General features: G+C 37.7%; 4 protein-coding genes and 2 long non-coding RNA genes across 21 annotated transcripts; 5 read left to right on the forward strand and 1 right to left on the reverse strand.

Moving 5' to 3' along the window:
* The first annotated feature begins 21,793 nt into the window (after nt 1-21,793).
* Nucleotides 21,794-36,253, forward strand: LOC118166374. Of its 2 annotated transcripts, XR_004750473.1 has the most exons (4): nt 21,794-21,842; nt 31,787-31,908; nt 35,740-35,944; nt 36,077-36,253. It is a non-coding gene; the product is annotated as an uncharacterized LOC118166374 (long non-coding RNA). The 2 variants fall into 2 exon arrangements; XR_004750472.1 differs by lacking the exon at nt 21,794-21,842 and having other exon boundaries at nt 31,772-31,908.
* Nucleotides 36,254-37,488: 1,235 nt separating this feature from the next.
* On the forward strand, nt 37,489-46,407 carry TLR3 (toll like receptor 3). Its single transcript, XM_035325248.1, has 5 exons — nt 37,489-37,727; nt 39,322-39,770; nt 40,620-40,811; nt 42,376-44,201; nt 44,781-46,407. Exons 2-5 carry the CDS (start codon nt 39,330-39,332, stop codon nt 45,007-45,009), a joined length of 2,688 nt encoding a protein of 895 aa, XP_035181139.1. The 5' UTR covers nt 37,489-37,727; nt 39,322-39,329; the 3' UTR covers nt 45,010-46,407.
* A 565-nt stretch (nt 46,408-46,972) lies between these two features.
* On the forward strand, nt 46,973-70,231 carry FAM149A (family with sequence similarity 149 member A). Of its 3 annotated transcripts, none has more exons than XR_004750471.1 (14): nt 46,973-47,985; nt 58,126-58,236; nt 59,429-59,561; nt 59,939-60,081; nt 61,373-61,498; nt 61,655-61,831; nt 63,135-63,322; nt 64,862-65,016; nt 66,077-66,180; nt 66,385-66,609; nt 66,927-67,047; nt 67,776-67,904; nt 68,011-68,251; nt 68,864-69,000. XR_004750471.1 is itself a non-coding variant. In XM_035325249.1 (14 exons), the coding sequence occupies exons 1-14, from the start codon at nt 47,789-47,791 to the stop codon at nt 68,935-68,937; spliced, it is 1,944 nt and encodes a 647-aa protein (XP_035181140.1). In that variant the 5' UTR covers nt 46,976-47,788; the 3' UTR covers nt 68,938-70,231. The 3 variants fall into 3 exon arrangements, 1 of the variants encoding a protein (XP_035181140.1); XR_004750470.1 differs by having other exon boundaries at nt 68,011-68,357; nt 68,864-68,951; XM_035325249.1 differs by lacking the exon at nt 68,011-68,251 and adding an exon at nt 68,297-68,357 and having other exon boundaries at nt 46,976-47,985; nt 68,864-70,231.
* A 3,453-nt stretch (nt 70,232-73,684) lies between these two features.
* Nucleotides 73,685-90,104, forward strand: LOC118166623 (cytochrome P450 4V2). The gene is made up of 11 exons (XM_035325666.1): nt 73,685-74,044; nt 75,641-75,753; nt 76,991-77,076; nt 78,776-78,966; nt 79,378-79,447; nt 80,999-81,125; nt 83,005-83,196; nt 84,796-84,898; nt 85,242-85,376; nt 85,582-85,761; nt 87,364-90,104. The coding sequence occupies exons 1-11, from the start codon at nt 73,834-73,836 to the stop codon at nt 87,537-87,539; spliced, it is 1,584 nt and encodes a 527-aa protein (XP_035181557.1). The 5' UTR covers nt 73,685-73,833; the 3' UTR covers nt 87,540-90,104.
* Nucleotides 90,105-94,755: 4,651 nt separating this feature from the next.
* LOC118166357 (coagulation factor XI-like) lies at nt 94,756-110,391 on the forward strand. 13 transcript variants are annotated; one of them, XM_035325211.1, is made up of 15 exons: nt 94,756-94,795; nt 94,931-94,978; nt 97,528-97,690; nt 98,392-98,498; nt 99,481-99,640; nt 100,214-100,323; nt 102,701-102,860; nt 103,434-103,543; nt 103,632-103,791; nt 103,919-104,034; nt 104,404-104,578; nt 106,503-106,678; nt 106,976-107,071; nt 108,391-108,530; nt 110,058-110,391. In XM_035325211.1, exons 1-15 carry the CDS (start codon nt 94,771-94,773, stop codon nt 110,211-110,213), a joined length of 1,902 nt encoding a protein of 633 aa, XP_035181102.1. In that variant the 5' UTR covers nt 94,756-94,770; the 3' UTR covers nt 110,214-110,391. The 13 variants fall into 13 exon arrangements, 10 of the variants coding, with proteins under 10 accessions (XP_035181102.1, XP_035181110.1, XP_035181108.1 ...); XM_035325210.1 differs by lacking the exons at nt 94,756-94,795; nt 94,931-94,978 and adding exons at nt 95,001-95,574; nt 109,097-109,228 and having other exon boundaries at nt 110,058-110,191; XM_035325209.1 differs by lacking the exons at nt 94,756-94,795; nt 94,931-94,978 and adding an exon at nt 95,005-95,574.
* Nucleotides 110,392-110,855: 464 nt separating this feature from the next.
* Nucleotides 110,856-120,160, reverse strand: LOC118166359. The gene is made up of 2 exons (XR_004750466.1): nt 119,357-120,160; nt 110,856-112,305 (listed from the first exon to the last, which is right to left on the reverse strand). It is a non-coding gene; the product is annotated as an uncharacterized LOC118166359 (long non-coding RNA).
* Between the last annotated feature and the right edge of the window lie 24,019 nt (nt 120,161-144,179).

Consider the following 144,179-nt stretch of genomic DNA (forward strand, 5'->3'; position numbering starts at 1 on the left):
GATTATAAGTCTAATACGCACAAAATATTACAATTAATCTTACAACAATTTCGCTTCATCTTAACTGAGATAATGTATTTGATAGCCTTAAGAGGCATACGATACAATTGGCCAAAAAATAGGGATACATTTGCCTAGTTCCATTGAAAAGCTGTTCTAAAAGTAAAAGGTTATTTGCAAGTAAATTAGTAGCCTTCATATAAATTAGAAGGATGTAAAGACTGAATCAAAACTGCAAGAACTGGATATTCTTATTTGTAGGTACTTAAGCAATTTATTTATTTATTTTTAAAACTGTAAAATGCAATTTCTTTTAATGTGAAAACCCAAAAGAAAGTAATATTGGGTTGAAATAAACTCCAGGATCAGGACTTCAGATAAGTCTAAAACTCAAGTCCGAGCATTAATTTGAGCACATTTAATAAAGACCTATATTATTTACAGGTTTGGTGATGGAAGCTAAACTCCTGAATCAGTCTTATTTTTCAAAGTGCTGAGTTGGATGACCACCTGAAGTATCAACTGATTGCTCAAGGACATCTGCACCCAAAACAAAGATACTCTAAGCCAACAGCTTTTTCAATATCCAGGTTTAAGCATACCAAGCAAGCGAGCATTTGAAATCTGTTACAGCTTAACCCATACTTCTGTGGATAGAAGAAATCAGATGATTAGAACGTAACACCTCAACACAGAATTTGCACACCCAGCCTCTGGGTGTTCAGCTTCAGTAGTGAAGTCTGGGAACTCATCTAAGGCATCTATAATCCTATAAAGCACACAAGCCTTTCAAAAAGCAATCCAAAACAACTAGCATGCTGAGAAGGAAGCTGCCCAGAAACAGCCAACTGTCAGAGGAGTTGTATCTTATGCCTAGAAAAGGATTAATTTTACCCATCTTCGAACAGAAGCAGAATTTTAGAAAATTGACTTCTCCACCTCTCAATTGAATGTGTCTCAGAATAAAGGATTTCTGCAGCAGAATCTTTTATGGCATAGATGCATAGTCAGCTTTTATATATACCAAAATGAGAATACCAATGCATTGCTTTTGGAGGAAAGCAGATATTTTAAATCCAGAGAAAGCTTTGCTACACCGCACATCTTAAAACAAACAAAAATCACCCACACTCAATATAGTAAAATTAAGATCTGATCAGCTGCTTGTGTCTGCATTGGAAATTGGCATTTCAGAAGACAGCTATTTTAAAATGCTATAGTCACTTACAACATCTGCCATGGGAAACAAATGAAGGCTAAATATAAGAAGCTATCCCAACGAAGTCATCCTTGTGAACTGACGCAGGAACACAAAACTAAAAATACATGCCATTAGTTCCTTACAGGTCTGAAAACAAGTGCCTGAAGGAGCATAGGCAAGAAAGATAGCTTAATAAAGCTCACTTAAGAATGGAAAACAGATTTTAGGCTGATGAAGAGGCTGCATTCTCACTCTGAGGTGCAGTTTTAAAGAAATTTCATCAAGACTCAGGAAAATAACTTGCGAAACCATACAGGAACAGCATAATCTGAAGAAGCTGGATCTAGAAACACACATTCCTAGGAGGGCTATGAAGCAGTCACTAATTTTATGGTATCTCCTGCATTGGTAGGGGAAGAGGTGCTTCAAGATCCTTACCTAAACTCACCTGCAGTCCATCAGTCTTCCGAAGTTTCCTGAAAGTGAACAACAGTATTTGACATGCTAATACCAGCTTGACCATTATAACTTTTAGCAACAATACCAGGACAATCCTCATGCCCATATTCAGTGTTACTACTAGGTGTATTTGAAGTGGTTCATTTCCACAGAACTTTCATCTGCTGTAATCCACTGCAGAATGACACGCTGAATGACTCTGCGGTTCCTCTTTCACCATTGCTTAAATATACTCACATGGATGAACAGTAAGATATGCCATTTAGCACCAGAAATTTCTTATTTAAACATATAAGCAGAAATAAGTGCTACGTCTCAGCAATACACAAAACCAAGTTATAGAAGCTACAGAAACAGGATATCCCTGTGATTAGCCAGAAATTTCAGACTTTTTTCAAGCCTCTCAAGAGGTAAGGTAATAAACGGTGAACAGTTGCCAGTATTTGCAAATTGGCCCTTTAAAAAATGGTATTTTGCACTACAGAAGCATTTATTTGAAATATGTTGTTTAACCTAATCCATCAGTACTATGGCAATCCCTGTAATTCTACTTTGAGTGAAGTGTTCATTTGTAGTGAAAATAATCAGTCCCTTGAAATGAGAACACCCCAGCACATAGATGTTGCAGAGTGCTGGTCAGATACTGATAGGGTTATAATGCAGCATGTGCTTGTGCCCCACCAGTGCTGCCTCTTCCAAACTAACATGCAAGGAAGCCTCATCAGGCATTTACAATGTGCTTATTGCATTCATGCACAATAGAGCATAGTCAGACCTGTTACTCGTTGGTAAGCATCAGATCTCTAGCTCCTTGCAAGTCTGACTTGGCAGCTGCTGAGCTCACTGCTCCCACCCTACCCTTCACTGGGGCTCACTTACTTCCCAGGGGACATGTTCAGAACATGGACACTTATAAAGAACAGCGACAGGTTAGCAAGAGCTGGTTTGGGGGATGGGAAAAGAAAGAAAAGCTTCTCAAAAAGGGCTAACAGCTTTCCAAGCTTACATGTAGACTCAGCAAGGACAAGCCCAATAAAACAAACTAGCTTCACAATAGCAAGCTTTGTGTTTATATTCTGAACACACTATAAGCTGCATCCGTTTAAAACAATATTGAATGGTCAGGTGGTTTCCAGTTTTAAGGCATGTTAGCATAATCAGCCTTAAATCAAAGCAGATGGGAATGACAGATATGTTAAGGTTATTAAAGACCTCTAGAGGATAGAGTTAAATAAGGTTACCTAATCCATCTTAGAAGGGTATTATGAATTGCATCACTTAAACAAGAATAGTATTCTTGCATCTATTTTAGATTTTACAGGACTGGAATAAATAAAATTAGCAACACAATGTAATTAAAGGTATGCATGTTATGTGTCTCTACCAGCCTGCTTTTGACAGAGAAACCACCAGTTTTCTTCCTGATATTAATATTCATATGGATCTTTTAACAATAAGGATGATTATTCTCCTTCTGATTTTGCAGTACATTCCCCATGGTTTATGAACAACATGCTGGTTGTTGTTTATAAACCAGCATATTGCATCTATTTAGAATGAGGAACTTGCCTCTAAAACCTTACACATTCAGGTATTGAGTTCTCGGAAGTTCCTCTAAACCAAATCCAAAAAACCCTAAGAGCTTCAAAGTTTTCAACACATCATTATTTGTCACCTGTGTATAGTATAATCCAAAACTAAGTTAATAATTTTGTTTTCATACACACAACAGTTACTAACACACCTTTAAAACATCATTGTTGCCACAGTGCCTATGTGTTTTGCTGATAAACATTAATTGAGATATGCAACAATCAGAGTAGGAAGTTGTGTACTAATCCTCGCTCCTCTTGTGTGAGCCTCCTCTTGTGTACTAATGCTCTACTTCCTGCCTGTGAAACATTTTCCAGCTCAGCCAAGGGTTCCCAGGAAGCAGCCAAAACAGCTTATAGCCTGCTAGAGTACGAAATCCCAAAGGAAGTGGGAAACACAATTAAGATTCTCCTCAGATTAGAGTAATACATGAAATCACACTCACTAGATAAATTCTTAGCCCATAGCAATCTTGCAGAGACATCTTTATGCAACTTTCCACACCTTTCCATCCAAAGACAACAAAATGTTTGTTGAAGTGAAAACTCAAACATTTAGTGGTAGCATCGGGTAGTGTTAAACATGCTTTCAAAGCAGAGGTGGCAGAACCATGTTCCAGTCAGAGAAACAATAATTTATAATTCCTTGTGCCGAGCCTTTCCAAAGCTACAATCCTTTCTCAGTATGTGCAAAAACAGAGTGACAACCTTTTTTAACCCTTCCTCCCGCTATAATCCCCAGACTAACAAGTCCAGTTCCCAAGGTTAACTGAAGATCAAGTGACAGCTGAGCTCTGGCTCCCAGAATCACTTTTCTGAATTTAGATGCCTATACTCAAATAAATCCTGTTTTGCAACCAGCTTGGAAATGACTTTCAAGGATTTCCAACATCAAGGTGAAAGATACATAGACAAATTAAGTCAGTGGAAGCACCTTATGTCTAAAGACCCTAGCTAATACACATCAATTTTGAAAGTGAGACTGAGGGTCTCTGAAATTTCCAAACATGTCCTTTTATGAAAGTAAGTGACCCAACACCTACTTTTAATGTACAATTTACAAATAATTTTGACATCTTTACTAAATTTGCTGTACTGGAAACCAGTCATGAGGGATGAATTTTTTTATTCACTTGCCTTTTTAAGATTAAGCAAAGTACTTTTGCTCAACTACTACTTATATTCAACTATTTAAAGAAATCTACATAATTGAATTTTTCCTTGTGAATTTATGTCAACCATCACTAATCTAAAACTTTGACTACATTGTCCCAACTGCAGGGCACTGACAACAGCTAGGCATATTCTAGCCATCCAGCAGGATTAAAAGTAACTGAACTGAAATTTAACAGCAGTACAACTCACTAATCAGACTAAATTAAATCAGCACTCAGAGGGAAGGGAGATTAGAATTAGCATGCTAAATCTGTCTTGGTAGATTATATGTACTTTCTTTTCTATTCAACAGAGAAAGTTGTAGTGCAGAACATGAAGTGGAATCTTTCCCCAGTGATAAAACACAAAGACAAATCAAGGTCTTCAAGTGAAATTAAAATGCATACCTCACATAACACCAGCATCTATAGAATGGGAAGGGAACACCAGACTCAGTTTCATTAGATAGATCAAAAGGTATTTCAAACATCAAAACAAAAGTAGACCTTTATCTACAAAAGCCCTGTCATAAGCTTTAACACGGAAGGAGATAGTATGTCCATCTCAGTACACTGCTACTTTCCATTAGTGTAGCTGAAGATGGTTTTAAAGCAGTTTCACACCTTAGAAATTTCAGCATAGGTATTTTCTAGGCATGACAGATATACAAATGTACAAATATTTATATTTATTTATGAGTTCTGACATACACCACCAGTCTTCCTCACAAAGTTCACTTAAACAAGAACAGTATCTTAAACCTGACTCATACAAAAGGAATCTAATGAGTCCCACAAAAGGCCATTTAATCTTTGCAATTGCCCAATGCCACCACTGTTTCTGTATTATTTTGCATGCATGTGTTAGAGCTTGAAGAACAGCATGATATGGAGAACCTATAAACATAACACATTCTGGAAGCACATAGGAAACATGTCTTGAGTCACAAGAAATGCCCAGCAGAAATAAGGAAGACTAAGCTCCACTATTAAGTTCACTTGTGTTATTAAATCAAAATCTCAACATTAAGGGAAGAGATCAGCTACTTTGCTTTGTCAAACAGGTCAACCTCACAGCTGGGAGGCAATAAAACTGAAAATTTGTGCACCATCTACACAGTGCTCTTTGGTTCATGTTTCTAGTTGTATGGCTATACTGAAAGCTTCTTGATAAGACAGAAACCAAGACTGTCAAAAACCATGAGTTTCTAGCAGTTTTGGCTCTTAAAGACAAACTGCTTCCAATTAAAGAAAGATTCATTAAGAGTTAACAAGTTGTTGGGTTGAAACAAGCAGTGATCAAGTAAATATTACAACTATTTAACAGTAAAAGTGAGGTCATTTCCCCATCCCACTACTTTTTTCCTCTACTCTTTTCCTTTAAAAAGATTATATGCTACTTGAGAAATTCCAGTTAGTGTGTTAACAAGTAAAAAGTTAGTGGCAGTAACTGGCTGCCTCCATTCAGAGCCTCAGTCCTTTGTCAGGCTCAGTTCTGAATAGGAACTAAACCTGTTTCAGACCTGGAGCACTACCAGAACTAGGTGGGAAAGAGACAGCTGGGCTTCAAGAAAGCATTGACTGATTTATCTGCACCACTTTTGTAGGAGAGAACTAGCTGTCTCCTTTCTCTGCTGTATTCTTCTCTTGCAAACTCGGTGAAGTTTGTTCTTCGATACCCTTAGGCAACTAAACACTGAGTTATGAAGTTCTTAAATGGCATGCTCTTATAAAATAATTCACACTTATTTTCATAGCACCTACCATTAAAAAATTAAATGGCTATTGGAATAGCACCCTACTACTAAAATCAGCATTTCTGTTAATCATCTATAGCACACAGCCTCAAAGTAAACCAACCACATAGCAGCCAGATTTCAACAGGGCTGGAATGCAAAGCTCTGAGCTGAGGTCTGTTTAAGTATCCTGCATGCCAAAGTGAAAAACCTCAGAAAAAACAGTAGCTAATTCAATGAAAGAAGAAAAAGCACAAGTCTGAGATTGTAGAAACTGACAGTCCCCTGAGGATGTGAACATCTCAGGGGCTTTACTTTGATCTGAGAGATTTACATTAACACACTTGAGTACAACATGGGGACCTATACAAGGGTCCACTGTGGAAAGCAAAGTTGATAATGATTTTAATCTCCATTAGAAAAGGCTTACAATCACAACACCCATTTATTTAATCTAATATGCCAGGTTTCTTATAAAAAGCACAATAAAGAGGGCTTTCAGAGTCTACCAGCCAATTTGGAAGGTTGCTAGGGAATTATGATAGCATTAAATACATTTGAGTTTATATTGGCAATAACACATTAGTTTGAATAACCCTATTGTGCAAACTTCAAGTTGTTCATGATATCCCACCACTTAGTATTAGTCACAGCTGTGGACTGTAAGGCACAAAGCAAGTAATTGTCTAGGGCAGAAAATGCCCCAATGTCTTCACTGCATACTTCCAATACAACAGAGCCTCGAAAGGACTTGCAGACTGCTATCAACTCTGAAGGGAAAAGACAGAAGCCTAGGAGAGTTCATATGCACTCAGATCAATCTGCACCCTGCCCCAGAAGCATCTTCACCTCTCAATCCACCTGGCAGAAACACCAGACCCAACACCCTCTTACCAGCTTTGCTTCTGCTACGCCAGTTTTACCTTCTCTAAGAAGATCTGGAGTCCCTCAGTATAGACAATTCTATGATATATTCCTGGTTAACCCCTGCAAATTAACTGCATAATCAGTAACTACAGAAACAGCATACATGTTACTTGCAGCACTTTGGTAACAAGTCAGCTGGACCTCACAGTCAGTTGTGTTGAAACGATATTATACTACAAAAGATACCTGACATTTCTTTTCCTACAGAACTGCATTTCCTACCTTTGGAGTAAGAACACTGTTTTATCTCCTCTCTCCCCCACAACATTGTAAGTGGGAAGTTCCTAAGACACAGGTGAAGTTCAGGAGAAAACATTAATGAAGTAAACAGAAAGAAATCCTTATGATATAGAGTTATACTATCAAAGTGAATCATCAGAAGGTATCCGGACTGCAAAATCTGCTGTTGTCTCTATCATTACCTCTCAGCACTTAATACAGCAGATCAAAATACTTAACAGTAACTTCTTATCCTATGACAATTAACTAACTTGGAATTCTATATCATATATTTAATCCTCTACCTCCAAACCTAACTCTGGATTGTAACAAAGCAATTTTAACTCAAAGTTTGTACCTCCAAGAAGTGCAAATAAGGCAATTAATTTTGTCACTGCAGTATGACTGAATCAGTACTCCTCACGAGGAGTCACAGAATCTTCAGTTAAGCCACGTGTACCCAGAAATAGCTAAAAATGCATACTTTAAGTGCTACTACAAAGGCTTTTCACTTATAAATTGTTTTTTGAAAGGTCACTCTTCTATTTCATGCAGCAGATGTAGTTGTAATTATAGTTTAGCTTGGCATCTAGTTGGTATTTTTTAAAAAAAAAAATTGTTTGGGTTTTTGGTACGTATACCACACCTCAAAATCTGCACTGAAACAGTTCACTTGTTTCATCAAAGAAGGAAAACATTGAAGATGCAAGACTTACTCCAGAAATTCAAGAACAGCTCTGTACCTCTGCCAAAGTTAATACAGTCTCCATGAAAAGGAAACTCCCCTCCAGCCTTGTGCCAGTAAGACTGCAAATAACTTCATCTCATTCTCTACTCCACAAGGATTTAGCCACTTCACAGTACATGGGCTGTGCTCTAACTCATGTGCCCTGCCTAGCAGCACTAGGCAGAGGAATTATGCTGACATATATCAGGATGGCCAACTTTAACTTATGAGCCAAGCATAGCTCACGTGTTCACTAACTTGCCAGAATGAAGGAGTTGGCGCTTTGCACATTTCCCCTCACTTTTGTTGTAAGCATGAGCATATAAAGCATTCACTCAACAGTCACATGCATTAAGAACACATTACTAGCAACAATCAACAATTTTTAAAAAACATTTGCTACAGAATGTAGAGCTAGTTCATAAAATGCCAAAACTAAATGCAGTCTGCAGATACTTTACCTAGCATCAAGCCAACCATAGTTCTTACTACAAATTTTACTATTTTTTCCTTGCTAAGTACAGTGGTTTTCTCAGTACTAAGTTCTTAATAGTGTGAAGCTTAATAATTTTGCTCTGTGCAATGTTTTCTCTTTGATATTTGTATTACTGCATTTTGGCAAGGATCCAAATAGTGGTGTTTTTGTTGACTCTGCTGTCTTTAACTTAGTATTATGAAAGCTAGAAAACATTTGGAAAAAGACTAAAAAAGACACCGAAGCACTTCTTGTCTTCAGTAGTATGCACACAAGCCATGCTTGTTTTAAAAAAAAAAGAAATCTCAACTTTATTCTGAAACCAAATCAAAGCTTCTATCACTAATTCAATTAGACCTTGAAATGAAAATTCAGGCAGAAATAATTTCTCAGTGATTAATCTCAATAAAACATTTGATAATTAAGTAGATGACAGATTACCAGTGTAGGTAAAAGGATAACTTAATATCGTGTACTTTCAACTTCTCCTTCTAAGGAAAAACAAAACTATTCAAGCTCATCATCAGCCTAACTAGGAAAGCGCATAATATACAAATATAGTCCTAAAAAAAAGTCATAAGTGTGATATCAGGAATATATACATCACAAACAGCATAGAAATAGGTTTGCCTCATGCACTCCATGGAATTCACTTTTAGCAACAGAAAGTTATGTTTTTAATCATATCTACCATTCCATCACAAGGTCCTGAGTTATTATTGTTTCAGAAGAAGCTCTCATAGTTATTAGTACCCCAGATGTTGTGCACTGGTTGGCAGATGTTACAGTGAATGGTTGAACTAGTTTCCACAAGGAAGATGCATTGCCAAACTATACGCTCTGCCTTATGGTAGAGTAGAACAGGTACTCTATTTTCTCTATGAGAAACTTCTCTAGGGGCTGAGATGTTTCACCTTTCCTTAGGGAAACCAGAAATTCACATCCCTCAATTTAGAGAAATTGGTTTGGCCCTTCAAGTCAAATGATAGCTGTACTTATAACATTATCTTTCCCCATATTTAAGTTTCTGATAGTTTTAGCCCCTTCCATCACTACTGATCTCTTAGATCAGAGGTGAGAAATCCAATGCTTTCTAACAGAAGCCTTTAGCCTTGAAATATGACTGCTAAATAAACAATCAAAAAGTTGACAAGAGAAAATCCGCAATAAAATAAAGTGGTATTTGAGCCTTTCTATAAAATAAGATACAACACCCTCCAAAGCAAGCATTTAGTGTCTGCCCTGTTTGCTTCACTACAGTTATTATGCTGTGTAATATAACAACAGCTTAGCAACAGTCATCAAGGAACTACTCATTCTACTTCGAAGTTCTCAGGCCTGAATTACATTTTAAGGGGGAAGGTGTGACATTAAAAATTAGTCATTAGGACCTTGAAAAGAACCGAGAATAGAAAATAGTTTCATCGCATCTTGTGCAGCTTGCTGCTAGAGTTATTTTGCAATTGAAAAACAAGAAAAAAATACATATATACATATACACATACTTCACATTCAAGCAGCTCCTCAGCATCTGCAGCAATTTGGCCTTTAAGGCCAGAGACAAAACATTTGAAAAGCATGAAAAATAGCTGTTCACTTGAATCATTTTCTTTGTTTTTTATTGCCATTATTGTAATTTGAATAAGAACCACAAACATGATTAGTTAAGACTAAGGAAGCTATAAGAAGCATCTCTCCAATAACCATAAATATTTATTACAAGAAACAGTGGCCTCCCTTTTGATATGTACAAAAAGCAGATGAGGAGAAAAAAAAAAAAAAAAAAAAAGGCAAGCTATTCTTGAGTAAAAACACCACAGCCTCCTATATCTTTTACTGCCACACTTATATTAAATAGGAAATAATCCCCACAATTAAGACCTTGCTATTTACATGTGCAATCTCCCAGAGACTTAGGCAGCCATGAGAAGCATTACCCTTTGCCCTGATGGCAATAGGACCAACAAAACCAGCAGCAGGATGAGGCAACAACAGCCAGCATGTACCCCCTGACAGCCATTTATGTCTTATCTTACCTCACAAGAAGAGAGCCATGGGGACCATGGCAGGGGGATGTCTGACGGCAGGCTGCAGGATACTGCCCCCTTTCCTATGATGGTGACGGCTGGGTGAGCAGGTGTGATGGGTCTGCACGCTATGACTGCTGTTCCTGGGCTGGGGACCCTGCCTTTTCCCTCAAAACAAAACAGGGAAAGAGCCAAGTATTGCACTAAGGTGCATATTTGGGAAAGTCGTTCAAAGTAAAATGGTGAGTATGCTATCTATATGGTGCATATCATGCCCTTACAAAGGGCTTTGCTGGGGCCTGGAGCCTGGTGTGAGTGTGGGTTTACCTGCTTAGGGAGGCTTACTAAGGGGCACAACATGGAGGTAGAAACATCTGATGGTGTTTGTAACTGAATACTTCATGTGTAGCAGCTGTCTGGGTGGCTCAGGGCTTCCTGGAAAGGGCCTTGAGGAGTGAGGAGACTTTCACAGGTGTGATAGATGACTTTAAGGGTGTTGCTGGCAGAAGGAACATGCAGCAGGGGTGGTCTGCATGAGCAGAGGTCCTTGTGCTGGGAGGTGTTGGTATAGGCATGTGGTTCTGTGAGAATCGATCAGTGGCCATGCTGAGTGAGCACCTGTGCCTGCTTCTGCCTGCTGGGGGAGTGGAAGCTCTTGCCTGGCTACAAGAGACACCTTCTGAAAGACATTTGTAATAAGACAAAAAGGAGCCAGTTGTGGCACCATGCCCAGGCCTGGTGGTGCCTTGGAACATTCTTTACCTGTGGTAGTCTGAGTTTGCTTTGGGACTATCATGAGGGTGTGATAGTATTCACAAGTGAAGGAAACTGTGGGGCTATAGTAATGTGAGAAGGGAATGCAGGAACAGAGCCTTGTCCAGGTGTGGTAGACTTGTGAGTGATACGAGAGGCAGGAGGGTGCAGTGGTAGCAGCAGCCTCCTGGGGTTGTAGAAGGAAGGTGTGGGGTGGGGGAAGTCCCCACAGGTTAAGGCAGCCTCCCTGCGCTGTGGAGGCTGCAGGATTGTGCAATTACATCATAAAACAAGTGCTTCAAGTCTGCTGGGTCATGTAGTTTCATGAGAAAGAACTTATGGGGGACCAGGGTCTTTCAGAGGAAAAGCAAGTGTCTGATACACATTTTGTTTGCTGTGGAGGTGGCAGGAGTCTCTACTTTTTGTCCAAAAGGGGCTCATAGTATTTTGGAAGAAAAGGAGGTGGGTTAGTGCCTGTCTGCAGCTTCTGTACTCTGTGAAGACAACATGAGCAGGAGTGTGTGGTGGCAATGACTTGAACTTAACTGCCTTCTCTTTGAGGGGGACTAGGGAAAAGTAATGCGTGATGTGGGAGAAACCTTCTCAAGGATTGGCAGATACTTGTGTGGGCATCTGAGGCAGAAAGTATGTGGTGGTATTTGTAAGAGAAGGCACTATTTTGGGGCAGGTTTTTGTGGGAGTGGACTACTAGCAGGGGAGTGTTGCCCAAGAGTGGAATATGCCTGTGAGCAGTTTCCAGCTGCTGTGGGGCCAGCAGGAAGGTGGCTGCAACAGTGCCCAGAGCATGAGTGATGTGCGAGCAGACTTGCGGGTTTGTGGGAATGGCACCTCCTGGAGGGTGGCAAGGAAGCTTTGCACAGGAGGAGCAGCCTGCATGCTACTTGTGTTTGTGGAGGTAGCAGGATGTGTGTGGCTGTACTGATGCTCACAAACTATGTGAACAGTGTTCATATGGGGTTGTCTTGTGAAAATGGCCCCTGTAGAAAGGTTTAGCCTCTCCAAGGAGAGACAGATACTTGTGTGAGTTTACATGATCTATGAGGGCAGCAGAGCAGGCAGGAATGTGCATTGGTAATGACATTTAGTAGCAAAGTGCCTTGTGTACGAGAGTAATTTGGGTGGTCTTTCAGTCTCCGGAAAAGGGATCTGTAGCAAGGGGTTGGAGGAGATCTTCCCAGAAAGAGGACATGTCTTTTAGGGTGAAGTGTGCTGCAGCAGCATGTGTTCATGAACAGAGGTATTCAGGCAGGCTTGCTTTCTGTCTTGTGAGGAACACATGGGGAGAGCAGCCTTCCCTGGGACTGACACATGCATGTGTGCAGTTTCCATATGTTGTGAGGGTGGTGGGGGTGGCAGGAGAGTGCAGTGATATTCATGAGCAGGGTGCCTCATGCTTCAGTGGGTTTGTCTTGCAAGAGGACCTGTTGTGGGGGTGGTGAGGAGTCTTGCCCTTGAGCAGCAGATGTCAGTGCTTCCGTTTTCTCTGGGGATGTCAGCGGTTTGGCAGTGACACAGGGTGAGGCCAATGAGGCTTGGTGAAAAGATATCCTTTGGAGTGTGGTGGGGAAGCTTGGCATGGAAAAGGCAAACACCAGGGCATGCCTTCTGTTCCAAGTTTGGGGCAACAGAGGGTATAATGGGGTTTTCAAGCTAAGCTCCTCATGCTTGGGAGGTAGTTGGATAAGCTTGAGGCCTGGCAGGAAGGAAATCACTCAAAAGGGTGGAGGGAGCCCTGTCGAGGGGTGGCAGGTATCTCAGAGAGAGGAGGAAATATGGATCATACAGTAGAAATGGTGCTAAGTGTTTCATGCCCAAATGTGTTTGAAACTTGTTTGTGAGAAGGGGGGAACCTTGTCCAGGTATGAGTGCCAATGCTCAGTTTCCATTTGGAAGGGTTAGGCATATCTCAGGAGCAGCTTTGCCTAGGAGTGGCAGAAGCTTTTAAGGGGAGATATGGGAGGCAAGAGTTTCCTGTGGTGACAACATCATGATCATGGTAAAGCCTGTCTGGGCAGACTTGTAGTCATGCAAAAAAGCATGTCCTTTGGGGTAAGGAAAGCCTTATCCTGGAGTGACTACTGCCTTTGGTCAGCTCCTGTTTACTGCTTTCTGTGTTCATAGGCACTGATACGTGTGGGGGCAGAGGAGTTTATGAACTCAGTGACTTACATGTGGGGAGTTCATCAAGAAAAAGACAATTCCAGCAATGGAGAATGGATGGTGGTGGATGGACACTTGCCCTAGAGTGGCAGATGCCTGTGATGATGGCATAAGCTGCAGGAGAGGTGCCTTGAATTTCTGTGCTTGAGCTTCTTGCTGAGGGGTGGTTAACTCCCTACCTGTATTTCCCACATTTTGAGTATATTTACAGGAGTAAGAAAAATGAGTAACAGCCTTAGAAACAGTTAATCTCTTATGTTACCTTCTATGGGCTTTTGCAGCGTCACTTTCCTTAGCTTTAAGCATCTTTTCCTAACTGTCTCTTAGCCTGGTGAAGCTTTCTCTGGAGCCTTCTACCCACCTGAGCCCCTCTTCAAAACAGATTTGCAGCAACTTCCCTTTAGACTTTAGCTTGTACTCTCCTAAACTCCTCTGACACCCTGCTTCACAAGCCCTGTTTTTAGAATTATCACACTTTGCCCTTTCTCTTCTTTCCTATTCTCTACTTTATGCCTGGCAGAAGTGCAAGCTCCACATGGCCCAGCTGCATCACATGACCTCTTAGTACCCACAGGTTTCTAATTTCTTTAACTCATCAGGGTTTTCTGTTTGCTGGTGCCTGTATGCCACTTTGAGATGGAACCAGGAAGATGAGAAGTTAGGCTTTTGCAAGCTGATTTTCTGAAGTTGCAAGTCCTTGTACTGCCTAGAAGATGGTACTGGCTGTAATTCCAAGTTTAGAAATCCCAAACTTGATGCTATCTAATGCTGTCTTTTTAGAATTTGGACTGAGGTTAGTCTGGGTTATAGTTTAACTTGATTGGTATGATACTACTTTAATTCCAAATATTGCCCACTGTGCCAAGCATGCTGTTATACCAGGGGTATCCACAGGCAGAGCAAAGGTCACTGATTAACGTTTGTTTGCTGTAGAGGAAAGAAGTGCCGGGCAAAAGCTGAAATAGAAGGAAAAAAATCTGACATAAGCATTCTTATTAGCTGAGTTATGGGTTTCGTCTTTTAGAAAGCCTACTAATATAATAGGGCAGGAAAAACTGCTTGTTAAAAAGAATTTTTATACTAAAGCTGTAATACTTAAATTGTCAGGGTTTATTGGTTTTGAAAACATCCTGCATATGCTGTTATGTTACCTTAAAATGTAATATTTTAGTTTATTTAGTGCTCGTCTCTTAAGGAATCTCTTGGAAGTAATGAAAACTTTTGTTACATAGGTATGCTGCAGAAACAGGTACAGTTGTGACACGTCTGCTGTTACAATCACTGATCATAAGAAATGCTTCAGTGTTCTTGTAGTCTTGCAGTATTATTTTGAAGACTTCTCTCAGCCTGACAGACCACTCTTCAGCTATATTGGCCTTGTAGATCTAGATACCAAATTGCAGATATTGTCTCAGGTTATTGATGTGCAGAACTCTGTCCTGTGAGGTGCTAAACTTGATTCTGCCTGGTGTTGTGCACTCTGGACTGCTGCAATGTTGGCATGCACTGCTAATTTTCTGTCCCACCAAAATCAGATCTCTCCTCAGATGCCTTAAGGTTCATTATTAACGACCTAAGATACAAGGCAAATACTTGAATTTTATATTTCTGTGAGCTGTAATTGCTGCAGTAGTTTTGCTCATATAGTAAGCCTAAGAGTACACCTACACTCCAATCTTCTCTGGCAAGTTCAGTTGCTGCAGAAATAGTTAATAATACCGCAACCAGTAGGAAGATATGCAGAGGTTTTAACTGAAAAAATTTGGATGAGGAAAGCAATCTGCTCCCATAAGAATGTTTTACATCTGATAAGAAGTGGAGTGAACAAAGTAATCTGTCCCCTTTGTTGTACTCTTCATAAGGGTTTCAACGAGTCAGGTACAAAGCTGTGAGCCTTTAAGACTGGCTGTTGAGGGTCTGCCCTTGCCTGCTAGGGAAGTAGTAGTCTATGTGAATGACCCAGTTGGAACCACAGTAAAGAGGAGCTTAGAAAAGGAGATATTGCTGCCATCAGCAGTCCTTTCTCAGTGAAAAACTCAGACCTGAGGTAAATGGGTAGTGCTGGAGATGCTCAAATGCCTTACCTGTTTCTAATTAGAGATCAATGACTTGGAACAAATACCCCTTTCCCCTGCCCCAGCCACAGGAATGTAGGATCTTTTACTTTTTTTTACTGAGGCTGTGATGAAGTACAAGGTGAAGAAGACACCTTTATAAACTTTTTTGAGACTGATAACACAATGCAGTTTAGGTATCCATGCCAATTTTAAAGATGTATTTCCATCTCAAAGAGGCAGTTTCTAATTTTTCTTGTGCTGATGCTTCCTTTGTATGAAAGTATTCTCCATTTTGTCTTTCTCTGAGGTTGTTTTGGTTTTGTTGATACTAAATAAGATTAAAATAATCCTTTCTGACTAGGGTAATGTAGACTTTGAGATTCTTCATATATACAATAATAGAGCATCTGTGAAAAAATGCATTTGGATGTCTTCTATTTTAACTGAAAAGTCTTCTGTGTTTGGTTCCCTTTAATCTTATAGCAACATTTGGATGAAAATGTTGATTGCCCTCAAATGTGTCATGACAACTTGATCTCCTCATGTTGCAGTTAGTGACCCATCTAGAGAGCAACTAGACTGTGTTGCACTGAGACAAAACTTCTCCTGGCTTGACCTTTTGAAGGGTACAATGCCTCGTATGCAGAGGATTTTAGAGGAGCCAATACAATCAACACTGAATCAAGACTGAATTTGTTGTTCATACTGAAGTGTTTGTGCTTGATTAAAGATCTTTGCATTGCAATAATTATTATTATTTTTGTATGAGTTTCGTAACAGGAAAGGAAGAATGCAGATAATGTGTTATAATGGGAGATCCAATTTATGGACTGTGTTCAGTTGCAGGTTTTGAAAGAAATGGACTCCCAGCCTAGAATACCAGAATACTTTTCCTGCCTTTGCTCGTAACTGCCACCTGTTGTGAGTAGTAATAGGTGAGATGCCAAAGGTACACTAGAGGGAAAGAAGAGAGTAAAAGCATACTGATATAGCCTTTGTTACCAGTGCTCCCTTAGTTTGTCCATTTCCTTTGAAGGACAGGATGAATAATAAAACAGGCGTAACACGTGCTCAACAGTTGGGTTGTTGTGTTTTGCTGAGGTGTATCTAAAAATGTGGTATTCAGCAACAAGGTTTAAGGGTGTTTAGATTACTGATGTCAGTGGCTGCTGCTGATGTACTTGAAGACAATTTATCTTCTTACCATGAAAGATAAAGGTGATTTTGCTATGATCAGTACCTCTGTCTCAATAAAACCTTTCTGCTGATGGTGGATTAATATTGAATAGTGGCTCGCAAATGTCCTATTAAGGAATAACAGGACAATTTTAGTTCTGCTGTGATGAGATACTGTGTAATTTTACTTCTTGTCCATCTTGACTCAATTTAGCAGCTTTGTTTGCTTTCTTCAGAAAGCCTAGTGGGGCTTCTACACTTCTGACTTCTTCAGTCCTGTAAAGCATGCCTCAATATCATTTGAGGACAATATCTGAAATTAATATTTTGTTTCTAACACACAGCTGGAAATATTATTCTCAAAGTGTTTTCTAGAACAATTTTTGGTGCAGAACAAACCAGATTGTTTACAGTGTGTTGCTTAAAACCTGTATTCATCGACTTTTCCAACAGTTTATCTTATTTGTAAAGATATATTCTCTCCCTAGAGAGAACTGAGATTCATCTCACAAAATGAAACAGTTTTTAGACTTGCTTCTGGATGTATTTAAACACCTGCTTGACACATAAAGTATGTATGTAAAGATGTGGTAGCATAAGATACCCTGTGTGCATATCTCCGTGCATGAGCAATCTGTTTTCATGAAACTCTACTTGAGCAAGATTTGATCTGACATCAAGCACTCTGAAATGTAATCATCTTCAAAGATAGAAATAGCAGGGGAGATGGGACAATTCAATCTGGTAATTTTGTGTCCATGTTTTAGATAGGGAAGTTATTTTTATTTGGGCATCTTGAGAGGCTGGAAGCCAGACAGCAGGGAGCACTAAGCCTCAGGGATGGAAGAGAAATTTAGTCTTGGTGACATCATTCATGGATAATGTGCATTTTAAAACAAATTTTATCTAGTACTTTGTAATAACTTTGTCGTGGTAAGGAAGACGGCATTTAAAATGTGGAGCATGTGGGATTTTCTGGTGAGAATTTTCAGCAGAAAATACTATTTATTTATTTATTTTAAGATTTGAAAAGCTTTTTTCTACAAATTCTGTTCCTTTGGAAGTGTTTCATAGAAAAGTCTGACAGCCAAGATAGAGTTGCAGTCAGACTTAAAAGAAAAAAAAAAGGGGGGGGGGGGGGGGAGGGCTGATGAGGTTACTCATCTAATTTCAAAGTGTATTCATGGATCTGTGATGTTCAGGGTCAAGGCCTTCCTTGCCAGGAAAGTCGAGAAGAAGACATGGAGAGAAAACCAAGCTAAAATAGCCAAGTGTGGTGCATGCGACTGTCCTCTTCTGTGGAATGCACTGGCTGCTGTCCTAGGTGATGCAAAAATTGAAGGAAGATTTTTCTCTTCACTTTTCTGGTTTAAACCACCTTTTCCCAAAGAAAGACTGGGAGTTTGATTTCTTCTTAATAAGAAGTTTTAGAATATAAAATAAATAAACACGAACACGAGAGTTGATGTTTATGACAGTATCCCAAATTACTCTGAGGATGAGCCTGAAAACTTACTCCCATTGAGAACCTCTGCAGTATCATTTGTTACGTTAAAGTTTGTCTGTTTTCCAAATGTACTTTTCATATCCACCTGGCTTGGAATAGGGTACTTGAGAGCACATCCTGAAATGTTTGTCAGACTTATTGGGGTCTTCATAGTGAATTTAGTTTTAAACCTTGTCCAACCGATTTTTTTTGTAAACCTTCCTGCATTCAGAAAATAAATGACGCAATACATGCACCATAATGCTATAATACTGTAGTTAGATTACTGATTTTTTTTCTTTGTGCTTAGAAGTGTGTGCATTTCTTCAACATGTTGTAACTCATCACTATTCTATATTGGTGCAAATTCCTGAAAGTCAAGCAAGCATGTTTTTTAAACAGAATCCTTGGCAACAAGAAGAAAAGAAAAAAATCTAAAGGGCTTATTTTTTCTAAAGATCAACAGAGGCTACAAGTTGAGAGGTGAATCAAGTAAATTGGATAATTTCCAGAAAGTGAGATTAAGAAGAAAGGAAAGAATCTTACCCAGGAAGCAAATGATTCAGTAGTTTTCTAGGGCTCAGTAGCATGACACTAGTGAGCCTTTTAGTCCTCAGTCTGCAACTGTTTGTTATTTCCTTTCTGAGTTAAGTTCAGTTTGCTTTACTTTTCATGCTGTCCCCTAGCAAAAGAATGAGTCACCTCCTGCAAGCAGATCTATGTTCCAGAACAATACAAGTTTTTATACATGAACTGAACAGTTTTCAGAGTCAGAAGAATGCAAAACAAACAGGTTCCTTGGAAAATACTTGAACAATTGTTGAGCATTAAATAGTTGCAGGCAGCTCCTTCACTGATGCAAATAGGCCTAGCCTCCATTGACTTCAATAGAGCTGTGTTGGGCCTTTACAATAAGGGAAGAGATTGGATAGGGAGCTGTTGGCACCTTAATTTCAGATTTTATTGTAAGGGATACTGCAATATTTTTCTTGAGTGACTCTCATCGTCCCTTGCCACAGTTCTTAGATGCTAACTAAATGATTTTAGTTCTCCTTTGCTCAGTAAGTATTATTAACCTCATCAATACTAGTAGTCATTTGAAACCAGGTTCAGCATTTGCTGGAGCGGCCATGAAGTTCTAGAGCACCTGAGCAGTGAGAAAAGCTCTATTTCCTTTTCCTTCCTGGATCCAGCATACAGTCAGTAGTTAACTTCAGCTTGGAAAAGATAGAGCAGGAAATGTCCCAGCTCTAGTACTGAAGAGAAAAAAATGTCAGATTTCTCATGCTGATGTTGGCTGCTTAGTCTTGTGCGGCAGACTCATCAAGAGTTTAAAAATTTTTGGAGGTGATTATGGTTGCCTGTTAATTAGCTACTTCATTATTTTCTTCAAAAGCAATGAAAACATTTGGAAGTGAAGAGAAGTTTATGGGAAAGACAGTTACTTCTATTAAAATCAGCTATATGAAGTCCCTTTTTTTTTGGGGGGGGGGTGGGGGGTGGCGGCTTTGCCAATATACAAAACTTCATTCAGTTGCATAGTCATATCCTACTTGTTCCTTATTTGCGTCATTCAGGATATATACGGAGAATGTCAAAATCAAAGGTGTCACTTGTAATTTACTTTTTAATGCTTTTGCCATTTAATTTTATTTTCAGATAAGTAAGAAAACTCCCAAGGTCTTCTAATTCTGTAACGTTGCCTTACATATATGATTTTTATGGTTATACTGTATGCATCAAATTCCTTGTGTTTTGGTGAATGCTAAAATGATGAGAAAAATGACAGTGCAGGAAATCCTCTTGCCCCCACACATTTCCTAGTATGAAAGCAGTTAAAGCAATAAAATGACAGCAGTTATTTTCCTTTAGTGTTGTTAACTTGTATTAAGTATTTAAATGCTTTGAATTTATTTATCAGTGAATTTGAAGACCTCTATATGGCGGAGAGTGTAAGGCAAAGAATGTTAATACATATGAGTAATGTGTTAAAAAAAAAAAAAAAAAAAAAAGGCATTTTTCACTGAACCGAAGCTGATTTTAGAGGTCTTTTCCAGCCTAAATGACTCTATGATTGTATGTTCTAGGTAAAGTAATCTTGCCTCTGTTCTTGCCACAGAGGGAATGGACAGCAGAAACTGTTGTTTCAGCACCTCGACATCTTTGGCTAATGGATCTCCAGCACCATCCAGATTATTCTCTCTTTTGATGCATTTGCAGATATGAGAAACAGAGAGTGCCATATTGTAGGTCATATTTCTGATTCTTCCCTACTTGCAGGCTCTGGGAAGAATTTTTCAATTCTGTGCCGCCAGAACAGTGCAATGTAAATGCAGCAAATTACAGCAAAATGCCAGGCTCCTTTGGAGCAGATATTCAGCCTTAATTTCAAAGGAACAATTATATTATCCTTGTTTTTTGCTGGAATATGACCAATTGAATTTAAAGTCTGAGCTTGAATATGCAGAGAAGACATGTCTCTCCAGGCACCATTTCTATTTGGTCTGCTGCAGTCTTGCATAGCCCACACTAAATCTGCTTAGAAGCGTACTTATTGACATAGGGTGTTTCAGCTTCCCGCTAGCACTGTGTAAAGCTCTCAATTTCAGGTTCATGGCTATAACAAAATATTATCACTGTAAATGTTTTCCAGTATCACGTGCAAGGCTGTATAATGTAAAGGGAAGCCTGATGCTGGTTTTCATTGTGATACTTTTAGTGCTTTTCTTTAGTCAGGTTGAGATGTGACCAAGTGAAAACCCATTGAGAGGAAATAGGCTGACCTGAACTTGCTGAAATAGATTACATGAAGTCTCATTTCTTTGTTGCAAAACCATATAATAGCTGACGCTGGAAGAAGGAACCTTTGGAGAGTTAGTCCAACCCCACTGCGCAAAGCAAGGTTACCTAGAGCTGGCTGCTCAGGGCCATCTGTGTCCAGTTTTGAATGTCTCCAAGGATGGATCTTGTGCATCTCAGCAGCCTGTTCTGGTGTTTCATTACCCTTGGAGTAGAGGTATTTTTGTTTGAACTATTTCAGTTTCGTATTGCATCATGCTAAGTCTGGTGCAGTCTCTTCACATCCTCTGATGAGATACTTATCCACCCTGAGATCTGCCCTGCTTGTTCTCTTCTCAAGCTAAATGATTGTATTGCTCTCAGCCTCATATGAAAAACACTCAAATCCCAGTTGCTTCCAGTGGACTTGCTCTTGTATGTCTGTCTTGTACCCAGGGAGCACAAACTGTACACCACGCTCCAGAGGTGATCTCAGAAGGGCTGAGAAGAGGGGAATGGTCATCCTCAGCCTGCTGGAAATCCTCTGTCTAATGCAGCCAAAGATGTTTCTGGCTTCTGTTCAACTTGTCCTCCACCAAGACCTCCAAGTCCTTTCCCGCCATGCTGCTTTCCATCCAAATGGATCCCTGTGTGTATATACATGGGGTTATTCTGCAGGTGCAGGACTTAATAATTCCCTTGGGACTTTGCGAATCACATTGGTATATCGGGATTGACCTTAAGTACTTCTAGTGAGGTACTTCTGCTTTTCTGTGAATTTGCATTAGGTTTCATAAGGCAACATGGCTTGGGCATTTGGGAAAGATGATGAGAATCAGAAAAATGGATCATAGACTTGCCAACTCTAAAAACTGCAGCCTTAAATGGAAGATCGTAAGTAGAGATGTAAGATGAGTTTGTGTACTTATAAGCAGTCACTTGGTCTTCCTTCTGCCTTGCATTCACCTGTCACTTCCCACAAGATATGTTAATGTGAAGGCTGATACATTTTGAAACAAATGTCTCTTACAGATTTTATTTTCTGAAGCCTTACTTGTGCAGCGCTGTAAGTGGATGGCATTGTTGGTATGTACTTCTGGATTCTTGCCTTGACCCTGATGAAATCCATTCAAGCAATGGGATTAAGGAAATGATCTTTGACTATGTCTTTCCAATCCATGTGGTGGACTTTTGGCTTCTGCAAAGGTTATGTTAATCTAAACACCAGCGTTAAAATGCCCCAAGAAAACAAGTCCTTTTTAGGATATCTAAAATCAGTTTCTGTTGCAGGGTGTCTGCTTCCAAAAAGGTTTGGAAGAACTAGAAATGCAGATGTTGAATAAGCACTAAGAACACTTCTGTTACGATTGACTACAGAGGCTAGTTCTGTGCGTTATGAAGTTACATAATTTATATGCCTTGTGTAAAAGGTTTCCTCAAACTTTTGTATAATCATGTTTTCTTTCTAAGCTGCTGGTGGCATGTTGTACTCAAACTTCTTTCCTTAGCTGCCTGTTCTTCATGCAGCTGTTGGTAATGAGGTTAGGCTCTTGCCTCTACTCAGAATTATTTGGAGTGTCACTCTTCTCCCATCTTCACTTTCCATATTTATTCTTGTTCCTGATGAAAATTGTTCTTCTGTATGTGCATCTGCATAGTTTAGTTTCATCTCTTCTTTGTACAAGGCTATGTTTCATTTGACCATTGTCAAAAAATCAGAGGTTGCTTCATAGTTGTAAGTGAAAGCATTATTTGCTTTATGTCACTGCAATAGTATCGTATCCAAATGAGTTGAGTCTAAAAACTAGCTAGGTAAGAAGGTCAAATTTGATGAAACATATTTGTAATGATATTACAAAGCAGTTTCGAGTAGATAAAGAAGACTTAATATGTTTGCATTACTATTAAGATATGAGATGGCTGTTCTTATCTCAGAGCCAAAATTCTTTTCAGTGGTAACCTGTTCAAAAAAAAAAAAAGGCATGAAAAACTTGATGAAGTAATAATTTATGTGAAAAATGTGCTGACCAATAAAAAATAAAAATAACAAAATAAAAAAGTGCAGCCCCATGTGCTGCAATCCAAAACACCAAGGCACTGTACGGGCTGCATCAAAGTGGATTGTGTTATATGGCTCTCATCAGCAGGCAAACGTGGTCATAACCTTGGTAAAAACATCTTTTCTAGAAAATTCTAAAGTCAAAAATACTGATTAGAAAGAAAACTGAAGCATTCAAGATGTGTTTTAGATGCAGAGGAAGAAGTGTTTCACACTTTTAACAAGCTAATGTGTTAATTTACTTTAGTTATAAGCTCATTTACAGCATAAGGCTTACTATGATAATTTTTCAAGGAGGACTAATTTGAGGATGCTATGCTTTGAAGTTAAGGATGTGTAGTTTCATCCTTCTTGGCAATCTGGATCTGTAGCAGTTTGTTAAAACACAAAGCGTTGTTAGTGGCTAGAGGTGATGGCTGGGGTCTCTCTTCAGCAGGTATGAGGAGCTTGCTGAAGATGACTGCGTGCATTCTCCACTGTGCTACTGGGTACTAGAGGAGATGTATGCTCCTCATCCTTGGCAGGCCAGTGCAGTGAGGCAGCAAAGGATGCCTGCTGGGCCTCTTTAATACAGCTGTACAGCCTGCAGTGTCCTGAACTTTTTCCCTGAAGCATGCTCAGTTGCCCCTCAGAGAAGCAGCATATCTTCCATTCTCCTTCAAAGGATTCCGCTTTGGTCTGTGTAAGGGATGAAAACATAATTGCTCATGAAATTATGAAACAAGAAATAAACTCTGACAAAACAAAAACAAACAACAAGCCATAAAATGTCAAACTCTGAAGTAAGTTATATCTGGATGTGTGCATTGCAGTAAAAATTGGTGGCATATCTAACATGGTCTTCTCTAGTGCTTGTTTGCTCATCTTTTTTACTTAATCTAAATAAATAGCCACCCTTTTGCATTATCTTTCTCATTCAATACCGTTGGACTTGATCCAGATGAACACTTCTGCCATAATTTATGTACATTCCTTAAACTAGCATTTAAAAGTAATTCCATATGAATGAGGAATGTGAGTTGATAACTTAATGACTTCCCATGCTTAAAATAATGAATTTAGCATGCAAAGGAGGACCATAACATGGATAGTGTCACAGATTTTCTTTGTTTGGTTTTTGCTCAGTTTGAGTGAGAAGAACAGGGTATGTACTTGAGCACCAAATAAATGTGTGCAGGGGAAATGCCCAGGGCTGCCCTCCATTCTGTGCACTGTCATCACTAGTGTTTCTTATTTCAAAGATACAAAGCTTGCCTTTTATCTTGGCAAATAAACATTTCTGTGGCTAGATTTCATTATTTATGTTTATCAGGGCCCTTATGCTTTTGCATAAATCATTAGGATTAATTTTTAATGTAACCTAGATAAAACAGAATCTCATTGTATATTGTAATAAATTTCATATTAACTACCAGTTGTACGAATACCTGTATTCATATGCTACATGAATATAATGCTGCTTGTCACACTCTTGTCTTTCATGTTTTCAAAGACAAGTTTGGAAAGGTATGCATGAGAAACCTATTGCTGAGACCTGGGGTAGCAAGTTTCCCATAGCATTCCTAGAATACCAAAGGAAGAAATATGCAAATCACTTCAAACCCAGACACTTTGGGCACAGCTTACAAATTAGTCTTTTCGGCATAAATCCTAGTTCAATAGCTTAATTATTCAACTGTAGTTTTGCACTCCTGCTACAAAAGCAAGGAATTTCAAGCACATTGTTTGTGAGCTGCTTACAAGCCCTCCCCTATGAACCTTGGACCTTTTTCTTAACTGCTGCAAAGTGGGCTGAGAACATACCACAGAGCAGTACGCTGGAAGAGTTTTTAAATGTTAATGAATAATATGATCACTCTATTAGGGAACTTTTCCGTGATGTGTTTCCAGGCACTCTAGAAGAATGTATTTGTGCACACAATGTTTTATTTGCTTAAGAGAACAAATAACTTTTTTGATATCCTTTGACCTTCTTTTTTCCCCTTTTCAAATTTCAAAGCTGTTGATGTAAAACTTCTGTGAAAAGGACAGGATAACTCAGAGAACGGTGTTGTAATGTCTACTGTAAGTGTTTTTAAAGAGCCATGATACGTTCTGTAACCAAATGATTAAGGGGATCTTTTCTGTGCAGCAGCACTAATCATTCCTTCAATTATTTCCCTGAATGGCTTTGAGAGCTCTCATACCTCATATTTCTTCATCTCATGTTTCATGACAGGAATGAAAATTGTCTGTAATTACATAAAGTGGGCACTACTTCCTATGTGAGTTCATGAGATGTGTGAAAGCATAATCCGATTTGTATCTGGTATCAAAGCTGGGTAATATTCTCACATATGGGGAAGATACAATGGAGCTGTGATTGGAATTTTTCAGGTGATTTCTCCCCAGAACAAGGTGGCAACTTGGAAAACTATGCTGTAAATTAAAACTGCCCATCCAAGCAGCTGTAAATTGCGTGACCAGCACTTACTCAGCAAATAACTTCCTGTGGACCTCACTGACCTTGTCAGTACTGCGAGGAGCATGGCTTCAGATGGAGGGAAATTGCTTTTGAATAGTTGCTCTGAGAATGTACAAGCAGGCACCTCTGTAACAGGGGGCATGAGGAAAGTTTAAAAACATGAGAAATTATAAAACATAGGAAAAACCTTCATTTTTGTGTGTTTGTGGTATTGCTGATTCATAGCTTTCTTGCTGGTTCCTACTTTGTGTTTAAGGTTCCTGCTCCGAGAATCTTTTTTCTTTTTCCTAGAACAATCTCAGCTCGCTTGAAGGGCGAGTCCTTGGCTGCCATATTTATGTCAGAGCCATCTGGTCAACACGTTCATTGGATTAACGTGCAAAAGTAATAACATGTTCTTATCCCAAAATTTCACTTCTGAGATAAAGTCAATTTAAAGCCAAGTTCAGGTTTTCTAGATATCCAAAACATGTTTATGTAGTGGTCACAGTTGGCAATACTATTGAAATGTGCTGTTCTAGGGATGCAGCAGTCTTTCTTCTACTTGTTTAACTTACAAGTAAAAATTACCTGTTGAAAAGGCCTTATTTTGAGGCATTTTAGTGTTAAATCCCAGATTCCATAAAAAGTCATCACTTTTTTTTTTTTTCCTGTTAATTATTCATACTTGCAAAAATCATCCAGGTCACAAGAGACAGAAAAGATTTGAACAACCCCCCCAATTTTTAAAAGCCCATATAAATAGTTTGCTTCCCTCATTTTTGATTTTTGTAATTCACTTTTACTTGATCTACAAGGTGGACAAGTTACAGAACTGTACTGTGGATCATCTTGCATCCTGATAGAAGTAATTTTATTTGCAACTTTTAGGAAAGATACAGAATAAATCCTTTTGGGAAGAAAAAAAAATATTTTTGTCCCCTGTAGTGGCCTTAGAAGCAGAAATTATTAGGAGGTTAAACAGTGTAGCTCAAAGAAGCACTATTTGCTTCTGACTTTTATGTGTGCTTAGGTATGTCCGACCATTCTGAAGTGAACCGGGGCATTACTCTTGTGTACTTTGAAGTATTCTTGGACTGAGGAAGAGTGGAGCTTGCCTTCTGGTTCTTTTGCAGATTTTTTAAAAATGTCAAATTTTAATCTTTCAGCTGACACTAACACTGTGGTAATGTCCAGGGTTTAAGGTTGTCAGGTGCTATGAAAATTCACAGATACTAAAATTAATTCACACAATACCCACCTGCCTGTAACAGCTATCTGAAAGGAGCAAAAGAGTGGAGTAAGTAGCAACACAGTAGTGTGTTTAGGGAAGCTGATAAAGCTGCAGTTCATTTTCAACACAGGTGACAAAAATCTCATAGGAGAAACTGAAAAATTAGATTCTGGAGCTGTTGATTCCTGATAGCTGTATTTGTGCATCCAAATAATAATGTGGTATTGCAGATGACTGCAGATGCCCTAGTCCTCTATGAAATGGAAAACAAGTTTCACCAACACCTATAGAATATAAAAAATGAGAAAAGGATCGTAAAATGAAATGGTCTGTACAGGTTTACACTGTATGGGAACCTCAAATGACAAAATACCTTCTGACTTGCATATTGGGTATTTGCCACATGTATGTTGCTCTTATCTTCAGTGGCAATCAAACATGAATTTCCTTGTATTTTATTTATTTATTTATTTTGGGACAGAAATATTAACCACATTATTCACCACTGCTCCCTCCGTTCTTGTCCTTAAATACAGAAATCTGTCTTGAGATCTAAGTCCAAAAATGTTCTGCTAACTATACTTCAAATTCAAAACAAATGATCATTACCATGTGTGAATCAATTTCATAACTTGAATGTCCTGAATGTGCTTTGGGAAGCAGTGTAAATGTCCAGATTCAAATAGTCTGCCAACACTCGGGACTTTCTTACTTGCTGTCCATATTTGCCTGCTTATACAAATGAGCACAACAATTCAGAAAGGACAAACAGGTCATGGGCATTTTAGGAAGGCATTTGTCCTCATGGCAGAAAGCAAAGTATGTGCATACAGACTTAATCAGGAGAGGAAATCTCAGATACTTTGTCAGTTTTAAAAAATAAAATAATAATAATAAAAGCCTTAAGTGCTTGCAGCTCTGTTTTTGCATATTTTTCTGATTTGTTCCCCAGAAATCTGTTATGATAAATAGTTTGTGGTCAGTCTTATGGGAAGTTATGGCTTGTATCTTAGGAGTAGTAAATGATTGTCAGGCATCTTGCCACTGTCATAATGAAGCAAATTTACAACAGCGGTTCCTGTAAAATTCAAAACTGTTAAATAGAGTCAGGTCCATATGTTGCTCCTTATGTTATTTAGATAAAATCCGGTAAACTCAGCAGCAGCAGGCCTGTGAGACTGTTCATGGCAGTACACATCCCAGAGTCTTTAAGTCTGTGGACTTGGCTTTTTTTTTTTTTTTTTTTTTTTTTTTTTTTTCCTAGCTGCAGCTGAATAAGATGATTCATTTTGTGTACATGACATGTTCAGTTATTAGGAGTATGAATGTGGAATTTCTTTAATTCTAGCAAATTTAGTTCAACAAATCAAGCTGTGATATACTTGCCAGGGCAAATAACACTGATGCCCAGCCAGTTGCAAGATCAGTCTTTACATTAGAAACATTTCCTTTAAGCAGCTTTGGACTTCAGGAGCTACTTTATGAGTTTACATCTACCAGAAAATAGAAATCAAATGGCTCGAATATTTTTTTTGGAGAAAGTTAATGCTGACATCTAGTGTTGGTTTTTTGCATGTACAAAAACCAGAGAGATTTGGTGGATTGATCAATAAATGTGACAGCTAACCTGATTCTTTGACGCTGTCTTTTCAAAATAATCTACTAAAATGTGAGATTGTTATAAAAAGCCTTACTGTGGAAAAACCATCAGTACTAACGTTAATGCTATGCTTTTCAAAGGGTGTTACTGTCTTGCATAGAAAGAATAAAATAAATTAGTGTTTTCCCTATCTTTCTTGGAGTTAAAGTACCCAAAATATATTTCCCATATTATCTGTTATTAGCTTTTTTGTTATAATGCAAGTGAAGAATTTTAAAATATTCTGCATAAATTATTGTTGCATTAAACTACATTTGATCTATTACTCATAATAAAGCAGTGATTAATAGTCACAGGTCTCAAAAGCTAAAGGGATTTCAGTGAATGTGTTCAGTATTTTACTTCTCTACTTGATCATGTAGTACCATATATCATGAAATCTGCTGTATTTGTTGCGTCTGGTTGCTCCAAGTAAAATTTTTTTTAATGCTTTCAGCTGATATTTTTGTGTGTTAACACAGGGAACACAAATCAGAAGAGATGCATATAGTACCTACTGTTTACAGTGTTAGTAAGGAAGATCATTTGCAAAGCAGGTACTTTAGTTGTATAGTTTAGGGGTACAAATATCTAGTGTGAGACACTATTTCTGATTCTGTATACATATATCTTCATTTTAAAATCTACAGATATTAGACAGATTAAAGGTGCTGAATTTGAAAAGGAACGCATTTGACTGAATTGTCTTGTTTATGAGCATGGCCATGACTCTCATGTTGCAGAGGGTTTAACAATGTGGTCAGGAAAATCATGGCACTAAACATTCAACTTGTGGGTTATAATTAAAAGGGAAATTAAATGTAGGCAATTTCTTAGGCAGCCCAACACGTGTGCTTTTCTTCCCCTAGTATGCATTACACTGTAGACTTGACATAAGCCATCCATGCTGAACTTAAGTAGTTTATTCAGATATAGTGACGTTTCATTTCTCACCCAAATTCCTGAATGTCCAAATACTGGCTTCTAGTAAAGATAGAGTAGAGAAATGGTGACTTTGTCCTGTGGCATACAGCCTAAACTCTCAGTCCTAATTTTTTTAAAGGTTTCTAATAAAGACATAAAATGTAATTGTATATGTTAGCTTTTATATGAAGTTGGAGAATTTGAAATATTTTTAAAAATTATTCATAAAATAGGTTAACCTCTGATCCAGACTACACTCATTTTAGCTCTGCTTCAGGTTTGTGTGATATTAAGAATCAGTAATACAAGTATCCACTCAGAGTAAAATTAAATCCCTAATGAGTTGATGGAAATTGTCCTTTGAGGTCAGGATTTTTGCTCACTGAATTTTTATTCAAACTCAGAACCACTTCTGGATTTCTTTCTGTTATATAGCAAAGTAGCAGTACTCTATAGAAGGCTGACATGAAAAGGACAATGTTCAAATCACTTTGCTGCCTTGCTGTATACAGATATTATACTATCAGCACAAAGTTAACAGCTACTCTGAATACATGCACAGACATATTTGGCTAGGTATGTTAATATCTTAAAATCTGTCATTCTCATGTTTAAAATGGTTTTAGTTTTAGCTCAGAATTTATTTTAAAACAGCACCTTTATCTCTGTTCTGCTAAGCAACTCAGCAATTCTGATTTCATCCAGTTTTGAGATCTGATGGGTGTAAGCATGCAATATCACATCCAGACACTAGGAAGGCTACGTTACTCAGAAGTTCCATGTTGAAGTATGTATGTGTTATTATGCACTGAGGAATACTGTTCTCTTGATGCATGGTGGCTTTCTTTCTGACGTTTTTCATGTAGTTTGTGTTAATTTTCAAGATATGTCTATGGAATCAATATTGCAGCTGAGTAGAAACTTTTTACTAATTGAAAGTTTTTCAAACAGAACTTTAAAAACTTTTCAAACAGAACTTTAAGCAAATGGGCTGGTTTTGCAATGAATCACGGTGATTGGATTTGTAGCGCATTGCATGTTTGCACACCACCAAAATTATTTAGTATGCAAGACTTAAGCTGCTACAAGCAAGGATCACACAACATGCTGCAACAGAGACTACTTTCCAGCACTTGCGTTCACTGACTTGAAACTTATATTTAAAAACAAAATCCCCAAGGCCCCAAACTTCTTTGCTTACTTATGTTTCTACCAGTAAGCTTTAATATTCACTCCAAGTCAATGCAAAAGAACATTGCTCAGGAATCACTAAGAGCTAAGGAATGTGAAGCTTCAGTTTTTGGGAGTCTTAACATCTGTATATTTTACAGACTTCAGGCTGTAGGATCTTAGTTCCCTTAGAGGAGTTTTTCAGTCATAACTGAATGCTAGGGCCTCTTTCCATGAATGCTGCACATGAGTGATTCCAGGTGTTGGCACAGGATGCACTGCTTGGGTTATGATCAGCTCTCAGGTTGGGATGTACCATTCATGTGCACAGCAAAGCTAAGCCACGGGCACCAATGCCCATTTGAATTTGCAAACAAGTCTTTTTTATAGATTTTTCTATGCTCAAAGCAGTAAGCATTAGGCAAAATAAAATAAAAATTAGCTTCGGGGAATGTGTCTTTTGCAATATAGAAAAAAAAAGTCTAATTTTAAGTCATTGAATCAGGTCCAGTACTTTATATTTGTTTATAAAATGTTTTCCTGACTTCTAACCTTTTGTAGACATAATTACTGTCTATAATAGTCATATTTCTAATACTTATATAAAACCAGCCTTGCAAATTAAATTAATTTGGAAATGTGTATTAATCATTAAACCTATTTTTTTTTTTTTTTTAGCTAGTTCTAATAAGACACTTCTCTATTTTTGTGACTTCATTCTGGCTAGAAGGAATTGAAAGATATTGTTCCACACTTTTATTTATAGCTGAAAGATTTCACAATCTTAATCCTTGAATAGCAACAGATTTTAAACTCTGCAGATGAATTTATTAAAAAAAACTAATACACTGATATTGAAATCCAGTCCACAGATTTTAACCTAACAAAACTCTAATTAAAGGCTGATAGTTCTGATAGTAGTTATGATTGACCTTTCTAGGTTTTCTTCCCTGTAAATATTTTGCTAACAGTCTTAGCCACTTGTAAAGAGTATGGGCTACATAATGGCACTGTTAGAGAAGAGTTTGGAAGGGCTCGGTATTGGGCTCAAGTGGCCATTGTGTTCATTCCAGTTCTGAATGAAAAAAAAAATATATATTTAAAACACTGGTAGAGCAGAAGTTTCATTTCAGCAAAGTTGAATTGTATTACTTCATCCTACACTTGTATTGACCTTCAACTCTTTTGTTACATTTGTTTTATTTAAATTATATGGATCGTGTTTACCATTACTAAAATGAAGTACTACCATGTCAAAATGGGAAAGTTGATACAATTTCTTATTTTTTACTCAAAAGCTTTGTCCAAGTAATTGTTCCCCTAAAACACATGGTTTTCTAAGAAATAGTTTATTGGCTATTCTGCTGAGCTACCCCAAAACTGTGTCTGCTGAAAGCAATATAAAGAATCTTCACTGCATTAAGAAGCATGCTCAGGATGTGTCTGGCACCTTGTAAATGAAGTTAGATGCAGCATCTTGGGTGGATAAAGGTAAGAAAGCCTGAAGAATGACTTGTTTTATTTCTGAAGAGGGAATGAGAGAAACAACAGTGAATAGGTGTGGTCAACAGATGTAGGTAGCTGGGGCCATTTTAAAGAAGTCCTTTTGCATCTGAAGTCAGTTGTCAACACAGCAAAATATTTCTTGGGGTTGGGGAGGAAAAGGTTGAACCAAGTGGCTGTGTTTGTGTGTTCATTCACTCGTATTCCTGGCTTGTGCATCTTACTGCTTTGAGCTTTCAATGAATCTGGGCTTCTAGGGCTTTCAGGACACAGTAATATTGGGTAGACCTGTGTGGTGCCAGGAGCTGGACTCGATGATCCTCACCGGGCCATTCCAGCTCAGGCTATGCTATGATTCTTTACCTGCCTTAAATTTCAGCGAGAATTCAGGCCCTAACAACTGGTTGCTTCTGGATGGTGTTTCTTCTGAACAGGAAAATTTCATTCCCCTTTGAACACTTACAAGGATGTAGTAAAAAAGCAAAGGCATAAAACGGCACCTGAGGCATAAGCTACTTTTCAGCCTGCAGCAGATTATCGGTATGATATTATCATCTCAGACAAATATGATCTACGTAATGTGAAGTGCTTGGGCACGCTTACAATCTGCCAAAGGCCAGAGAACGGGACCTTTATTTTAAGACTGTATGGAAAACAAACAAACAAACAAAAAAACCAACCAACAACAGAGAAGGAAATTCTCCTTCCCTAAATTTTATTATTATATTTCAACAAGTAATTCTGCCACAGTCCTCCCGTAGTCCCCCCGCCCCCAGAAAACAAAAGACATGGTTGACATAGAGGAATAATTACAGTTGACACCAGAAGACAAATTTCTGCCCAGGGGGCCCCCGGTCAGAAATTTCTGCCCAATAAAATGCTGCAGAAGAAACAGAATTTTTTCTATGGACAGCAGATTCTCACCTTTTCCACTTTGTGAAAATATCAGTAATGCCACCAGGATCTCATAAAACCTGTTTCCACTTACCTCCAGACATAATCTGAGTCCCCATTAAGGTATCTTTTTCTCCGAGTTTGTTGTTCCATCTTAAGAAATACTGAAGAACATTCCTCCAAGTCAGGCTTACATGTAAGCTCTTGGGCTTTTAAGTTTCTGTTTTTGTTATTATTTATTATTTTAAAGTGCTGGAAATGAAGCTTAGAAGCCACGTATGTAATTTCCCTGAAAACAGACAGACAAGGTGAACAAAGTGCTCCAAATCCTCAACATTAAACAACCGTAGGACCCAGGAACCATTACGTGCCAGATTCTGAGTTTGAGTCACTTCCAAATTACTTCACAGTGAAGTCATACCACCAGGGTTTTACTGGACCGAGAAGTCTCCACCAACATAGCTAGCTCATAGTGTCGCTGAAGCTATTTCACAGAGACAGTAGAGAACACAAAGAAAAAGCAGCCTACTGGGGAAACACTGAGTCCCTTTCACCACAGTAGAAAAGCACCCCAGATAACCTGAGCCTCAGACTCCCCTGAGAAGGCTATTCCCTACTACTCCTCAGGCTTCCTATATAGCAAAGGTCAAATGATCCACACCAGACAGATTTCACTTAATAAGGGTGGAACCAAGAGATCTTGTGGAATGGGCTCCTCTACCTGGCTTCAGTCTTTTAAGGTCAATTGCCCCTTATCACTAATAGAAATAACCTGATAAAGGGCTTAGTGGTTAGAGTTGACCTAATGAATTAACCACAAAAGGTGTGCAAGGGTCATATTTCTATTAGTCATTCTGTGAGGAAAATTAGCATAGAGCCTGATAAATAAATAAATAAATAAATAAAATAAAAAAGAAAAAGACCTTAAAGGCAAAATTGCTATCATAGACATTCACCTGCCTAGTCACAACAATAAAGAACATAGCAATCAGAATTACTTTTCTTGACATGATTGTTATTTAAATTTGCTTTTCTGAGATCTCTTCTTTACATAGGACTTTTCAAAATCTAGCCCCTTGACCTCTGACTACCCCATTTACTTTGGCTGCGTATAAACTATCACGTATAAATGCCACGATCTGGATCTTCACCCACTATTCAGGTCAAGGACTGGGCTGAAGGTCTGGGCTTTAATTTCGTTCCATGCCTACATTGCTGTTTCCTGGCAGGCCATGGCAAGAAGATTGCAGTGCAATGCAAAAAGGTTCTGGATATAACTGAATACAGATTTTATTAAATGGAAAGGTCAAATGCAGCTGTGATTCTTTTAAGTACAGTTTAACTTTAGAAGCTGGAGGCCTTTAAAGGCATAACCTTTAGTGGGGAAATATTTCTGAGTGGTTACACTCTTAAGTTAAACTGTGGGTACAAACATGAAAATCTGCCAGAAAAAAGGGGGAACATTGAAAAAGGAAGGGATTCTGAAACCAAACTATTAAATGCTGTGAGAGAATCCTGAGAAATAGGAATTATTGCAAATTAGAAATATTTGATGTGCATGCTTAATTGTTAGAGCTGGATAAAAACAAGATTTTAGGAAAGTTGTCATCTTCAGTGGAGAGTTCGTAGAGGCAGTAATTTCCTTTTTTTTTTTTTTTTTTCTATAACATGGGAATGCTTGCAAATACCAAATCCAAATCTCTTTAATACTTTAGTATATAAAAAGCTAAAACATTTAATTGTAATATATACTTTAAAAAAAATCCAGTGGTGCAAACATAAAACATTGATACCTTTTTTTTTTTTTTTTTAAGGTAAAAATAAAAAAAAAGTACTGAAGTGAAACTTTTTCATATTTGCTGATCTAGACTAAAATGTTAACCTGGAAGCAACTCCAGGTTTACTCTAGAATTAGGGTTTCCTGGCTGGAAAGTAAAGTGCAGCTTGTCCTGCAGTAAATGTGATTTACTCTGGAGTTGCAGTTGATCTTCAGACATTGCAGCACATCAGTAAATTGTTTTGACCTCTCTCAGAGCTGATGAGCAACTTCTGCAGAGTTTATCTGTGTCCAGTGGTATTTTTCATGTAACTTCCAAGTGATGAATAGTTCAGCCTGATTATTGTTGGCTACTGGGTAGCTTAAAACCCAAGCTATGGCCTGAGTCCTCAACCACCTGCCTAGGCAATGTCTTCAGCTAGGAAAAAAAAAAAAAAAAAAAAAAAAAAAAAAAAAAAAAAAGTGGAAACATTCTCCTGTCTTTGGTAGTACCCAGAAGTTTGGGAGAACGCTAATAAGCATATGGTCTGCTTTACCAGTGATCTGCATGTCAGCCCTCAAATATGCTTTTCCACTCCTGCACCCACAAAAAGCTAATGGAAAAAATCAATTTTTACCACCTATCACTGCTAAATTAACAGCGATGAGTGAGCAGCCTTAAAGGAACCATTGCACCCAAAAGGCACCTGACCTATTAGATTTCTCAGCAGCACAATTGAATTTGTCTAAGAACAGTGACAGAAAAACATCTATTCTTCTGTCCTCAGAGGTAGATAGAAACTTGCTTTATCTGCCCCACTGTCCTCTCATCAGTTTTCCTCAAAGCTGCAGGAGGTCCCTTGTCACGCCGTGCCTCAGATCTTAACTGTTCAGCTTTCTGCTCTTTCCTGCTTGCTTTCTCCTGGTAGATTGGGTTGCTTCCAGACCTCTTTCAGTTCTTTCTATACCCAACCACAATATATGGAGCTTTTAACATGAGTTGCGGGTAGTGTCTGTGTGTTATTTTGGGTCTTCCCCTGATGCTTGCAGTCTGACTTCAGTTTATGAAAACACTGAAGTCCCACTAGCTGCATGCTACTGTGTTAACACCTGTATGTATTTAAAGACCAGATTAAGATAAGTAAATTTCCTTTTTGCTTTTTTTCTAGGCTAAGTTTCGGTGGCATGTTTGTTCTGGGAGTGTTCCATCAGATACCGCACCTATGTCCCCACCCTTCTGTGCTTGGAGCCCAAATAAACTTAAAGTAGGTCTGTGCAGCAGCTGGCTGTTCTCTGCTGTTAGATACAAGTGAAATGGCTACACCTCCAGATTTGTGCCCCGCTGCCTATTGTCACCATTCAGAACCAACTGACGTGAGTTGCTTTCATCACCCACCATATGGGGTCATTGCTTAATTTTTGCTCTGCTTTCTCCCTAAATTATTCTTTGGACAGGTGGAGTGCTTGACTTTTTCCTCCACTATGAGTTTATCATGTCCTTTACAGCTCTTGAAAACACAAGTGCCATTTAATTTACTGTAAAGTTATGGAAACTTGAGAACCTGATGTGATTTCACACCACTGAAATAGGCATAGATGTGTCAACTTTTGTCCTTTGCCTCAGAAATCCTGTACTTGGTGAACCTGCACTCTTTGTGTATGCCCTAGAGCCTGCCTTGCAGAGTAGTAGTTGCTGGTTCTTGCAAATCATGCTGCAAAATGACTAGGGGTATTGAGCAGGAATCAGTTGAGAGGTGAAATCAAAGAGCAGATTTCATCTTGCAAAGAGTATGGTGCAGAGGGAAATGGGATGCAAAATACCTGACAGTATTGCTGGGCTAAAATAATGCTCTGCAAAGGTTTTTAATTATACTCTTTCTTTGCCATCAATGCAATCCCTTCTGTGTCAGAGCAGCAGAGTTGTAAAACGCAGAGGGAAAACCCTCCTCAGAGTAATATAGCGTGACTGCACTTACGACCAAATTATCTCTGCAGAAGCACGCGGGGCAGCACGGAACAAATTTGTTCTTCCCACAGCAAGCTAAAATGGAAGACAAAAATTTAACTATGAAATGGGAATGAAACAGGCCTTAGAGCCTCTCAGCTGCAAAGGAGCATGGTTCTGGTGTCCATTTTGGTGTCCTAACTCCAAGAATAAGTACTAGTTTATACTAGGCAGTTGCTCTGCCTCCCTGTGCTCCCCAACACTGCCAATCTGCCAGTGGTCCCAGTTGTAACAGGACACAGGGTGGCAGCCAGCACAGTCTCCCTCCCCTCCCAGAGCTCCTGGCAGGTGGGGGGTTAACATTTTCCTTCAGGCTGTGATTTCAAACTTTTCAAAGGAAGGATTACAGCCCACTTTTACTCTTTTCTAGGCAAGTGCTGCAGCTACTATCTCCACTCGAGGGACAGTGCTACTACCTGACAATATGAACTGAGCATATGGCTGGATGAGCCCTGCAGAGGCTTCTTGAATGAGAGGTTTGTGAGTCCCCTGATTTGTGACACACAGGTGCACCCGTGCCAATGTAGCCCAAGCAGCAGGACCTTTTGTCACAGTCAGAAGCATGTATTGGACAAGTCCTCTCTCCAGAAAAGTGATGGTCAGGTCCCTCGAAAATGCAAATTCACGAATGACGTTAAAAGGAAAAACATCTAAAAGCTGTACCTGAAACTTTTATTTGGACTTTAGGAATCATTTCCTTATTTTATTACAATAGAAAATATTTGATTACTGTATCTTAAAATTAATATATTATGCTGTCACTTAAGTTCCCTTTTTAAAGAGGCATACTTTATTTGGCTCTGTAGGACCCTTGTGGTGCATTGTTTCCACATAAGGGTAATATCCCTATGCCAGTAATCTCAGTAACATATCTGCTTTGGGGATATGTCCTCAGTTTTATTTTTATTTTTTTTTCAGAGACACAGGAATTAGCCAGGATTGTTACTGGATTGTGTGATGCTGCTCATCTGTGAAACCCCTGTGCGATTCCAGCAGCAGCTGCCCTGCTGGCACGGAGGCTTGGCCGTCTTCACTTTTGCTTTCACTTCTCCTTCCGGCTCTGGGCAGCTTTTTTCCTGATGGCTTTTGTGCACTGAGGAACTTGTGCGGTGCCTGGATGCCCCCAGACTGAAGGAGGTAAAGCCCACGGTGGTAAGTTGATGCTGTTCTTCAGGTATTTGTAATAAATACGGGTATCAGAGGGGCAAAGCTAAAGCACAGCTCAGGAGTTTGGCAGTTTCCCTGGTCGTAGATTTGTCTGAACTTGCATGAAGTCAATGCCCTTGCTGTTTGCATAATGAGAGTGTGCTTTGGTGCTTGCGTCTAGCTGTGAGGACCCCAGCTGGCAGGAGGTATTTATGTTAAATAGCAAACATCACCCATGGAGCAGGAATATCACTCACTAGGAGATGCTGGAGGCTCCCTTGCTGCAATTCTCCAGTTTTAAGAATCTTCCTAATAATGTTGACAATTCTGTTACTGTCTGATGTCCCTTAAATATTATTTTGTATGCTTGTCTTTTAAATCTGATAATGGGCCGTCTTTACTTCACTGGATTCCCAACCAAAGCATGAAACAGTTAAAGCTGTCTCCAGACTTCCTGCAATGAAAATGGCCAAGCACAAGGAGGCAGCCCTGTTATCCTTCCTGGAAGTCATCCAAAGAACCAGGGTTTATGTTTGTATAGTGCGTTTCTTGCTCCTTTCAAACTGTAAAGATGAACTGGCAATAATTACCCAAGGAGCCTGGCAGCTACCTTATCTCTATAAAACAAACCCTCAAAAGCATGCAGGCTAGAGGCATCAGACAAGCTCCCCCTTTGTTTTCCTCCACTATTCCAGCTCCTGGGCTGCAGAGGAATGAGGAAGGAGAACTAGTCCTTCATATTCCTCAGCTGGAGGGATAGGGGGCTGTGTTCAGCAGCAGCTGTAGCAGGCCAAGTTGCCTGTAGGACTGCCAGGTTCAATTATTTGCTGTCCCCTAACCTCCCGTTTGCTTGCCAGCAGCAGGTGAGCAGAGAGCCAGGCTGAGTGAGCCTCAGGACAGGACAGGTCCATGTGCAGTGCCCAGCAAGGAACTGAATTTTTATTAAGACATAAATTATCTTAAAAATGCCTTCAATCTGTGGACAGCATTTTCTCTACAGTTCTCACTTTTGTTGTTTTGCTTAGGTAGGTATAGATTGAGTTTGTCTGTTCTTTCTCATACACCTTTCTATAGCCTGGTATTCCTTCTTGTATTATAGCTGTAACTGAAGTTAGACAAGCAACAAAACAAAAATAGATGGTTAGATTTTTGTGAGTGACTTGTAAAACAAAAACTGGCAAGAACTGTAAAATAAAGAGGCATTTATATTATTCTTACTGCATATAACTATAAATAATTTAAGTGTAGTAAAGCTCAGAGCATAGATAATTAACACTGAAGGGCCTGTGCATAATTTGTCGTATTTATTGTACTTTATGCATGTTAAATCAATCCAAATTAATCAGAAAATGGAAAAGAATTGAAAATTTGCACTGATTATAGATAAACTGTTGGTAGATTTTTAAGCGTAATTATTTTAAGTGAAGAGCGATTACTAAACGTACCTTTTCCATAGGTAAAAAAATAATCAGTGTTTGCTCAGTATAAAACTACATCATGATTTCTTGTGCCTCTTACTTAGCCTTCAGGTTAAGTTATAACGTATGAATTGCGTCAAAATGACTGTAATTTGTAATTCAAATTCATTTTGCCTTTGCAGATAAAACCATGGGAAGTGATATTCTTAGTTGGAACAACTTATCTTTGAGACTGGTGTCTGTCTGCTTGCTGTGTGCATCGGTTGGAAAGCAATGTCAAATCAGAAATACAATGGCAGACTGCAGTCACCTAAAACTGACTCAAATTCCTTCTGATCTCCCAAACAATATAACTGTTTTGGACATTTCTCATAATCAGCTAAAAAAACTATGTCCTGCAAATTTGACCAAGTACAGCAAGCTGGTTTACTTAAATGCAGGATACAACATCATCTCTAAACTGCAACCAGAACTGTGCAAAAATTTGCCCCTATTGCAAATTTTGGTGCTAGAACATAATCAATTGCATGAGCTCCCTGGTGGAGCATTTGCTTCCTGCACCAACCTTACTGAGCTCAATCTAGGATACAACATAATAGATGTAAAAAATGATCCTTTCAAAACCCTGGAGGTAAGCTAAAAATGCACCTTTTTCTGTAGATAAAGTATATATGAGGATTTTATAGTATGTGTGTACGAAACAGCTGCCTATTTCCATTTGAAAATACCCAGCATATGACCTTTCTCCATCCCTATTCTAAAGAAAAGGCCTAGTGGCTTCTTGTGTTAGAACACACTGGAGTCCCAGCCATCCTTGTGAGGCAATGCTTTCCTTCCCCTTTCCTCTTCTGCATCCAATCAAGGCATCTCTCCATACAGGATCTGTGCTGAAAGAATAGCAGCAGCAGATGAAGCATAGGGTGGAACGGCTGGTCAGGAATCTGAGTTGCATGAGGTCTAAAAATGATAGCTAGCCTAAATTCTGAAGGTCAAGGTATAAACTCTCAGACTTATAAGGCCGATACCTAGGCTAAATGTAGTGTCTCCCAGGGCTTTGGGGACTGAGAGAATAAGAAGGCTTTAGCTGCCTTTGTTTTCCTGCTAGTTCTGATGTGGTTAAATATTCTTTGTGGCATTTATGATGTGGAGGGTCAAGGAAGGGCCTAAGGACAAAAGAATATAGAGACAATGTGTGGGAACTAATTGTCCTACAGTGTTCTAATGAGCACAGCTGTGGTTTTGGGCAAGGCTGAACATTTCTGCCATGCTCAGTATTCTAGTTCAGTTATGTAAAATGCACTTGCTCGCATCACAGGGCTGCTGACTCTCAACTAAGTGTGAAGGACTACAGCCAGCTTTAGTAGTACTATTTGTAGTATTGCAACCAATTTCTCATGAATTAGACAACTGCAATATTTTGATTTTTTTATTACATAAAAAGTTTTATATATATATAATTCTGTTTGCATCTTCTCTGCAGAACTTGAATATTTTGGATCTAACTCATAATCACTTGAAGTCAGCAAATTTAGGATTGCAGCAGCAGCTGAAGAACCTCCGTGAGCTTGTGTTGTATGGCAATCAAATCACTGAGTTAAAAAAGGAGGACCTCAATTTTCTTAGCAACACTTCATTGAATAGTCTTGATTTGTCATCAAATCCCCTGAAAGAGGTAGGAAGTATTTCAACAGAAATTCAACTGGTGTAAGTAAAAAATGGAACTATCCTGACTTATCCCGTATGATTGTATGGCTTATGTTTTATGCATGTAATTTAATCCACCAAGATCAAAGTTAAAACCATTCTATTGTATACAGCATTGCTCCTGACCCTCAACAGTAATACACAATTATTTTCCTGACACTGTTATCAGCAAGAGTAGCTAGCAGGGGTTGGAACTTTTGGGGGGTTGGAACCAGATAGTTTTAAGGTCCTTTCCAACCTGAGCCATTCTATGATTCTACCTCTGTGAACCCTCATCACGTACATTCTATGCAGGTTTTTTTTTTTTTTTTTTTGAAGGTGAACAGCTGAAAAAATCTTCCTAAGTCAGGGAGAAAGTATGATATTATGCAAAGCTAATTAAACAATCTAGATCTCCCTTTCTAGTTATCAGAGAGAAATTTAATTTGTACATGTGGGCTACTCCAGAGAAATAATCATTACAGAAAAGTATATTCACTCTTTACTAAAAAAAAAAAAAAAAAAAAAAAAAAAAGAAAAAAGAGGCATTGTTTGCTCTGCCACCTACATCACTGCTTTCTACCTTGTTCTCTCTGACCCCCTGAGTGTTAAAACACAATTCATTGAAGAGTAATATTAAGTGTTATGGTTCTAAATTGGTTCACCTCTAGGCTTCATGCCTCCCTGTTGCTGGTGCAAACTATAATGAGGCCATGGACTGGCTCAGGTGGGGAAACTCTACAGATTTTTTGGCTTTGTTATCTTGTAGCCAGGCTAATTCCCTGTCTGGTTCACCATATGACCGCATAAATACCCATACTGGCACAAGTGTACAGCGGGTGGATAAGTGGATGGGACTTTCTTTGGCAGAACTACTTTATGCTAGTTTAGCTTGCTCTGAATTTACAGTACTGCTATCTGAAAAGCAGCCTTATGCATTTGGATTGCACTGATAAATGGAGTATTTAATTATTCAGCTGACACCTGAAATCAAGAGGAGGCGCCAGCACTATAATAGAGGCTTGCAATTTATATCATGGAAGGAAGTGTGTAGTATCAGGGTTCATGAATATAGATTTTGTTCAGATGAAGAGATTGGTTTTCTTCTTGGTTAACTGAAGGCCTAAATAACTTTTTTACAACTGTTTTTGCTCTGGTGTATTGGTATCCTTAGCAGAAACCAATAAAAGGAACTTTAAAAGAGATTATCTCTATTTCTATGGTACTTGCAGCAAAAAGGTTTTCACTAGTTGGATATGCAATTGTAATCAACTTTCATCTGGCTAAGAAACCTTTTATTTATTCTAAAATAGTACCACTCAAAATTATGATAATCATATTAGAATTTTAGAACCACTAGCATGTGAAACAGTACTTCAAGGAGTTTGTCTAAACTCAGGTGTGGAAAAAGTTGGGAGTTTTATTCTGTTTGATGATCTCACTTGAATACGCTTCACAAATTTAGGCTTCACAGGTCAAATCTCTTCTGTAATCCTGTTGCTTAGGCCATTTTCTTTTTTTTTTTTTTTTTTTTTTTTTTCCTTTTCTTTTAGTTTCACACAGGATGTTTACGTGCAATTGGAAATCTGTTTGGCCTTATACTGAACAATGTTGAACTTGGTGAAAATCGCACAAAGAAACTTTGTACAGAATTATCAAACACAGCAATTCAGAACCTCTCACTGAGCCATGTGAAGCTTTCACATATTAACAAGACAACTTTCCAGGGACTGCAAGGAACAAATCTCACAGTTTTAAACCTTTCCAAAAATTCTCTCTCTGTGATAGAAGACGGCTCATTTCAGTGGCTTTCACATTTAGAGTACTTAAACCTGAAGGATAACATTATTCAAGTATCTTCACGTTCATTTTATGGATTGTCCAGCATCAAACATCTGAATCTGATAAATTCACTCACTGGGAAAATCGAAGATTTTTCCTTCCGTTGGTTATACCACCTGGAGTACCTTTTAATGGATAATAACAATTTTCCACGAATCACTACTAATATGTTCACAGGTCTGAACAACCTGAAATACCTGAGTCTTTCTAACTGCAACATAAATTTACAAAGAATAACAAATACAACATTTTTATCGCTTGCTAATTCCAGCTTGCAGGTTCTCAACCTCACAAAAACAAGAATCTCTACAATAGAAAGTGGGGCATTTTCCTGCTTGGGACACCTGAAAATTCTTGATCTTGGTCTTAATGAAATTAGTCAAGAGCTTACAGGTCATGAGTTTAAAGGTCTCAGTAACATACAATACATTTATCTTTCCTATAACAAAAACTTGACTTTGCAAAGTGAATCATTCTCTTTTGTTCCAAGCCTTAGAATGCTGATGCTAAGGAAGGTAGGTTGCAGTAATCTGGCAATTTCTCCTTCACCTTTTCATCCTCTACAAAATTTGACTGTCCTGGACATCAGCAATAATAACATAGCAAACATAAAGGAAGACTTGTTTGATGGACTTCACAAGCTTGATATTCTGAATTTGCAGCACAATAACTTAGCTCGACTTTGGAAACACGTAAATCCAGGAGGCCCTGTTCTTTTTTTAAAAGACCTCCCCAACTTGCATATTCTAAATTTGAAATCAAATGGGTTTGATGAGATTCCAGCTCAGGTTTTCAAAGGTCTGTTTCAGTTAAAATATTTGGATTTAGGATCAAATAATCTGAATCTGCTTCCAGCAACTTTATTTGATGACCAAAGCTCTCTGAATTCATTGAACCTTCAGAAAAATCTAATAACCTCAGTTGAAGAAGAAGTGTTTGGCCCAGCTTTCAAGAACTTGAGAAAGCTAGAGATGGATTCCAATCCATTTGATTGCACCTGTGAAAGTATTGCTTGGTTTTCTAGTTGGCTTAATGCGACCCAAGCATATGTACCTGGATTGCAGTCTCAGTATATTTGCAACACTCCGCCTAAGTATCATGGTACTCTGGTGTTGCATTTTGATAGCTCAGCCTGCAAAGACAGCGCTCCATTTAAACTTCTGTTTGTGATCACTACTACGGTTGTGATGCTACTCATTTTTATTGTTCTTCTCATCCATTTTGAAGGGTGGAGAATAGCTTTCTACTGGAACATTTCAGTAAATCGAATACTTGGTTTTAAAGAACTTGACAGACTACAGGAAGAGTATGATTATGATGCTTACATTATTCATGCAAGACACGACAAGAATTGGGTGTTGAAGAATTTCATCTCTCTGGAAAAAAATAAGCAATTTGAAGTTAGGTTTTGTTTAGAAGAACGGGACTTTGAAGCAGGCATATCAGAATTTGAAGCCATAATTAACAGTATAAGAAGGAGCAGGAAGATTATTTTTGTTGTGACTGAGCATCTCTTAAAGGATCCCTGGTGCAAGAAGTGAGTAGAATATAAAACACTGTAAGTAAGGGAAAAAATTCTTAACAGATTTTTAACAAGGTAATCTTTATTTTTGCTATGTAGATCAATTAAAAATGCAATGCAAATTCTACTTTAATGTATCATAATTTTTGAACAGTTACAAAATTAATAAACTTAAGTGCTCTACATGTACACAAGTGGATACTTGAACCTCTGTCAATATCACCTCTGTTGATTGCTTTCCTTAAAATTACGTTTGAAACACAACAACAAGTTTTGTTGGTGAGATCACTAGCATACAAAGATGATTTTCATTTATCTTTAAACAACTCTTTTCATTACTTCTCTGTAGTAGTAGGAAGGAAAAGGCTGTATGATTTAGGTTATATTTTTAAATCGTAATTTTGTCTGTAGTTAAAAAGTAACTAATTTAACATAAGTCATGACACTTTCTTATCACAGAATATATATTAAAACCCGTTTGGCTTTATAAAATCAGGGTCTAATGTGCTAATATGTGAGCTGTCAAAAGAACTGTTTGTCCTTTCTTTCCCCAACATGAAATAAAATGCATTTTTTGTCTTATTTTTGCTTCAGGTTTAAGGTGTATCATGCTGTTCAGCAAGCTATTGAACAAAGTCGGGACTCCATCATATTGGTCTTCCTTCATGACATCCAAGATTACAAGTTGAATCATGCACTTTCCTTGAGAAGAGGAATGTTCAGATCTCGCTGCATCTTGAAGTGGCCAGCCCAGAAAGAAAGAGTCAATGCATTTCATCAGCAATTAGTGATGGCACTTAAATCTAACAGTAAAGCACGGTGACTGATGATAGTCAAACTATCAGCTTTCTATCATTAGAAAACTAGCAAGCTGTCAGTAAAAAATGAAAAAAAAATGTGTCATACTGGAAAAATACAAGAGTCACTAATTTAAATTCAGTTGTCCACAGTGCAATTCACCTGCACCAAGGTGGCATTATTTAAAGTGGACTACAACTGATAGTCATTTCAATCTATGTATCAAAAAGCAGTTGTGAAATGACTGAATTCTGAAAATTCTGAATGACTGATGTCCTAGGGAAAATGTCCATCTGATATAATGTGGAAAAGCCATGGGCTCTCTCCTTTAAAGGGATATGTAAAAGAGAATGCAATAGAAAGTAGAATGGACACTACTATTTGTTTTAAAAACAGAAGGGGTGACTCAGAGAGATTAAACTTGAAAAACTTTCCATATGAAACATAGTAAGTAACATGGAAATTATTTCTATAGTCGAAGCCACTGAAAAGGAATAAACATGACAGAATTATGTATTGCAATTTCTTATACATTAATTTGGCTGTTTCTTAATTCCTTCTTCTGTACTTTTCAGAAGCATGGGGTAGTAGGCAATTGCATAGTATGAAGATACAGATTTACAGGCTAGTACCTTGATCTGGAGAGAACTGAGAATGAGGGAAATGTGCTCTGAAATGATGTTTATCATGTTTGAGACTGCAATTTTATGGAGTGTTTGAGCACAACTTATTGACTCTACACAGTTATTTATCTATTTCTATTAATGTTTAATTGCTCCTTCAGAGGACCTTTCAAACCTTGTCTTCATCAATTTTTAGTACTTGTTTGGTCCTTCATTAGCTGAGGAATATTTTACTTTTTTTTTTTTTTTTTTTCCCTAGCATTTCTCTCCTCAACTTCAATATCATCATTATTCCAAGAATGTTGTTTTACTGCTTTAGATAATATATTTCAGATGGTTCGATAGTTAACATTTTAAGCAGCTTTTCTTGTGATTTGTTACATTCACAGATGAAAAACATTGGGTTTTAATAGGTTTTTGTGTCCCACAATGACAGAAGATAAATGAGAAATATTTAATGAAACAGGTTTTGCATGTGCAGGAAGAGTGAAAGGAGTGTTGACTGCCTTCACCTGCTCAGGATGTCCTGGAGTGAAAACAAAAGGCTTTGTTTACAGGTGAAGTGATAGATGATGATTCCCTAATTGCAGTAATAGGATTATCCCATTGTGATGCTTTCATCTCATCTTTCTGTCCTTTTCAGGCTAAGTGACAAATTCTCTCTTCATGCATAGGCTGTGAAAGTTGAGGAGGCAAGGCGGTGAGGATGGGGTGCCAGGTATGCACCATGTCAACTGTTCTTTCTTTTATTTAATGATTAACGTGAAAGGGTGCCTAGGTTTCCTACATCTGTAATGACAAAAAAAAAAAAAAAAGGGGGGGGGGGGTAGAATTTCTCATTTCACCTCAGTATAAATTGTTTATATTCATATGTATATTAAAAATATTGTAACATTGCAGAGAATGCACAAAGAAATGCTGAGATGAAATGCGATACAAGAGGTCAGATTAAATGATCAAATGGTCTTATTGTGTTAAATGTGTTAATGTGTTAAAAGACCATTAATGTGTTAAAAGACATCATGTCTAATTTCTCAAAAGACACCCTTGTTACTCCAAATGCCCTCCAAATTGGTCTTGGAAAACTGACTAAAAGTGTTATGGATACTTTTGTAATATAGCTAAGAATGCAAACTAAATGTAACTGTTGATGAATGAAAATCATTTTAAATGATAAAAGTATGACAGTGGGTTCTAAAAAGTTATTTTAGTATTTACATTCCGTTTAAAATAATTTACAACAGAAGACATAAAAGGTCGCAGTGAAAATTAAGTTAATGTTAAAAAAAAAAGTACAAAAGGATTTAAGCACAGAACCAATGGTAAAACATCAATATACTTGGCTTATATATGTGTATATATATATAATTTTGTACAAAACTTCCTTGTTTGTCTGGAAGTTTTTTACTTCTGCTCTGCTCCTATACGTATGTTTCTCAGTATTACTGCGAGTAAATAAATGGGTTTACTTAGGGTGAAGAGGTGTAAGTCCTTTCAGGGTTAACAGTATGCATCTGAGATATCTGGCTTCTCGACAATGGGTAGCATCAGACCATACTATGCTAATTTGCTGAGGGGATGAAAATCAAATAAATGAAAAATAGTATCAGACTTGTAGCATCAAAGATATTACCTTGGATTACAGAGGAATCATCTGTATTGAAAGCAGAATATCTAAAGGACTGATGTGAAGTAGAATGCTCAGGTCTGCAGATTTGGGGTGTTTCTGTGCCTGTTTCTGTGGTTCTTGCATGTCGGGGAGAAATGAACAAGTTAGTGACGTTTGGAATAAATAGGTTCTGGGCCAAGATTTAATGCAGGACATGATGTTAAGGCTGCAAGCTCCCAAATGAAGGACACGCAGCTAGGACAAACACATTACCCACCGAAGTGCCTGGGGAGGTTGATTTCACTGTGGCATGGGGAAAGACATTTTGGCAGGGTGGGGAATTAACGGAGACCCTGCTGCCTTTGGGGACCTGTTCCCTGCCGTTTACACCATCACCGCCCTACACCCCCACGCGGCCATGGGGCGGGTAGGCTCGATGGCGGCCTCCAGGCCTCGCTGCTGGGCGGTGCGAGCCCTGCCGGGCTTTGTTTGGCCTAGCAACGACCCAGGGCCGGGCCAGGACCGGGCCAAAGCCGGCCGGGGCCCCTACCGCCCCTGCCGGGCTCACCGCCATGAACCTGGCCCTCGCCAAGCCCCGCCGCCCCCCGTTCGGGCGCGGCCCCGCCGCCCCCCGCGCCCCGGGGGACATGGAGCCCGGGGGCCGTGCGGGCGGCCGGGCGCTGCTCATCACCCTGCCCGACATCGGCGAGGAGGCGGCGGCGGAGGAGAGCGACGCCGAGGAGGGATCCCGCAGCCCGCGGAGCCCCCCGTGAGTGCGAGCCCCGGAGGAACCCGGGGAGGGGGCGGCAGGGGGAGCGCCCCCGGGCCCGGGGGGTGCCCCGGTCCTTCGGTGTGTGCTGGGCGGTGTGGGAGGAGGACGCCCCGTGCCCGGCTTGGGGAGCTCCTGAGTGATAGAGGGTGCGTGTGCCGGGTGGCTCGCTTCGTGGCTGTTTGCTGAACCAAAGTAGAAAGGTTTCCTGGAAAATGTAAAGCAGAATAGCTGCCTAGAGTCTATAATAGTTATACTATTGCATTGGAAGTGCATTTGGTACTTCCCACCTAGAAAAAATACTAATAATGGATGGCTTCCATGTAGCAGAATTTGTATTACACTCCTCAGGCTTTCTCCTGGCAGAGAAACCGTGCTCATCCCCGTGTTCACGGTTGATACAGTAGGTGTGCTAGAAGGTAGGCACCTGTTCGGTGCTTTTGGAAGCAGTTTATGGGCCTGATGTCTGTGAATGCATCTGATTGTGAACCTGCTGATAAGTTTTAGGAACAATGATCTCTTGAAAGGCACTGTCTGTTCTGTTTTGAGGAGGGGAAAAAAGTGTTCATTTTTATTTTTTCTCCTCATGTCTGTTTAAACTGATCTCTCACTGATTTCAAGGAGTGCCTCTAGTGCAACACAAGCAGGGTATAATAATGATTTGATCATCTTCTGATTTATCTGCCTCTTCTGTGGTTTTGTAAGCTTTGAGCACATCATCTCTTAACCTTCTCCCATGACTGAATAGTCCCAGCCTATCCAGCCTTCCTTCTGAAGGCACCCCTCTATTCCCTTAATCACGTTTGTAGCCTTTTTCTTAGTGCTGCCTGTCCTTGAGGTGCAGGGACCAGAACTGCACACAGTATTCTCTTTGGGGATGCAGGAAGGTTTTACGTAGCAGCAAAGTGATTTCAGTACCCTTCCTGGTGTGGACCAACATTTTGTTGGTGGCTTTGGCTGTCACTGTATAGTAAGTCTGTGGTGACTCCAAGATTGCTTTCTGAACTGTACCTGCTAGTCCCAATGTCAGCATCACGTGAAGGGGATGTAGTCTCTTTCTCTCCAAATAACCATTGCCAATGGCTATTTGTAAATAAACACTTTTATACAGGCATTTATACATTTCTTTTAGCAATTAATGAATTGAGATACTGTAATTGTCTGATAGCTAAACTATGTAACTTGTGGGATTAATACAAGAAGGGTAACATCCTCCCTGCTCTGCTGCTTTTATTTCCTCCTACCTCCATCTAAAGTTGTGGGTTTTATTTCAGAATGAATTGTAAGCTCCTTCAGGTTTAACATTTTTCCACATTTGTGTAGAAGAGTAGCCTTTCTGGAGTAGTGGGATTAATGTGGTTTGAGGTGTATTGACAGAGTTCTGTTTAAAATGTATTTGATGCTGTCTATAAACAATATTAGAACCAAGTCAGTGTTTGTCCGTAATTTTCCACTATTTTTATTTTTTTTTAATACCAAAAATAAAGCTGGGTATAATGCTGTCTGAGCTGGTATTCCTGTTAAAGGGCTCTTATTTATATGATTAAAAAAAATAAATGATGACACTCTTAAACTATTTACTTGTATTGGGATGAAGAATAAACCTTTTTACATTAAAACTGGTTGTGTGCAGCAAAATGCTTATTCCAGGTTACTGCTGAAACACTTCTAACTGATATTCCCTCATTATTCTGTAATTATTGTATTTTTGTATGCATGGCGGCACTTCAGATATTTTATTCATAGCAGTCAAGCTTATTCTGATAAGGTATTGTCTGTCTTGAAAAACAACAACACAAACAAACAACAAAAAAACCACAACAACCAACCAAAACCACACACACACACACAAAATGCAAACCAAACCGGAAGGATGTAGAAGGAATAAGATACATCACTTTGACAAGGAAAGTCTATACCTCCACATTAGCATTTTTTAATTAGATGGTTCCACTTAAGCTTGTAGAAGAAGCTTCTCAATTAAATATTGAAAACTTCAGTATACCTTGCCTACAGTTCAGATTTGAATTTGTGAGTTGCAGAATGTAATGTTATGTCCTTGATAGTTGCATGTAGGAAATTTTTGCTTACCTGTACAAAATTCCTTTGTGACAAGTTTTGTTGGTGTTTAAAATGTTTGAGAAGACATTGTCAATGAATACTGCACTATCATTAATAGCAATTTAACTAGGAGTGATTGGTTAATAATAATTAAAAAATCCATATTTTACTTTTTTTTTTTCTTTAGTTGCTGACAAGTCAATAACAATCGAAATTACTGAGAGCAAAATAGAGAAAATCTGGCACTGATTTCTTCCTGTCTTTCCTGGGTACTCTAAATATTTCAGTCTCTCAATTTTCTCAGCTCTGCAATGACGATAATTAGTCCTAGTACAGTGTAGGGCTAAACCATAGCAGTAGTTTATAGGATTTTATACTTACTGTTTATTTACATATTGATTTCATATCCTTCTAATCCCATTGAAGGAGCAGTAATAGATTTTTTTTTTTTTTAAAGGAGAAAAGTCCACCTGCACTACTGTTGTTTTGTGAAAAACAAACAAACAAAAAAAGCTATATAAGGTCACAATATCCTTAGAAGGATGATGTGATGCCTTATGCTACACTTACCACAGCATGTTGGTGAAACCAAGATACATTGATTCCGTTTTTTAAGAAACGTGATTATTGGTAACCAAAGACATCGTGATAACTATGGGAGATAACAGCTATTAGATGATCTAAAGATAAATCAGACAAGGTTTTAGTTATGTTATTTAGGAATGGATAGTATTTTGTAGAAATTGCTTGAACTGCTCTGCATGTTTCAGGACAGTTCTCATGCCTGGAAAACCTGTCTGTGAATGTGGTACAAGAAAGGTAGCTTTATCTGTGATGTAAAAATGTCACTGTCTACTGCCAGATATTTTGTTTCTCAGTAGCTCAAGATTTGGCCTTCAAAATGATGACCTTTGAAAGCACAGGTGTAGGCAAGTTGATGAGCTGCAGAAGAGAATGGAAACTCTGCTTCCCTGTCTCACATTTTAACCATTAATAGGGATAGATCCCTTTCATGCTGTAATACACATTAACCTATACAGAGCACTGTAGCATTACTTTGCTTCTCACTGCAGTTGTTGTACTGATCTAAGTGTAAATGCAATGATGTGGTGTTTTGCCTCGGTCATTTTTTTCATTGCAAATAAGTGTGAAAGAGCTCAGAGGTATTATTAATTTTACATGATACTACTGGTCAGGATTTCAGTATTCTTCTAGATGGATGGAACTAAAAGTAATTTTTTGTGTTTCCTAGTATTTTATGTAATTATAGTTTCTTGGAGTTTATTATAGTTTCTATAGTTTCTAATTATAGTTTCTATAGTTTCTTCTTAATTAAAGTTTCTTTCTCCTGCATTTTCCAGCAAGTAGCTAGTCAGAGAATAAATGCCAAAAATGCTAAAAGCAAAGAATGCCAGTTTTCTTCAAAGTGCTTCTATTGCTTTCAGATGCCTGGAACCTACCTATTACCTTTAATAATATGCTCTGTTGTTTAGAAGAGACAAGAGTGTTATGCTTACAAATAGGTGCTCTTTTTTTTCTGAGCCAGCACTCCATGAGTGCGATCACGAGTGTCAGTGATGGAAAGCAAAAGAAGAAGAGCCCAGGGCTGTTACTATTATTTACTGGCAGCATTCCTGCATTGTCAGGTGGGAGATGCTGCTGAGGTGTGTGGAAGCTGGGATCAACAGGAAGGGAGTGATGTTGAATGGCAGGGAGAATAGGCTGATTTGGGAAACTGAAAAACTTTGTTGTTTCTAAGTGTTTGGCTGTAGCAGGTTTGACAATTTTCTTTGGTGTTTTTAGCTTGCTGGTGGTCAAGACGCATTTTTACTTTACAGAAAGTGACTGTGAGCACGACGGATTTGTCGTAGATAGACAGCAGGAGGCTATCCATCATCCCTCTGCTCTGGCCAATAGACCTCTATTTCAGCATAGATACATAATGAGCAGTTGTGTTTTAAAATGGATCAAATGTGCTTTTTAATGCTTCCTGATAAGAAAGAAATGGTGTCTTTGGTCCCAGAGGAAAGAGAAAGGTGCTTTGTGTACCTTAGCATATACAGACTAAGGTCTCCCCACGCTTGCGTTGCTTGCATACCGCTGCGTACTGTAGAGCTGTTTCCATGCTCTTCTGTCGTCTGCATGACAAAGAGTCTGTTATAAGAAAAAAACATCAACTGAGTTTTCAAATGTACATGAGTAATAAGAAGACACGGGGAAAGTCTTGTGGACCATTTCCAAGTGTTTTGTTAGGCTGCTACTCTCTCCCTGCCTCTGTTCACAGACACTTGATCCTTCAGCAGTAAATGCCTCCTATCAGATCTAAAGAAATAAAACACCTTCTCTAAGATGCTAATTAGCATTCTTTATTATTGTAGTTAATTAAGATGATAGTATTTTTCTTAATGTTAATTCATAATTTATATTAAAAAGTTTACTTCCATAAATAAAAGCAGTACTTAATATACATATTTTGCTCTCAAAATTTATTTTCTGGAACCAAGTATTATACTTGTGTTTTCATTTTCATGGTGAACCAATATTTGAAATATAAAATATATGTATTTATAAAACACTCACCAAGCTCATGCCATGTTAAAGGCTTTATAATTTTGAAATGCATTCAAAATTTGTAGAAGAATAAAATGAGTGTAGTGTATGCAGATAGTTTTAAGAACCAAGCCTAGTTTTAAAATCAGAAGAGCATGTTGTTTCTCTAGCTTATGAAGACAGGAGCAGGGTGCCACAAAGGTCATAGTTGCAAGAGCCTTAAATCTATTTCAGGTTTCAGTGTGAAAATGCCTAATACTAAGCAGTCCACCTAGGTGGATGGATGTAGTACTGCTGTCCACTTAAGACAGTGTTGTACGTACAGGGTGCTATTCTTATGAGAGCATTAAAAATTATGTCCAGTTTTACCTTATTCCACCCCTTTAGAAGTAGCCCTGAAGGATACTATATGTATGCTGCTGTTTGTGTTGTCTGTGGTTTTAAAGAAGTTACATCCTCTGCCATTCACTCCAGATACAATGTCAAATGAAAACTCTATCCCTAGGGCAAGTAGGTCTTGGGTAAAACAGGTGCAGCTACTGGATGCTGCGTGTAGGAGGCTGTTGTGAAGGGCAAACAGCTTACAGATGGTCATGCTGGGAAGCCCCGAGGAACGAACCTCTGTGCTTTGGGATTTGGGTTCTGAGAGAACCTTCTGCCACCTGCAAGCAGAGAGGAAGGGTGATTTGGAGCCGCAGGGGGGCCCTTAACATGCTGCTGGCCAAGACTTTTTTATTTTTATTTTATTTTATTTTTTTTCCTGTAGACTCCCTCATAGCTGTTATGCAGCTCCCCAAAGCTGAGACATAAGATCTAATCACTGCCTTCTTGGAAGCCATTTGCCTACATCACCATTGCAAGCCATCGCAGAATCACATCCTGGTTAGGATGTATATTGATCAGCTGTGTCACACTGATGAGAGATGATATTCCTCTGGCAAAATCTTTCAAGATACCTCATCTTTGGAGATGAAGGCAGTATATTCCAAAGCTATCTTCCTTTTGAATTAGGTGTGAATTTCATCATTATTTAGGAAAAGATTCTTAGCTTCACATGAAGGTAATTTGCATTGGGGCAGATTATATTAATTTGGTCTGGTCAAAAAGATTGCTACCTGAAAAATCACTAAAAGTTCAATTGTTGGAACACTCCTGGAAAAGTCTAATTATCAAAGCATCAGTAAGTCATATATAGGTTCAAAGATACTAAGTGCCATTTCTGCAAAATTGGCTGTTATGATAAAAGGCTAACAGAAGGAAAAATTCTGATAAAGATCCTTATTTTCAAACTTCAAATAAAGTCAGTACTTTCTTGAACAAAGAGGAAAGCACAGAAATGCTCATTAATAGATAAGAGAGCAAAATAAACATCATCTCTGGGTCTGAAGTGATGCTTATCATTCTGTCACTTTTCATGCTGCATTTTGCTAGCTGTCAAGTCTTCACAGCCTCCAGCATTTTCAGTAGTAATAATAAAGATACTGTGTTGCTGGAAGGTTAAAAGTAAATATTTGCTATATCGCATTCCAAGGCAGATTTTTTCTCCATTATTAAGCCATGTCATCTCTAAGCAAAGAGGCAAGACAGATGTTATAGCTATCTTAAAACAATTTTCTGTGGTTGGCTAGATGAAAGATGTATGAAATTTCTTTTGATTCTGCCTCTTTCTCTATGCATCCATTGAAGTTACCTCAGCTGAACTATTTCAAGAATGACTTTTCAAGAATTGCTGCAATTGTCTTAACTATGATTAAGCTGAAGAGTAGTGAGTATAAGCAGGAACAGGCATGGTTGTCACATACCTTCATTTCCTTTGCGTTACTCCAGTGAGTAACTAAAAGCAGAACCAAACTGAATGTTCCAGCAATTCTAAGGGTCACGGGGCCTGTCTCATAAAAATGTCCAGACAGCTGAAGGAAGAATTTGGCACTGTCATAAAGTGTCCTGAGCCCTGACTGCTGTTGGTACAGCTCAGTCTTCAGACACACCTCCTCTAGGATCTGCTAATGATGTTCAATATTGTCTGTTGCACTTGGCAGTTTGTGGTCACTGAACTTGTTACAAGAGGGTAAAAATGCTTTTCTGAAAGGTCCTTTGAGTCTATTTAAAAACAAACAGCAACAAAACCCCCAGTTAAATCTGTCTTGTCAAGCAGCACAGGAAAAGTGTGTCGTGGTCAAGTGCAACCAAGTTAGATGGATGGCTGCCTCACCTAGAGGGAGAAGGGTGCGTGTATGTCCAATGAACTTTGTACTTCCTGTGGTATAAATGTTCAACTCAGCTGCTGCATTGCATGCCTGGAATATCGTTCATCATTCAGAAGGAAGCTGGGTCACGTTTGTTTCTTCCCTGCTCCACGGGTGGAGCAGCGTTAGCTGGGGGAGATGCAGGAGGGCCCGTTTGTGCAGCGACGATGAAGCAGCGTGCTGATTGCAATGAAGTTTGTGCATTCTGCTCTGTGAACATGACAGTGACCGTGAGTGGTCTATTCACTTCCAGGAAGCTGCTCCTTGAAGGGGCTCTGTGTAACCCTTTAGAGAGGAATATGTAAGCAGGCTGGGTTTGTGGAGTAGCAAGTATAGCTTCCATTTATTTTTTCACTTCAAAGAAAGAGAAGAAACAGGCTCCAGTGGTGATTGACCCAAATCAGTGTAAGAAGGGATGGTGTGATTGCAAAATCACTTCATTCCAATAACTATATTTATGTTAAAGGGGGCTTGTATTTTGATTTTTGTATTCTCATATCAATGTTTTCTATAAATCTGTCATACACCTAATAGTTATCTCTTGGTTATACAGACTGTGTGGGATGGAGCAACCAGCAGAAGGTAAAAATATAAATGACATGAATTGTATCAGGTAATACGAGGAAGCATGTGATGTTGTGAGAGTATGATGGATTTAATATATTTATGTTTGTTACAAATCACACTTGCAGAATAGAACGGAGCATGTAAGGGAGATGGGGGATCTGAGAAAATGAATTCTTTAAGACAATGAGGTGGCATGTTCATTAGAGATATTATATTATTATATGTTGTCCAGAATGTGATCGTGTATAGGAAATACTTCCATTAGATGTTGAGGGTAAAAAATATTATTTTACCCATCTGGTAGCGAGATCTGATGAGCATGCATGATAGTAAAATTAGTAGATTTTTTCTCTGTTCATTGATTTCTCTAAACTCTGAACACTTTTTGGCATCTCCTTTCGTAACATTCTCTGCTTCCAAATTAAGGTAATAATAATAATGTACTCCTCAATTTCTTATCTGCACATTTATCATTGTCTTGGTGGGGAGGGAGGGAGGAAAGGCTTGGCTTAGAGAAATGCAGCGCGGGGCGGGCCGGGGGGCGGTGCGAAGACCTCGGGGAGGGGGGCGGGGTGCTGCCGAGCCGTGCCGAGCCGTGCTAAGCCGTGCCCAGCCCCATGAGCAGGGCCAGGGGCGCTGACCCGCGGGGGCTCCTCGTCGTGGGGTGAGTGAGGGGGCCGTGGGGAGGCTGGGTGTTGCAGCTGGGAGATGAACGCCGCTGCCTGCTGAGGCTCCCGGGGTGTGTGCGGCTGCGGGGATATCAGGGAGGGCCGGGGAGCTGTCAGGAGCCGGCTGCTGCTGGTCCCAGAGCTGGGGAAAGGTGCTGTGAGGGGGTCTGGGGGCTTTCTGCAGTCAGTTCCTGGCTCGGCTTCTGGTGTCATGTGCTCCCCAGGGTAACACGGGTGCGTGCAGCGCAGTGATGCAGCAGGAGGGCTTTCTTGCTGCACCTTGCGCCCCGCGCTATGCCATCTATATGCGTCTTTTCACAGAGATGTTATTGGTGGTATTTCTTGTTTTGTGCATCTCTAGCTTCAGGTTGCCTTTGAAACCACCAGAAAAGCACTTATAGATCCAGGAGATTTGGGCAGTGGGGCTCCTAAAAGACTTTCCAGTAAATGAAGCAGCCGGGATGCAAGAGGGGTTTCTTGCCTGGGCAGGTCAATACATCAGGAAACACACGGCTCCCTCCCTCCACTGGTGTTTCACAGGGGTCTGTGCTCGGCCACAGGCAATTCAAGCTAGCTGACCACGTAAAGGGGTGAGCAGTGACGTGAAAAGGCTGACAGTGACCCAAAGCAGTTGTGCCGGGATGAGGCAGGAAGGTCAGAGCAAGCTCACAGAGATGCTTTCCATTGCTGTTGTCCCAGCCTCCAAGGATTTGCAAGTCAGGGTGTTGGTTCCCTAAAGTTCAAACGTGTGGTGAGTTTCTGGAGGCTTATTAGCCAAGACATAGGAGTAGGATGATGTGTGATGTTGTTTGTTTGAGTGGGTAGTTGGATTTTGAGGTCTGTATCTTTGTAGTCTGTGTAGATGCAAGACAAATACAAGGGCTAGGAGGAAGGCTGAGGAATCCCAAATGTTGCAGGACCAGCGCATAGTTCTTGGTTAAAGAAATCGAGAGAACTCGTAAACTGTGAGCTGTTTCCTTACAGTTACTCATTCACAAATGTACTTTGATGCAATCATGCTGCTATTCATGGTTATGACCTTAGGATTTTATGGGATGAAAATAGGTAGTTTTGCAGGTGAAGTAATCTGTTACTCTAAAAGTGTTTCTGAGCAACATTTTGACACATCTAATACATTTTGAAGAGGTGGGTTTAGGTTATTAAGGATGGAATTTAGTGGAATTACAAAAATGTATAACTATTAACAGTGTCAGCTAAAAGTCTTTCCCTCTTTTAAAAGGTATTCTTTTAAGACTAGTAATAAAAATGGAGATAGTCCTGCTCCTTACTGCATTTTACTATTCATTACTGTGGTTTGAAAGAGATGGTTTCAAAATTTGAACATGTTTTCAGGTATTTAGAGAACTAAAAAGGACAGGTTCTAGAATTTATTATTATTATTATTATTATGCTGCAAAGGCATAATAATTGAAAGCCTTTGACTTTGTATTGAGAATATGCCCGTGTTTCTTGATGCTGTACTAACATCTCAGTTCACTTAAACAGAACAGCCACGGTGAGTGTTCATAGTCTTAGTTAATACCATTGTTTGCTTGGCACCATATATGTAACTTTTTATGCAGATGTACATCTGAGAAAACTGGCTTTGGGGTGATGGTCAAGCAGAAACACAGTTAAGTAATCACTGTATGGACAATTGTTATTTTGTGCCTTTGCTCTGTTCCGGGAGTAGTGAGGTGCTGCTGCTTCATTGCAAATGAAGTATTTACATGTGCTTCATTGCAAAGTCTAAAGTGCAAAATTGAAGTAGAATGCATGTGGAGTAAAATAAGTCTCAAATTACATGTAAATAAGGTAAAATAAAAGCTATTTTAAAACAAGATAGTTTCAAGCAAATGTTTATCTACAATGAATAGGATTGTCACCTGGACATGGCCCTGGGCAAGTGGTACCTACATGATCTCCAGAGGTCCACCTCAACCATTCTGTGATTGAAAAATTCAACAGAGTTGCTGTTGTCTTTCTGCAGTGGAGGTGTGAGTTTACATTATTTTTTTTGTTATTATTATTTTTATTTTTTTTTGTAGGAAGGGACTGTTCAGAAGTTCCACAAATCAGTGTCTTTCAGGAAAAAGTGGAGAATCTCTTCCAGCAGTTTTTGAGAGAAATGTGCAGGAAGCCATCAATAACTACACTTGGTATGCATTAACTTCTGAACAAGTACTTCATTAATGGACTCTTGGTTTAAATATTTACTTCAAGATTGGTATTAATTTTCACCAGTCACCATGCTTTTAGTCATTCTCATGGATGACAGTTATAAAGTAAGGAATTTGACTTCTGAAAGTATTTGAATTCACAAGTAAACCAGCAGTTTAATCAGCTGAGATTCTAAATTCAGGATTCTAAATATTAGTCTTATTTATTTATTTTTGTAAGAGTAAGAATTTAGGGTATTAATTGACCAGAACCATTATTTCATTATTTAGTGGGCTTGGATTTTACTCCTGTTTTTTTTTTATTTTTATTTTTATTTTTATTTTATTTTTATTTTTTTTTTTTTTTTTTTACGGGCTTGCATATTTTTAGAGCATAATGAAGGGCAGAAATTAAGCCTGGAAGGGAAGTCAGACTTGATGGTTAAATGCAAATGACTCTAACCAGCTTTGCAGGTCAGTTAACTTTCAAGAAATTTCATTCCAGTTCACATTGGTTAGGATTTCCAGGCCCACGTGTGTGACTGCCCTGGCTTTTGCTGCATCCCAGGGCTGGTGGTGGCTCGCAGGTACCAACTTGGCTTTCTGAGAAGCTGCAATCCCAGACCTCACATTTTAAAGTCTACTATGTCTAACAGAATAAAAGCCACTTTGTATGGATATCTAGCTTCATGCTAATTGAAACATTTGGAGAGACTTAATGCTTGGTTTTGCATCATTTTCTCGTGATAGCTTCTAATGGAGTTAAAGAGGGCTTATGTTATCTTTAACATGTAGTTTTTGTGTGCCCATTAACTGTACTGAAGAAAACAAAATAATTGTTACAGGTGGAAATGTAGGTACATCTATGTGTATGTATGCATGTACTGGAATATCTGTGCATGTTCTAGAGTGTCATTATGGTTACAATGGCATACATAAATACAAATGCATAATACAGTAGAAGAAATTGCCTTTAAAGCACTAACTGGTACCAATAGAAGCATGTACCCATTGCACTGTACTTAAAAGCATTCACTTATAACTCTTTACATTGGCTCTAACAGCATGTCCTGAAAGTCATGCACCCAACAGGAATATGTACCACTGTCCATTTATGGGATCAGTTGCTTTATTTTTAAAATATTTATATGGAAAACCATGTAATTCTTCACTTTAATTTGTCTTTTCACAGTGAAACGCTTTCATCGCTTTCATCCAGTGGTCATACAACACCCACAGACTTGAATAATTCTTGGTCTGGAATAAAAAGCTGTACTACCGGGTTATCTACTGAAAGAAGTTCTGTTTACTCCTGGAGGGATGATGTATGTCACAGAAGTTTTTACAGTATACTTTAAATATTCTTAGAGAGATCTTTTTTTTTTTTTTTTTTTTTTTTTTCAGAAAATGGACATGCAGCACGTTCTATTAGAAGAGTTAATTGCTTTCAACCGTAACAGCCTTCTGATTAAGTATATCAATTGAATATTAAAAAAAAAAGTTTGAAAATTGATAATCAGGGCAGTTGATATATTCTTAAAAAATGAAGAGGTTATGCCACCTACCTCTTCTTTTTGTACTGCAGCATATGAACTAAGTCCAAAGCAGGTGGTCTGAAGATCCATTTGTCCTGTTCTTCAAATACTGTTTTTTAATATCAATATATGTGCTTACTGGCAACTATTATTTATATTACCTTTAGGAATTTGATAAAGCCAACACACAGAGAGTGCAACAGCTATTTTGGGATATTGATGAAATGCTGTTTGAAGGAAAAGTGACTTCCCAAACTCAGAGCCTGCAGGCAGAATGTGCAGACTGGGTTGAGCGGTCTCTTCATTTAAGGTAAGGAAATTTCTTGCTGGTACTCGTTTTAACCATTTATCACTCTAATTTGATTTTTTTGGGCTATCCTCATATGAACTGCTCTTGATGTATTGTATTATGAACACTTCTGCAATCAAATGTGGATCTCTGGGACTGAGCCATGCCATTGTTAAACAGTAATTCTAGGGGGTGGTGCACCAAGCAGTCAATGTTCTTTATTCTGATTAATACAATGATTGCAAGCAAAGACATTTTAGCAGGATGTAAAGAGAAAATAATAATGGACAATTTTCATAATGACTTTTTCTACTTAAAGAATACATCTTATAAAGAAACATTTGTTTTTACTGTAAGTGAAAGCATACTGTGAAATCCCGAGAAATTTAGTGCTAATTATTTTATTGATTATTCTGAAAAGAAATAAAAAATGAAGGCAACCACATGCTTCAAATATGCTGCACGTAGGCTATGTACACCAGTGTGAAACAATGTTTGATATTAGCCCAGCAACACCTAGTTGAACAGATACAAGGATGCATGTATGATTAATGAGAATTGTTTTGCATAGATGTTAAAAAATTTCCAGGTAGGGGCAATGACTGCTTCTTACAGTACAGAGGACAGAAGTCAATGCTGCACTGCTGTAGACTGTTCCTGCCTTCATAAATGACAGCATGTCATTCTTAGGGAGGTTTGATGTCTTTTGGCTGTTCTAGACATAGACCTTCATGTGCCTATATTCTAGTTAATAATTTTTTAACACTGTTAAAATGAGTTTTTCAATAACAGTGATGTTTTTAATGCTTTTATATGTGTTTACTAGTCATAAGCCTCTACAAATTAAACTGAAGTCTACTAAGAAAGCTTGTCACACTTTCTTAGGAATAAGAGAAACTTACAAAGTGAATCTGAGGCAATTTTCACTAGCATATAATCTATGTTTTCCCTTTTATAGGTGCTGTAAAAGGGAATAAACATTAATAAAGTGTAGTTATGAATAAACATCCATAAAATGCAGAACGATTTTTTTTATTTCATCCACCTGTATAGCAATCTGATAAGTTTGACTTTATTTGCTCTTAAAAGCTGCATGCTAGCATCTCCTCTTCATAAACGTGTTTAACTTTAATGACTTAAATACTGGGCAGTGTATTGTATGGCTGCTCCATACTGTGTTTATTCAAAGCAATTTTAATTGTTATGCTTTTGCGTTGCCTACTGTTTACAGATATTTGTATTTTTGATATTTGCACCTGCAGTAGATTTCCATCTAAGATCTCTCTCTCTCTCACTCCTCTTTTTTCCCCAGAGTTATAGGAAAGCAGCTCCTGTCACCAAACGACGAAGGCGTTCAGCATTTTGAGAGCCCAAGTGATAGCTCTGTGAATACTAAGTGTTTACCTGGCCTCCGTGAATGTACTGTTAATATAAAAGAGTATGTTAAGTTTTTTTCTTGTTTCATTTTGATCTTCTCTTTTCAGAAATTTGTACAAATATTACTTTTATATTACTGAAGCATTTCAGTATAATTAAATATGCACTTTCTACTTTCCTTGAGTATTTAATTATCATTTTGTCGATATTTTTTCAGACTCTGCATTTCAGGCTCTAAACTGATTCCGACAGCACCTCCAGTACACAAATCACTAGATTTAGTTTCTACTATGATTTCTGCCTCTGACTCATCCATGTATTCATTCCTGGAAGAAGAAATCTACGATGCGGATGGAAAAATAGAAGAATATCTTGCATTTGACAACAATGAACTGTAAATAACAGATATATGCATTTTTGAATATCATGAAAAATTGTCACTGAGTTTGGTCAGGGTTCATAAAATAGGTTTCTCTTCTGTAAAATATGGTTCCTTCTGGACTTGTATTCAGTAGCAGAATGGTCAAAGCACTCACTGGGCATGTGGAAGATAAGCTATGTTGTCTTTCTAGTGGTTTAAAACTCACATCTCCCCTGTCAGAGGAATATGCCTTAACCACTAGTTGTTTTGAGGTATTTTGTGCATGGAGATTCAATAAAGTGACTAATTTTGAGACAGGGAATAGAATGAAGGAATCCCCTTTCTGCAGGTGAGTGCCTTGACATACCAGGTTGCTTAGAGTCTTTGCACTGGATGTGTTTTCAGTCTGCCTTAATGAATCTTAAATCCTTTTTGTGCAGCGTAGAACATCTTTACAAGAAGAGGCATAGGATACAGCCAGCATTTAGAGCATTCTCTTGAGTGATGAGTAATGCAAGTGTCTTCTCAAAAATGCAACCAAGTTTTCCTGTGACCTGCCCAGTTGAATTTTCAAGCAAGAAGGCAAATGGGTAGAAGAAAGACTGTAACAGTCTGTTTTCTAAAAGGCCTTTGTGATTGGGAACCTTTAGTAGGGTACAAAGCATAACTTTTTGTGCTCAAGCACATATAAGTGTAAATATATATATAATATTATATAGGTTAAAACTTTCCTCCTGGGAAGTGCATTAGAAGACCAAATTAGGAGGTGTTGCTACACCATAATTCCATATGTAGATAGGAAGAAAAAAAAGTAACTATCCATACAGCAGAGGAAAGGAAAGAGGTCATGGGCTCTGGTACTCATGTGAGGCAGCAGAAATCCTTTAAAGTTGTTTGGTTTTGATCACTAGTGGAGTGCTGTAGATACATCAGGTCCTGTCTACCTGTATATAAAAGAAATATTTTGTGTGACGGTCCTCCTACCAAATGCAACAGGCAATAGTTCCTTTATAATAAAAGGCATAGGATTTAGTCTCTAATGACTAAGTGTCTTCCTTTTAGAGTTGTTTCTTCTAGAGCTGCATTTCTTTCTGTTGTAATACCTTGACTTTTTAATATATTATTATTCACTTGCAAGCAAAAGAATTAGAAAGCATGGTATATATTCGATTGGTACTGTTTGCATAGGTGATTAGTATGTTTGATTATTTTTTTTTTTTGTGATCTACATCTGACTGTTTTCTTCCGTATATATGTTTCTATTTATTGAATGTGTTAAAGAAAAGAAAATAGTCAAAATCCTCGGTAATTTGTTTCAATTGGCTTCATTTATTAGTGATGAGAGTTTGGAACAAAAGAGTACACATCTTGCTGAGAAGAGGAGTAAGCGTGGCATTCCCCCTGTTTCTCCCAATGCCTGTATCAAAGATGTTGTGGCTTCTGAAGTATTTGATCATATCTGGAGCAATGTAATTGGAATACTGGGGGAACTGATTAAAAAAAAATGGGAAACCAATATCACAGGTATATGATATTTTTAGATGTGCTGTTGATACAATTTAACTTGACAAAAATATTTTTCCCTTAAATAAAGCTTGGGAAATCTGAGTATTTTAAGATAGCCATGTTTGTAGTACAGCATTATAATGTATGTAATGCTTTACTAGAACCCACCGCACAAATGCACCTAACAAAATAATAAATAAAAAACCTACTATTTTTCAGTGAACTTTGCTTTAGAAGTGTTTTTTAAAAAGAGGCACAATATTAACCAAAATAACTCAATTTCTGGAGACCAAGTGTTGTTGTTGGTTGGTTGGTTGGTTGGTTTTAAATCATAATCACCAACTGGCACAGTTAGAAGGGGATCACTGACAACATGGTCTGAATCTGGGACCTAAGAATAAAGTCTTCTAATCCTAAGTGTTTGAGCTTTGTTAATAAAAAGAATCCTTAGGTAGTCAGATTGTTACAGAGAGAGAGACAGCCTTGCTGACAGTGCAGGAGTTCAAGAGTTTGATGTGGGATGAAGAAATGGTGATGAGCATATATATATTTATATATAAAATTCATATTATATAATATATATATATTTACCTTTGGAGTACTAACAGACTGTGGTCAAGAAAAGCAAAAGCTAGGAATACTGAGTAGAAGTGAAACTATTCCTCAGTGCACATACGTTATCATTAGAGGCTGAGGGAGATTTTACTTCTTCTTTCAATATACTTTAAAAGGACCATAGCAGAAGAATATCTGGGCATAAGCACTGGAAATTGCACTCGGCCTCAAATTTAAGTCTAAAAAAAAATAAGAGATGGCAGAATTTCTCAGAATACTTTCAGCACCTGAACTTAATGTTGCATGTGTTAAGTGAAGTAGAAAAGGGTTTTTCGCACCACAAGTCTGTTTTTTAGCTTAATGTTATAGTTTGGAGAGGACAGCGTAGTTCCTTTGTCTTTATGAAGGGCATCACCTTGTTGCAAATCCATAGCTTACCAGCCAGAGGGGTTGGACTAGATGATCTCTTGAGATCCCTTCCAACCTCAGCCATTCTGTGATTCTGTGATTTGAGTTTATAATAGGAATAAGATGATGATGTATACCCCCCTCCTGCAAAAAAAAGTATTTAGCTGCTGATAGAAAAGTATAGATGCTATAAACTATTCCTTTTCTGTCAGTAATTTTTTTTTCTGCTTAAAAAAAATCTTAGGAAATTTTAAAATAAAATTCTAAGACTCTTTAGAAGTTCTTTTTAAAAATAACAACAACAATAACAACAAAAACAAACGAACTTTATCCTTATAGATCAGCTTGTTCCTCATTGTCAGAGAAATCATAAACAAATAGGAAATGTTTTCAAAAAAAAACCATCATTTATGGTAGATTTTAAAATATCAGGGCAACTTAAATATTATGGAAACTTAAGAAATTATTTACCATGAAGTTTCATATCGCTAGGGTCAACACATTCTGTCTTTTAAAATATAAAATGGCTCTTATTCCCTCTGTTTTTCTTTCTTTTTTTTTTTTTCTTTGTTTCTTTTTGCTGTTGTACAGAGAAGGACAAACAGGTGGAGAAACTGAAAGCTGTTACATGTAAACTGCCACTTTTGCCTGTTGGTCGAGTTACAGCAGATGCTGGCAGTGTCCCCCTTTCCAGAGGCTCTGAAGCACGAGGTGTATCTTTTGGACCTCACTCTGTTTCATCACTGCAGGTAAAAATAACCTCAAGCAGCATTCTGGGAAGTTCATTAAAGTACTTCTCTCCCATTATTGCTTGTTACTATTTTGTGGTTCCTAAGGGCACCATTACCACTAAGATATTGCTGAAGTTGATTTGGAATTATTATCTTATTTATTTTTCTTTTCAAATTGTATTTTGTAAAAGTCTGTATTCCCTCTTGAGAAAACAATTCTGCTTTTATTGTGGTTGAGTCTTATGCTCTTTGTAGAATTAAAATAACAAATTCAATTTCCTCCCGGACCTGAAAGGATGTGAAACCGCAGCTTCAGTTGCTGTACTCAAAACCCTGTGTGTTTCAGACTCACTCCTTTTCTTTTCCTTTGCTTCTTTCAAATGAGGACTTTGCAGTACATCACAGTGTTGGCACTAGAGCATACCTGTCTTCATGGAAGCTTGTATATGTATTGATAAAATACTTTTTTTGTTGTAGTTGTTCTGCTTTCTGTCTCCTACCTTGTCCCTTTGCTCCTGTTTTGCACATTTTTGTTCTTTTCCACCACTATTTTTGTGGCTTTTTCCCTTTTCCCTTTCCTTTTTCTTTCTGTCTGTGCATTCAATGCAAGCAATTTCATTTCTATTCCATCTGATCTTTTTCAACACTTGTTAGGTAACAAGAAACACAGAAGAGATTGCACAGCACATGCCCCATTGGCATGCTTGGCTCTGTAGTGGTCCCAGCAGCCAAAAAAAGTATAAGTAATAAGCTCAGATAAGTAATGCTCACACTCAGTGCCCCAGAGTTGGACTGTGCTGAGGGAAAATGGAAAGTCTGAGAACTGAATTCCAGTTTCAACTGAAGTTTATATTGCAAATTAAATTTCAGTTCCATAACTAATTTCCCCAACTTTTGTTTGTAAGATTTTTTTGAAATAAGCAAAATGACGTATTTGCTTCACCTACTACTTGAATTCTATCAAACCTTCTTAACAGAAGCTTCTCTAAATAAACAAGTAAAATATCATTTAAGTATGTGCTTCTTGAGATCTTCCCTCAAAAAAGAAAATTTAATGCATATTTGTTGCTTTTACTAGGTTCACCGTTTCTCTGGCAATTTCTGTAGTGATTTGAATGGTGTGATGACAATTCAAGCAAAACCACTCCAACAGAGGCGCATTCCCACAGCAGAAAAAATACAGTAAGTGTTGGTATGAAAATTTCTAAAATGCAGCATAATTCAAATAACATGAAAGATGTTTTGCAGTTCTAAAAATGCATCCATCTTTGTGTGCATCACCATTGTGACAACGTTAAGATTTTCAGAGGGTTACAATGATACTCAAGAATACAATACTTTTACCTTTTTCTCCCATCTTTCTCATTCTCCTTTCTTTTTTCCTAGGAATGAGCAAGACAAACCACACAAGAATGGCTCCAGTGCTCCAAATTCAGTGTGCACTAGACTGGGGAGAATTGCTGATAACTCTGTTCTCTCATCATCTCGGGTACTGCTGGCATCTTCTATGAAGCTACCAAGCCATTGTAGGTTACCTTCTCTCACTTCTGACCAACTCTCCTCAAAAGCTCCTAATATGTACAATGATGAAATCCTTAGGGGGACTAAATTGTGAGTTTTTTCATTTTATTTTTTGCTTTCCTCAGAACTTTACTGAACCTTTACCAGTGAAGGATTTAGCAAAAACCTTGAGAACTAGCACAAGATTTATTATTGATACTAGAATTCAGAGAGGAAAAATATAGCACGCAGAACTGTGTTTTTTGAGGAGGGGCACTTTGTTTTATTTTTTGTTTCTGTGTTAAGTGCTGTTAATTTCTGTAGCTGAGCTCTATTAAGAAATGAACTGTGTAATAATTTCACATTACTACAGTGAAGAAGATTTAAATGTGAATTTTCCTAAAAGAGAATCACTTAAAATTCTGTAGGGTTGCTGGCTTGGATCGTTTATCTTCTGGTGGTGCACATACAGCCCGAAACAAGTTACCACCTATAAACTCAGAGGCTGTTGAACAGTATCTTTCAGTCCCTCGATTACAACAGAGCTATGTAAGTAGTGTTTGTTTTGTACTTGTAAAGAACTTCAAGCTGTTTGAAAATAAGTAAATTGTTCTGCACCACTAGTTGAAATGAGCAATTCTACAGTTCATGCTGGTTCTTACTTAATACCTGGTCTTAATGTGCTAATTTGTAGTATGTTGGGGTACATTTAAATGCAAGAGCCACCAGTTTAAAGGCTCAGGTTAAAATTAAAAATCATAGTAAAAACTTTTCCCTGAAAACAGAGTAAAAAAACTAAACAAATAGCCAAACAACCAGATTTGTATTTCTATGCATCTAGATTTAAATAGCTCTTTTCAGTATTTTGTTCTTTTTGTTAGTGTGTGAGAACTAGAAGATAATACTGTCTGTAAATAATATAAATCAAATTGATTCTGGCCTACTTATGAAGAATAGAAAAAATAATAAGTAACAAGAACAGAAGTAAATTGGCATTATGATATTATTTCACTTCTAAATACTGTTTTGAATTGAGACACAAGTACAGTTGTTTTTTTCTAATGTAAGCCTCCAGGGTTTATAGACTGGTATATAGGTAAAGGCTCAAATCTGTATGAAAAACATCAGTAGGTTTAAATGACTTTAATTCAGTGCTCTTAGTGAGTGAGAACATATTCTTCTTTTCTTTTTCTTTTGTGCCTTTTTGTATGGCAATGAAAATATTATTTTAACCAATTCAATCACTGCATTCTCTCAGTGCTCTCTTTAATTCTCAGCATCGAGGAAGATATGCTTATAGCAGAGTGTCAAGTGCAGTGCCGGGCAGTACAGAACAGCGGCCGCTCAGAGAACGAACTGTTGTTATTGATCAATTTTCAAGGCCCAACACAACTCATACATTCAGGGTATGTTACAGTGTAAGTAGAGGCATGGAAAAGTGAAGAAGTGTGCATTTATGCCCACTGTTGGTCTATAGAAGGTCTCATTAACTGGGTGTCTCCTGATTTCCAGCGTACGTGGATTCCTGCTCCCCCTGCACAGCAGGATGTTAAAAGGCTTTGGGAGAATATGAACATAAAGCAGGACCAGTGCATGAGGAAGACATTTCCTCAGGTCTAATGCATTAAACAGATGCTTTCAGGCAATCTGCATGGAACTGTGCAGTTTTTAGTACTATTTATAGCTTTGCACCTTGGTTGGGCTGACTGTGCTGGACTAGACCAAAAAATAGATTGTCAAACCATTTCAGCAGGTAAGAATACCATACCATCTAATAGTATTTCTTTCCTTTTTACAGACAGACACACCTCAGAAAAGATCACTGACTCCCATGGATTTTGCTAACCACAGAGGGACAGGTAAGGATTTTTAATAGGTAGGCTAAGTAAAAAGCATTTGGAAGGTGAAAAGTCAATAAAACCTACTAACTCATTCTACAGTGGAGAAATAAAGTGCTCAGGGAGAGCACTCATCCCATTATAAAAAAATGGGTGTACTTGGCAGGATATGTTGTGCCTTCATTCTCACTACTTGGTCTGAGATGGCTGCTAAGAACCCTGAAAAGCATCTTTGGTTGTTATGCCTTGGAAGAAAATGATGTCCCATTCCTCTTATACACTGAAATCTCAATAAAAATATTTACAATTATGACAAGGTTATTTAAGTGCTTGTAGGTAACCATTTTTGTTTGGAAGTTCCTTGAGTTTAAATAATTATCTGATTGTAATAATTATATAAAAGGTACTGTGAGAATAAAGATGAATCAGCAAATACTGATCTGAGCAGGCTGATGGCAGTAACTTGTATACTGTATGGGAGTGTCTTTCAGATTCTACCACAATTAACAGAGTTTTGTATTTTTTAGGCTCACAGCGTTACTACAAATCCTTTCAGAGAAATCCTTCGACCTCACGCAAGAGATTTCAGATTGCTTCTTAATGTAGCTTAGAAAGAAACAGAAGCCTTCTACACTGAATGGAAGATTAAAGTGCTTAATTTGCCAGCTAGTATCTTGTGTGGCAAAAAACGTGCAGTTTCTGCGGAGCCTTGTGATCCCCTAGAATGCCTGTACTGACTTGTTCTGAAGTTGTCTAACCACAGGTTAGATTAAAAATTAGAGCAAAATGAATTAAATGGTTGAGATCCCAGAGTTTCAGGTGACTGCTCTTTTTGTAGTCAAGATGCTGCTTCTGCGCTTTCTTCTCAGGCATTCCTTCTCTTTTTGCCTTTCCTTAAGGAATTGTTATTCTACGTATACAGCAAGTAAGTTATGTTCAGGCCATGAAGTCCTGATCACATTTTTCATATTTTCTCAGTGTTAAAGATGTTCTGGTCCACCCAGACATCAGTCATATATAAAACTTATACTTTTAAGTAGGAGTTTGACGCAGCTCCTATTTAACTCCTGTTTTTAACATTTATGTATTTTTACTCTGTCTGCTTATCACAGTTGCTCTCTTGTAAATATTGTATGTCTGTAATTTCTACTTTTTCTTTAATTCTTTTGATATGAAATTAATTCACTGTTTCTTAAACAATTCTATGTGTCATTTACTGGAGAACTGCTGGGATAAACAGTGTTTACAGGAAGCAGTGTTTTCCCTGTCAGGCCAAACATATTTGTAAATCCTGAATAATCGAACCTGCATGGTTACAATTACCTCTTAATATTTTTTATGAAATATTGTCTGCTACTTTACAAATTAGATTATTATTAAATCCAAGCCTTCACCTTCAAAGTTTTAACACAAAGTTATGTGCTTATTAATGAAAGCATTATTTGTGTAGGCCCAAATGGGAAGGTCAAAGAGGAGACTGGAACTGTGTTCTGCCCAGAGATCACAGCCTTGATCATGTCTCTGGGTATTAATACTGTGTGCATGCACAGTGAGTGATTCCTCCTTCCATCAGAGCCAGCAGTTTAAGTGGAAGTGTTAGAAGAGCTATTGAAAACAAGGATGAGAAAAAAACAAGGATTAGAAAAATTTATTTATTTGCCCAAATCATGCAGTTAGAAATAGAATTGGTTTATTCCAGCTGGAAACTAATGAATGCCATTTCTCATCACTTTTTTTTTTTTTTTTTAAATAAATGTTCAAGGATTGGTAATCCAAGGAAAAACATTTTGAAATATATATATATTTTATATCTGTACTTTTATGAGATTTCTGGTTTGTATAAATGGTCATCAAATGCTGTATTCTTTTGAGTAAATGAAAGTGTTTTTAAATTACTTTCCTGATTTAGTGCTTTTTCCTTCGGCTACACTATTTATTCACTGCTGGTATTATGGTATAGTATCTAAGAAAGCAGAATGCTTTTGCTTTGGAGCTGCACATCAATGTGATTCAATTTGTTCAAAAATCTCAGGTCAAAGATTCCATAAGTTCAAAATTCAGTATTCTCTACAGGTGTGTCTGAAATGTAATTTTGCTCTTGTGAGTGCTCTTTCCTGTGTAACATGTAAACATGCACAAGACTATAGAAATGATGGTAAAACATGTCCTTTACCATCATGTGGCACTTAATGGCAACCCAGATTTTAGGTTGTGGAATAAATGAAAATAGTAGTATGTGCCTGTTTGGTTCTATGATGGCAGAAGTGGGAGCTGCCTCAGTGGAGAGATCATCTGGCACTTTGTGAAAGAGAGAAGGTTGCTGACCTCTGCAAAGCCTTGGAATAAGTTACAACAGTAAATTGATAATCAGGCCCTAAAATTCCTCTCCAATGATGGGGGGATTCCTGAGCCTTTCAGCACTGACTGTGTGTTTTCAAATGGAGGTGTGCTGTGGTATCTTCTTTGAGCAGGTGAGGTCTGTTGTGTACTACACTATTACTTTTGTTGTTCAGTGTGAATACCTTCTACTCAGGTTTCCTGCTTTAGTTCTGTTGTAATCATGTGCATGTTGAGAAAGAATGGAGACCTTCCTAAGAAAAATTGTTCTCTATTGCAAATGCGTTGTAGTGATTACTAAGTTAGCAACCAGTTTGTCTTTCATACCCTGACTGCTGTTTACTGATTTTTTTTTCCTTTTTTTTTTTTTTTTTCAAGAGATGGCAAAAATCTGGTATGCCTTGGCTGCAGTAAAGAACTAATGTAAAGAACATAGAACATGCCACAGTTTTTTCAGAATATATTGTGTACTTTTCTTTTGATGTTCTGTCATACCAGATCCACTTTATCCTTACTTTGCTTTAGGTTTTTGGTTTTTATTTTTGGTCTGTAATGATAGTTTCATTGATTTCCTTATCTGCTAGAGACCAGCCTGTGTGACATTAGTGCATGCAGATTGCTGCATTTGCTTGACAGGATGTGTGCCTTCTGTCAACTCAGGTAAATAGACTTTCACTTAAGTGAGAGGCTGAGTGAAAGCAGATTTGCTCTATTACATGCATTTAGAGTGACTGCTAAAGCACAACACTGAAAAAATACCTCTCTGGATTAAAAAAAAAAAAAAAAAAAAAAAAAAAAGAATAGCTGCACATGCTAACTGTAATCCTGTAGAAAAATGTTGAAAAGTATGTGCCTTTCCTGCGGATCATCCTCCTTTGAAACTTAGAGCAAATGTTCATGATGATTGCAAATCTCAGCAACATAGTCAGGCCTAAGGGATGCCGGATTTCTCATTTCTTCTTTCTGGGTAAATCTTCTACATCTTGTTCCATCTGCTGCCTTTTGTTTGTTGCAGTGTCACTACTGCCAGCTGCCGGCAGCTACCTGCAAAGTTTGCTCTGCTGTGTTCCCTACTGCTTCTCCTGTGGCTTTTCACTCTACCCTTGCTATATCACTGATTTTTGGTTTGTTTGTTTTTGTTTTCCTGCACAAGAAATTATCAGCACTCAGAAACGTAGGTTGTTGGCTCAGAAATCATGATTTGCCACTTCATCTTATTATCAGCTCCATGAGAATAAACAAAAAAATGTAAGGTTTTTATAAAGAAACGAATATAATTACCCAGCTGATCATATAGGCAGAAGGCGAGCCGCTTAGTCCTGCACATTTCCATCCTTCATGAGATGCCATCTGAAGATAAGAGGATACTGTTGGCAGTGTAGCTTGCTTTTAGTGTTTACAATGTAGGCTATTTATCTGCCTTTTTTTTTTTTTTTTCTTTTTGTCATGCAATAGTAGCAAAGTTCATTTCCAGCTGTTTACTGTGAAGAAAAATGCGTCAGTCAGCTTTTATGATAAAGTGCTGGCTGGGAGACAGTAGAAACAAAGCGCTAAAACTTACTCAATTCTGCTACCAAAGGTCATCAGCTTCCTTAGCTTCTGATGATTTGCTTCTATTTGTGTTTCTTCTCTGAATTGTTAATACCTTCCAAAGGTAGGAAATGCAGCAGGGCTTATCACTGTAGAGTCATAGAACCATAGTATGGTTTGGGTTGGAAGGTGCGTTCAAGACATCTAGATCCAACCCCACCTCCCATGGGCAGGGACACCTCCCACCAGACCAGGCTGCCCTAAGCCCCATCCAGCCTGGCCTTGAGCATCTCCAGGGATGGGGCATCCACAGCTTCTCTGGGCAGCCTGTGCCAGTGCCTCCTCACCCTCTAGTAAATAATTTCTTCGAAATATCTAATCTAAATCTCCCCTCTTTCAGTTTAAAGCTATTACCCCTTGTCCTATCATTATGCACACTGGTAAAGAGTCCCTCACAATCTTTCTTGTAGGCCCTCTTTATGTATTGGAAGGCTGCAATAAGGTCTACCTGGAGCCTTCTCCAGGCTGAACATTCTCAGCTCCCTCAGCCTGTCTCCATAAGAGATGTGCACCAGCCGTCTTATCATCCTCATGACCCTCTTCTAGACCTGTTCTAGCCAGCCCATGTCCTCTTGGGTTAGGGGCCCCAGAGCTGAATGCAGGGCTCCAGGTGGTACCCCACCTGGAGCCCTGCATGAGAGCGGAGCAGAGGGGGAGAATCACCTCCCCTGATCTGCTGGCCCTGCTTCTTTTCATGGTGTGTATAGCACCACTTCTACCCAAGCACTGTGCAAGTTTCTTGCTGGCCTGACTTCAGCTACTCCCCACTAGGTCCGCTTGGACTCTCAGCATGCAGAGAGGAGCTGTGGAGGAACAACCTAGCCCCTTCTGTTGGGTTCCTGCACTGCCACCACATCACTGTGCCTGTGACACAGGTGCTGCTGCTGCCAGTCGTGTCACTGGCACCCTTCAGCTGGTGGCTGAGCATTCAGCAGAAAGATCAGCAAAAGCCATTTGAGCAGAGAAGCACTTGTGTGCTTTGCAGGGCTCTTCTAGATCGTGGGTCTGTATGGGCTCTGGTTTGTCTAACCCCTTTGGGCCACCTGCCTATGGAAGATGCTTCCCATCTTAAGCACCTCACAGCCTTCAAGCATTGTGCTGCAGAGCACTGGAGCAGTTCTGCATGGCAAAACTGTGTTCCCTGAACATCTGAAAAAAACAGATGGAGAAAGGCACTATTGAAAACATTTGTCCTCCCCAAATCAGGGCAGGGATTTTTTTCTCAACAGCTATTTGTGACTTTTCCTTCTGAGAAACCATGTGGGGCCTCTGAAAGCTCCCATGACTCTTCAGCTGAGGGCATGGAAACGGCACTGTTCCCTTTGGCTGCTCTGCTGTGGTGAGCTGCTGGCAGGCAGCCTCTCTGTGCAGTTGCTTATCACGTCATCGTTTATTTCCTTCTCTCCCAGCTGTGCCTCTGGGCCCTATCAGCTCCGCCTCCTGCTCTTAGGGCCTGGATCCAGGCGCTCTGCTCACAGCAAAGCGGCTGCGAGCAGCGCCGGCTGGGCCTGACGCAGGGTCCCGCGTGCCAGTGGGGAGCAAGGCTTGGAGCAGAAGCTGCGAGGTGGCCATGGAGGTCGTGCTGGGGACCGCGGGGGGCACCCAGCTGCTGCCCTGGGTGGCAGGGGCCGTCACACTGCTCTTGACGGTTGTCATCATGTGCTCCCTGCCCTCCCTGCTGGACTACTGGTGGCGGTGGCGGGTGATGAAGCCCATCCCGGGTATCAGCCCCTGCTATCCCGTGCTGGGAAATGCTCTGCTGCTGGAGCAGAAGGGAGAAGGTAGGGGCAGCTTACCCCCCAACTCTGGGGTCCTGGTGCTGTGAGGGGCTTTGATGCAGGAGGTGCTTGGGTGGGTGAGCGGGTTGTAGGGTGTGCCATCGCCTATGGGTCGCTCTGGGGCTGTGGGCGACCTACAGAGGAGAACTGGGTGAGAAGCCAGCCCTGTGGGAGAGAGGAGAGGACCCGTATAATGTGGCATTTATTATTACTCAAAGATTAGTTGGAGGTTCAGTTTGGTAGTGGTTTCCAGCCACTGATGCTGGACTCGGGCTCGTTTCAGGTTGTTAGTGATATGGAGGGGGAATGCTGTGGTCTGTATTTCTGCAGGAAGGAGGAGTGCTGGGCTGCCTTCACAGGAAGTACTGGTTTACTAACACTGAGCACTGTATCCTAACACAGCTGTATCCTGAGCACAGCTATTAGCTGCAATCCAAACAGAGCTTTTAACATGGGAGGAAAAAAGGACTTTAGCAATGTTCTTCACCCAATGAATGTGCAAGGGAATTTTAGCATGCTGAGCTGTTAGGTCATTTTCAGAATTAGCTGTGCCTTTGGTCTTTGATAGCACCTTCCACGCTTTCTGTGTAGCTAAACTGGCAAGATATGGACTAGATGAGGGGATAAATTGGAGGGTCGAGAACTAGCTGGACTGTCAATCTCACCCCTATGAAGTCCAACTGGTGACTGTGCAATTGTGGTATCTTGGATGATTCAGGCATAAATTATCATATGAACCTTTGTGCCCGTAGAGATAGGGACATTTGAATTGCTAAATCCACGATGGCCTTGTAAACAGTCACTTATCCTTCAGTAAGGTTTCTCAAAACGTGATGGTGGTGTTTAATCCTGCAACAGCCAGCTGTTAAAGGCCTCTTCTAGAATGGCAAACCAGCACTGATAATTAGGGCTGAGAGAGAGTGTGAAGATTTAAGCACACAGGAATAAAAATAAAAATATTTTTTTATTTTTATTTTTTTTTCCAGGCAAACAATAAGTATAAGGACTCCAGAGATTTTCTTCAGGAGTCCAGTTAACAGAAACTAGACATTTCAAGTGATACTTGTCCCTGCACAGTGCTCTGTCATCACTGTGGTCTATGTTGCTTGTCTGTGCTTCACAAGTATAGTATGGGTGAACCAAGTCTTAGATGGGAAAAGGCTTGATGCTGTACTTGGAAAGTAAAGAAATGTCTTGATGTAGTATTTTGGTTAGTGCCAGGTAAACCAAAATATAAGCATGGTCTTGATAAAGTTTAATTTGGTTCAAGTTATGACAAAGAGCATTGTATTGCAACAGGCCCATGCTGAAGGGCTCTGGAAAAGCTTAAATCAAACTGCCTTGTCTACAGTGTGGTGGGGATTCTCAAGAATACAGCGCCTTCAGGAGCACAGCCATTAAAAAATGCTCCTGCAGCACAGCTAATTGACAGGTGCAAAATATGCTGCTTTATCATGGTAGCAAGATAAAAACTACAGCAAAAATATAATTAGAATGCATATTATAAAAAACTCCTTTGCAGAAGTCTTGCTTATTTAGAAAAACTGTTTTTTAAAAAATTAACCTTCTTTTATATTATTATTATTATTATTATTCCAGGCTTTTTTAAACAACTACAAAGTTTTGCTGAAGATTTCAGGAAACAGCCGCTGTTCAAAATTTGGTTAGGACCATTGCCTGTCACTGTTTTGTATCATCCTGATAGTGTGGAGGTGAGTGTGCTTGTCTCCTTTCTATCTAGACCACTGTCAGGCAGAGCAGTGCCCGACCTGTTAGTTTCTATTCTGTCAATGTAATTTTTGCAAAAAAGGGCTTGAACTGATTTTACTTGAGGTTATCCTCAGACCCAGTACTAAAGAAAGGATGAAAGTGTAAAAATAAAAAAGCTTAATCTTGGAAAAAATCAAGGTGAAGATCCACTGAATCAACTGAAGATGAGCCAGCAAATGAAATCATCGAGTAAGTATGTTTTGTACAATGAAGCATCTCCTTTAGCTTTGTTTTGAATTGTTCCAAACCAGAACTAAAAAGGCAATAGAAGGGTATCTGGACCATTGGAATAGATGTAAAACATTACAAAATTCTGTTTGCAGTGCTTGTGCCTGTTTGACTTTTGCATGAGAACTCGATGGGTCTGTCTTGATGCCATGAAATGATGTTAGTTTAGCTCTGGATAGTAATTGTTCATGAACTGGGAAGATAGAGCTGTTTCCTTGTTGTGGTATACAGTGAGTATTGAACACTGGCTGGTGATACGACGTTGAAATCAATGGGCAGAAGTGTATGGCACAGTGGAGAACAAAGATTTGGTGTGCAAAAGATGACTTGGAGGAAAAAATCCAGGATGTATCACTTGTACCAGTTTGTGCTGAAAAGCTACTCATCTTATGAGGGAGTAAGTGCAGAGTTTCACCCTGTTGCCTGCTAACACTGTGTAGTGCTGTTTTGTTTATTTGAGAAAGTAATGCAAGGTGTATGCCTGTTCAGTGGCTGCAGGTTGTTGAGCTGGTTGTTCCAGGCTTTCAGTGTGGTGTTATCAGGGGAGATGAGCTTGGGATCTCTTCTTATTAAGAAAGGCCCTTGCAGACAGCCAATTTTTCTGCAAATGATGAAAGAGATGGTATGGTGAATTTGGTTATGGCTGAAAACCACTGGGTTTTCTCTGAGCTCTGCTGGTAACTTTCTAATGCAGATTTTTCTTTTTAAGGAAGATAAGGGGATTGCTAGTAGTAGTTTCTGAGTATTTCCCTGTTTTTCATGGGATAGTTACAGAAAGACTTGAGAGTGTAGACTGTATATTTCCGCTATGTACCAGCTTGTGTATTTGCATTTTCTGAGGCTCAGGGTATTTTCTTGGAGAAAATGAAGTTTTGTGAAATTATGTCAGCTGAATGTATCTCTCTCCATATAACAAGTGATGTTCTTCCCCCTCTTTTCATTTCCTGACAGGTTATTCTGAGTAGTTCAAAGCATATTGAAAAATCATTCCTGTACAAATTTCTGCATCCATGGCTGGGGACTGGACTTCTGACGAGGTATAGTAAAATGCAGGTGTATTGCTGTCTTCTTAAAATTTGCAGAGCATATGATAGAAAGAGTGCTTGGTGGCAAGAATGTTGTGTATATCTCTGGGCAAAGATGTGAATGATAGCTCTAGAAATCTTATTCCTTGTGATAGTCTTTGTTATTCTTTAGTAGCTAGTGCCCAATAACTATGTAATGGCGTTATCTATTTCTTGTAAAATTTTACCATTGATACATTTTTTGCCCAGAGACTTGGGAAGAATCTGAGTTTTTGAAAAATTGTATCCCGTGTCAAGTGGTGTCTTCTAGTCTGCGATGCTACCTGCTGGATGTTTTGACTGTTGTGTGGAGTAACGTGACTGTGGCAGAACTGTGACTGTGTTGCTTATTTCAGCTGGTAAAGCTGCAAGCCTTCATGATGGGCCTGAGGTTGGTGATGCTTTGGGGTAAGATGGGAGAGTATCTGTACCCTGCCCTTTATTTCCCTCATGAAATGGAGGTTCATAAGTGAGGCTAGATAAGAGCACAAAAAAGGAATGGAGAGAGGGAAGAACAGTGGTACAAGTCTTTGGTGTCCTTCAGTCTTTGGTAGGGTTGAGGAAAGTTTTTGATCTGGATGATATAGATATTCAAGAGCTGTAACAACACAAGTATAGAGTGGCTCTGGTGCCTTTGTGCCTCTCTGTGTGTTGAGGTCCCCCTGTTTGCAGTGCTTTGTTGCCAGTTTGGAGCTCTCAGAAGTGCCATTCTCGTGCTTCTTGATGGGACCGTGGTGTTCGAAAAGCCAGCTGTGATCATGGTGTGGAAGGTGCAAGTATATGTGGGAGGATAAGGAGTGCCTTTTTATCTGTGTTTTGTTTGTGCCCCTCAAGCAAGAGGGACAGTAATCAGTAACAAAGTCCAGAGCTGAGGTCCCTGGGTGTCAGGTGTGGTGTATGGTTCCTGCTAGTGTTCCTTCCTTACTATTTTTTTTTCTCCAGGTTGACTTTTAGAGATGTTTTGACTTCCTTGTGCTTGCAAAAACATGAGAGGAGAATATTCCTGTCTTTGCTGATTAAGGCCGGTAGTAGAAGACAACTGATAAACTAGTCCAATGGCAGAGAAGTGATGTGAGGATTTGCTCTTTGTGCTTATGGGGCACCTGGTCCAGGAGAACAAACAAAAACCCCTGGAAGCCAGTGGCATCAGCTGTGGCTCCATGCTCGTTCACTGACGTGGGAGGTTGTTGCCTGCCTCTGAGGAAACACTTCAAGCAGTCATTGGCATAGTATCCCTGCACCCTTGTTCTCCTCAGTCCTCATTTCCTAGATAGTCAGCGGATAGGCAAGCACAGGTTGTGATTCACAGAGATGGTGTGGTGAGTTGAGACCTTGATGGTGAAGAGCTGGTTTGTCCTATAGATGGCTTCAGTTCACTCCCTCAGCCTGTGCAGTGACCATGGGGCTGTACTATCTGAAGACTTGTTGGCAACTTCTTTTGTTGACAGCAGATATAGAAATGGTGGCTTGTGCTTCAGAGAGCTGGAACAATAAATACTTCCAGTTTGCTCCTTCTGAGGAGTGCTGTGGAGATGTTGAAGAGTCAGCCACAGCATGCCCATTTGTGAAGGTGCTCCAGGTGGCAGTTGTTACTGTGTGCTCTCTGTGATGGAGAGGGTTTTATTTTTGAGTTGGAGTTTTAACCCTTCCCTCTCCTCTGTCAATTTTGCAGCACTGGAGACAAGTGGCGGTCACGGAGGAAGATGATAACTCCCACATTCCACTTTGCAATCTTAAATGACTTTCTCGAAGTTATGAATGAGCAAGGGGGTATTCTGTTGGAGAAACTTGAGAAGCATGTTGACAAGGAACCATTTGATATCTTTCTGGACGTCACTCTGTGTGCCCTTGATATCATCTGTGGTAAGTCCTCCTTAGTTATTGTGGTGAGGCAGTGAGTGTTGCAGAGGCTTGTGAGTACAGCTGTGTCATGTTGTGTGAGGAGATATGGGAATATCTCTGCTTACTGTGTGAATGCATTGCCATCTTCCCAAGGCCATCCTTTCTCTTAGGGTCTCACATGCCTCTGATCAGGTGAGCGGTGAGCTGAGTGTGTAGCATGAGCAGGACAGAGGTAGGAGTCTGAAGAGAGGAGCAGTGCTCCTGTGAATGGAAAGGAAAAGCAAAATTCTCATCTGGAAAGGGTTGTGCATATTTATGCATCAAACTGACAGTGTGGTGACAATCAAAGTCTGGGAGCAATACTAACAATGTGTACATGAACTCTGCATTTCATTTTGCATTTGTGAAATGTCGATGATTTCCTCCTCCTAGAAACGGCGATGGGAAGGAATGTGGGTGCTCAGGAGAATAAGGATTCTGAGTATGTTCGTGCTATCTACAGGTAAATGGAGGTTTTTCCTTGGCTACTTTGTAGTTGGGTTGGAGTTGTTGCTGGCAGTGTCAGTTCATCTGCTCTGTGAGCTGGGGTGGAGGTGGGGGTGACACAGGTAGATATAGAAAGCCAAGAATGTAAGGAAAATTCTTGAAGTTTTTTAAGACATCTTCTGTTGTGAGTATATGCAATGGGAGGTTAAGGCTGTGAAAAGGTGTCAGCTGCTATTCAGTTAATCCATTGGTAATAATTCCTCCTCTGAGTCTCTTTGTGTTGCCAAATGCATGTACAAGAGCTGAACAGCAATGACAATCAGCCCTTTCACGTGTACTCCAGCGTTTGAGTGTCCTTGAAGCTATATATTGTGACTGATTCTTTATTTCCAATACTTTTCATGGGATGTCTGGCATATATAGCATCTGGACAGTCAAGTAGAAATGTAATGTTTTCAGATGGCTGTTTGAGGTCACATGACAGATATTTGGAGACCTAGCACAAGTTGTATGTCTTTTCAGGATATGTGGTCAATGCTTTACTGACGTGGGGTGGGAATGGACTGGGTGACTGCATATACCTGCTTCAAGAGGATTGCCACTAAGAGGACATATGCTCTCCTTCTCAAAGATCGGTGCTTAAAAATAGATGTCATAGTGATGCTGAATGCTGGGGTGGATGACAGATTTTGAGATCAGAAAGCAAAGAATAGCAGTTTTACCTTCAGAAGAATGTGTTTAAACCCATAGAAGAGAGGGATCTGGGGGTCGTGGTAGACAGCAAGTTGAATATGAGCCAGCAGTGTGCCCTGGCAGCCAGGAGGGCCAACCGTGTCCTGGGGTGCATCAAGCACGGCATCGCTAGTAGGTCAAGGGAGGTGATTGTCCCGCTCTACTCTGCGCTGGTGCGGCCTCACCTCGAGTACTGTGTGCAGTTCTGGGCACCACAGTATAAAAAGGACATGAAACTGTTGGAGAGTGTCCAGAGGAGGGCTACGAAGATGGTGATAGGCCTGGAGGGGAAGACGTACGAAGAACGGCTGAGGTCACTGGGCCTGTTCAGCCTGGAGAAGAGGAGGCTGAGGGGAGACCTCATCACAGTCTACAACTTCCTCGTAAGGGGGTGTCGAGAGACAGGAGACCTTTTCTCCATTAACACTAGTGACAGGACCCGCGGGAACGGGGTTAAGCTGAGGCAGGGGAAATTTAGGCTTGACATCAGAAGGGGGTTCTTCACAGAGAGGGTGGTTGCACACTGGAACAGGCTCCCCAGGGAAGTTGTCACTGCACCGAGCCTGTCTGAATTTAAGAAGAGATTGGACTGTGCACTTAGTCACATGGTCTGAACTTTTGGGTAGACCTGTGCGGTGTCAAGAGTTGGACTTGATGATCCTTAAGGGTCCCTTCCAACTCAGGATATTCTATGATTCTATGATTCTATATACAACATATTTATCTCTGTTTCATAGAGGTAGAGGGAGGCACAACTTTTTTGGTTCTTGAAACTGTGCTGTGAACTTACTTTTTGTCAAGAAATGTTATGTGACATAATTTTTTGTGCCTCTAGGATGAGTGATCTAATCCAACAACGTCAGAAGAGCCCTTGGCTTTGGCATGATCTTGTATATATTCTGTTTAAGGAAGGAAGAGAGCATGAAAGGAATCTTAAGATCCTTCACAATTTTACAGATACAGTATGGCCTTTTTTATTATTATTTATTATTATAATTATTTGTATTTATGCCACATTCTAGTTGATGGAGGGTTTTGCACTCAGTAGCTAGCTTCCAAATTGCAGATGAGAATCAGCACTCTTACTGTGTGCATCTATTAAAAGAACTATCCTTTGGGATGCTGAGGAATCCCCTAAAAAGAAGCCAATACATGTCTTCTCTGTAAGGCCGTCTCATTTTTAAGCAGGGGAGTGTATTACTCCAAGGGAATAACAGGACTCATTGGTCCTGGACAACTGAAATAAACAACAGGTGTTCACCAAATTCTTGTTCTGTCCATCTTAATTGCCTGTAACAATTCTCTGCCAAGTTTGTAGCAGTAAAACAAATACACTGGTAATGCCACTTGGTCCAGTCCTCAGATATGGAAGCCAGCATTTGTTTTCCTTTATTTGGAGAAGTATTGCTGAGGTGACTAAACACGCACGGGTCCCCACATGAAAAGCAAAACACTTTGGTATGGAAACCATTAAACATACATAACTGACTTTGCATAAAATGCAGTCTTTTACTATTTTAGACTGTGAAAGGAACACCTTTTATTTATTTATTTATTATTTTATTTTTATTTTTTCTCATTAAGTAGCCCCTGTGCTGTTCTTGCCAATGGCTGCCCTCCCAAGCTTACTGTTAAGATGTTACCAGGAGGCTGTTTTCCTGGAAATGTTTATGTACCCCACAGTGTCATTGCCCACAGCAAAAGAAGTAGTCCCTGAACTGTCAGTACATATAATGAGTCATATTGACCATGCACTCCTGCAGTGTATAGAGAAATGGGCATCTCTATCATACTGTGTTCTGCCTGAGTAAAATTCTCATTAGAGTTGTTTTTAAGTAGCTTAGGTTATATTTTACTTCCTCTTACTGGAAATTGCAGCAGTGAAGCATGAGAAAGAGCCTTAAGGTAATACTGCTGCTGTCCTTCCATGCTGGGCTGGTGCACTGGATATAAGACACCAAATCTCAGAAGATGGTAAAGGAACACTAAATAATAATATCACCTAGCATAGGTGCTGACAGAAAGAAGAGATGAGGTGGTTCTGCTTACGTAAATATAAGTGTATATTCAAAAAAATGTGTGTGCATAATTATATTTTCCCCACTCAGTGCTTCTTCTGAACTGAATCAAGTATTACACAACCTTTAAAAAAAATGTGGAGAGCTATACTGGCCAGTTTACTGAAGAGCTTCATTGTGCTGTTACAGCAATGATGGTGATGGCAGGAACTTCCCATCTGTCACTGGGGCTGTGCTTTGACCTAAGAAGAGGAAGGTCAACCACCGCTCTGATACCAAAGAAAAACTGTGAGGCTTTAGTGTAGTGGTTCCAGCCATGCTCTGTATAGTCCTGATATAGGTTTTTGGGGTGCCCTGGTGTCTTTCTCTTCATTCCCCCGAGTTCCCCAGAGGTTGGAAACATGTTCCTTTCCTTATTTATTGGGTTATGTAGATTTCTTCTTGGTGATTGGTCTGCTCAAATTGTGTTTCTGACTTGCTGTTGCCATTGCTGGCATTAACAATAAGCTCATTCCAGATATTCTTGATGTGTTCACACTTTTTGATGGTCAACACATTGAACAGTTTGACTGTTCTATTGAATACACAAAATCTTTTCAAGGTTAATTCTATTGTTTGGGACAAGATGTTGGTCATATTTCATCTACTAAAATAAAAAGTTGATTAAGCTCACAAGCCAATGCTAGCAGCTATGCTAACTAGGCCTACCTCATGTAGATGGCTACAGATGGATATTTTTGTTTTAACAAGCTGGGACAAACCTGTGTGATTTATGCAACACATACACTGCATGCAGCATCTAATATACTGGTTTTAATCTCAGGTCATTGCTGAAAAGGCTGCAGAACTTGAAAACAGGAAACAAATGAAATGTGATACTGATGTAAACAGTGAAGAAAGTGGTTCTAAAAAGAGAGAAGCTTTCCTGGACATGCTACTGAATGCAACAGATGATGAAGGGAACAAATTGAGCTACAAGGACATTCGTGAAGAAGTAGATACTTTCATGTTTGAGGTACCAAAAGGAGCCAATGTTTTTTGTTTGTTTGTTTGTTTCTTTGTTTTTGTATTTATTTGTGTTTGCCTTTTTTTTTTTTTCCAGAACTTAAGATTCACCATTTACAGGCAGTGACTCCTTTTCTTTCTTAGTTTAGGAAGCCACTTCTAGGATAAAGTTATTTTATCCCCAGAAGCCTAAGAGGAAACTCCTGTAGAAGACAAACTCCCTCCTGTAGGAGAAAAAAATACTGATCTAGAATTGTATGCCCTGACAAAATATTGGGCAATACATGTGGCAGGCCCTGCATGAGCAGGTTTTACTCATGCAAGTAGATGTGTAATAACAGTTTGATGGTTGATATGGCATCTCATCTTCTGCTACAAACCTCATTCATGCCATTGAGAAAACTAAGTGGTTTCAATGCTTTGCCTTGCATTTTGTCAGTTCTCACATTTTAACCCTTACCATGTTGGCTGTAACCTCATGATTCTGTCATGATTGTGCTTTGGTAGTGTCTTCTTGGTACCATCTCCTCATGTGTGGTTCCCTCTCTAGTGAAGGATCTAAATAAGACTGTTTTCCACACACTTCCACTAGGCGGACCTGAAATCTTTCTCAGAAGAACTTAGTTCAGAGATGTATTAATGTTGCTCTAATCTAGAGAAACTCTTTTGCTATTTTACCATTCCTAAGTGACTCCATAGCATTTTGAACTTCATAATAAGTGGCCATTTTAAGTATCAAAATAATTTGATGGTCAGTTTTTCCCTTTTATGTTCCCCTGTGTTTTTTTTTTTTCTTTTCTTTTTCTCTTTTCCTTTTCTTTTCCTTTCCTTGCCCTTACGCAGTTCTGAGAACAGTGATAGCTGATTCCCTACTTATAGGAAGCCAAGTAGTATTCCCCCCTATGTCTACTCTACTGCGTGTCATTAGACCCTTTTTGAGATAATGTCCCTTGTACATCCACTGTGGTAGTCATTGGCACCCAGGTTCTTATGTTACTGACTGGACAGTAAACAAAAAGATGACTATACATCCATTTCATTGTGTAGACATACTGGGATACTGCTCTGATACACCTCTCTGATTATCTGACACTTTCCAAGAAGGGGAAAAACAGTGAGAGCTGCTGTCCTATGTAGAGCTATAGTAGTCAGTCACTGAATTCCTGAAAAGGAGAGATAAGCAAGCAGCAAGTGTCACCATCTGAGACAAAATACAAGGAAAACAAAAACAAACAAACAACAGCAATAAAAATAAAACAAAACAAAAAGGTAGTTTGGTAGTTTATACAGTTTTCTAGAGGTGGAGTATTAAAAAAAAAAAAGGAAATTTGGGTTATTTCAATGCTTTTTCCCTTTTGGTCAGTGTTCATGCACCTGACAGAATCATGGGTCATCTTAAATCCTGGTAATCAGTGTGGGATAGAGTTCAACACTTGATTTTATTTTTTAAGTTTTTATTTTTTATTTCTTCTCCTTGTGGGTCTTGGAGTAGTGAGTTTATCTCACTTTCCCTACTAGCTGTACACCTAAGTATTTATATAGCATACCTAAACATACCAAATTCATGTATAGTGTTGAAGTGAATTTCTTTGTAAATCTGGACCTCTAGGGCCATGATACAACAGCAGCTTCTATGAACTGGGTCCTGTACTTGCTTGGATGTAATCCTGAAGTCCAGAAGAAGGTTCACAGAGAACTGGATGAGGTGTTTGGTAGGTTTCCGTTACTCCTTCATTGGGGTTGTGGTGGTGTTTGTATTTGTGGGTGGTACTGTTATAGATACATTATAAGCCTAGAGGTAGAAGGGGATGTAGGAACTCACCTTGTGGTTATGCTAAAGCTTTTAGTTGTTAGGGGTGATGGGGAGAGGTACTGGAAGGGTGTGTAGGAGACTACAGCCAACCTTAGGGAAAAGCACATATTCAATGTCTGTGTAGCACAATGTGTGGTCTTGGTGCATGATGGTCCCAGCTCCTGGAGGGAGTCAGGATGTGTTTTTTTAAACAAAAATGAGGTGTATCCATCATGTTCACCCCCCTAACTGTTTTTGGCCAGGCAACACGGAGCGTCCTGTTACAGTGGATGATTTGAAGAAGCTTCGATACCTTGAGTGTGTTGTGAAAGAAGCCCTGCGACTCTTCCCTTCAGTTCCCATGTTTGCCCGTTCCTTGGCAGAGGATTGCTGTATTAGTAAGTGGGATTCTGTTCTGCCAGTGCTTGCCAATTCAATTCCTTACAGCATCTCCTCAGTGGAGGTGTTTCCCAAGTAAAGAGAAGGGCTTTCTTGTTTGTACATTTTACTGAGAGTCTGTCTATAGGAACTCACTTTTTTGTTGTTAAGTTGCCCAGCTGTGTTTTTGTTATTTTTTTTCCTCCTCTCCCTGTTTTCTTTCAGGAGGATATAAGATACCAAAAGGCACAAATGTCGTTGTCATAACTTATGCGCTGCACAGAGATCCTGATATTTTCCCTGAGCCAGAGGAATTCAGGCCTGAGCGCTTCTTCCCTGAAAATAGTAAGGGAAGACACCCATATGCTTATGTGCCCTTCTCAGCTGGTCCCAGGAACTGCATTGGTACGTAGCTGAAGATAAAGATTTCATGATGTACCAGTGCATCATGGTGTGGTGACCATAGCAGCAACAAGAGTATCAGAAACTGGAGTCTTGACGCACCTTTTAGTGGCACCCCAGACTTCTGGGTGCAGTCTCTCCTGTCAGGCTCAATGTGCAACATTTTGTTTTTTCTCAAGGGTTTCCTTTCTTCCCAAGGCCCAGTGCACATCAGTCTAGTGTTTCCTCCTTGCTGCCTGTGCTGCATGGCGGCATGTGAATGGGCTCTTGTGTCAGGGCAGGATCGCTTACAGACTTCTGATCTTGTGTTCCGTGGGACACTCTGAAGTGAGAGAAGGCGAACGTCCTGCACTTGTTTTGCTCTGGAAATGTGTCATCTGTCTATCTGATCATCTCAGCTGGGTGTCCCAAACATGCAGTCTGCAAATGATGTATTCTTTCTCTTTTTCTGACACCATTGTTGCTTTGGTGTTTTTGCTGTCTTCCCAGAACTTTTAAGTTCTTCAGGTACCACTGAGACACTTGGTATTTGCCGATGCACAGAACACAGGCATCATTGTTTATTATTATTGAACATGTGGAAAGGCTGTTCCCTGCACTGATCATAAGTGCAGAAGGTGAACATTCAACAACTGTCATGCCATTTGCAAGAATGGGAAATACATGTTCTGTTTTCATTTTGTTTTTTTTTTGGAGTTTGTCTCAATGGGAATAGAAAATCTTCCCAAAAGAACAGCAGACCAGGTCCTCACATGCTCCAAAGAGGAAATCTAATTTAGTATTATGTGACTAGCTAGTTAGTAGGTATACAGGAGTATGTACAGCAGGAAAGTGCATGGTAAGTGGTTTATTAATATCATTGCATAAGTCCAGCACAGTGTACATCTGTACAGACATCCATCTGTACAGATTGTACAAAGAAGAGCACAGAAAATGTTTGGAGCACTGGGATTTGTGTCCTGTTGCTATTTTCAATTAGTTTGAGTGAACTACTTGGACTGTGATGCTTAGTTGGGTTTCCCACTTATTTCTCTGTTCTCCCCTTTCCTTCTCCACCCTTCTATAAAATCTAAATTGAACTTTGGCTTCTGTGCTAGCAAATCATCAGTGTGTGTGAGGCACAGTGTTCGAAGGATGGTCTCCCTCTGGTTCTGTTGCACTTGTATCTGCTTTTCTCCTCTTTGCATATGTGGAATACTGGGATTTCTCTCTTCCTGCTGTCTGTGCATTGCATCTTCTGCTGCCCTCATCTGTCATCCATTCTGCCCTGCCTAGTCCACCCAAGAGACATGACAAGGCTGTGTTTTGTATTAAGACCATGTAAACTGTTGAATATCTCTCCTTTAATGTTTGCGTGCTGTGTACTATGGGAGGAAAAATGTGCTATAGGTTGGCCCACATGTATCATGCAGAGAAAAGCGCTAGTTTCAGTAGTATCCACCATATATGACCTTGATTTTTGGCCCACTCAATTCTGTTCCCAAGGCAGGCACATAGTCCTAGCTGCCCTGTGTTCCTTGGGGGGTATCACCATGAACACACAAGTGCAACAGCTGTTGCTGCAACCTGACAATAACACCTTTTTTGCTGCACTGTAATCCATAGGTCAGCGCTTTGCACAAATGGAAGAGAAAACTCTTCTAGCCCTCATCTTGCGGCGCTTTTGGGTGGAATCCTGTCAAAAGCGAGAAGAGCTTGGTCTGGCAGGAGACCTAATTCTTCGTCCAAATAATGGCATCTGGGTTAAGCTGAAGAGGAGGCCAAACCCCATACCAGAATGAAAGGAAACTCAACATTTCATTTTTCCCAAAGCTTTCAAGCTAATTTGGCTGAGATATTTTTTAAAGTCAGATGATCTGATAGCAGTCCAGCAATTGTTGGAGTTAAAGTCTTTACTGGTTGTTTAATCAAAGAAGATGTAACATCCATGAACTGTTCTACTTTTCTAGTACATGAGAGCTTCTTGTTCATCTTTGAAGTGCAAGTCCTTCAACATCAAATCTTAGTGCCTTATCTACTCACATGAAGCTGTTTTATTGCAACAGTGTAAAAACTCTGAAATGATGATACTGTCAACAGTAATGTTTCTGATGGAGATAGATGATTTTATTTCATAGCATCCATGAAATAACTGACGGTCTCAAAGCTTTGTATAGTTTTAAGGTTTATTTGTCTCCAAAAGGTACAAGTGAACATATCTTCCATTGGCACAACTTTTTTTCTGTTTTGGTGATGACTACATCTATGAAGACAAAGCAAAAATCTCTTGTAATTTCACTCCTCCTTTGTAAGCATTTACTTTAATTCTTAAGTGGCAAGTGCTCTGAAATATTTTTTTTTAGCAAATTATACAGTATGCATCAACCTGTATAAATCACACCATGAATGAGATAGTGTGCAATTTGTACACAAGATTTCATAATGACAGAAACAATGTATTACAAGTTTGGAGAATAAACTTCTATTGTGCCTCAGAACGAAACGGAATTGTATCTGTAAAAATTAAATGTCTGGTAAATTACTGGTGGGAAATTATATAATGATTTCTTGTCATCAGTCCCCTGTGGGGTGATGCATCATTGAGATTTTACTGTGTTAGTCAAAGCTCAAACAAAGGGCCCGTCTGTTCGTGCCTTCTGGGGTTATAAAGTCAACATGGAGAATTTCTTGCTGATGTTAAAGAGGAATTACAGTAATAGAATGAAGTGCATCTGGAAATTTCTGACCATTCTTTAAAGACTCGCAAACAGAAACAAAAAGCAGTCAAGCAGCTCTCAGAGGTGTTAACAATGACAGAAGAGCCTAGAACCTCTATAGAGAGCAGAGTAGGAAGTATATTCGGTTATGTAGCTGGAAAATTTCTCTAGCATTTTTGTTAACAACTTCTACAACAATCTCAGTAAGATTCTCATATAAATTCTATTTTTTTTCTTTTTCCTTTTTTTTTTTTTTTCTATTTTATCTACCTGAATACGTTTGAGGAACTCAGAGAGAATTGTCTAGCGTGAAGGAATCCATTTGATCCTTCTTTCCTTCGAGATCAAGGAAAATGTATGATTTGTTGACTCATTCAATTACAGTTTCATAACCATCCTCAACCTGGAATTCATAGTGGTATCCAGAGGTGTCCCTCAGAGATTCAAGGAACTTCTTCCTTGGAGGAAGGAGTTCTTCCTTTCTTCCTTTCCTTCTTCCACAAGACATTATTGACAAATAATTTATTGTAATTGCTACCTTCCTTTTGCAATAAAGAAAACATAAGTTGTGTAAGAGTAATAACATGGTTACATTTTCAGCCTTCATTTTCAAAGGTTTCACTGCTAGATAATAACAAGAATTTAAATTTACCAGGCTGATTGTAAGAACCGTTTTTGTTATAATGAGATAAATTTCAGAGACTACCTTCTTACATTAATACACGTAAAACAAATGAGACGTTGTGTTTTCTAATGAGATGCTAAGTTAAGGAATTATTTAACACTTTTGGATGCTTGGCTACATGAGCTTTGCAGGTATACAAGGTTCACATCATTTGCTCAGGATATTCAATATATAGCTGAAAGCTAGATGGTTTTGTCAAACCATTTCCTTAACTGAGGACTTTCAAGACAAATAGAAATAATATTAATTCCTTTCCTTCTGTGACATCTATTTTGTAGATGCAGTCTTTAAAAATTATGAAACTGTAACAATGTCCCAATAAGGAAATAATTGTTGTGACATCTATCTACAGCAAACTATTTTTGCTTGTGCTTTATTTTTGTTTCATACTTTTCTGATGTGATGGGATCTCAGGTAAACTGTAATTTCTCTATAGTCTCTGATGGGAACAAGAAAAATAATTGAGATAAAAAATGAATAAAACTATAATGAGGAACTCTTTATCTGAAGTGCACAAGTTCAAATTCTGATGCAAGGTTATGACAGAGGAAAATCCATACTTAACAATGCACATACATTCTTTGCCAAGATGAGCACTAATGTAATTCTGTATTCTTTGTATTCAGAGCTGCTCTGAGAAGGCAATGACCTCTCATATTTTGTTGTGGAAACTGATTCTGAAGCAAGCTGAGGCTGTTAAGGAAATAAACATTGACAAAATCAATGCTGAAAGGAAGGAACTTTCTACTCGCAGGGTAGATGGATACTCTGTAGTGGAGTGTGTGCTCTTATTAACCTGAGTCATATGGTGTGTAGTTGTTGGTTATGGCTATTCTTTAAAACAAACAAACAAACAAAAACCCCAAACCAAACAACAATAACAACAAAAACCTTTAAGACTTAGGAATGCAATGCAGCTATGCCAGGTTTCCCGATAAAGTAAATGAATGATAAAATATTGTGTATTAAGAATGACATGTACATAGATGTTTGTGATTTTTTTCTGATGGCTAGGTATCTGTTGATGCTTAGATCTGAATGTAGTGGCTGAATTCTGAACCCCAATATTGCTCCTTAGTAATGGTTCATAAAGTTTATCATCACTGTGTTTAATAATGGGATGCTGCTGACTCAATTTTTGAAGTATAACTGCCTTGCTGTAAGAAGTCTTGATTCATACAAAAAGCTCTTTCATCTGTTGACAGAAGGGACCTAACTTTTTACTGGGATGACTAAAAAAGATTGTGTGTGCATGTTTCTGGATCATCATTTGTAGCTGTTATGACGAAAACTGACAACAACCTGTGTGTGTGATTTAGGTAGTGCTGCTTCTAAGTTCCTCCAACTCTGTCTCAGAGGCACTGGGGGTTTCCAACCTTTACACAAGCTGCTTTTTGGGCTCCTGACAATTAAAAGTTTGGGACACATAGAGGAGGGGAACTAGAGGTGGCTATCTAGACACTTCACTGAATTTAATCCTCATGTAGCAAAGGTCAAACACCCATGTATAGAAGCAGTTAGTACCCTGCTGCATGCAGATCTTCTTGCCTTATGTGATTTAACGTGACATCCCATTGATGATTCTGCCAGCAGGTAAAAGACTCAGAGAGCCTTGGGAGGCTCCTACAGTATTTTCCTTTCTAAAAGAAGTATTGGTGCCACTCCTTTGCAAACCTCCAAATATAATATCTGAGTTTATAGGTAGGTATATTTGGAAGATGATCTTGATTTGCATGGATTAAAAGCTAAATTAACTCACTTTCCTTTCTTAACAAAATTTTAGATTCTTCTAAAATGGAGTTTTATGCAAAGTATAACTCCATCTTCTGCTAGATGAATGGCTTTTTCTGATCCATGCCTGCAGTGTAGCAAAGTGTTCATTGGAAATGCAGAGTATTTTGAGAGAAGAGAGGTAAACAGTTACTCAGTAAAATATATATATATATATATATGCCCAAAACTGTAGACCTCACCCCAGGCTAGTAGTTTAGGGAAACACATAATTTGCTCAAGAGTTACTGTTTGATGATTGTCATTGGCCAAGATTTACAGGGCCTGGTCAAGTCACTGGGACCCTTCAGTAGGTTGAAATGGTGTCTCTTTCTTCTCCAGTGCCTAACATTGTCCAGCATATCTTTTTTTTAGCAGCAAGAGGCATGAGTTGGGCAGTTATGTATTTTTCTATTTAAAAGAAAAAAAATATAGGAAAAAAATAAACAAAAACATTTTGCAAAACAAACCTGGTAGTGCTTTGTTATTTAGTATTCGTTGCTGTCTTCTGTTTTTTTCTATGACCCTGATTTTAATCTGCATTGATTTATTTTTTTGACATCTGATGTGCAATTATTTCTAGGCTGCATTTTTAGGAAGGCTATTGTTGACATGTAATCTCAGAAAAAGGAACTACCATGCTGCTTTTATTTTGATATAAATTGCAATCTAATACTTTCTATGAATGGAAGATTAAGTTTTTCTAGCCATTGTTTTGCAGCCCTTTTGTGCGGAATCAAGCCAAACATGAGAAGACTTTGGCCTAGTAAGAAAGCTGGTTCTTCACTCAGATAATGTCTTTTGGACACAGATGAAAATGCTCCAGATTTTTTCATTATAAAAAGGAAAGTTTGAGATTTTTAGAACCTGTTTTAACAGCATTTGGTATTACACTCTGGCCTGTTTTGTATATGTAATTATAACTCACAGAGTTAAAGGTACAGAGAGTATTTTAGAGTTTTCAGTTGTGTTTTTCTGCTGCAGCATTCAGAACCATATTCGTGATACTGATGTAGCACCCTTATTCAGCTGGGAGGATGTCCACAAACCCATGTAGAAATGTGACCTTGCACTGTTACTGTTTTGCTGGTTCCTTCCTTCATTTCCTCTGAGATGCTCTTTCTCTTGTTCCAGGTCATCACTCGGGGGTGTCTCATCACAGAGGCTAGATACTCACACATCTCTGAGGTATTTCCTCTGCCACGTTGAAGCTGCTTTTTGAATAGGATTGCTGTAAGAAATGTGAGGTTTTGTTTTGGCAGACAGAATTAGACCTAAGTCAGACTAAGAGCAGTGTGCAGTCATTAATTTCCAGAGATGCACAAATTAACAATTCCTGACACCCAGCAGAATTGATTTTTTCTGACACTATTGCTAATGAACAATATTTTGCATAAATCATAATTGCAATCAGCAGAAAAAAAATATCAAATTAGTAGGCAATTGGGCAGCTAGGGAGACTTCATTTTAATGAACTTGCTGCCAGTTTAGGCTGAAGCAGCGTTTTTTTAGTACCAAGTCATAATGAAACAGGAGAGTCAAAACAGACACAAGCACTCCATTTTGTTTCAGATGATTCATCTGAAATTTGCACTTGTATCATTGGAAATGTTTCAATTTTATCAAAATATTTTGATGAGCTCTTCTTTTAAACCCTGTCATCAGAATTGCTAACTTTTAATTACAATATCCTGGTTAGTTACCAGAATATTATTGGTGGATAAATGAGCACAATGAGGGAATTCAGGCAGCTCTAATGTTACAGGAAGCCTTTACAAGCCTAAGGAGTATGAGATGTTTTTAGAATTGCACTTTGAATTTCTGCCTCCTCTCCTAACATAAAACATGAAATCTCTTTGGATTTCAGAGAAGCTCCATAATCTGGTACCGTCTAAGAATTTGTCTAAGCATATTTCATAATTTGTCCTCTTATAAATATGCCCTATAATATAATGAACAATAATTCATTCAGGAACAAGCAGTTCGTAGCACATTTTTTTCTCTGTACAGAGGTACAACTCTGCTGATTTGAGTAACAGTGCCCAAAGTAAATAAGGCAACGTTGGTCACATGAGTAGGAATAGGTCCCTTGAAAGTAAATGTTTTTATTTTTCCAAAGTGAATGTGCTTGTTGTGATTCATTTCAAATAGCCTTGCTGTCTTAGTTTTTAGTTTTACCATCACATACAATTGATGCACACACAGATGTACTTAAAATGATATGTGCTTTTGGAAGGAATGTGATACATAAATTTGAGAAGTGCTGTTTTAAGAAAGTCTTTTTTTTTTTTTTTTCCTTCACTAGTTTTCTTATCAAACAAACAACCAAGATTCCTTCTTCTTAGACAAATTTCTAAAATACAGATAATGGATTATAGAAACAAAATCTTACAGAAGCTTCTGATGAGCTTATATGATTGCATATTGATATTGTATGATGAGAAGCATGGTCTTGGTGAAATTTGTTATCAATATTCCCTGTTTTTTCTGCCCATTTGAACTATATGACTTATTTTTTCCAAAAGTATTTGGGTTTTCTTTTTCTTCTTCTCTCTTCTGAGGAAAGAGAGACTAATTAGTTTGCTGGGGACAGCGCAGTGTCCTTTCCTAAAGCTGTTATCCCACAGTACCTCTGCACCCTGTGGCCATTGGAAAATCTGTTCTGAGCTGAAGAATGTCAGAGCTGTTCAGGCATCGTAGTCTCAAAACACCTCATCTTGCAGGAATAAACTATCAGTGTGTTTTGCAGTAAAGCCTTCCAGCACTCTCCCTTGTCACTGCGGCACACTTAAAACAGTAAATAGCACTTTAAAATGAGGCCTGTTGTGTTGAGCCCTCTCCTTCAAGCATGTGATGGCAAAGCAAGCTGACACATGGGAGGGTACAAAGGTTCTTTGGGACAGTTCTTCCACTGTAAGCAGGAGGACTTGGAGGCCTCACTGACACATCAGTCATAAGGAAATCGTTTCAACCATCATCACGCTCAAAACGATCACAGTTGGCTGAAATGTTTTGATCTGAACTCTTTTTGACTTGAACATATTTATCTGTCTTGCTAGCTTACTAAGTCTAAAAGAAAAGAAGAAAAACAGGGTAAAGGTTTTCCCTTTGGCAATTTCACTTTGAAATGATAAGTTTTTTTTTTGTTTGTTTGTTTGTTTTTAATTTTTTAATTGAAACTTATTTCCTTTTGTCACACAAGCTAAAAAGAATGCTGGAAATCAAAACAAGTGATTTAGATCAGCTTTAAATTAAGTTTGACTTCTTGTTGGTGCACTTACATTTCATACCTATGCAAACAATTTTTTGTTTTGTTTTCTTTTCCTGGCATCTGGCAAACTGAAGATGTTGTGAGCTGCATCTAACAACAAAAGAGAAAAGGAGTGTAGCAATGGCCACAGTAAAACTATCTGGAAGATGCATACAGAATAATTTCTGCAGAGGAGTAAGAACATAAAATGATGTTAGGGAAAACAGCACAGAATACCTAGCTAAAGGATATACTGTTTGCCAAGGGAATTCCTGATGAATATGGTATAATAGTAAGAAAGCATAGATGATGAGTCTCCCCTCTGTTTCATTAGTTTCCTAATGGTGTGATTTACACGGGCCTGAGATGCCATTCATACTGAACTCACACCAATATTCCCTGTTAGCTCAGGATTTACTCTTGAGATTAATACTGATAAAAGCATGAATCTCATTTCCTTTTTTTTTTTTTTTTTTTTTTTTTTTAATACTGGTTCTCGTGCTAATAGCAGAGTCTGGCTGCTCCAAACCTCTTATTTTAAAATGTCATCAAGAGGCAAAGGCTTAGATGGTGTTAACCCTGCACTTTGATTTCAGTGCAGTGCTGGTTATATGCACTCTGAAAATTCAGCCCAAGGTCAGTAGCAATATTGACAGAATGAGCACCCATTCAAAGTTCAACATTAAAGAGAAGTTAGTATTGCAGGCACAGTAATATTTAACACAAACTGTTTTTTTTTTGTTTTTTTGTTTTTTTTTTTTTTTTTTCCAGTGGAACATAAACCTTATCTGTTCATCCAGAGACCTACTGTATATTCAGGTATGTAACAACTGCAGTTGATATTCATTGAAAGGTTTTCATAACAACAACGCAGTGTATATTGATCTATTTGTGGATTATATTGTGTGGCTGATTTGAGTCTTTCTCAGCTTACATTTAGCATGTAAAAAAAAGAATATAGAAATAAATTTAAAATTCCTATAACATGTGCCAGAAGTGATAAGTGTGAGTTATTTGTTTATTGTGTTGATAATAATATCCATTTAACTACCAGGAAAGAGTCAGGATTAATGATATTCTGATGGAATATTGCTCTCGGTCTAAGCAAGGATAAATATGCTGATGTGAAACAAAGCAGAAATTCTCCAAGCACTTACAAGCTTTATTGCTTCTTGCAGCCATAAGTAAAGGACAAAACCTTTGTTGCTCTTGTGTGTGACTGCATTTATGCCGTAACTGCATATAATTTTGAATCAATAGCATAACATTACACATGATATGCATTGGGGTACTTTATAAAGCTAAATATGTACCATCTATTAAAAATATCCTAAGAATAATTTTGTGTTTTTTTAGGATGATTTGGATTTATCAGACTTTTTATTTCATTTTCTTACTTGCTTCAGTTTACAGTGGTAAGTCAATATAAAATTCCTCAGACAGGTACACGGAGTAATGTAGCTCATCTGGAAGGGGAGATTAAAAATAGTAATATTTAAATGGCCTAAACATTTGAAAGGGGAGTGAGTAGAGCTACAGAGCAGCGTGATTTTGGTGGGGGGACACACAGTTGTAAGTGCAGCCTGGTCCTGAGAGAGTGGGGTTGCACTCGGTTAATTTTGGGTAACTCATGGAGGATGGAAGTTTTTAATTAATTTTTCCATCCCTGTGATAGAGATTGAAGTTTCTAATGTGCATTGCTGACATTTTTCTTCCAACCCTTCCACTGCTTTCACCTTGCCCATCACACCTGGGACCATGCTACAGGCAGTTTTCTGTCAGACCAGGGCTCTATCCAGCTCTTCTCTGTGAAACCAATATGTGTTGTGCACCCAACAGCAAAGCTAACAAGGTGGACAGCCACTTAGAAAGGGAGCTGCTTCCTTCCTGCACAAATTAGTACCCTGTAAAGCTGGCAGTGATTTGTGTTGGTGCTGGGGTGCATGATGACTGTGTGTTTTTCAATGTGTTAATGATTTACTTTGGTTAGCAAAAGTCAAACTACAAAAATTGCTTTGTGCTTCCCTGAAGTTCCCTGTGCTGATAAATTATAACTAAGGCCTAACACAGGTTTACATTCAGTAATGTAATAGCTGTTTTCTCAGAGGACAATGGAGTAATGCAGCTTTTTAGCAAAATCTCTGACAAATGTACTATTATTTCAGAAATATTTTACCCGGATTAAAATCTCAGTAGAACTGAAATCTTGGAACATTTCTGAGGCTCAGGAAATAAATATCTTTATTAAGCTAAGGTATTCAGAGCTGGCGTAGTTTTATGTGGTATTAAAAGTCAAACATAATATTAAATTACATGATTTTTTTTTATTTTTTAGGGCGTACTAGTTTACATTAAAATAGATGGTAAATAAGATCCAAAATGTCTGATACAACAGATAATTGCAATAGTCTTTTCATTTTACTTCATAAATAATTTAAAGTTATCTAAGTAATAGAAAATGCTTTTCTATACGTGGCAAAGTTGGGCAAAGACATCCTATAAGAATAATAATAAATACCAGTTTTTAAAGAAAGATCATAAAAATATCTACACCTGAAAATTCTGGATATTTATTTATTATTATTCTGGATATTTTAACAAGGAAATCTGAAAAAATTCCTTAATTTGGAAAGATGGGAAGGGGTTGCCACTTAGGTACTTTCATCCCAGTCACATGGCTGTGCAGCATGAGTGGATTTTATTAGAGAATTTAATATGGGATTGATGAATTCCTGAAGATCTGAGTTTATTTGTATTCTAGGAAATTCTTGAGATACTGCTTCTGGATCAGTACTTTTGTTATTGTTGTTGTTAAGAAGCAAGTCAGATTGGGTTCGAGGCAGATTGTAAGGAAACAGGAAGTTTCTAAAACACTGAGACATCGAAGCTAAACACAGTGGCACTGGCTGTGAATCTGGCCTCAGAGCATCACTCAGCAATAGGACAATCTTCACATACAAGTTTCTAACTCTCTTAGGTCTCTGTACATCTTCCTAGCTTTCCTTTTAATGGTTCTCTACACTGGGCTCCCTTGGAAGATGCTTCTGCTGCTCCTGAGATCTGCCACGAGTGGCACTTACCTCGTGGCTGGCCCTGCTGCAAGGGCTTCTGTCACTGCTGAAGCTGTCCTGCTCCAGCAGGGGTGTGGGGTAAGGGGGAAGACAGAGAGACCCCAGAGAGTTTTATTTCTACCAGGTTGGAAAGCAAGGATGAGACTTTCAGAGGAATGGTTCTACTTGCCCCCCTTGCCCTCGTCTTCTGCCAAGGGAGTCAAAAGCATGGTCAATGTCAAGAAGGGGCAGTGGCTCCTGATTAACTGGCCATACTCCTATCTCTAATAATTTACATATTTTGTTATTCCATATCAGAATGTGTGACTCAGATCTATGAAAATACATACTTCCAAGGAGGAGATCTCTCCACAGTTTTCACACCAAGTGCCAATTACTGTCAAGTAGTGTGTACTTACCATCCTACCTGTCTGCTCTTCACATACTTGCCAGTGACATGGACTAAAGATCCTGCAAAGAGGTAAAATGCTTGTATTCTTGTGGCTTTTGCTGGTGTCCTGTGATAATGTTAGGAGCTCAGTGACATTTTCACAGAACACAGGCATGCAGAGAAGGCTACAGGGTTGCCAAGGAAGACAATGCCATGCATCTTTAAAAATGATAATCTAGAAGAGTATTTGCTGAACTTTGAAAGATTAAATTTGGCAACAGCTAATCTCTCACACTCACGTACCAACCTTTCCAAGAAAATAGCACCAACAGCGTACTCCTTCCTCTGTGCCACGTATTTATTGCTGAGGGACAATGTGACCAATTTTATGACTCCAGTGATCCCTTCTATTGCACCCCTCTCCATCTTTCCTCTTTAGAATATTTTTCTCTTGCCTGAGTGTCAATAGCCTGAGATGAGGCTGCCTTCCCTCTTTGTGACCAGTGTGTTTCTTTCCTCCTAACCCAGTTAAAAGTGGTGGAGCAGGGCTGTGCTTCTTGCTTGAAGGAGACCTTTTGGAGCTTCCACATATACCACATATTGTCATCTGCCACCAAGCGTGCTAGTGCCAACAGAGCAGCTGCAGTTCTACCCTGTCTTTCTTTAAATTGCATTTATTTTCTTAATTTTCATGTTGAGGAACAACAATCAGCCTGCATTTCACCTGGGAAAATTTTAGGAGGGACTGTGTTATACTGCAAAACTGTGAATTGCTGCATTTTAAAACACAGGTTTTCCTGCTACTTAAAAGACAGTGATACTGAAATGTTGCCAAAAGTGGATATGGAAGGAGCTGTTTCTGGACATTCTTTAAAACAATGTAACATCAAAATTAGTGGTAAGATATAGCTATTCACATGTATGAATTTTATCATGTAGCAGATAGTTTAGAAATTTAGCATTTCGAAAACAGGAACTGAGTTAGGAAGCAGCCAAGCAGTGACTTCTATGTCTTTTGCTTTATCTCTTTCATACACAACTTAAAAATCTTCCACTGTTTTCAACTATGCACTGCTAAGGCTCCACAGGAAAGGGAAGCGGGAGCTCCTGTTGTCACGGTTTCATTTGCTAGAGGCAGATATGTAACTGATACCTCCAGTTGTAAAGATCAATTTAAAGAGCTAAATGGGTCCTACTTGATGCAAGTTGGCCATTGCAGCTTATTGATAGATCAGTTGTGTTTGCTTCTGACTGGAACATACCTTTCAGAGCATTCAGGACTTTTAAAAAGCCTTTTCGTGCCCCATCCTGTTTAAAAACCCCACCAGAGTTTGGCTTACTCATGTGTTCTGTGAAGAGAACCTACTGACCCGGAGGTGAAACCTGCATTCTGTGGGGGCAAAAGCTATGTCGAACTCCATGGTCAAAATTCTTCCTTTATGCAGCTTAAATTGAATCTTTTGGCTCAAATGGGAGATGGCTGTTGCTTATGAGGATATATTTGGAGTTTTGAACTGTCATATAAATTTGGAAATAGAAAAGTATGTGTTTTAGTATTAATCCTGAGTTCTTGCATGTTTAACTTCATCATGATCTTGGTGTAGGTAGAGGCAGTGTCAAAGTCTGTCAGTTTTTCCTCTGCCATGTGGTGCTCTGTTATGCTTACACTTCTGATTTTGTTACTAGAAGCATATATGAAGTGTGATGTAGCTGAAGTGAGCACAGGAAGTGACATTAGGATTACAAGGGCTTTGCCATATGAACTGCTATCATTTGGGCTTTTGGACTATATTTCTGGGAAAAAGAGAGAGAGAGAGAGAGAGAGAGAGAGAGAGAGTAGAAGAATGCTTTCAGAACTTTGTCTCTTTCTTTTTCCACAGCTTGCAGCCCAGATGTCCACAAAGGTCTGGATATGGAAGGGGAAAATTATGATGTTACTGTGGCTGAGAACTATCAACAGTGTCAAAAAAGATGCACGAATGATGACCACTGTCATTTTTTTACATATGCCTCAAAAACATTTCACAATGCAAGCTTTCGGTAAATACAGGTTTGATCCCTTTTCTTGGTCAGTGCTGTGCTTTAGTCCACAAAATGTCAACAACAATGTCAGAGTAGTGTAGGGTGAATTTATTCAAGGAAATATATTTTTTCCTTTGACTGCTAATCCTTGTAATGTTTAACCAAACTTACAGGTAGGAAAATATCTGCAGTAAGTTAGCTTTCATCTGTCCATTGGTGAGAAAGACAAACTTGATTATCATAGCACTAAAAAAAAATATATCCCTGGAGATATTCAAATGCAAACTGTATTAGTAGGTGTGCAGCATTATTGCTCAGTTAAATCTTGCTCTGCTTATTGCTTATTGAAAGCAGCAGCATCAGTGCAAGCAGAGACATTCTTTCATTTAGTACTTGGACTATTTTTGAGCTGTTATCCTGCCCAGTTTTACAAGTTAAACATTGTTCAGTTGGATCTGTTCCTCATTTAGGGTTTTTATAGATACTGGAGGTTGCTCTGGCTCATGATAGGAATTATGGAACCAGAAGATTGATGTAGACTAAGGAAGATGATCTGTTGTCTTACTTCTTTCTTTATTCTTTATCACTCAGTGAAAAATGCTTCTTGAAACATACCAGGTTAGGAACTCCAACCAGCATAAGGGTGCTTGATGAGGTTGTGTCTGGATTCTCCTTAAAGCCATGTCAGCTTTCTGAAATAGGTAACTAAAAATCTCTGTTGATTCAGTTTAGATTCAAGTGTTATAGATATTGAGGTGCAGTCTATCTCTGACATGATCAATATTTAATTTCATAAAAGAATTACAATGTTAACTTATTCTTGGAGTTAGAGTTAGTACTCTCAGGCACAAAAGAGTTTTTAAATATATATATATTTTTCCATTTTACTATTGTGCGTTGCAAAAACTGTTGTCTGCTTTGGAGATTGAAGAATTCTTTCACTAGATTAGCCTGATGAAACTGCATTTTGTCTTTGCATCATAGATACAAAAATGAAAGATAAAATCTCATCAAAGTCAAGGAACAAGAGGAATATAAATCTTTCTAAATTCTGTTGGTATACCGTGTATGTGCTTAGAAGTTTTTAATGAAGATTTGCAGTTTTCTGATACAACTGCCTAATATGAAGGAACACTGCGTTCTGCAGGTGGTTTTGATGAAAGCAGTGTTTGTGCTATTTTTTGTAATCATTACTCAGGCAAAATTCTTAGGAGTACAAGATCAGACTGTATGAATTGTCTTCTTATTCTTAATCAAAACATCTTCGGTTCATTTTGTTTGTTTTCATTCTACCTCCACCTTATCCTACTGCCTGGTATATTCCCTTCTGAACAATGATGACATTATATTTCCATGTAGCCTTATTTTAGTTCACAGTTAATGTAGTTTTCCCATACAAATCACTTTTTATATTTCCTAGACTCGCTGAATCTTTCTTTCTATATCAACATGTTTTATTCAGAAGTGTGAAGAATATAAAAGGAAGAAAAAGGTTTGTAAAGAGAAGAAAATTTGGCTATTCTCTCTCTCTCTCTAAGAAAGGATGGAAGGAAGATTATTTTAAAAATTGCTCCATTAAGAGAAACTAGGGAGATAGATTCATTGTTAGAAGAAAAATCACAGTACTCTGGAGGGTCCTGCTGATAGGCTTTGAGAAGAATCAGAGGACTGTAGCATATGGACAAACCATATGATATTAAGATAAAGTCATCAGACACTTGAGACTTCATCAAGGATATTTATGGTTTATGACAGTGGTAACATGACATTAATGATCTATCATAAATGAAATCAGAATTTCTGAATGCATGTGAAGTTCAGCCTCGTTTCTACCTGTCTTTTCTTGCTTTTTCTGTCTTGCAAGAAAGGCAAGAGGAAGGGAGAGAGAAGAAATAAATCATGAGATCATAGAAGCCTAGACAGTACTGTTGGATAACAAGGTCATCTAAAGAGGTCATTTGTCCTAAACCAAGACAGATCAATTCTACCTGTTCAGATAGAGGTTTGTCAAATATATTTGTAAATTTCAGTGTCATCTTCTGTCTTGTGTTGTAAAGATCTGAAATGGATTTACTTGAATATTTGTTCTACCTTTTCGTTACCTTTTAGGCTGACTAATCCTACATTGTTTATGTTCCAGCTTCATCATTTTAAATACAGATGCTGTACTTCCCGTTTCAAAGCGTTGGGAATCACAGCTATCCTCTGTGAATACTAAAAACTAAATTCTACCAAGAAACTTTGAGATTCATTCAATCAGATTCTAAGAACATTGAAATCATCAGTATTATGGGATTTCTCTATTTCCTGTTCTGCCATGTCCTCTTCCCTCTGCTCAGTAATGCTAATGTTGTTGACCATCTAACTGCAGTTTTTTCCATGAAGAGAGAGGCAGTTCTTAAGTTTTTCTTGTGTCCTCTGTCATTAACTTTACTTCTTCCCTGACCAGAATCCCAGCTCCTTTCCTAATGCTAATTGTTTGGAACTGAATAAATGCTTTGAGAATTTGTTCCTTGCTGCTTGGCCTTTCATTTTGTGCCTTTGCCTTTCTGATTTTGTCCTTATGCACTCATGCTGTTACTTGTCCATAGTAATTTGTCTTACATTCTGCCTTTTGCAAATTGCTTTCTTTGAGGCCATTGAAGGTTCATGGGTTTGTGTCCCTAAAATCCATATTTCTACTTTGAATATCATTTCCTCAAAAAGCTATTTGCTCTCCTGAACAGGGGGTCTTACCTAGAAATTATAAGAATTTATTAACTCTTATTTTCTACTCTCTTTTTTTTTGTGTGTGTGTGTGTGTGTTGTAGTTTTGTGTGTTTCTATTGTATAATTAATGTCCTGTGTTTTTAATGTACTTTTTTTTTTATTAATCAAATGATCAGGAGTCACATTAAGATATGCCTCTTGCTTTTACTGCTTTTTTTTTTTTTGTTGTTCTTTCTCTCTTCTTTTCATTTTATCAGTCACAAAGGAGGGAAAATGTGAATAAAAATACAAACGAATGATCTATAAACCTTAATATTCTGATGACAGAAAATCATTGGAATTGTGATACTCTGTTCTTCTTTTATGCAGATTGTAAAATGGACCTTTTTGAACATCAAGAATTTTCAGGAATGAATGTTACAAGTTTTTTCACTCCTGATACCTCCGTCTGCCAAACTATTTGTACTTATTTTCCAAACTGCCTGTTCTTTACGTTTTTCACCAAGGAATGGCAAATAGCATCCCAAAGGTGAATACGAGAACTTTTAATTCTCTAAGTAAATATTAAAAACAATCACCACTACAACAACAACAAGAAAACAAGAACAAAACCATGAAAAAAACAACAACAAAAAACAGCCTTTTATAACCAACATTTTATTATATTTATGGAAATTCTTGTTAAGGGGTTACTTTCAGTAAAACACAGCTTTTTAATGCATTGTATTCATACATTTATAGTTTCCTGTCAGCATTTCATTTGTTGTGACCGGTGATCTTGTACTATAGCTGCATATCTGGGATTGCTTTAATGACTTAAAGCTGAGCTTTATGAAATTGTAAAGAGGCATCTGGTTTCCTATCAATATTAAGTCATTTACTCGAAAAGATGTTGGATGAAATTAACAGTTTTGAAAGTGTTTCTTTTTACAGATTGAAATTCCTACTTTCGTATCCAGTAGTGAGAGGAATTAAAAAACTACAGTCAACAGAAATCAGAGATGGAAAGCACATTTAAGAAAGAACCATCCCTTACCTCAACCTAAAATATCAATTTTAAAATGTGAGATCAGATTCAGTTTTTTTTTTTTTTTCATTTCAGAAATCTTTGCCTTCTGATGACCTCAACAAGTGGAACACCAGAGGCACTTACGCTACGAGAAAATGCAATATCGGGCTTTGGTCTCCTAAATTGCAGAAGATACTTTCCTGGTAAATAATAAATTGCATTAAGAATATGAATTTTGAATTAATGAAATTAATAGACCTATTGATGCTTGGAACACACTCATTTTTACAGCCTGCAATTCTCGCACTTATGTGCATATGAATTTTTTGGGAGATGAACTCAATGTCACTTATACAAATGGACACAAAGCCTGTCAGCAGGTTTGCACGGACATGATCCGCTGCCAATTTTTTACCTATTTTCCCCTCCAAGATTCATGTAACAAGGAAAGGTAAGATACATTTAAAAAAATGTTTAAAGATTTCTGAAAGAATCCTTCCACAAACTTCGGAAGGGATATAATGTATGTGTTCTGTGTAAGAAGTACAAACTGAATCTTTGCATTAATTTATTGTAAGAAAGTGTGAGTGTCATCTAAGAATGTCCTCAAATGGATCTCCAGTGGAAATACAACATGGACCAGGAAGGATCTCTGGATACTCACTAAGATTATGTAAAAAAAAAGCCAGTACTGGTAAGTAAAGCTTTCATTTAAGAGAGACATTGTTTAACTGATTTTTGTGCAGAAAGCCTAAGCCTCCATATTTTATTTTTCTTTCTGAAAATTGGTTGAATTGAAATGTTAATGAGACACCTTGTGAAGTTAAAGAGCGTTCTGAAAAAGTGAGGTATGCCCGGCCTGCACACTGTAAACACAGACAGTGGCATTGTGAACTTGCTTAAATTGGACTTTATGATCAAAAATTGTAAAGGGATTAGAATGTCTTATGTATCACCTTCGCAGAAGATCAGTCCCTATTCTCAGGTCAGCAATAGTTTTATCTTCATTTTTCATGGACAAGTGAAAATTATCCTTAAGCACAGTTTCCAATTATTTCTGTAGTATGCATGCAGCATTCTGCAAGAACTATTAGGATAGTTGGAGGGACAGACTCTTCCCCTGGTGAATGGCCATGGCAAGTAAGCTTGCATGTGAAATTGTTTCGGCGGAGACATCACTGTGGGGGCTCTATCATCAGTAACCAGTGGATTCTAACAGCTGCTCACTGTTTCATGAGGTGAGTCCTAAATGTAAATTCAAAAATGAAAATTTCATTCAGAACATGAGATAAATTGAGATCCACCTTTCAGAAAAATAAATCTGCATGACAAAAATGACTAGAATAGAATAAAGTATTTTGATGTAACCAAAAGATGAACTTTTAAGGTAGACAATTCATATTCTTAACATAATTGGTACACCACACTTCACCCTTCATAACATAGTGTTGTGCTACTAATGCTAAATTGTTTTAATGCATCTAGGAGATGGAACTGTAAACAGACACCAGATACCTACAGTAACACAGACATTTTCATGCTTTATAAACATTTTCTTACTGTAATGTCATATCACCAAGGAAAATCTGTTGTTAAGTATTCCATTTCACATACTTAAAATAATAATCTCAGAGATTTCTCTGTGGCACATAGGGAATAGTGCAAATCTGATACCTTCAGCAGCAGGGTGTTCAGCAAAGGCCGGGACACACTTTAACCTCTAGGGGTCCACTTATGTTGCTTCTAGTAGAAGAGCTACCTTTCTCTGAAGCATCCAAATCCTAATTGTGCTGGTTTTGGTAGATTTTCTCTTTTCTGTTTTTATCAATCAGTCAATTAACATTGATTTTAGTAGAGATTTCACCTGTAAGGAAAATATTTAGAGCATTGAATACTTAAAGGATGAAGGCTAATTTGCACAGAGACATACTGTATGTGTTGTTCGTGACCACAAAATTGCCATCACATTTGGGTCATGAAACCACTTGTGTTGTGAAGAGCTGATTTAATCACCATTTCCCTTGTTAGATGTTCACCACCTGTAAAGCAGGTTATCCTGTCATTTACAGAGTGAAAGTTGTAAGCCTGGCTGTATACTGATTCTGTGTGATGGGAAAGAAGGCACAGGTAACAGATAAAATGCTTCAAATAAGAGAGCATTGGCCTAGCAACATGGGCTGAAATCAGGCACTTTTGCTCAAGCAGTGTCATACTTTAACCTTTCTTATTCCAGCATTTAGTGATGTTGCTAACATTTGGTTTCCAGTAACAGACGTTATAAAAGTGGTTAAGTGCCCTAAAGACTCTGAAAAACACTGTATGTAGAATATCATTCTCTACCTGCTATCGAATGTTGTAGAAGCTACCAGTACTATAAAAGACAAGGGGAAAAGTTACATTTTAAAATTAAAAATATAGAGTGTGTTCATTAGAAGCTATTAAATCTAGCTGATATTTAACAATAAATACATGAAATCTTCAAAATTTTTGAAAAATTAATTTAAGACAGGTTTTTCATTTTGTTCAAAGCATGTACCAAAATTTTTATGTTGCCTTAGTGAGAGAATATCACAATGAAATACCCATTAAATGTACTCAAAGTAAAGTTGAAGTCATAAAGATTAACTGGAACTTTTCATATAGGTCTATGGTACTACATTTTCTAATCTCTATTTACATTCATTGCAGTGTCTGAATAGACTCTACTTGAATTTGTATTTACAATCCTATTTTGGTTACTACAAAAGCTGTTGTACTGGAATGAATGAAAGAATCTCATTTACTTCTTCAGGGCTGGCATTAAGCCCTTGAAGGTAAAAATAGCAAGAGAATAAGAAAAGAGAAAATGAAAGAAGGCAAAAGGGGAAGGAGTGTGAAAAAGGATCAGGACACTGAAATTCTGAGCATAAAAGAGAGGGGAGACTGATGTGGGGATGAAAACATAACTAGAAAGTGGAACAAAAGAAATGAGAAATGGAAGAAATGGAAGTGGAAGACAAACCTCTTTTAGGTTTGAGAGTGTGAAAATACAAATGGGAAGAGTGACCTCAGTGCTGTTCACTTTATACTTGGGAGGAACAGAGGATGTTGGCACTTGCACACAAACTCTGAATAAGTGTAAATCTTTGTGACACGGACTGACTGTTTGCCTTTTTCCCTCAGTCGTCAGAATCCCAACATTTGGCGTGTTTATGCTGGTATTTTAAAACAATCAGAAATAAAAGAGGATACACCTTTCTTCAAAGTGGAAGAGATTATTATTCACCCTCAGTATACATATGAACAGACTGGATATGACATTGCTTTACTGAAACTTGATAAGCCTATGAATTTTACTGGTATGTAGTGTATTTCAGAGGTATTCTGAAAATGTGCAGGATGATATAGGCTGGTTTTGGTGTGGCAGTTCATGAAAACTGGGATGGTTTCCCTTAATTACTGGGTTTTATGGAGAATCTCATTCTGTTGGAGTTGAAAAGAAAATGTACGGTTTTATTCACATGACTGGGGAGGTATCTACTATAAGGTACAAAGCATAGTACGTAGGCTATCTTCAGGGGCTATGTAGATGCCATAAAACCTTAATATTGTAGCTGACTCTCCTAGCCAAACTAATATCTTAAATTATATTTTAGATCTTCAACTACCTATTTGCCTGCCATCGAAAGAAGAAGCTAACATGCTTTATACTGACTGTTGGGTAATTGGATGGGGTTACAGAAAGGAAAGAGGTACAGATAAATATTTAAAGTGTGCTCTTTTATTTGAAAAATTCATTGTGTTTAAATGAACAAACAAACAAAACCATACCTCCCAAAGTACCCTCTTGGGTCTTGAAACCCGGAATTGTGATCACAAGCTATACAAAGAACATGCATTTGCTCATGGCTTTGTTTATATGAATCCATAACAGTCACCAGAGTCAACGAACATGAATATAACTACTCCTATAGTTTGATTCTCTACATTGTGTTCTCCGGCTTTCCTGTGGTGGGTAGATGAGCACTGCAAGTTAGTTAGTTTTGCATCACATTTTATGCTTACAAAGACACTTCAAGTTATGAGGTGAGATAGAGATAATAGTATAAAACAATAATAGAGATAATTCACATATTGAGATATAGGTAATAGATTTAATGGTGAATTGTGTGATCTTGAATTACAGTCTGCACATAACTCGTGTGCTTTTTTTGATGTGATTTTATTCATATGACTTCACTTCAACAATCAGAGATAGAAGTATGTTACTTTTATGATTCTGAAGGTTGTTTATGGACAATGACAATGACCTTTGTGTTTTGATAGTATTTGATAGTAGATATGGTTTAGCTACTCTGACCTTACCTGGAGGTTGGCCAAATAGCTGTTAGTTATCAAAATCACTAATTCAATATATAGATAAACCTACTTAAACTGAGTTCCCTCTTTTCCACACCTTCCTGTTTGAGAGTTAGATTTCAATGTGAAACTGGGAAAAAAAAAAAAAAAAAAAAAAAAAAAGGCAGATACTGTCTGGGCTAATTTCTTCTGTAAAAACAGGCTGCTCTCAAATACTTTTATTTGCTCTACATGGAAATTCCTTCATCCTGTAGACTATTAGGATATGGAGCAGCACAGATTTGGAAATTGGGAGGTATTACAATCTTATTGTATTGCAACTCTATTGTAATACATTACTAAGAAATAATTATCAATAGTACAAAGCAATGTCTTTAATAGGAATACAGGCTCCAAGAGTCAAAGTTCTGAAAAAGATACTCGCATAGAGATTCACAGCAAATCACACAAGAGTTTTGAACCTTTCCTGGTTGTAAGTCATAATCAGGTAACATGGTGTTTAAAAAACATTCCAAAACCAAACAAAACCAGACAGTCAACATTGTTTACTAACACACACACACACACAAAGGGAAAATCATCATGACTGTACAATTGCATACTAAAAACAATTGACCTCTGACTTTGCAATGTCACTGTATGGAGTTTTCTAGAGTTTAACTTTTAATTGCTAGAACTGGACACTTGTCTGATCATGTCACCTATTGCATAGGTCTTGTAGAAGATATTCTTCAGAAAGTTACTGTTCCTCTAATGTCAAAAGAGGAATGCCAGGCAAGATACCGGAAGCGCAGAATAGATGACAATGTGATCTGTGCTGGCTATGACGAAGGTGGAAGGGATGCTTGCAAGGTAATGGGAAGAAGTCATATATGGTCACGTATTCCAAACATATGTTCAAGTATATAACTGAATACCATAATAACATGTTTAATTTTATAACAATAATATATTTATAAATAGAGCAGTTTAACATACCATTTTTGCTTGCTGAAAGCACTGATAATCATGGAGAACGCTTCTTATGTGACATCGAAATCCTCAGGGATAGACTTTATGTGGCTCCAGATAAAAAAAAATCTGAGTGTATATGTACACATAGAGAGACACACGCACTCCTTCTCTAGTGTCTCCTACAAAGGGAAAAAAGTTAACTTCCCACTTTGTGTTTCAAGTTAAGTATTGAGGCAAAATTAATTAATTTGCTAAGAATTATATCACTTTTCATTAAAAAATAAAAATGGTGAAGAACAAATAAAGGGGAGAATAAAGTACAAATTCTCACTCTCATCCAATTAGGGAACAATACAGTATTCCTTTAAAGTATGGGAAATCCATAGAGAGCAAGTATAATATTTCAAAACATTTCTCCACTAACACAGATTTCCTATGTGATGTTTTTATTTCTTGATACGAAGCTTATTTTAAAGCATGCACTATCCATAATCATCCAGAAGGGAGGGTGCTGGAAAAGGGAATGGAAGGCTAAAGACAGCTTGAACAGACTGGTCTGTTCATTATAAGAACTGAAAATGTCACAGCAGTGTGAGGGCAGTGAGCCAAATTCTCTGCTTGAGAGTAAACTCATGCAATTTTATTAACTTAAATATTTTGAGTTAATTATAATAAAATAAATATTGTCTGATTAGTAAGATATATTTTCAATTTAAACATTTTAACAGTTGTGTTCTATATTTATGCACTGTTGTTATTATCAGTATTGAGTATTCAGGAATAACAATTCTTGGATCTGGAAAGTGATTTTTCCTTAATGACAGTTAATCTTTCTTTATGTGATACAGCATAACAGAACATGGAGGTGATGTTATAAGAAAATAACACACTTGTCGTCGTCCCAACAGTTCATAACAGCTACTCTAAAGAACCCAGTGTTCAGAAAGATCAATTTGAAATAGGAAAAGAAAACAAATGTGTTTTATCCCAGGGAGGACAGAGTCAGTCAAACAATATAACACATACAGAACTGAGATTTACATACCCAAAACAAAGTTATAAGAAAAAGCATTGGCAAATTTACTATTTTTCTCATTTGTTGATGTAGTCTTTGTTGGGTGTTAAATCAGTGAATGTAGATAAATCAAAAACAAACAAATGAACAAAGCCCCAACAGTTCTGAACTTTAAAGGAAAGTGGAAATAATTTGCAATGATTGGAAAGTATTTAGAAGTAATTCTACTAGATAAACAGAAAAACATCAACATTCTCTGAACCAGCTATAAGTGAAAGTAATTGAACTCTAGGCAGTTATGCTGGTGTTAACACTGAATTATACTGATATTTATCAAGGTTTTCTTTGAAAGAGAAGTACTGATGAGAGCTGTTCCTTGTGTACTCTTGTCTTTTTCTCTTGTGATACAGGGAGACTCGGGAGGACCACTGTCATGCAAGCATGAGGAGGTGTGGTATCTCGTGGGCATCACCAGCTGGGGTGAAGGGTGTGCTCGCCCCAGGCAGCCGGGTGTCTATACAAAAGTTGTTGACTATTTAGACTGGATTCTAGAAAAAACTACATAGTGTGAGTGTAATCTATGGGCTCGAAGTGATGTCATGGAATAACAACTCCAGGGGCAACGTGATGACGTGTATTAACGTTTTTTAAATGGTGTTTCCTGTTAGCTTGAAACATAAAAGACTTGATTAAAGAAATAGAAAAGCAAGAATAAAGGAACTTTACAGTTACTAAATAAAAATAAATAAATAAAAAAACAGCAGTAAAAATAAACTCTTTGGTCATTGATTTGGCTGAAAAAAAAGAATAGACCTGAACCATTAATTTCTTTTGTCCTTGATAGCATATATTCTGTGGGACTTGCTCAGTGAGGCCAGGGTTGTACAGTTAAATTCATTAATTGCGGGAACTTCTGCTCTTATGCAAAAATAACTTACATTAAAGTTGATTAAGATAAATTATTAAAAGGCAAGGAAAATCTGACCTGGCATTACTAATCAAAAGGTTCAGTGATAACTGAAGAAACTTACTTGGTTACAGAATGCTTTTCTTTGTTTCGCCTTAAAAGCATCAAGACAGTTCTCTCCTCTTCCTTTTTCTCCTTTTTCTTTCATTTTTAAAATTATTTTTAGTAAAGTATCAAATATGTTTCATGGCCCAAATTAACACTAATATGAAAAACAACAGTCAAAAATTATTATTATTATTATTGTAAGAAGCAGTATTTCACACTGGATCATAAAAAAGGTACATTTTTCTTTTGCTTTTGTCTTTGGTGAACTTCATGACCTTGTTTTCTAATCATATACATTACCTTATTTGCTGAAAATACATTGTAAATCTCTATTCATGATTGCCACACAACCACAGTGAGTGTGTTGTGGAGGTCACCAGCAGCAGAGTCTTTAGGAATATATGATGTTATGAAATTCAGAATGTTAAATTAATGGAAAAATAGTCATCAAGCTGCTGTAAATGAGTTCAGCATTTCATTTTTTTTTATGTTTTATTTGCAGCTAACACTGAACAAAAATGAAAACGGGTACAAAAAATTGTACCTAACTGTACAAAGAGCCCCTGCGGTCAGAATGCTTCCTGGGACAAGTAGTGCCACAGCTGTATTCAAAAGGTGTTGGGATTTTTTTTGTTGTTGTTCATTTTTAAAACATACACATTCAAAGCAGGGATGATAACAATCTAGATATAACAAGAGGCTAGAGGGAATGGTGGTGCTGCAGGCACATCTAGGGAAAGAAGAATGTTCCCTTCCCTTCTCCTCATAGTGGACTCCCAGGGACATGGTCTTGAATCATCAGTGGTGCACAGTGCTGGAGGCCTCCTGCTTTGGGAGTCCCCATGCTGGCTGCAGGTATTCAGGGGGCCAAAAGACAAAGTCTGGCAAGCAGTGGGAGAAACAGATCAAGGGGGAGAGAGAGAAGGCATTTGTCAACATGCAGAAGTAGAATGGGAGATAAAGGTGGGGGCTAAAATTGTCTTCATTCTCTTTTTAATCCAAGCCTGGTTTGAAAGGTCAGCAATCCTCAGACATGCTGTCAAAAACTCAGAGACTTAAATAAGGGACTGAGAATGAGCAGGAAAAAAATAGAAAGCATATTGCGGCCAAAACAAACAAACAAAAGACCAACCACATTTCTGGCATTCAAATGTGGTTCTGTCCTCATGGGGAAGCAGTGAAAACTGCTAGAAAAGATCTGCAGAAGAAACAAAGGAAATGCTTCAGTGTGCAAACAGAGACTGGAACTCTCAATTAAAGATCCATCGGGAGACCATCTGAAATCCTCATCTGCAAATACTTGAGCTAAATTTGTTTTTGCTAAAGAGTACATGCAATGTCAAACTGATAACCTTTACTGCTTTCTTATAATGATGTTGTCATCAGCTTCTTTTCCAAATGTGCACAAAATGCAAGTCTGTTTTTTTTTTGCCTTTTTTTTTCTTTTTTTTTTCTTTCTTTCTTTTTTTTTTTTTTCTTTCATTTTGCTTTGTTTGTTTGTTTTCTGCTGTGAGATTTTCCAGTTATTGGAGTAATGAAAAGGAATAGCACTAGCTGTGCTCTGCAGTGCTCTGGAGCTCCATATTTTGTTTCTTAGAGATGGACCTCATGACAGCAAATTGCCAAAGGAAACTTAGCTCTTCCTGTCGAAGGGATAAGGGGTCTCAGTGGCAGCAGGTATACTTCATGGCTAGCTTTTGACCAGATAAAATATCTTATTGTAATATATTTTAATCTAGAGCAGATATTCCTCAATGAAATATTGCATCAGTTTTCTGTTCATTCACAGCAAATTCCTGATAGCTAAAAGTAAGTAACAGGGACAGATTTTATGTGGAGAATGAGTAAGTTTGTGATAGCTATATGTAGTCCTTATGACTTCATTTAAGAGGAACTTCGTAAGGTAACATGTGACCTTTCTGTGCATTTATTTATTCACCAGTGTAATATGTAATTAAATGAAACTTTATACTCATAGAAATGTATCAGTGTTAATAAGTGCTATCTTAATTAGGCTTTCTGATATCAATAGGTAGCTTGCCATAAATGAGAGGCAGTTCATCACCTTTATTTCATCTCCCTTCTCCACTTCTCCTCTCCCTCCTAAGGGAAAAACAAAAACAAAACAAAACAAAAACCAACCAACCAACCAAAAACCACCACAAAACCTCTGTCAGTCTCATTAAAGAAAAAAATGGCCTTCTACTTTAAATCTGCCCCTGTTTATGCACTTCAGTTACTTTAGTTGTTATTTAAATCAATGGTGAGTGTCACTTGCAGAGTCTTATATTCAGCTATTTAGTTATAGTGAAAATCAATACAGATTGGCAGAAATCTTGCAGGGGGCAAGCACCACTGATGATGTGCTGAATGGCAGCATTAGTCTGCCCTGAGACTGTAAAAATAAGGTCCCTCATTCTAGAAATTTATAGTCTCATTCAGGCACAGATGAAAAACTTGATACAAGCAGAGACAGTCTGGAGGGCAATTTGTTCATTGTAAAACAAGGCAGGCTGCAGAGCTGCTAAAGTGGACTCTTCAGCTTGTAATAGCCTTCTTTGTCATCGTTTTAATAAGATTGTAAACCAGACAAAACTAGTTTCCCATTAAACTGGTGTTGCATTGTGTTTTCAGTCATTGCTTTTACTTTGCCTTATGTCTGAGACTGAAACATGTCTTGGAAGTGACCTGAGCTTCTCAGAAGAAGACATGATGCCTCTCATTGCTTCTGCCCAGAGAAATAAAACATTCTTAATGGTGAAGATGTACAGAGACTGACAAGATCTGTGCTTCCACAGAAGGGCAAAAGGGAATAATTTGTTATAAGCTTTTAGTATAAGCTTTATTTATTTTGTGAAAAAGGATTATTTGGCTGTGCTGGAAAATGCATCTCAGGTGCTGAAAACTAAGGAACCGAAAAGAATGAATGTAATTCATGGCAGCGGTCTCTATAGTAGGAAAACTCACTCAGTTAAATTAAAAGGTAGATTCTTATTCCCTGCCTAATTTCCAGTGTGCATGGAGTTTTCTTCAGAAAATTATTGCTAGATCATATAATTTGTGAGATATCTGCATTATAACATATTAAAATGCTTTTCCACGTCAAATAGAGGGCAACATTAATTTTGCTCTTTGAACAATAATAGCAGACATGAAATATTGACTATTCCTAGTCGAGCATTTTCTGGAGTAGTAAATTATTAATTTTTCCTGTGTTTTTTGTATTGTAAATTGTTATAGATACTTATAGATATATTATAGATATTTACATGTCTATTATAGTTATTGAGAACTATTGTATGGTATAATGAATTGTTTAGTAAGAGTTGTGCAGTGAAGATGTTAAACTTGTTTTGCATCTTCTTACCTTTTTTTTTTAATTTGTACAGTATTCTATAAAAGAGCAGGAACTAGTCTTGAGAAATTAACAAGCAAAATAAGAATCAACGCAACACATATGTGCTCATACTGGGAACCTGAAACAGAAAACGTGATGGAGCACCTAGATATCCCTTCCTGCTCCTCATGGCCATACCTCAGGACTTAAAGATTAATGAGATACAGTGCAGAAATGTGCTTAATTAATGCTTAATTAGTGCTGGACTAATGTGCAGAAATGATCTTGAGATGGTGAAGTGCAGTGGCTTCCCATGGAGGACAGAGAGAGGATCTGTCTGTTTTGGCAGATATCTTGAAGCCATAAAGCTGTGGCCGACCATGGAATGTAGCTACTTTTCTGAACTTTTTTTTTTTTTTTTTTTTTTGTGAGAAATGTAGTGAACAGTGAATCAATCTTGTACAAAGTGCATATCGGATGAGTTTACATAGGCCAAAACTTTAGATTTTAGAGAGAACAAAACTTTAAGATGGGCAGAATGGGATGGATGGTGGGAACAACTGAAACAACTATAAATATGAAAAAGAAATTAAATAAAGTAAGAGGATGTATACCTCTTTCCAGTAAAGGTATCCTGCATATCTACAGAAAGATTAGTATGGCTCTGAGCAAGCTTCTGTTTTCTTCACAGCATGTTCAGCTAAAATTTCAGGGAAAAAATGTTTTGATGTATTCTAAAACGTTTCAAGGCTTTTGTCACTAGGTGGCACTTTTGCTCTATTTTTTTTTTTTTTTTTTTTTAATGTTCAATCACCGTGGTGAAAAAAAGAACTTGGTTTAGTATATCTTTTATCAGAGTAGGTTCAATAGATCTAAAAAATATATTTTAATTCATATATCTACAGCTGAGAAATAATAGTAAATGATTAAATTAGCATCTTCATTTGCAGATCTCAGAGAGTTCACAGTCAGGGGATATGTTTAGCTCCACTTTTTCATGTAGCACAGGGAGATTAAGAGACAGTAGCAAATGAAGACTGACAAAATCAAGCTCAGGGAGGGCTGTTTGCCCACAATTCCCTACCTATGGAACTCTATGCTATTTCATATTCTAATAAATATTCATCAAAACCATTGAAAGACACTGGAAAGTTGCTGAGCATTTTGTCTCAGTCTTGGAGGGTTTGACTCAAAGCCAGATTGGGCACAGTGCAGTTATCTGCAAGAGTTACTGCAAGAGAATGAAGCAGGTGGTAGGGGACAGTCAAGGGTATAATGGAACTTCCCTCACTGGAAACATTTAGGGCTAGGTTGCAAGTGGCCCTGTCTTCTCGAGGGAAGATGGACTGGATAATCTTTCTTCTGGCTGCTGGTGCTGATCAACATCAGCAATACAAGATCATGGGTTTGTTGTTTTCTGCAATATACATTATATTTTGAACTTGAAATATCATAATCAGATTTATTTTGTTCTATTTTCTATCCTGTTCCTGTGTTATAGCTGGTTCAGTCCTTCCATTCTGCTGCAAGTACTAGAAATTTGTATGATGAACTTACTTTAGTTTCCTGGGGTTGTGTTTGTTTAGAAAGCTCAAGTCCAATTAAAAACATAATAGTAATAATAATAATAAAAGATAAGATGACAAAATAGACTAATATAAAAGCATAAATTTAGTTGCACTTGGCCGGTAAGTGTGTTTTTTGTGGCAGTGCAGGGTCTCACCACTCATGGTCTTGGTGCGAGCTGGCTCCAGCTTGGTTTAACAGCTGGGCAGAGGGCAGTGAATGAGCCCTAAAAGGTGGTAAAGAACCTAGGGAACCACTGCACAATTAATATATATATATATATATTTTCTGTAGCATTTATTAAGCTTTTATGTGTTAATTGTGGATCATTAAACTGTTAAAACACTAGCTGGGCTAGCAATAAATTTTGAACGCCTGTGTGGTGTGTTCCCTTTTATCCATAACAAGGACTTCAGTGTGACATTATTAAATGTAGGTTCACTTTGGTTACAGATCCCTGCAAGGAAAAAGTAGAAAACAATCCCAAGGTGGTAGCAGAACTTCAGTTTGGAGTATTGTCAGCCACTGATTGAAAACAAGAAATAGAATCCTTTTGAAACTCTTTTAATTGCTTCTGAGCTCGTATATTATTACATAATACAATGGAAACACATCTCATTTTGTTTCCAGGTGCTACATAATGAAAAAACATTGGTAAAATAAATAACTCATAGTGTCCTCATAAATGTGGCTGATACTTACATAAAAAACAATACTTTTTTTTTTTTTTTTAAGAATATTCTATTTTTGATATTTCTTTTAGAGCTGCAGCTGCAGATTCATAGGAGTGGGTAGGAAGGTCACCTTTATACATAAAAAGTACATTTTTCTGTCTCTTGTGGTTGCAGGAAAAAAAGCTGAAAAACATGACCTATGGCCATCCTACAAGCTTACAAGCTACCATTAGTATTTGTAAGCAGTTTTTCTGAAAAAAAAATCCTCCTGATATTAAAGCTTTTTTCATTATTTCAAGTGATCTGACTCACAGCTGTCACATGTGTGGCACTGGCAGTAATATGAAACCTTCAGACAAGATGAAGGGTAAATCTGTTGAACTAAAAATATAGGCCAAATGTTCCACCAGGACTTAAATTCATCAAATCTGACCTGAACTTCTTGCATTCCCTTTTATCTATCAAACAGAATTCTTAACATGATTTAAGTAATCGACACTGGTTTCTCAAACATAAATGTGCACTGCTGAAATGCTCCAAAATTGTATCAGCCTCAATAGATGGCTCAATGGCCACAGATGATATGCCAAGATTTGGTGTTACTTTTCCATTCCAGAAATGATCTTTCTGCATCAACATTATCCAGACCTAGAGACAAAGAGGTAGGGTAATATTACAATTAAAACTGGGATTTGAAAGAGCTGGCTATTTGGAGCACATCACTTATTCTTTCTTTGCTTCAAGACTATCACTTGTGATGCCCCTCTGTACTTCTCTGATCTGGCCTGCCTGTGGGGGGAATCTGTGAAGTAAATCATAGTAATAATAATGTTATATAATTAAGAAATTATAGAAATGTTTTTGGCTGCTGTTTCTGTGCTCTCGTTGATGGAGAGAATTCCAGCTGCAGTATTTCATGGGTGCACTTACAACATTGTGATGACCATCTAAAATACTTTAGGGCAGACGAGATTAGAGAGAGAAAACTCATGTTTCTTAAATGCAACAAGGGATACCCATGGTGGGATGACTCATGCGTGCCTGGTAAGCAAGACACATTTTTCAATGAATTTCTTTAACAACCTTATCACTTAAAGTTATTTGTCTTATGAAAACAGCCTATTTACTGGTGTATGCTTTGATGCAATGCAAAATGTTGCTTTATTACAAATCTAGCACAAGCCATTGTGGATTTATTCAACCAAAAATCTATAATATGCCCTGTGAATTTTATGAAAATGATTTAGTATGCTTTTAAGAATGTGCTGCCTGAGTAGTACTACAGTATAGCCAGCCATTATGAATGGACTAAGCTTAACTGTTGGACTGGTCCTCATATGTGAGATATTCCCCCATCTCTGGTGAATTAAAAACTCTAGACATGGACCTGACTTGGATACTACATGAGCATAGCTCATTTTACTAACTATCTCTTTCATTCTTGTTTCGTTCATCTCTTGTTACAATACTGCAACGCATTTTAAGGAGGCCAGCTGGATGGGCAGTGCAGGGTGTTAATGAAGTAAGAGTGATGTTTCAGGTAGAGATACAATTATATTTCCATAAGCTAGACTGCAGGAACAAAAGAAAAAAATAACATTTCTAGAACATCATATAATAAGTGATTCTACAGTGGAATGAATTATTTCTGTGTAGGAAAGTGACAGATGAATATACAGGTTAAATGAATAGGTTTTTCGTATGCGTGTGTTGTTTTCTTTGTCAGAAAGTAAAAAAGTGGTCTGTATATTTATTGTTTAGCAAATAAGAACATAAGTAGACTATCTATTAAAATCAGCTGTTGGCAGTTTACTGAAGCATAATGCTGAAATGGAATGTGGACTTGCATTTCAGATGATAAAATCAGTTTTATAGATCATAGGTTTGCCATTCTGTACAGTGTTGTATATGCATCTTCTCTGTAATATGCAGTCATTGGGTATTTTTGACTGGTTGGGATTATTCTGTATCCATTCTGTTAACATTTATTGTATGAAATGTTCCCCATGAATCAAAGGCTTTTCAAAGCATGGTAGACAGCAAAATGGATCATGGAAATTTGTAAAAAGAATGCATTGTCCTGCCAGTTTTATAACAACTACAGACCAATTTTGCTTTGAAAGAATATCTGTTAAATTTATAAGCATATGAGAAATAATAATAATTAAATTCTCTAAGTAAACAATAAGTATCCAGAGAGATGTTAGTCTAATTAATGTACTTGATAACCCTTTCAGATGTAGCACTGGAAGAGCTTTTGCCCTTGTGTTCTGCAATTGTGCTAGCAAGGCAGAAAATAAACATAAAACAAAGTGAATTTTCTGAGTGCAAAAATTTAGTTTTATTGTTATTTCACCCCAGTTTTATTTCAAGAAGTTTTAATTCTTAAAGTCACTAGACAAATTAAAACATTGAAAAAAAACTATTTTTTGACTAAATTATTTTTGAAAGTTTTGATGGCATTCATTAATTTATCTTGATTGAATGCAGATCAATTTCTACAAAAACTCTATTTTTAAACAAAAAGAAACTGGAAAGCTCTGATTCATAGATGCCAAAAATAATTTTAAAAAACTTTCACTGTTTTTTTTTTTTTTTTTGGCTGGGGCAAATTGATAAATTAGACACTCCCACTCCTGTTAAAAATAAATAAATAAATAAATAAAATAAAAGAAGCACCTGGCCGTGCATTTTCCAATGCAGAAAATATTAGACATTTGGAAAATGTCATCCAAATCTTGTTTTGAATCCACCTTGGCAAATTTCCATTTTTACTCAGATGTTTATTTTTCTGATTGTATCCATAGGTCTCAAGTGAACACATCTGTCATACATGTGATCACGCTAAAGGGTAACAGGAAACCCTGAATTTTCAATCACAATATGGCTGTTATAAACACCATAAGTTTGTGAATGCTGATTATTATGATTATTGATATTAATTATCATAATTATTACTGTCCATTTTCTTAAATAAAGTATTCAGTTGGAACTGGCTTCCAAAGTACATCCTCTGCTCAGTAATGGACGTATAGTGTACATACGTGCCTGCCCATCACTGGCTGTGGGCCTCTCACTCTTTGGTTATCTCACAGCCTGCTAGAGAACAGCTCTCACCTGAGGCACAGAAGACAGAAGGTGCAGACAGTGATGCTATTGACAGCTGACTTCTGGCAAAAGAAAAAACAGAAAGCACATCTGGGTAACGTATGTGGAAAGTCAGATTCTCTGTGTCTCTGTGTTTATTATTTTTACTTCATAAACAGGATTCTTAAGCCACAGCAGTCTCTGATAAACTTGCCCTTCACACTATTCAGTTTTAAGAACACAAGTTAACCAAATTAAATAATATTTCAATCTTCTATGCTTTTATTTATCATCACTTTTACCCTTAGCACCATCACCCTCACCTCAATGACCATTTTTTGTGTTATCAGAAATGTTTATATCAGAAAGGTAAAGTTGATTTTTCCCTACCATATGAGTTTACAAAGAAAGTAAACAGTGTACTGACAATCTTTGTGCAAGAAGATTAAATGCTTTGGGAATAATTATTTGTTAAAGATAAAATGTGAAGTTGGAAGACCTCTGGTATCAGGGAAGGAGTTAGAAGAAACTGGAGCTAAGCAGTACAGATAGAAGGACTGGCCATTTCACTTCAATTTTAAAATATAGAAAAGATTAAAATTTATGACTCAAGGGAAGATTGATGAAAGAGCTTACACAAAAAAAATACTAATGAGAAAGAGAAAGGGGATAGACAGAGAGCTTAATATACTTTGGCAGTTGAAGCATGCAAATGTCTAATAATTCAAGCAAGAGAAGAAAACAAAGTAATGCTGACTTTTGGACTTTTAATTATTCCATAAATATGAGAAAAAGCAATACTTTAAAATGAGAGGAAACACAAAGTTCTGGTTCTGTCCATCATTGCTGGTAGTATAAATAAATATGTAATTGAAATAAAATAAAACAGTATTCATACAGTTTATAATTTGTCGATAGATATTCAGAGTACAATAAGGAGCGCTGCCATTTGACTCTGATACTTTTTCAAAGTATACCAGATATCAGCTTGAACTGACCCAGCTATATATCAGCCAGGGCAATATTTAGACTCTCCTCATCTGAAGAATAACTTTCCTTTTCTTTCCTGTCTGAAAAGCAGCCTTGATATATTGCAAGAGTGAAATGAATGTCACTGCCTTTTGGCCCTGAGTGTCAGAGCACTTCAGATGCAGCTAAAATGATCCATACACATTAAGGAAAAAAAATGCAGCCAGCGGTAGTCTTATGACTGTAAAAGCAGCTGATGCTGACATGGACAGTTTGGGATTCACTACAATGAAAGGGAAACTCTGGCCCTCTTCAGGTCAGTGGGTAGTCCATCTTTCTCTTTAGCAAGGCCAGCATTTTTCTCTGTGGGATATCATCCTGTATCTTCTTTGTGCAGTACCTTCAGGGCTAAAAAGTGACATCAACAGAATGATTTATTGAAGCTCTCCTGTACTGTACTGTGTACTCCTTACAGGAGACTGTGGGCTGCCTCCTGTAAGACATTCCTGAGCCAGCTCTGTGTAAGCACGTCCATGTGGAGCCATGGCCTGCACTGCATGCTACAAGGGCCCACCTTGTGCTCTCCCATGGCAAATTAGCTTTGTTGAATGGTAAGGGTAATCAGTCTGGATTCAGCACAGTCCTAATGCAATAGTTTTTGTTTTGTTTTGTTTTGCTTTGGAGCTTGTTCAGAGCTTTGGTGCTTCTTCGTGGTGCTGAATTGCACTGTATGAGCATGCCTACATCCTCTGCCCAGAGCTGCAGTTGCTCTTCATTTCTCAGTGGTTTCATCAATTGTCTTTCTCCGTTCACAAACTTTCAGCATTACTTATTCAGGCAGAGCATCAGTCTTTCATTTGACTTTCATTCTGTGCTGGCTGAGGATGCTGTGTGTTCGTTTAGCTGAATGAGCATTCATTAGCTGTTAACAGTACATTTAAGTGCAATAAGCATTTGGTGAATTCAGAGAGGCATGAGTGAAAGTTGTTCCATGAGTGATATAGCATGTGTCTGCAGATACAAATGTGTTGTATCTTCTGTTCTTAATAGCCTAACTCTGCTGGAAATTAAGAAATTTATGTTGGTGGCCAAGTACTTGACTATAGAAGATGAGCTCTGTATTACAAGGGGTAGGTTAACAGAACTATAAAGTAAGCTTTATAATTATGTGCTAAAGTAAACATTGAGTTACCATCCCATTTCCATTGTAAACAATTACAGACATCAAACATACAAAAAACTGTTATTTATTTATTTTAAATTTATTATTATTGTTATTGTTATTATTTGTTTCTCCAGCCTGTCTTGATTTCTTTGTTCTTTCTGGAGTCTGTTTTAGCTTGAAAGCACCAAATTTCCTGGAGACATTCTTGGGGATATAGGAAGTCCTTAAATATTAGAACCTAATGTAGAAAATTTATACTTGGATAAATATGACTTACAAGGCTACCACTCAATAATTCAAAGAATAATCCTATAGAATCCTATAGAATGGCAGATTAGGGCAGGCTGAAAATAGGGCAAATTATTTTTATATTTCTCAATTCAAAGCAGAAGTAACACCAGAATTCTGAGGTTGGTTTTAAAACCAAATACTACTCTTTTTTCATTTTGAATTCGGTTAATATGTAATCTTTTTCATGTTCATGTTTATATGTTTGCCTGGTAACTATAAATGTTAGGCTGTGAGAACTGACAACAGTAGACTACAACTGTGGTGGGATGCATCCTGTGTTCTTAATAGCTTTTTGGCTGCAATTAAACTTAGGATATAAAGAAATATTCCTGACTTGTCAGGCCTTGACTCTGCCATCTCAAATTCAGTAGGATTTCATTTCTGTGGCCAGAACTGTGTGTTCCATTTAAGTATTAATAATATAAATATCTTAATCAATCCACCTTGGTTACCCTGACTAGGAAATATTGAAAATATAGCAAGCACATGAAAGATATTTTTTTTCAATTCTTCATGGGAAACAAAACTTCCTTAGTATTTAGCACAGTGAAAAATGTCACTGTAATGTATATCAAAGAAGCTGATAAGTTACAAAGACAATTGATGGCTAATTAAAATCCAAAGGCCCAGTAACATGCTTTACAGAAGAACAAATTCTGCACTGATGAGCTCAGAACGCGAGACTTAAAAGAATACTGTAGTACTTAAGAGAACACTGCCCAAATGCACATATGCGGCAATGGAGGGAACAGTTTTTCCATTACTTACATCTTGATTAGCAAAATGTAGTGCTTTACAAGTCTCTCTGTCCTGAGAAAAGCTGAGGGACCCTCATCTAGGCTTGGGTTTAGTAAAAAGCCTAAGCACATGCAATGAGGCTTACATGGCTGTGAGGAACATAACAAAGAACAGTGAAAAATTCACATGTAAAGAACCTGTCTGTGGAGGAAAATTCCTGTTAGAAGTTGGCTGGTCACAGATTCAACATAGGGCCACCAAGATGAGGAATGAATGGAAGCACCTCTCCTATGAGCAGAGGCTCAGAGAGCTGGGGAAGTTCAGCCTGGAGAAGAGGAGGCTCAATATTTACAATGTTTACAAACACCTGATAGGAGGGTGCATGTTACTTTCAGTGATGCTCAAAGCCATGATAAGAGGCAATGGGAACAAGCTGGAGCACAGAAAGTTCCATGTGAACATCAGGAAGCACTTTATTGTGTGAATGACTGAGCACTGGCTGAGAGGTTGTGGAGTCTCATCTGGAGATCTTCCAAAGATGTCTGGACGTGGTCCTGGGCAAGTAGCTCCAGGTGGTCCTGCCTGAGCAGGGTTTGGACCAGATGGGCTCCAAAGGGCCCTTCCCACCTCAGTAATTCTCTGATTCTGTGAAAAAGAGCTTGCTGCTGTTTTTTGTAATGGTGGTGATGGGTAACGATCTTGTGATCAAAGCATCCTTCTGCAAACTGGGAAACAGTATCAATTTATTCTTAGTGAGAAAGTGCTCAAAGTCACATATCCTATTTCTGTGAGGAACATCCCAAACATGGCATGAGAAAAATGCTCTCTCATCCTCATTGCAGCTGGTCAATATGAAGCACATAGTGCAAGGGAGAAGAAAGTAGAAGTTTCTCTCTTCTAGTGTGAGACAGAAAGAAATTTTTAGTTCCTGTCCCTGCATCCTGTTTTTGCATTATAGAAAATGACTGGATAATGTAAAAGAGACAAGATCTGTAACATTATCAAACAGACATTGTTAGATGGACAGAGATGTATGTGAAGACTCCAGAAGGACTTTTCAAGTACAGTACTTTGTCCTGAAGCAGACACCAAATACAAAGGTAAGTAGGATCAAGTGTCCTGTTATAACCAAACTGTGTTAAACACACAAACAATTTAAGGGAGGAGGGCAAGGAATTTAGGATTAGGAGAGAGAGGGGTGGGTTAGTAGAAGTGAAATAAATTGTGATGGGCATAAAAAATAATTTTCCTTCCAGTTCATGCAATTTAGTTAGAAATTTTTACTCCTAGACTTGTCTTTAAAAGTGATGGTAAATGTTTTTGGAGGTTCAGCTCTGAGGTTCTGGTTCAAGGTCCTGCTTTAGCTGTGCATTCCCATCTCCATGCCATCCACAGGGCTGTGTTGGTATGACTGGGCTGTGTTGTGAGCAGTGTCAAGGAATAATGCTGAGATGGAAACAAAAAAGAAGGAAAAAGAAAAAAGAAAAAAAAAAAAAAGGTGGTGGTGATCATGTAAGTGGGAAACTGATACTTGAGAGTTCAGAGATGGTATGACTAATTTTTGAAGATTGTTCTCCTGGTAGCTGGCTGTTACTTCTGTTGCTCCAGTAGGTTGAAACTCTTTTTTATTGATAGCACTTAGTCAATATATGAAAGAGATGAATTTTATTATCCTGAGAAATGCTGGGAACCGCTCAGAAATCAAAGGCATACGAGTTTCTCATGAAATGCGGGGGTTAGATCAGGTCTTTGGAACTGAATGCTTATTTTTTATTTTTGGGAAGTTAATCATGCATTATGGTGACAACAGAACTGCTTTTAGTAAAGCTGTATGAATAACTGGCTTTATCCCCTGGCAGATGATCCAAATATAAAAGAACTTTCAGGTCAATCTTTAGTGAAAATTTAACTAGTCTTTTTGGTAAATAAAGTATGTTTCATTTTCATGATATTCATATTTAGCCAAACATTAAAAAAAAAAGAATGTTGGAACCAAAAGGATAAGTTCCTTAGGGAAGCTGATGAATGTGAATGACGCTTAAGGAAGTACTGAATATAAAGAGGGGAAGAATTTAAGGGTAGATACATACATACATACATATATATATATATATAAATTCCTTCGTATACTAAGCTGGAACAGTTCTGGACATGTCAAAATGAGGAAAACAAAACAAAAACAAACAACCTTAAAGATTATTCCCCAAAACTACACACTTCTTTAGAAAATATCTTGGGGTACTCTTGGTTCACCTACTATACCACAGATGTGTCCCTTTCTGAAGTGGTAGCTGCTTGGACTTTTTGTGTTGGGACAGAGAAAATAAAAAAAAATCTCAAACAGCTGCAGTAGTTTAGGTAACTCTTACTCTATTTTTGTGAATCAGCAAGGTCAAGGTTTAATTATAAGTTTTACAGTCACCATAATTTTAGAACTTTTCTGGAGGGAAGAACAAATGTGAAAATATTGTTGACTCTTTTCCTGGACCAGTATCTTTCATTTTTTCTTACAGTAAATCTCCAGAAAGGAAGAAAGTGAATGTAACAACTCTGTAAAAGTCTTGAGGAACCATGTCCTGGAGATTTTTAGGAAAAGAAAATACCAAAGCTCTCAGCCACTCAGCCTAGCTAATCTAAAATTGGCTGAATCAACCTCACACTTTTCAATCTAGTTTGCTTTCAGGACTGGTTGGATTTCAAAGGGAATATGGCTAAAACCTTTGTAAACAGCACAGAACAAAGATCTCTGCATTAAATGTCCTTCTCACCATGGCTCTCGATTCAGCAGCTTCTTTCTACTCTTTTTTATTCCTTGCTACTTCTCTGCTTCATAATGGAGAAGGATCCTAACCTTCAAGGATACCGTTGTGCTACTATAAGGTGACAATAACTTATGTGTTAAATATAGCAAAATTGCATACGAGTGCGTATGAATTGCTGATCACTGACTGGAAATAATATTACACAAAAAGTGGTGAAGGAAGAAACATTTGCCCAGTTTTAAGTACTAAGTACTTAAACTACAGGGGTCATTGGACCCCTCTTTTTCCTACATGAGAATTAGCTGAAGCCTCCTCCATGAAAAACCATCATGTTGTTTTGTCGTTGTAATCACAATCCATAAAGAGATTAACGATGACAAATGTAGCCCTCTAAGCCAGTTTTTGGTATGAATGCTTTAAAATTATAAATAAATAAATAAATAAATAAATAAGCTGAGAGATAGTTTGGCTAAGTGTTAATATATACCATCATGAGATGAGAATACATTTTGCATTTAAGACACTAATTGTTGACTTGAATGATTAAAATACCTAGAGCAACTGTAATTAAACTTTAATAATTCATAGGCAGTGACATAAAATGACAGGTTTTTTCATTTTGTAATTTTCAATTAAATTAATTGTGATAAGAAATGCTTGTTCCCAAAAAGTTAAGTACATGGAATCTTAGTCAGTGCTGGTATGTGTTCTTGTAATTCAGCTCAAGTGGTTAAGAATGTTTATGCAAGAGGAGGACAGTGGGGAATCCATTTAGATAAAGCACTCTGATGAATAACTGTGTGCTTAAGGTTAAGGAGATATTTAAATGCTTGCTGCATCCAGACCAAAGAACATAATGAGATATTTGATGTTGATCTTCAGCCTAGACCCTAAGAAAGTAGCCTTTGCTACAGGAAGAAAAAGAGGGCTTATTTTTTCTCTTCCCCTTCCTCCCCAGCAGCTTGGTTTTATTCAGCACAAGGCACTTTGCAGTGCAGTCTATTCCCTGCGGGGTTTGTGGAATTGTGATGCTCATGCTCTGCATCCTGATTAAAAGGCAATAGAACCACCCAAAGTTAAGTCAGGGTAGAATCTGGTCAGTGACAGTTATTCTGAAAGAGTATAAGACAAAGAAAAAGAGAAAGAACTGAGAAGAGGAAGAGATGAGTAAAAAAATAATAATAAAAAGAGCAAAAAATAGAAGAAAGAAGGGGGACAGGTTTCTAAATAGCTATTTTAGAATAGAAGGATAGTATGCAAAAGACTCCAAGAGAAAACTGTACCTGTTTTGGAGTTGTTTCTCAAGAGAAAGCATTCTACAATTCGCAGCCAGTGCTTGAATGAATGTAGGCAATGGAGATTTTTTTAAAAATATGGATAATATATTTAAATATATGGATATATGGAATAAAATATATAACATAAATTAATAAATATATAATATAATAAAAGAGAAGAGCTTAATAGCTTTTAATCTTGGTGGATGAATAAGTGAGGTAATGTCTCACAAAACAAAACAAACAATGTGGGCAAATAGTGGGCAAATGCTCAGTGAAAAGGAACTGTAATCACTAACAGACCTCTGCTCAATGAAAGTTAACATCATAATGACAGGAAACACAGGTGATCATTCCCTGATTTCCCTTCTGCAATGTAGGCTGGGGTATTCTAGAGATGCTGAAGGAAAAAGTCACTTGCAGAATGAGTCACAGAAGAGTCACTTAGATGTTTCAAGTAAATGTCATGTTCTGATCCTTTCAGGAGTTTATGAGATATATAAGACCCTGACAAACAGGGAATTGCAAAATCTCTGGTGGTGCCAATGGAATTGATCAAATTCTGGAGACAAACCTCACATTTTGAGTTGGAAATATCCACTACAAAATGGATCTTTTCAATAGCTGTTTTCTCAGTGGAAAATGATTGAGAGCAGCCTATGCATATGTGTAAGAGCTGTATGTGTGTAAAGCAGTTCATTGTCGCACACATGATTAGCACAGTTCTCAATTATGTCATGTTTTACCCCAGCTGGCAGACAAGGTGGATTCATTCATTTTGCAAGTGTCTGAAAAATGTTGTTAGGCTGTCAGTTTTGTCGTTAGAGACCAAAGGAAACAGACCAGAGGAAGGAACCAGAATCTCAATAGTGAACATTTATTCCTATTCAAAGTGACTTGGTTGGCTCATGCCCTGAAGAATGATGGATTGTATTAGATAACAACAATTGGTTATAACAGGTCTTTTTTTTTTTTTTTTTTTTTTTTAAGAAAAGAAATCTACTTTCTTGCCAGAAAGAAGCATCCAATATATCCTAGTTTGACAGTAGACCTTAAAACAAAGCATGGCCAAATTAAGTTTTATGCTTTCAAAATTTATTTTATGGGATTCAAGCTAAAAATTTTATTTTTTTTTCTTAAATGAAAATATGTATCAGGCCATAATTGTTCATAACTCTTGACATGTAGAATTTTGCCCCCAAATCAGAAATGTGTATCACAGACAGGTTGGATGTTTCACAAAACTATCATACTTTGGTTGCAGCATTCAGTCTTTATGTTCAGATGTCCTTATCAAACAGCTCTATATTTTGAGAAATTACTAATGATGGGTGTACTTTGGTCTCAGTTTTCTAACAAAAATACAGGATAGTGAGAATGGCACATGGGTAGGAGATTGTTACAGCTGAAATAATCCTTGTCATTTCTGTTCATGTTCAAAGTAGCAATAACCCCAAATACCTGCACCATTTGCTGGTGTAGGCATGCATGTGAACCTTGGTTTCTTTCGCAGAAACTGATCAGCTAAGTGTGGGTTGTTTACTATTTTAATATTATTATATTCTAATAATGTCTGTCAAGATGCTGTGTTTGATGGAGTGTTTGTTTTGCTGTTGTTTTTTAAATAGAAACCAGAGCATACAATCTGGTAGGACTGTGGAGAAGATTGCTCAGGACCGCTCAGCAGTTTGGACATTATTATTTGAAGACATTATTTTATTTCACTCATCTTCAAGGTATGGACAGTATTCAAAATTAGAAAACTCTAGTTGGACATTGTTATTTCAATTATGATTCATTTATAGTTGTATAATTACAAAGTAAAATAAAATTGAAATTTTATTTAATTAACTGCAAATAGCTTTTTAATGGGAAATATATTGAAAATATTCTTTGTCCAGAACTGAACAAATAACACAAGGGAACTCTGACGCCATGGGCAAGACCTTAAACTGATGACACATTTGATAAATGTAAATGATGAAAAGTTGCCATACAAATAAATCGAAGGGATTTCTAAAATGTCAGTTATTGTCTAGTGCTGAAAAGTTCTTCAGATTTCTTTTTCATAGGGATCCCATAAAATTCTTATGTGTTTTTATCAAAGAAAAAGCAGAATTAATTCTTAAAAGTTTCCATTAATTTTAAAATACTTGCAGAGTATGCAAAATCTGCATTTTTTTTTTTTTTTTATTTTTTTCCTGGAAAGAAAAACTACCATGTGCAAGATGGAATTTTAATTGATTTTTTTTTTTTTTACACATTTTTAGTAATGCAAGTCACTTGAAGAAAAAAAACTTAACTATAATGTACATCTTTCACAGACTCTGAAAAAGCAGAGCATAATGAATGATTAAATATGAGAGCTCACTCCTATGGAGGAAAATTTAACAAACCAAATGTTATAAATGTTCCTTTTATTTTTGAAGATTAATAATGAATAAATTAAAACATTTAGCCAAATATTCCTCCAGAACAGAATGCCCTTATGGGTTCTTGATACATGGGAGAAAATCAGAATTCATGATTTCAAGTCTATTTGAGGTCCAACAACCTCTGGGGAATGTGTTGGTACCATTGGTACCTCCAACTACCTTTAAGCTGATCTATTTGCTGTCAACTTGAGGAATGTGAAGCCTTTTGTCACCGAAGGTCTCTAACACCTAAACAGACTTGGCAGTGAGTTTTGATAATGGTGTAGCAGGGGTGCATGCACAGAAGAACCACCTGAATATACCTGCAGTTTCAAAAGAAAACACTGCTCATGGTGCCATTTAAGAAACCTGGCCAGTGAAATCATTGCAATGATTGTCATTGAAATTATTGCAGAAGATTCTGCAGGAAGGCTAGACAAGACACCTGTATCTCATAGCTGAGAGCGCCTGGAGCAGAACTACAGGAGCCAACCCTCCTCTTTATTTTAAATTGGTGACAATTATTCTGTTTTGTTCAGAAATCAATATATATATATATTAAAAAGAACGTATAATGAATTCCAATGCTACTGTGTGATTTTTTTTTCTGCTTTACTTCCAGAAAGAGATAATATATGATAACATTTCCAGTCATTCAAATATATCTTCTTTACCAAGGATGACCACGGACTTTAATTACAATGGTTTTATTACATTTTATTTTTTCTGAATTTTGGTTCTTACAGTTGGATGTCTTCTACTTAGTAGCACATATTTTTATGTTTAGACTAGGATTTAACATCCTAGATTGGTTTCCAAAGATAATGTTTAACTTTTTTTTTTTTTTTTAAATTATTATTTTACATTTTGGCATATAGTTTAACTGTCCAGTGTTCATTCATAATCAACAACATTGTCTCTACAGTCTTAGGAATATTTTATTTCTGAAAGTACCTAGAGGTTTTTTCTTTTGACCATCTCTCTACCACTGCTTACTCAAATCACTGTAGCTGAGGTCATTTTACATTTCTTATATGAGGTTTTCAAATTTATTTTCAGCCTTGTCAAGTTCAGCCTTTGCTTTTTCTCTCTGTGCTAAGGGGACATTTAGTGTAATTGTGCTTCTGTTGGCATTTCTTCTTCTGTCCCCCTTTTGACATATTGTGTTTTGTGCCATTTATTGCTCTGTGAGTGCTCCTGGTTTATTTTAAAATACTAACTATTTTCTTTCTCTTCATTTTCTCTCTCACAAACTCTATTGCAACCTTAAGACCCCCTTACAGCAAAGCAGATATTCGTGGTATTTGGTTTGCTATTTTTGTTTCAAATTAAATGAAATCAGAAATCTGATCATAATACCTTGAAAAGAAAATTATGCAATCCTGCTTCAGGATTTGGGAAAAGTTTTGTAACATCTCTGAATGCTTTTTTAATCTCCAGTTACTCCTATATTTAAAACAAAACAAAACAACAACAAACAAACAAACAAAACAAACACACACACACATACAAGTCTCTGAGGGAAAAAAAATCCTGTTCTCTTAAGAATTACAGCTGGGATACTTAACAAATCAATACTTCCTGCAATAAAATGTATAAATGCATACTTTTTCAAGTTTTTGATCAAAATGCTTGTATTATTTTTTTTCTGCTTTTCAGCTGCAGATAGCCTGAACTAAACCTAACTATAGCACACTTAAAGTGGTTAATTGTTATTTTTTCCTATACTGTGGATCTGAAATAAGGTTGGGGCCAGGTACCCAATATAATTGCAATGGATGGCTAGCAGTCAGTCCTGTGTGGTACTTGGCAGTTTTTTAGGTAGTCTGTAGGGAGACAAGGTCATTGCAGGTGTTGAAGTCATGTCACTGTAACTAGTAACTGGTCAGAGAGTATTTGGGTTACTCTTTGCTTTGGGGGATTTTCCAGGCATTACTTCCAGGACATGTGAAAATTGGCTTTATTCTTTCTTTTGCTACTAGCAGAAAGGAACATGGCTAGGATGGTGCTCTCGGACAGATAAACCTCAACCCTAATTCCTCTTTTGCCTCAGAGAACTGAAGTCTACTGCCTCACATTCATTAAATGTATTTGGAATGTTCAGGTTCACCACTGGGTAAGCTGTCCCCAAAAATGTGCCTGTGCATTGTCTGTGAGCATTGTTATGGGCCAACATTATGTCAGAGAGTACACTAATGATTAGAGAATATGGATAATTGATGATGACTCTTGAAAAACAAAAGTCAAACACGGTATCTACGTAATATGAAATCTAAATATTTTAAAGAGATATGCTATGGGATGGAGAACAGACAAATCCACCTTAAAAAACCTGGAAGCACATCTGTCATTTTAGGAGGAGTTCCTGAAACTGCTTGAGAGTGAGGGAACTTTAAAATGTGGGGCATCTATGTCGATGTAAAACCAGACCTAATGGCTCTGAATCTCTTTGTTCACTTACATTTGAGTGAATAAAACTTTGGGAGCTTTAGGACTGGATTAGGAATGGGTTCATTACCCATTCATCCCATAACTTACTTGAATTTTTAACTTATAGTCACGTGTGTTCTCTCACTGATAAACAGCTATGATTCTCTATTGTCAAAAGAGAAAATATTTTGGGGACTCACTACCTGGAGTTAAAATGTTATGGATAGAATCAATGCTATTTTACCTTTCTAGACAGTAAAATTTAAAATTTATTTATAAAAATAACCAATGAAATAAAATTATTTATTAAAATGACCTATAATTAAAAAGGTTGTAAAGTAGCACATCAGTAGGATTAAATGGAAAATGTAGAAATTTGTTTCACAGATTCAGTGGTGTCAGTCTGCACAAAGCTTTTAAAACTAAGTCCTACTGGCAGGTTCATATTTTAACTAAAGAATGAATACAGAAACTGCAAATTCATTCTGAAATCATTTAGTGGCATCAGTCTGCACAAAGCTTTTAAAACAATGTCCTACTGGCAATTTCATATTTTAATTAGAGAATAAGTACAGGAACTGCAATTTCATTCTGAAGTCATTCTCTGTTTTCTGAATAGAAACAGGATCCAAGAAATTGGACCCAAAACATTTCCTTGTTTTTTGTGTGAACTCTGCGATGTCATGCCTAAAGCACAACTTAAAGATCGATGCATGGTTAATTTATAACAACATTTATTTGTTTGAATTTATTTATTTATTTACATTACTAAACAAACTCTCTAAGGTATTCTACTGAAATCACGGTGTTGATTATAATAATCACTTAGCTACACCATTGTAAACAGCTTCCTTTCCATCTGTTTACATACACACACACAGATCGATCTAAAGATTAAAGTAACATAGTCCAGTGCTTGCTTGTTTCTGTGAAGGTATTGATTTCTAGTTTATTCACTGGAAAGCCCCTAGTGCACCTGTAGTTTTAAAAACACACAGTGAATATGGTGCTAATGAGTGAAGCAATACTCACTCACCTAGGTTTCTGCGAGACACAGAGACTCAGATCACTAAAATTGAGTAATTTCTGTCAGACAAAGCTAATGGCAGCTTTATTCTGTTGGTCTGCTATATGAGCTGGCAGCAAGCATGACTGAATTGGAGCATCAAATCCACAAGTCTTTCCTTCCTACTGGCAAAACCCAACATGCGGATGAAAATGAGCTAAGCTGGCCTATCCCTTGGAGGAGGAAAGACCTAAATTGAATATCTTACATTTCTGGAGGGACAAAGTATTTCTCATATTGTTCTGTGGGGAAAACAATCCATTGGTTTACACAGGATTACACAGGACAATGTGTAATCATTAGGGACTATTTCAACAGTGACTTTACACATCAATTGAATGTAGCAATGACTTTTTTTCATGGTGAGGAGAATTGGGTGAAGGAAAAATAATTTAAGCATAGTCCTGGAATTTCTCAATCTATTTAAATATCTTTTAAAAAAATAATAAATTTCAGGACATTTTAAAACTTAGCACATTTCAGGTGTGTTCTGGCAGTATTTCTTAGTGAAGAATGCAGCAAAATACACAGGAGTAGTACTACATCAGAATCTTTGCATTATCTACATGCAACTTTATCAACTTAATGCTTTCAATTTTTATTATTTTTTTTGTGAATTAGTGTTAAAACAGAATTTCCTGGCTAATAAACAGAACCAACTCCTGTATTATAACCTGTGTTAACTTTACTGCAGATTTTTTTTTTTAATCTGGGCACAGAATGAGGCAGAATGGAATTTGATAATTAGACTGATTAGCTCAGTTTCCAAGACTATGAGATCAAACACTAATTAGAGTATTATGACGATCTTTGATGTTGGATCAAATTAAATCTAGTGGTGGAATGATGTTTCATTTTCTCCAACTTAGGACCTTTCATGTTATTTCTGCTTTGCTTATCTGAAGGTTGGATCTTTGGCTAAATGCAGTAAATTAAAATTGCAGTGGTACATTGTGAAGTGGATTAAATCAATCAGGATAATAATAATAATAATAAAACAAACTATTCTACATAATATTCTATATCCAGACCTTCAACTGAATCATACTCATGAATGTTAAACCTAGATAGTTGTAATTTTATAATTTGGATGTCATAACTTATCCTGGATTTTAGATGTGAGAAACATGTTCTTATCACCAAAAACTTGAAAGAGACCATTTTTTATTATGATCAAACTTCACTTTTTTTTTTCTTTTTTTTTTTTCTTAGTAGAGTTTTGTTCAGAACCCCTCAATGTCTGAAAATATAATAGAGAGATGAACAGCTCTCATCAATTGCTTGTCTCCTCTACAAAATCTGGACTACAGGGTTTACCAGTCTTTCAGAAGGCACTGTATGTAAACAGTTATTCTCATAACGTGAGAACATTCTTGTCCTATTCTCAGTTCCATCACAATGAAGCTTCCATGAATGATTTGCACTGTGAATCCATCACTAGCTTTTCTAGTACTGAAAGCAATGAGTGCTGAAACATGTAACTGGGTAGCCCAAAAACTAGCACAGGCTATTTTCAATGAGAAATTCATAGAATTAAATAACGTTTTTAATGTTATTTAACGTTAAAACATAAAACATCTATCATTTGAATAGTTGAATTATATAAAAAATAGTTTTTTTCTGGTCAAATTAATCATTTATATTATGCTATGCTTGGAATGTTGACATTATTAATATGTTAGGCAGACACATGGTGCTATTACCTGTTGCCTTAGTTACCTCATATATTACACTGGTAACATAGCAACATGAGTGAACATGAGTTTGTGACTTTGAGGAATCTAAAACAAGCACAGAAATAAGTGGAAGGAATCAGGTCTGAAGGAAAGACATCTATGTGCATCAGCAGAAAGTGAATTTTGGGCTTCCATGAACAATTGCAGCATTAAACAGAACATTTTTGCTCTTTAACAGAACATTTTTGCTCTTTAACAGAACATTTTTGCTCTTTGGAAATGCCCCCTAAATTGATTTCATAGTTGAAGTTACAAATTTTAATGCAGTTATTTTCTTCAATCATTTCCTGACCCTCTTTGTTTTAGGACAATAGCGCACCACCAAATAGTAAAATTTCCTGATTTTTTCCTAAAGAAACCATGCAGAGAGTTCATTAGAACAAATGTATTTTGAGCGGTTTTATTTATGATTTTCAGGTGCCTAATAGTCAAGCCACAGTTTCAGAATGATGAAAGAGAACCACATCAGAGGGACATAGTTCACGGTAGTCTGGCTTTAATTTAAGTCCCTTTTAGGTACTAGTAATAACACAGAAAAACAATAATAATAATAATAAAAAATCTATCTTCAGGTTCAGAATACTGGATTTCTGTAGTATCTGTGAACTTTTTTGAATGATTTACAATCAGAATATGACTTAGATCTCTATGAGCTGCTTGTTATTTTAAAAATCTGGGGCTAGAGCCGGGAAACCATCTCTATTTAGGACCATGCAAATTAAATTTTGCAAATCAAACATATGCTTAAAGCTGTATGCATTCTTAAATGCTGATCAGAATAGAGATGAATTTAAGAATATGGGGACATCACTCAATGAACTGGGGTCAAAGACAAGACAGTGTACATGCAAGCCTTCTGCTCTTCTGTGCGGCTGTTCTCCTTGCTACTCATTAACACTTTACACCACAAAACTGTGTGTCCTGTCTCTATGAGGCTGTCTAAATAATAAGGGTTTTAAGACTTGAAGTAGCATGCAAAAGCCTGAGGAATAGGGAAAATAACTATGTTAACCCATTGCTTATGCAAGTTTGTGTTTCTCAGTGTTTTACAAATTTAAATTCTGTACATGTAAACCACACTGTCATTCTTTTGATCTTGATGACATTGCTGCTATGGAGCTGGTATTAAACTTCAGCAAATCTCCATTTGTGTAAAATTACACATTCAAGTAGGTGTGAATTCCAAAGGAAATCACTTATTTTTACTGCAGTCCCCTTTTGACACAATATTCACATTTAATTCTCCTCACTCTCTATTTTAATTCTTGATGCTGAGATGGGTTATACGTGTGGGGGAAGGGTGAATGTTGTTATTTCACTGAAGCTCTTCTCTAAAAACCCAACTTTCTGTTAAGTGTCTGTCCTGTCAGGAGGGTTCTACATGTTTATGACATATGACACCCTCAGCATCTCCTCTCTCTTTCTTTCTCTCTCTCTCTCTCTATATATATATATTAATTTTTTAGAAAGGGCAAGGTTTGAATAACTTTCTCAGCATGTATTACCTCTGCTTGGTGCTACAGCCTAGTTGCTATAAAGGAACATTTCCTAGCAGTCCTGCAGTTTGAAGGAAGAGGAATTCGAGCCCTTCTAGTCCTAGTAGTTCAGCCTCAGGCCAGGGAGAATTAGTCTGCCTTTTGGCAGCTGCATGTCTGTCCTCAAGACAAGTCAGGGTATAGTTGACCTAAGGGACTTCCAACAAAACCCTTAAGCAAAGCTACCTTATTTTAGTAACATGAGGAGAGAGAACAGTGCCCATTAAATCACATAGGTCCAACTTGTCAAATCAGCTGTACCACGCATATGCAGAGATGTTAGGAAAAGTAACCCATGTACAATATGTTGAGTGAGATATTTTACAAATAAGATTAAACGGAAAACCATTTTAAAGAAATAAAGATTGTATTATTACATGTTCCAGCTAATTTGAGGTAATCCTATCGAGATACAACAGTTATGTGCAGTTATGTATACATGTACATAACTGAGATTTACTGACTGTCATATATTATTCAAATAAAAGAAGGAAAAAAAATGGGATTTTTTCACAAGACGATTGCTAGCAGCTCTAAGCAGCAGTTACAGAATCAGTGAAAGATGAGTAGTTGTGTCATGAATAGTAGATTCACTGAGTGATTTACAGTTATATATGGAAAGAGGTGGGTTCAGATCATCCATCCTATGTGAGCTTGAGCAAGGTATTCATGCAGTTGCATAGCAGACAGTCAGATTTACCTTCCTACTTCTTTCCATTTAGTAAGTAGGGGGCTGCTTTCCCAACAGCTTGTCTAATTACGGTAGGTGAAGAACTGCAAGGAGAGATTTCCTCCTTTTAGTCATATTGGCTGTTTGTAGGCTTATGTCTTGGTGCTGCAGCAGTGCTGGATCCTCCTATTATGATGCTCTGAATGTCTCACACTTACTGGCTACATGGCTCTGATAAGGACAGTGATGGGACTCCTCCCAGAGGAGTCTCTACTACCTAGAAACCTAGAGGTTTCTCTACTACCATTCCCTCCTTTACTGGGTAGATCATTACAGTGATATATGAAAACAATTGGACACTTTTTGAGTTATTTGCTGTAAATTAAAAGGTAAATGTTAATATATAAATATTTGAAATTCATTTATCTTGACTTTATTAACAATTCATAAGAGTACATCTACACAGTCTGCTGTAACATTAGCCACATTTTATTTACTAGATACGTTAGATCTTTTCTGATATACAGAACATTAAATAGCAGATACTATTTCAAAAGAAACCTGATTTTTCTTGCCAAATAATGTGCTACCAAGGAATACATAGTAACTTAAGATATTATAGGTTCAGTGGACATCACTATAATAATCTGTGCCCTTATCCATAACTAATTAGGTGATTCTGAGTTAATGAAATTGGTAGGGATTAGTTTACAGGTATTGTTTTTCTCAGTGAATGATTTCTGTACATTTTTTCGCATTCATATGTGCTCTTGTAGATATCAAATTATTTGAAATAACAAAATTAATCTAAAATTAGTCTATGAAAAGGATGTGCTCTATTTAATAGCTTGGCACATAGTTAACATAAGTGAACTGTCTTACCAATACTAAATTGACTCTTTTTTTCATGTTATACTACATTTCCAATTTACATTTATTTATGAAAAGAAGCCAAGATAAATCTGTTTAATGTTGTAATATTGTAATGCAGAGCTCCCAGCTTGCACACAGGAAATGCACTGACTTAGAGCTGCAGGGAATTAGACTACAAATTTATGAATATTTTCATCTCTGTGTCTTACTGCAAGCTGGCCTCTTAGCCTACACACGTGCTACCCTTGGCCCTAGACATCCCAAATGTTTGAACTAATTTCTTCAGAGAAGCTTCATTTTTGCACTCTAAGTATACCTGGGGCTGTGAGTCACATGCAAAAGCCCTACATCTAACAATGTTGCTGTTCTCTTGAAAGTGAAGAAAAAAATATTTCATGCTTAGAAGATACAATTCAAGTAATCAGCTTCAAGATAAAGAAATGCTACCAGCTGTGTTATATATTATTATTAAAATTTGAAAATGGGATTGAACCTAAAATAGACTGTACAGCCCTTCAGAAGTCTTGCTAAATTCTACCAGCAAAACACTTAATGTTAATAACATTTGATTAGGAAAATAGTATTGGGTTTGACATGTTACTTACAGTGATAGAAGTTGTTCCCTGGAATATATCCAAGGAAACAGGATATTGCCAATCTCTTTTAACTCCATTTAATAAAAGAAAATTGTCTAGTGTTTCAGGCACCAGAGATGTGTCAATACAAATGCCACTACAGAATAAGCTGTCACTGATTATCACTGCCTTTAATCTGTCTTATTAATGAAATCATTAGTTATTTCCATGTCAGCTGAGACAGAACTATGGCAACCTTTATTATTTGAAATTGAACAGGAGGGTGTTGATGCCTCCCAAATCAATGAGTAGATGAGTAATCCTTAAAAATTCTCGGTAGTGCTGAGAGCAACAGGGTGTGTCAAATTCTTGGTAGGCACTTGTACTGTCTGGAAAATAAAGCAAAACCAAATAGCAAAGGAAGTAAAATAAACACAGTGAAGTTTGGAAGAAGTTAATGTATTTCAAATGCTAGCCTATGAACCCGTAGGAAGGCTGAACACACATGACTCATGAAGTCCTTAGTCTAAGCCACTACTCAGTCTCTATTGGAACAAATTAGTGAAAGAGCTGGTACCTGAGGAGCTGGAGCAGAGAATGAGTAACAGAGCAGAAAACCATATGCTTCCAGACTGTCTGATCATCTTTGCCACTAGCTTTTCCTATTAAAATAGAATAAATGGTCTCCCAAATAACACTAGATACAAAGGTTATTGTTTCTTACCTGATGATGACTGTGTAGGATGACCTTTAGAGCTGTACTGCTCTTGTAGACTTTAAAGATTTTGCCTGCTCTTGAGATATTTTTTCTTGGAAAATGTGCTTGCAATGACATAGAAAGGTATGAGCTCTGCCTAGAAATGTATAGCCTAAGAGACAAAAAATAGATGACTATAGGCTGTAATACACTGGGAGAGAGGGGAAGCATTTGCATCAGTTATTTGTTAGTAGCATGCTTTATTTAACTGTTATGTGTATGTGAGAGTTGTCTCCAGGAAGTCCACATTTCAAACAGAGATAATTTTTTTTCAAAAAGAGCAGAAATGGATCTTCTGGGGAGATGTGAAGGAGAAAGAAAGTAAACTATACAGGTTTTCCTAAAAATATCTGAGATGTCTGTGGAAATAATGTAAGTAAGGTATTAATATTGTGAACATGGACAAAAGGAGACTTACTGTTGGACATATTATGAAGGTTTGTTTTTGTTTTCAAAGGAAAACATATTTGAAAATGTAATTTATTTTTTTTTTCTGCATTGTTGATGCTCTTATCCCGTGATAAGAGATGCCAGTGCCAGAAGGGTTTAGAGTTTTAATTGACAATTGTAATCGAAAAAGTTTCATAAATTCTACATTCTGGCTTTTAGCAACACTGTGAAATACAGTGTTTCAGAGTTACCAGAGGTGCTCAAAATGGATCATTTGAGATTAATTTTCCTTGTTTACTCCATCTTTCAAGTACTTTGTGAAAATTTATAACACTCATGATGGCAGCTTGCTCATATTCTACCTCTGCCATTTCATTTACAACTGGGAAGACTCCTTTATACAGTTCCTCTTTTCCTGGACACCTTAAGGAGAAATGTGGTCAAAAGACACTTGAAAGAAGCCCTTGACCCTTGAGTCATTCTGAATTTAAGAACCAAAATTCTCCCCTTTTGTACGATGAATGTTGAACAGAATTTCCTGAGCTTCTCATCTTCTCCATTGCTTACATACATGAATTATTTCTTCAACTTCTTTATCAGGAAAAAAAAAAAAAAAAAAACAGTGTTTTATCAAGAGACTTCTTTAAAGCTGGTGTATAAATTAAAATTTACAGGGATATCTAATGCACGGAATGTTTTTCACTTACATTTTCTGGAAAACAAAGTCTTTTCTTTGTTGTTTTTAATCTTTTTTAAGGAAAAAAGAAGAGAAAAGAGAAAAAGGAAAAAAGAAAAAAAGGAAAAAATAAATGAAAAAAAAAAAGTGTTCACTACAGGAGGGAAATTACATTCTCAATCTCAGAATTATAAGACTTTGTATTTAAAAAATAGACTTCTTAAATTTTTGATTCTTTGTGGATAGAGGTGAAAACTGGCTCACAGAAATATTGAAATGTGTTAATATTATTTATATGCTACCCATTCAAATCTCAAGTGAAAAATCTTTAGTCTTCAAAATCATCCAAACTACATTAGGTAATTGCTTTTTTTTCAAGCCTTTCTTAGGATATATACTAAAATAATATAGCACAGATAAAGTTGTATCCATGCTGATGAGCCAAAGGAAGCTGGAGATGTTTCCAGTGACATAATTTCTTTCTGTGTCATTGGCTACTGAAATTCATATTTTTTTTATCACATGGACCCAAGCAGAACTTCAATGATGTGTTATCTAAGTGAAAGGTGAAGTGGATGTGTTTTGTCCAGAAATTTTTCACATCAGTAATGGTAAATATGAGATTAGCCCCTTAGCTTCTCCTTAGTGGCTCTGCAGAGAAGTTTCTCCAATACTACCAGGAAGAGCTGCATTCAGAAGAGAATGTGCTGGCTCAGCTGTGCCCTGCTCAGTCCATAAGCAGTGAAAAAACAGGCTTAGAGGTAATATCTGTGCCCTGCCTTGCTCAGGCTGGCCATGCTATGAAGAAAGCAAGAGCTTGCTTGTGCCTGTAGGGAAGAGCTCAGTCTTGCCTGGAAGGAGATAGAATAAAATACTTTAAATGCATGTCACAAACAAGGCTGGAAAAAAGGGGTAGAAAAGTCAATACTTCTATAATTATTCCAGTAATAGTGCCAGCGGTAGAGGCAGACTTGGATGTTGAAAGTGCAGTAATGGCAGTGACTGCAGCGATAACAAAGGCAGTATAACAGCAGGCACACACTTCTTTTTCCTTTCTTCAAACAGAGCCATCGAAAGAAAGAAAAGGCAATGTTTTTGAGTAGAAGAAAAGTATTTTGATTTTAATCATACATTCCTCTGCCACTTTCTTCTACCTTAAAATATACCACTGGGCAGAAGACTGTCAAAATGAGAGAGATCCAATCGTCTTAGGTGATGATGCCTCTGTGGAAAAATTCCATGGAAATAAATTTATGGGAGAATATGGAAAACTGTATTTAGTTTACCAGATAACCAAGTTATATCTTTTGTATTTTAAGGAGTTTGCTATGCCCAGTCAATTCACTGTCTTGTGTTGGTTGAGAAAGAAGCAAGCAATGAGTCAGTCTTTGACCATTGATATACTAGTTTTATGTTTGTGGCTGGCTCACTTTGGGATTTTTCTTTTAACCACTTTATCTAGCGGCTCCATTTGCTGTTTCAGATTGAAGTGTGGAATCCTGTAATAGTTATTCCTTGGAGGGAAAACAAACCTTGGAAAGAGAAACACTTAAAGTCTGAAGGCTCAAAGAGGATTAAGAAAATATAGGAATACTTATAATGTTCATCTTAGGGAATAACACAGAATGAGAATCGATGTCAAAACACACCATAATCAGCTTCAGCAGTTTACTGCTGACCTGCTTCTGCCTTACACTGAGCACCAAGTGCAAGAACCCTGTTTTCCCTAGGCACCATTTTTGTAGTAGAAATTCTTTAGTAAAGGATTGGTACTTTGAAAAAGTAGCTTTTACTCTTGGGAAGGAGGTTAAAGCACTGAAGTTGATTTTTCTAGGAAATAACCTTTAAGAGCTGGCAGATCATTTTCGTGATTAGATCCATCTTTTAAAATTATTATTAATATTATTTTATTATTATTATTTTGTTAAATAATTGTTTTCTATGTATATGGAAGAGGTAATAGCCTGAGTGATTTTTATTAACTATGGAAGAAGTTGGAGGTTTCTTAAGGAGAAAAGTGAGATGTCACAGTTGAGCTTCTGTTATAAATAGCAGCTGAACTGCAAGCTGTGGAGTACAAGGAGAAATTTAGCAACCTGGCTGGGACAGCAAGTGGTTATTATAGATGCACTTGGTAGAACAATATATTAAGATTAATTTTTTTAAGTAGTCAGACATGAAGGCTTAGTAAGAGATTGCTATGACTGCTTGATTAAGTATCTTAGCACCTTGTAAGAAAGAGCAGTTAAATGGCAATTCAAAATATGAAAGGGTATGCTTTTCAGTTGTTAAGACTGTTAATCGTATGAATATTTCTTTCCATTTTGTAATAAAAGTCCTGATTAACTTTTAGGTTGTCTATGCAAGTGGACCAATTCTTCTGACTCTGTTCTTTAAAGTTAAATTTAGTAAGGATGCCTCCATGGCAGTTTTTAATGTGTATTTGAAAAAGAGTGTGCAACAAAGGTAGAATAAGTCAGCTTTAATTCCTGACATTTTTAAACTAAGAAAGCAGTTTAAATCCTGCATTTTTGTTTCCTATATATATTTTTTCTTTCTAAGTTGCCTGTGGTTTTTGTATAACAGAGGGAAATCTATTTCCCCCCTTATGTAATAACATAAGGGAAATCTAATTTAAAAATCACTTGGTGAGAAGCGTGGGAGGAAAACATATCATCCTTACTCTGTTTAAATTTATATTATTTTTAATAACACACTAGGTATGTTGGCAGAAATAGAAGAAAAGTAATTATACATAGAAAATTTTAAAGTAAAAAGTAATGAAAATAATGTGGAATACTCTCTCCACAAGAGTCCTATCTGATAGAAATGCAAATTTGTTGCAGTAACAGACAATAATTGAGTATTATGCAATGACTGGGTAAATCAATGCAACTGTGTGTGATTAACTTACTAATGTCAATTAGAAGTAGTAAATTTTAAGTGTTATAATTATCAGCATTAAGCATCAATTTGAAATTGATTGCAAAACAAGCAGCTTTGACAAATTGTCATCTTTGTATCCCTGTGGTGCAGTACAGGTGTTCTACTTTTATTTATTTTTTATTTTTTAATGTCTGATCAAATCCCCCCCCCCCCCCCCCCCCCGATATTTTAAGATCATTGTTTTCATTTTGTTTTCATTTACAGCATATATTCTCCTGAAGGCTTGCTGCAACACCTCTTATTAACATTACAGCTAGCCCTGGGACACAGTAGATTGATGTTAGCACAGAAATTTTCAAAGCAAAACTGCAGGCACCAGAGAGCCCAGATATCTGATTTGATCATTCTCCTTTGCCTGTTTCTCTTTTAGCAGAACTTTGATAGAGTGTTGATGTGCAACCTTACTTCTCTCTTCTTCTCTTCAGATATCTCAATGTGACGTCTGCTGAATGAAATTCCAGAAATGGACACCTGGGTCTGATGTTCTGTATTTTCAAAAACAGGCTCCAGAATACTTGAGATTCCTGAGCTCAACAGACTAAGATGGCACAGCATGGTTAGGACTTCAAAAGTACAGGTGAAGAGGGCAGCAAGTACGGGAGGTAGGTAGGAAAAGAATGAGCTATGGACAGTACACCAGGCATGGGTTTAGCTGTGAGGATTTAGGGGCTAGAATACCATCCCTTGTCCCTGGATGAGGTAAGTGGTGCAGGGTTTTGCAGAACTACCTGGAGAAGTCTGTGTAGGCAGAAAGTTGTCCCAGATTAGTTCAGGCATTCCTTTATTTCAGAGCGTGCAGAAGAGGATCAGCCTAATGTGAGAGTAAATGGTTAGGATGTCCACATAGTGACATCCTGTGTGACTGATAGAATTATTTTAAGAATGTTGATTAAAATGGATTTTACAGTGGTGAAAAAACTAACGTGCATATTGGAAAAAGAAAAAAAAAAAAAAGTCTGGTTGTTCTAAAGGAAAATGAAAAATACTTCCATAATTAACAGGTTAGATCCATCAGCAAAATCTCTCTGAGTTGACACTTAAAGATGTTTCACAGTGAAGAGATGGCATCCCGGTATTCTGCTCTGAGTCTTCACAAAGAGCATTGCCTAGTGCAGGAAAGATGTAACTGTGACCACTCACTGGTTTTCCTTGTCCTGCTTTTTCATTGTTTAAGTGAAGGTTAGGATTACACTGCATCTGGAGCAGGTCAGAATGAGTTAATCTTGGTCATAAGTCTTGCAGAAGTAGCTGATTTTAGTAGCTTTCTATAAATAGCCTTGTGTTACAGGCTATACAGGATGTGTCACATACATTTGTAATGAGCATACCCTTCTGCTCTGTTGTATGAAGACAAAAACTAAGGAGAGGGACGCTTATCTCAGTTTCCAAGTATCTGAGAGAGGAAGGCATGTTCTTCAATTCCTTATCAGTAAAAAAAATCTTAATCCAGTAATGAATCGAATCATCTTGCTAGCGGATTACATCTGGTACAGCCCTGATTCAAGTACAGATTTTAGCTAGCAGCTAGATCTGAGTGTAGATTTATGGGACCGTCATGGGCACAAGAGCAAATCATTTCCAAG

This window comes from Oxyura jamaicensis, chromosome 4, assembly GCF_011077185.1.
Source record: "Oxyura jamaicensis isolate SHBP4307 breed ruddy duck chromosome 4, BPBGC_Ojam_1.0, whole genome shotgun sequence".
Taxonomy (NCBI): domain Eukaryota; kingdom Metazoa; phylum Chordata; class Aves; order Anseriformes; family Anatidae; genus Oxyura; species Oxyura jamaicensis.

Bases quoted from the DNA above. Each gene is read 5' to 3' on its own strand.
- TLR3 (XM_035325248.1), top strand. From the start codon at position 39,330: ATGGGAAGTGATATTCTTAGTTGGAACAACTTATCTTTGAGACTGGTG. The intron at 39,771-40,619 runs GTAAGCTAAAAA...TCTTCTCTGCAG, and splicing joins ATCCTTTCAAAACCCTGGAG to AACTTGAATATTTTGGATCT. The intron at 40,812-42,375 runs GTAGGAAGTATT...CTTTTCTTTTAG, and splicing joins CATCAAATCCCCTGAAAGAG to TTTCACACAGGATGTTTACG.
- FAM149A (XM_035325249.1), top strand. From the start codon at position 47,789: ATGAACCTGGCCCTCGCCAAGCCCCGCCGCCCCCCGTTCGGGCGCGGC. The intron at 59,562-59,938 runs GTATGTCACAGA...TATTACCTTTAG, and splicing joins TTTACTCCTGGAGGGATGAT to GAATTTGATAAAGCCAACAC. The intron at 65,017-66,076 runs GTAAAAATAACC...TGCTTTTACTAG, and splicing joins ACTCTGTTTCATCACTGCAG to GTTCACCGTTTCTCTGGCAA.
- LOC118166623 (XM_035325666.1), top strand. From the start codon at position 73,834: ATGGAGGTCGTGCTGGGGACCGCGGGGGGCACCCAGCTGCTGCCCTGG. The intron at 78,967-79,377 runs GTAAGTCCTCCT...TCCTCCTCCTAG, and splicing joins TGCCCTTGATATCATCTGTG to AAACGGCGATGGGAAGGAAT. The intron at 85,762-87,363 runs GTACGTAGCTGA...TGTAATCCATAG, and splicing joins TGGTCCCAGGAACTGCATTG to GTCAGCGCTTTGCACAAATG.
- LOC118166357 (XM_035325209.1), top strand. From the start codon at position 95,433: ATGATATGCATTGGGGTACTTTATAAAGCTAAATATGTACCATCTATT. The intron at 102,861-103,433 runs GTGAATACGAGA...TTTTCATTTCAG, and splicing joins TGGCAAATAGCATCCCAAAG to AAATCTTTGCCTTCTGATGA. The intron at 108,531-110,057 runs GTAATGGGAAGA...CTTGTGATACAG, and splicing joins GTGGAAGGGATGCTTGCAAG to GGAGACTCGGGAGGACCACT.